At 43.6% G+C, this 144179-nt stretch overlaps 1 protein-coding gene across 2 annotated transcripts; it reads right to left on the bottom strand.

Annotated features, from left to right (window-relative positions):
* Positions 1-64655: 64655 nt before the first annotated feature.
* LOC146797036 (myosin-4-like) lies at positions 64656-112775 on the bottom strand. Of its 2 annotated transcripts, XM_085629641.1 has the most exons (41): positions 112651-112775; positions 112178-112223; positions 107739-107957; positions 107485-107628; positions 105845-106001; positions 105730-105757; positions 105503-105623; positions 105315-105407; positions 105142-105205; positions 104956-105054; positions 97058-97161; positions 96786-96924; positions 94547-94665; positions 82858-83007; positions 82590-82760; positions 82197-82503; positions 82007-82083; positions 81758-81845; positions 81535-81652; positions 81088-81211; positions 80867-81003; positions 80520-80775; positions 80186-80428; positions 79919-80095; positions 79572-79717; positions 77645-77735; positions 77148-77537; positions 76939-77065; positions 76475-76593; positions 74631-74827; positions 74357-74540; positions 74107-74272; positions 72951-73075; positions 72538-72846; positions 72246-72449; positions 71974-72099; positions 71538-71708; positions 71345-71449; positions 70694-70789; positions 65960-66094; positions 64656-64790 (listed from the first exon to the last, which is right to left on the bottom strand). In XM_085629641.1, the coding sequence occupies exons 3-41, from the start codon at positions 107940-107942 to the stop codon at positions 64773-64775; spliced, it is 5829 nt and encodes a 1942-aa protein (XP_085485767.1). In that variant the 5' UTR covers positions 107943-107957; positions 112178-112223; positions 112651-112775; the 3' UTR covers positions 64656-64772. The 2 variants fall into 2 exon arrangements, with proteins under 2 accessions (XP_085485767.1, XP_085485766.1); XM_085629640.1 differs by having other exon boundaries at positions 112178-112667.
* Positions 112776-144179: the final 31404 nt, after the last annotated feature.

Raw genomic sequence — 144179 nt, 5'->3', positions numbered from 1 at the left:
CAACCGCATGGGGTACCAATACAGTGAGGGGGTTCGAGAGCACGAACCCCTCACTTTGCCGGATAGAGACAGCAGCGGCAGCTACTGCTCGAAGGCAGGCGGGCAATGCTCTGGCTACAGGGTCAAGAGTGGCAGAGAAGTAGGCACAAGGGCGTTGTTTAGGACCTATGGACTGGGTTAGGACAGACAACGCGCATCCCTCCCTTTCGTGGGTGTAGAGGGAGAAAGGTTTAGTGTAGTCTGGGGTTCCTAGGACTGGGGCCGAGCAGAGGGCGTCTCGTAATTCTTTGAAGGAGGATTGGCATTCGGGTGTCCAGGGTAGGGGGAAGGGAACATCTTTAGCCAACAGGGAAAGCAGAGGATTTACAATAAGACTGAAGTTTGGCAACCACTGTCGACAAAAGGAGGTGAGGCCTACTAGAGACCGCACTTGCTTCTGAGTTTTGGGAACAGGGGTTTCTAGGATGGTCTGAATTCGGTCAGGGGTAAGTTTCCTCCCATCCTTGGATAGGAGGTGGCCTAGGTATGTCACTTGGGGTTGGCAGAACTGTAACTTCTTCCTGGAGACCTTGTGACTGTTCTCCGCGAGGAAGTGGAGGAGGTGAAGGGTGGCCGTGACAGCAAGTGGGGTGGTGTCGGCCGCCAAAAGAATGTCGTCGACGTACTGTATTAACACCACTCCATCGGGTAATTGGACTGTATCTAGTTGTCTCTTGAGGGCTTGGCTATAAATGCTGGGACTCTCAGTGTAGCCTTGGGGTGCCCTACAGAATCTGTACGACCGGGCTTTCAAAGTGAAGCCGAACAGGTAGCGGCTGTCTGGGTGGATGGGGATGGAGAAGAATGCGTTCTTGAGATCAATAACAGTAAAGGTGGTGGCAGTGGACGGAATTAGGTTGAGGATGGTGGTGATGTCTGAGACCACGGGGTACTGAGGTATGACTACTTTGTTAACTTCTCGTAAGTCAACAATGAAGCGGTATGCTTTCTCATCTCCCTCGCCTTGCTTCTTTACAATGGGTAGGATAGGGCTGTTGCAAACATTACTGACTACTTCTGCTACTACTCCTGCATTGACTAGGGACTGGATGATTTCCACAATGCCTTCTCACCTTCGGGCGATATTCGATACTGTGGAAGCTTTGGTAGCACTGCGTCCGGTCGGACGGTTATGTGTACTGGGTCGATCACCATGCGCCCTACATCTGAGTCGGTTTTAGCCCATAGATGTGAGGGTTACGTGTCGAGTAGGGACAGGTTGGCATCAGTTATAGAGAGCATACATCGTGTGTGACAAGGTCTGAACAGATCTGGGTTATCGTGCAGGATGACTCGAACTCCGTCTGGGGAACATCTGATGGTAGCTCGGAAGTGTTTTAGCAAATCGAGTCCCATAATAGCATCGGGGGTGTTGGAGGAGAGCAGAAAGGTCGTGTCAGTGGCGTTATCTTCTAAGTCAAAGGAGATTGGTGCTGATAAGGGGTTAGTGGAGGGCGTTCCATCGAAGCCTATTGAGGTTACGTGTGAGCCAGACAAGGGTGCCCTAGGAATCAGTCGTTTAGATAACGCACTACGTGTCGCCCCAGTATCTACCAGGAATGGAGACTTTGTGCCCAAGACCTTGGCAGTGACGTAAGGACCTTGCTGGTCAACACGGAGTTCGACTGGATCCCTCCCTTGCCCCTGGCGGTCCTATGCGAAGTCATGGGTGCTTTCGTAGTCGGACTGCTGACACTGGTTTTGTCGGAGGCGATCAAAGGTGTTTGGTCTGCCTGGCCTGTCGTTGATGGCGTCGTTCGTGTACCCTTGTCCCTGTCCTCTATTTCTGGGGTCATATGCTGTGTCTCTGGGGTCCCTATTTTTGTTCATTTCCAGAAGGACCGGGCACTGGGATTTCCAGTGTCTGAACCCTCTACAGAACGCACATTGGTTCCCATCTAAGTCTCTTCGTCCGTTGTAGGGTGCAGGTGTATGGTCTCTAGGGGGTAGCTTTCTAGAGGCGGTTGGTTGGTAATTCCCTTTTGGGGGTTCCCTTCCTATGGTCACCCCTTGCAACTGTGCTTTCATTACCCTCTCCTTCAGTTCCTTTTTCTTCCTCTCTGACGCCCTATCGTTCTCATTCTTTTGGTTTTCGTAGTATTGGGCCATCTGGAGGATTGCTGCGGGTTTGGAGGCTGCCCAACTACTCTCGCTGGTCTGTAGCTTCTGGGAGACTTCTTGTGACAGACCCTTCACATAATTCTGGACAAAGAGGTGATGTCCGGTTGCGGTGGTCATGTCCTGGCCACTATAATCGGAAAACACGGTCTCGAATCGAGAGAAGTATTCAGACACATCCTCCTGGGGTTTCTGGCGACAAGCCGTCACTATCGACCAGTCTACCTTTCTTTCTGGGATTAGAGTCTTCAACTTCTGTACAATCTTGTCTGGGAGCTCCAATATGGCTTTCGGGGGTTTCTGTCCCGGTTCTCGCTGTTTGTCTATGGTATCAATTTGTACCCAAGTATATCCGAACGGCTCAGCGTGGTCAACTTTCCGGATTTGCTTCCACACATCAGCCGGCAGACATAACCCGAAGAACAAGTCGATATCTGCTAAGGTCATTATTGTTGAACCTAAGGCTGTACCTAGTTCGGTGTAGAAGGCAGTCGGGTTCTTTCTTAAGTCGGGTAGGGTTTTTCTAAAGGTCAAAATGTCTTGTCGGTCCCATGGCTGGTAGACCCAATTATATACAACCCTTCCCTTCGCATCTTGGTGGTTGATGTCGTCATGTGTTCCCTGACCTCGTGGGGGGACCCAGTAGGGGGCGGCCTCTTTGATGGGCATCATGGTATCAGCCCTTCCTGCCTGGGGCTTAGTCGCTATGGGGGTTTCTGCTTTGGTTGTCTGTCTGTGCTCTTTAAGGTGCCGGTAGACCTCGAGTGTACGAGTGAAGAGGTCCGTCACATCGCCCTCTCCTTCTTCCCCAATGTCTACCTTCCATATATAGGGCCGCTAAGCCTTCGGGACCTTTATCGTGGTACCTATCCTCATATGTATTCAGGGCGTGATAACAAAGTCGTACGACAAAGTGTCGTCTGCGGTTGTCGGCATACGAGTTATACACGTCTGTTATATACTCCTCACTTTCCTTTCGCTCCACCAGTGTCCTTACTATCTTATCGATTCCTGCTCGTTCATCCTTTGTTAGTCGATTCATTCTGGTGGAATCTTTCTTTCTCATCTCAGGGTCGTCCAACGTTATTGCCAACGTTGTGTTCAGTACAAGAGGCTCGGCCGGCGCGGAGGCCGTGAGGACCGAGGCCCCTGTACTGCTTTCGCTTGTGTTTGGGGGTTGTGGGTGTTGCACTACCGGTTGGGAGGGTGCGTATGGAGGGGGCATGTAAATGATCGGGGGACCTAATAGCAATTCGTCATTCGTTCGTTGCTTAGAAGACAACTCAGGGTAGAGCATAGAGGGGGTCCTAACAGGGTACTGGCCTGATGTTTCAGGCTCCTGTCTTAGTTTAGCTTCCCTTCTCTCCTTTATTTCTTCTTCTAACTTTCTAGCGGCAAGGTGAGCTGCCTTTCGTAATTCCTTTTCTGCTTTTACTTCTTCCCTCTTTTTCCGTTGTGTTGCTTCTTTGCGCCACATGCCGATACTGTCAAGCATAGTAGGCGTCGTTTTATTACTACGCAGAGCTATTTCTAGCATTTCTATTTTATGGTCGTCGAAGGATCCCATCAGTGGCCACTGACTCTCGGGGTCCTTCTTTGTATATTTATGCCATAGCTTGCTATAAGCTACGGCGACTAGTCCATATTTAGTGAACATGTCCTTATTAGGGGTGCCCTCCAGTGGAGCCGGGTGGTCCACCTCTAATAAGCGGTCCGGGCAGAACCAACTACCAATCAGTGGGGAGAAGATAGGCATGACGGGTTACAACGGGAACAAAAGTCAGCACTACCTATCTTTTCACTGCTTGCAAAGACTAGATAGAATATCTCTATTCCTCGTTATTTGTAAGCAGAGAATACCTCCAAAGAACCAATATCGAACAACTAGTGTTCGGACAATCAATCAATCAATGGTGAGAAAGAGATAGGCACGACGGGTTACAATGGGGACAAAAGTCTGCGTTACCTACCCTTCACTATTTGCAAAGACTAGACAGAATATTTCTATTCTACATTATTTGCAAACAGAGAATATCTCAAAGAGCACTATCCTTCAAAACAATCAATATTCGGACAATCAATCAGTGGGGAGATAAAAATAGGCATGACGGGTTACAATGGGGACAAAAGTCTGCGTTACCTACCCTTCACTATCTGCAAAGGGAGAGAGAGAGAGAGTATTTCTACTCCTCCCCGTTTGTAGACAGCGAATATCTCAAAGAGAACAATCAATAAGCAATACTAGTATTTTCAATCAATCAATCAATCAATCGTTTCGCAATTTGTTGTGTTTCACGACCTTACCCGGACCGCGTGGACAGTTTCTCGTCTTCCGCCTCCAGCGCCCGATCGTCCTCTACTCTCTGTATTTGCCGCGGCACTCCTGATGGTTCCCAGTCAGGACCGTAGATCACTTGAGAGAGGTCTGCTCGGAACCAGTGAAGTTCGGATGATCGGCTGCCAGACGAGGGTCTATCGGGCAGGAGCTCTCCCGATCGTTGCAGTCGTTCACTCTGTCCTCGGGACCTCTCCCACTGGATCCACGTGTCGCTGATGGGCCCCACGCTTGGGACGCCAATTGTTAAATGGTAGCGGCAGTCGTAGTCGATAACCTTTCAAGTATTGCCCGGCGGTAATCGCCCCTTATATCATTCGATGCTAAACCAATAAAGAGGCAGGCGCCGGAGACTGGAAGGCAGGAAACAAAGTTTTATTCCGTCGGAGTGGAACACATCAGATCAGACAGCGAGGTATCGTCACGAGGTGCTCTAACTGCATCTCTGAGGCCTGGCCTCTTATACACAGGTTTATGACTTTATTGCAGGTTTATCATACATGGCACATTTTTGAGATCGCTTTGATACATGAAAGAACATCCTCAGAATCCCCACTTCAAGCTCGTTCCCACACATATCTACAGTGGAAGTCCCCACCCCACCCACAGTAGGAGATGGCTATCACACAGCTGGACATTCCGCCAATTCCCGGGGGGTGTGTGCGACCGGTCGGGTCTCAGGGGGTGGGGGGGCCTTGATCTACTGTAATCCCTTTGATGTGGGGTGTTTCCCTTACAGTAGGGGCAATAAACTGCATCCGCAGGGCTAGGTGATGGCCTGGGATCGGTTCGGACAATGGGGCGCAGAGGAAGGGGGTTATCAAAGAGATGCATGACCATGTATGGGATGTCGGTCAGGCGTGGGATGTGGTTCCATGGCAGGGTCGCGCAGAAGGAGAGGGTTTATGGCCCGTGTATGAGAAAGCGGGGGTGGCCGGCGCGCGGGGGAATGCTCGCAGCGCCAGGGGGACGCGCTGGCGATCGGCAATGAGCAGGGAGAGATCAGGGTGCCTAAAATGGCTGCTGTGCGCTTTCCTGTGTGTCGCGCTGGGGAGAGACAAGATGGCGCAGATAATGTTGAGTTCGCAAGCTAAATTTCCACAGATGGGGTGCTCGATGCTGGGATTTTTCCACCGGAGGTGTTTGGTCAGCAGACGAGCGGGATTTTCACATCAATTGCTTGGAACTGCTAGCTGGCTCTTTCGCAGTGCGCTGTTGGACCAAGGACAGAGTGCAGTCTTGTGTCCTTCTGAAGATGGACAACATCTCCGCGGTCCGTTATGTCAATCGGTTGGGAGGGCCCCGTTCTCGGGCGCTGGCCAACCTGGCAAAAGATTTTTGGGGCTACTGCCTGGAGCATCATATATCGGTGACGGCGGAATATCTCCCAGGCCAGCACAATCAGGTAGCGGATTGGCACTCCCGTCATCTCTACGACTCCAGCCTTTGGAAGCTGGATGTTCCGGTCTTCCAATGGTTGCACAACCTCTGGGGACCGTTTTCAGCGGATCTTTTTGCCTCCCGCCTGGACAATCAATGCCCAGATTCTTCAGTTGGAGGCCGGATCCAATGGCTCTGGCCACGGATGCCTTCCTCCAGGACTGGAGAGAGGAGAACGGTTATGCGTTTCCACCGTTTTAAATGATAATGAGGACGACGGCCCAGATCCGGCGTCAATGCGCACAGGTGATCCTGATAACCCCCCTATGGAGATCTCAAATTTGGTTTCCAGTTCTTCTGGAACTTTCCTGGGATTCTCCAATCCTACTCCCCCTGTATCCTCAGCTTCTTCAGAACCCGGAAGGGGATCTTCATCACCTGATCACACAGGGGACACTCTGGCTCATGGCGTGGCGTCTTTCAGGCGACGATGGTCGTTGCCGGGACTTTCAGGACAGGCTGAGGCCCTCCTGTCAAAGGCATGGGCAGACAGTACCACGAAACGTTATAGATCCGCGTGGTCACGTTAGGTTCGTTGGTGTCTTCGATGGGATCTGGATCCCGTGGTCGCAGGAATCGTTCCCCTCTTAAATTTTTTCGCCGATTTGGCGTCAGAGGGCTTGGCATATCGCTCCATTAATGCTATCAGATCGGCGGTTTCCGCCGGCCACGAGCCTCTAAATGGAGCACCTATTGGGGACCACCCAATGGTCTGCAGACTTCTACAAGGCGTGCGGTTATCGTTACCCCCGGAACCTCGCTATTCCATCCTTTGGGACGTCAACAGAGTATTGAATCTGTTTCTTTCCTGGCAGCCTAATCTGTACCTTTCTCTGAAAGAATTGTCTTCCAAGCTTGCTATGCTTCTCTGCTTGATCTCCTGCAAGAGAATTTCCGATGTTCGCACGCTAGATGTCTCGGCGCGTGTTTTTTCCCCAGAGGGGGTCGTTTTTACAATTGGACGCAGAACTAAGTCCAACTCACGAACAATAACGTACCCGGCTTTCAGGGACTCTCCCAAACTATGTGTGGTAGACTGTTTGAAGACATATGAGGATTTAACGCAGGAACTCCGCCCGCCAGGCGAACGGCAGCTCTTGATAGCTCTCAAGAAGCCACACAAGGCAGTCTCTTCTCCCACCATTGCTAGGTGGGTGCGATGGGTTATGCAAGAGGCTGGCATTGACACTAAACAGTTTGGTGCTCATTCTGCAAGGGGCGCTATGGCCTCGAAGGCTTTCGCGCTCGGTGCGCGTTTGGAGGATTTAATGCGTGCAGCGGACTGGTCGTCCGACTCCACCTTCAAGAGGTTTTATTTTAAACCGGTTCTTAATGTGGCACAGTTAGTGGTAAGTAAGCTTTGAACTAGCATAATACGAAGCCTCCGGTCCTGACATAGAATCGGAATTTGCCTAGTGTTATGATGGTAAATTCCAATTCTATTAAGGACACGGAGGCGAGGATTATCCCGCCCGGGGCACCCTTGGTGCGAACCCCCCCGTATGGGAGTAAGTAAGCTTTTTCTTTGACACTGGTTGGCGAAACACGCTTGCTTTGCTTGCTGTTATCTGGTACTGTGACCATTGCATAATACGCTCCGTATGGTTCGTACAGTTCTCACCTCCCTGTTTGGTTTCTTTCAGGGAATGATGGATCCAAACAAAACCAATAGGAAAATGGCGTGACTTGCGCGAAGAAAGAGGAGGAGAGAGAGCTGACAGAGGACTTTGGATGGTGTCGCAGAAATAGTTGATGGACTAATTTACTGTGTTATCTCCCTGGTTGTAGGGAGTTGTAGTTTTTTTATGGTTTTTACGCTGATACTTACGAATCTCTCTGGCTGCTGCCTGTTTCTGATAAGTAATAAAGCGAAGAGAGATAGCATAATCCTCGCCTCCGTGTCCTTAATAGAATTGGAACTTACCGTCATAACACTAGGCAAATTCCGATTCTACTACACACAACGTACATCCACTCCACTCCAAAAAACATAAGTAAAAACCTTTTGCCTTTACAACGCCAATAGCTCAAATTCTCGCAAATGCGAAACCTATTACATTGCAAACACTTCTTTAACTAGTAGGCACATTTGCAGAGTGGTGGAGAAAGGGTGCTGGGCCTCCGGTGCGTAGGGTTTACAGGAGGTACCAGTAGGGCTTTTTGGCCCCCAAAGTACCTCAGAAGTAAATTGGACTTTATCCCCCATCTGGTAGTCTGCCAGGAGGTGCGTTTTCAGAATGGTGGAGAAAGGGAGGCATGGCCTCCGAAGATGTCTTAGCAATCACACTGTGCGGGACTTACTGGAGGTAACAAGAGGGGTAGTTGGCCCCCAAGGACATCCTTTGTGGGCCAACTACCCCTCCCATTACCTCCAGTAAGTCCCACACAGCAGCATTGCTAAGTTCGAAGAGCAGACCACGCCCCCTTTGCCCACCACTGTCCAAACGGGCTCCCTGGCGCGCTCTTGGATGGGGATTCAAGTCCCCTTCGCTGCTAGGGGTCCTTTAGGGGCCAACTAGCCTACCTCTTGCCTCCAGTAAGCCCCACAAAGTGGGATTGCTGAGAGGTAGACAAAGACCATGCCTCCTTTCTCCACCAATCTGAAAACGCACCCCCTGGCGTGTTATTAGTTGGGGAATTAGTTCTCCTTGAATACTGAGGGTCCCTGGGGGCCAACTAGTCCACCAGGTACCTCCAGTAAGCGCCACACAGCTGGATTGCAGAAAGGTGGTCCGAGGCCACACACCCTTTTTACACCACTCTGCAAACGCGCCTCTTGACGCACTGCTGCTCGGGGGATGAGGTCCTCAGGACATAAGAGGACCTCATCGCCCCACCAAAAATGCTTTTTTTGGCCCTGGGGGTCCTTGTGGGACCCCCTGAGCAGGCCTAGAGAGTCAGGGTATTTGTGCCCTGCCCCCTTTTCTTGTTTTTCACCTTTTTATTTACTCTTTTCTTGTGACTCGGTTATATATATATGACAAAAAAAGTTACCCTTGTGGCCGGCACTCTCAGGTAGGTAAGTTCATATGCCCTGCCAGGCTGTAGTGATCACCAGCTGCGCCTCCACCAATACGCTGATCCCACACGTTTCGGGTGTTAACCCTTCATCATGGATCTTTCAGGGAACAAACAGGCTTTCAAGTGGTCTACTCAAAATGCCCTCTTTTATTTGAGTGGAACAGGAAGTAAACTCCACTGCATCATGGGACAGGTAGTCCGAGAAATTAAATCCCAAGTGGGACGCATGCCGATAATGCGCCTTGAGGAAAAGTTCTTTTAGGAGCCTGCAAACACCACTCCGCCATCAACAAGGCAGCCTCAAAGCCACTCGCACCGCCATCCTGCCAAGTGGAAAACAGGGACGGATCTTCAAGGATATTGAAGCGGTGCCATGCTGTGCCCGGGTCAGCCACATATTACTGACAAAAAAAGTTACCCTCATAGCCGGCACTCTCAGGTAGGTAAGTTCAAATGCCCTGCCAGGATGTAGTGATCACGAGCTGCGCCCCCACCAATACGCTGATCCGACGCGTTTCGGGTGTTAACCCTTCATCATGGATCATTCAGGGAACAAACAGGCATACAAGTGGTCTACTCAAAATGCCCTCTTTTATTTCAGTGGAACAGGAAGTAAACTCCACTGCATCATGGGACAGGTAGTCCGAGAAATTAAATCCCAAGTGGGACGCATGCCAATAATGCGCCTTGAGGAAAAGTTCTTTTTGGGAAGGAGGAGCCTGCAAACACCACTCCGCCATCAACAAGGCAGCCTCAAAGCCACCCGCACCGCCATCCTGCCAAGTGGAAAACATGGGCGGATCTTCAAGGATATTGAAGCGGTGCCATGCCGTGGCCAGGTCAGCCACATATTACTGACAAAAAAAGTTACCCTTGTGGCCGGCACTCTCAGGTAGGTAAGTTCATATGCCCTGCCAGGCTGTAGTGATCACCAGCTGCGCCCCCACCAATACGCTGATCCGACGCATTTCGAGTGTTAACCCTTCATCATGGATCTTTCAGGGAACAAACAGGCATACAAGTGGTCTACTCAAAATGCCCTCTTTTATTTCAGTGGAACAGGAAGTAAACTCCACTGCATCATGGGACAGGTAGTCCGATAAATTAAATCCCAAGTGGGACGCATGCCAATAATGCGCCTTGAGGAAAAGTTCGTTTTGGGAAGGAGGAGCCTGCAAACACCACTCCGCCATCAACAAGGCAGCCTCAAAGCCACCCACACCGCCATCCTGCCAAGTGGAAAACAGGTACGGATCTTCAAGGATATTGAAGCGGTGCTATGCTGTGCCCGGGTCAGCCACATATTACTGACAAAAAAAGTTACCCTCGTAGCCGGCACTCTCAGGTAGGTAAGTTCAAATGCCCTGCCAGGCTGTAGTGATCACCAACTGCGCCCCCACCAATACGCTGATCCGACGCGTTTCGGGTGTTAACCCTTCATCATGGATCATTCAGGGAACAAACAGGCATACAAGTGGTCTACTCAAAATGCCCTCTTTTATTTCAGTGGAACAGGACGTAAACTCCATTGCATCATGGGACAGGTAGTCCGAGAAATTAAATCCCAAGTGGGACGCATGCCAATAATGCGCCTTGAGGAAAAGTTCTTTTTGGGAAGGAGGAGCCTGCAAACACCACTCCGCCATCAACAAGGCAGCCTCAAAGCCACCCGCACCGCCATCCTGCCAAGTGGAAAATATGGGCGGATCTTCAAGGATATTGAAGCGGTGCCATGCCGTGGCCAGGTCAGCCACATATTACTGACAAAAAAAGTTACCCTCGTGGCCGGCACTCTCAGGTAGGTAAGTTCATATGCCCTGCCAGGCTGTAGTGATCACCAGCTGCGGCCCCACCAATACGCTGATCCGACGCATTTCGGGTGTTAACCCTTCATCATGGATCTTTCAGGGAACAAACAAGCATACAAGTTGTCTACTCAAAATGCCCTCTTTTATTTCAGTGGAACAGGAAGTAAATTCAACTGCATCATGGGACAGGTGGTCCGAGAAATTAAATCAAAAGTGGGACGCATGCCAATAATGCGCCTTGAGGAAAAGTTCTTTTTGGGAAGGAGGAGCCTGCAAACATCACTCCGCCATCAACAAGGCAGCCTCAAAGCCACCTGCACCGCCATCCTGCCAAGTGGAAAACAGGGGCGGATCTTCAAGGATATTGAAGCGGTGCCATGCCGTGGCCAGGTCAGCCACATATTACAGACAAAAAAAGTTACCCACGTGGCCGGCACTCTCAGGTAGGTAAGTTCATATGCCCTGCCAGGCTGTAGTGATCACCAGCTGCGCCCCCACCAATACGCTGATCTGACGCATTTCAGGTGTTAACCCTTCACCATGGATCTTTCAGGGAACAAACAGGCATAAAAGTGGTCTACTCAAAATGCCCTCTTTTATTTCAGTGGAAGAGGAAGTAAACTCCACTGCATCATGGGACAGGTAGTCCGAGAAATTAAATCCCAAGTGGGACGCATGCCGATAATGCGCCTTGAGGAAAAGTTCTTTTAGGAGCCTGCAAACACCACTCCGCCATCAACAAGGCAGCCTCAAAGCCACTCGCACCGCCATCCTGCCAAGTGGAAACCAGGGGCGGATCTTCAAGGATATTGAAGCGGTGCCATGCCGTGGCCGGGTCAACCACATATTACTGACAAAAAAGTTATCCTCGTGGCCGGCACTCTCAGGTAGGTAAGTTCATATGCCCTGCCAGGCTGTAGGGATAACCAGCTGCGCCCCCCCCAATATGCTGATCCGACGCGTTTCGAGTGTTAACCCTTCATCATGGATCTTTCAGGGAACAAACAGGCATACAAGTGGTCTACTCAAAATGCCCTCTTTTATTTCAGTGGAACAGGAAGTAAACTCCACTGCATCATGGGACAGGTAGTCCGAGAAATTAAATCCCAAGTGGGACGCATGCCAATAATGCGCCTTGAGGAAAAGTTCTTTTTGGGAAGGAGGAGCCTGCAAACACCACTCCGCCATCAACAAGGCAGCCTCAAAGCCACCCGCACCGCCATCCTGCCAAATGGAAAACAGGGGAGGAACTTCAAGGATATTGAAGCGGTGCCATGCCGTGGCCAGGTCAGCCACATATTACTGACAAAAAAAGTTACCCTCGTGGCCGGCACTCTCAGGTAGGTAAGTTCATATGCCCTGCCAGGCTGTAGTGATCATCAGCTGCGCCCCCACCAATACGCTGATCCGACGCATTTCGGGTGTTAACCCTTCATCATGGATCTTTCAGGGAACAAACAGGCATACAAGTGGTCTACTCAAAATGCCCTCTTTTATTTCAGTGCAACAGGAAGTAAACTCCACTGCATCATGGGACAGGTAGTCCGAGAAATTAAATCCCAAGTGGGACGCATGCCGATAATGCGCCTTGAGGAAAAGTTGTTTTTGGGAAAGAGGAGCCTGCAAACACCACTCCGCCATCAACAAGGCAGCATCAAAGCCACGCGCACCGCCATCCTGCCAAGTGGAAAACAGGGGCGGATCTTCAAGGATATTGAAGCAGTGCCATGCCGTGGCCGGGTCAGCCACATATTACTGACAAACAAAGTTACCCTCGTGGCCGGCACTCTCAGGTAGGTAAGTTCATATGCCCTGCCAGGCTGTAGTGATCACAGCTGCGCCCCAACCATTACGCTGATCCAACGCGTTTCGGGTGTTAACCCTTCATCATGGATCTTTCAGGGAACAAACAAGCATACAAGTTGTCTACTCAAAATGCCCTCTTTTATTTCAGTGGAAGAGGAAGTAAACTCCACTGCATCATGGGACAGGTAGTCCGAGAAATTAAATCCCAAGTGGGACGCATGCCGATAATGCGCCTTGAGGAAAAGTTCTTTTAGGAGCCTGCAAACACCACTCCGCCATCAACAAGGCAGCCTCAAAGCCACTCGCACCGCCATCCTGCCAAGTGGAAACCAGGGGCGGATCTTCAAGGATATTGAAGCGGTGCCATGCCGTGGCCGGGTCAACCACATATTACTGACAAAAAAAGTTATCCTCGTGGCCGGCACTCTCAGGTAGGTAAGTTCATATGCCCTGCCAGGCTGTAGGGATAACCAGCTGCGCCTCCACCAATATGCTGATCCGACGCGTTTTGAGTGTTAACCCTTCATCATGGATCTTTCAGGGAACAAACAGACATACAAGTGGTCTACTCAAAATGCCCTCTTTTATTTCAGTGGAACAGGAAGTAAACTCCACTGCATCATGGGACAGGTAGTCCGAGAAATTAAATCCCAAGTGGGACGCATGCCAATAATGCGCCTTGAGGAAAAGTTCTTTTTGGGAAGGAGGAGCCTGCAAACACCACTCCGCCATCAACAAGGCAGCCTCAAAGCCACCCGCACCGCCATCCTGCCAAATGGAAAACAGGGGCGGAACTTCAAGGATATTGAAGCGGTGCCATGCCGTGGCCGGGTCAGCCACATATTACTGACAAACAAAGTTACCCTCGTGGCCGGCACTCTCAGGTAGGTACATTCATATGCCCTGCCAGGCTGTAGTGATCACCAGCTGCAACCCAACCAATACGCTGATCCAACGCGTTTCGGGTGTTAACCCTTCATCATGGATCTTTCAGGGAACAAACAAGCATACAAGTTGTCTACTCAAAATGCCCTCTTTTATTTCAGTGGAACAGGAAGTAAATTCAACTGCATCATGGGACAGGTAGTCCGAGAAATTAAATCAAAAGTGGGACGCATGCCAATAATGCGCCTTGAGGAAAAGTTCTTTTTGGGAAGGAGGAGCCTGCAAACATCACTCCGCCATCAACAAGGCAGCCTCAAAGCCACCTGCACCGCCATCCTGCCAAGTGGAAAACAGGGGCGGATCTTCAAGGATATTGAAGCGGTGCCATGCCGTGCCCAGGTCAGCCACATATTACAGACAAAAAAAGTTACCCACGTGGCCGGCACTCTCAGGTAGGTAAGTTCATATGCCCTGCCAGGCTGTAGTGATCACCAGCTGCGCCCCCACCAATACGCTGATCTGACGCATTTCAGGTGTTAACCCTTCACCATGGATCTTTCAGGGAACAAACAGGCATAAAAGTGGTCTACTCAAAATGCCCTCTTTTATTTCAGTGGAAGAGGAAGTAAACTCCACTGCATCATGGGACAGGTAGTCCGAGAAATTAAATCCCAAGTGGGACGCATGCCGATAATGCGCCTTGAGGAAAGTCCAATAATGTGCCTTGAGGAAAAGTTCTTTTTGGGAAGGAGGAGCCTGCAAACACCACTCCGCCATCAACAAGGCAGCCTCAAAGCCACCCGCACCGCCATCCTGCCAAGTGGAAAACAGGGGCGGAACTTCAAGGATATTGAAGCGGTGCCATGCCGTGGCCGGGTCAGCCACATATTACTGACAAAAAAAGTTACCCACGTGGCCGGCACTCTCAGGTAGGTAAGTTCATATGCCCTGCCAGGCTGTAGGGATAACCAGCTGCGCCCCCACCAATACGCTGATCTGACGCATTTCAGGTGTTAACCCTTCACCATGGATCTTTCAGGGAACAAACAGGCATAAAAGTGGTCTACTCAAAATGCCCTCTTTTATTTCAGTGGAAGAGGAAGTAAACTCCACTGCATCATGGGACAGGTAGTCCGAGAAATTAAATCCCAAGTGGGACGCATGCCGATAATGCGCCTTGAGGAAAAGTTCTTTTAGGAGCCTGCAAACACCACTCCGCCATCAACAAGGCAGCCTCAAAGCCACTCGCACCGCCATCCTGCCAAGTGGAAACCAGGGGCGGATCTTCAAGGATATTCAAGCGGTGCCATGCCGTGGCCGGGTCAACCACATATTACTGACAAAAAACGTTATCCTCGTGGCCGGCACTCTCAGGTAGGTAAGTTCATATGCCCTGCCAGGCTGTAGGGATAACCAGCTGCGCCCCCACCAATATGCTGATCCGACGCGTTTCGAGTGTTAACCCTTCATCATGGATCTTTCAGGGAACAAACAGGCATACAAGTGGTCTACTCAAAATGCCCTCTTTTATTTCAGTGGAACAGGAAGTAAACTCCACTGCATCATGGGACAGGTAGTCCGAGAAATTAAATCCCAAGTGGGACGCATGCCAATAATGCGCCTTGAGGAAAAGTTCTTTTTGGGAAGGAGGAGCCTGCAAACACCACTCCGCCATCAACAAGGCAGCCTCAAAGCCACCCGCACCGCCATCCTGCCAAATGGAAAACAGGGGAGGAACTTCAAGGATATTGAAGCGGTGCCATGCCGTGGCCAGGTCAGCCACATATTACTGACAAAAAAAGTTACCCTCGTGGCCGGCACTCTCAGGTAGGTAAGTTCATATGCCCTGCCAGGCTGTAGTGATCATCAGCTGCGCCCCCACCAATACGCTGATCCGACGCATTTCGGGTGTTAACCCTTCATCATGGATCTTTCAGGGAACAAACAGGCATACAAGTGGTCTACTCAAAATGCCCTCTTTTATTTCAGTGCAACAGGAAGTAAACTCCACTGCATCATGGGACAGGTAGTCCGAGAAATTAAATCCCAAGTGGGACGCATGCCGATAATGCGCCTTGAGGAAAAGTTGTTTTTGGGAAAGAGGAGCCTGCAAACACCACTCCGCCATCAACAAGGCAGCATCAAAGCCACGCGCACCGCCATCCTGCCAAGTGGAAAACAGGGGCGGATCTTCAAGGATATTGAAGCAGTGCCATGCCGTGGCCGGGTCAGCCACATATTACTGACAAACAAAGTTACCCTCGTGGCCGGCACTCTCAGGTAGGTAAGTTCATATGCCCTGCCAGGCTGTAGTGATCACAGCTGCGCCCCAACCATTACGCTGATCCAACGCGTTTCGGGTGTTAACCCTTCATCATGGATCTTTCAGGGAACAAACAAGCATACAAGTTGTCTACTCAAAATGCCCTCTTTTATTTCAGTGGAAGAGGAAGTAAACTCCACTGCATCATGGGACAGGTAGTCCGAGAAATTAAATCCCAAGTGGGACGCATGCCGATAATGCGCCTTGAGGAAAAGTTCTTTTAGGAGCCTGCAAACACCACTCCGCCATCAACAAGGCAGCCTCAAAGCCACTCGCACCGCCATCCTGCCAAGTGGAAACCAGGGGCGGATCTTCAAGGATATTGAAGCGGTGCCATGCCGTGGCCGGGTCAACCACATATTACTGACAAAAAAAGTTATCCTCGTGGCCGGCACTCTCAGGTAGGTAAGTTCATATGCCCTGCCAGGCTGTAGGGATAACCAGCTGCGCCTCCACCAATATGCTGATCCGACGCGTTTTGAGTGTTAACCCTTCATCATGGATCTTTCAGGGAACAAACAGACATACAAGTGGTCTACTCAAAATGCCCTCTTTTATTTCAGTGGAACAGGAAGTAAACTCCACTGCATCATGGGACAGGTAGTCCGAGAAATTAAATCCCAAGTGGGACGCATGCCAATAATGCGCCTTGAGGAAAAGTTCTTTTTGGGAAGGAGGAGCCTGCAAACACCACTCCGCCATCAACAAGGCAGCCTCAAAGCCACCCGCACCGCCATCCTGCCAAATGGAAAACAGGGGCGGAACTTCAAGGATATTGAAGCGGTGCCATGCCGTGGCCGGGTCAGCCACATATTACTGACAAACAAAGTTACCCTCGTGGCCGGCACTCTCAGGTAGGTACATTCATATGCCCTGCCAGGCTGTAGTGATCACCAGCTGCAACCCAACCAATACGCTGATCCAACGCGTTTCGGGTGTTAACCCTTCATCATGGATCTTTCAGGGAACAAACAAGCATACAAGTTGTCTACTCAAAATGCCCTCTTTTATTTCAGTGGAACAGGAAGTAAATTCAACTGCATCATGGGACAGGTAGTCCGAGAAATTAAATCAAAAGTGGGACGCATGCCAATAATGCGCCTTGAGGAAAAGTTCTTTTTGGGAAGGAGGAGCCTGCAAACATCACTCCGCCATCAACAAGGCAGCCTCAAAGCCACCTGCACCGCCATCCTGCCAAGTGGAAAACAGGGGCGGATCTTCAAGGATATTGAAGCGGTGCCATGCCGTGCCCAGGTCAGCCACATATTACAGACAAAAAAAGTTACCCACGTGGCCGGCACTCTCAGGTAGGTAAGTTCATATGCCCTGCCAGGCTGTAGTGATCACCAGCTGCGCCCCCACCAATACGCTGATCTGACGCATTTCAGGTGTTAACCCTTCACCATGGATCTTTCAGGGAACAAACAGGCATAAAAGTGGTCTACTCAAAATGCCCTCTTTTATTTCAGTGGAAGAGGAAGTAAACTCCACTGCATCATGGGACAGGTAGTCCGAGAAATTAAATCCCAAGTGGGACGCATGCCGATAATGCGCCTTGAGGAAAGTCCAATAATGTGCCTTGAGGAAAAGTTCTTTTTGGGAAGGAGGAGCCTGCAAACACCACTCCGCCATCAACAAGGCAGCCTCAAAGCCACCCGCACCGCCATCCTGCCAAGTGGAAAACAGGGGCGGAACTTCAAGGATATTGAAGCGGTGCCATGCCGTGGCCGGGTCAGCCACATATTACTGACAAAAAAAGTTACCCACGTGGCCGGCACTCTCAGGTAGGTAAGTTCATATGCCCTGCCAGGCTGTAGGGATAACCAGCTGCGCCCCCACCAATACGCTGATCTGACGCATTTCAGGTGTTAACCCTTCACCATGGATCTTTCAGGGAACAAACAGGCATAAAAGTGGTCTACTCAAAATGCCCTCTTTTATTTCAGTGGAAGAGGAAGTAAACTCCACTGCATCATGGGACAGGTAGTCCGAGAAATTAAATCCCAAGTGGGACGCATGCCGATAATGCGCCTTGAGGAAAAGTTCTTTTAGGAGCCTGCAAACACCACTCCGCCATCAACAAGGCAGCCTCAAAGCCACTCGCACCGCCATCCTGCCAAGTGGAAACCAGGGGCGGATCTTCAAGGATATTCAAGCGGTGCCATGCCGTGGCCGGGTCAACCACATATTACTGACAAAAAACGTTATCCTCGTGGCCGGCACTCTCAGGTAGGTAAGTTCATATGCCCTGCCAGGCTGTAGGGATAACCAGCTGCGCCCCCACCAATATGCTGATCCGACGCGTTTCGAGTGTTAACCCTTCATCATGGATCTTTCAGGGAACAAACAGGCATACAAGTGGTCTACTCAAAATGCCCTCTTTTATTTCAGTGGAACAGGAAGTAAACTCCACTGCATCATGGGACAGGTAGTCCGAGAAATTAAATCCCAAGTGGGACGCATGCCAATAATGCGCCTTGAGGAAAAGTTCTTTTTGGGAAGGAGGAGCCTGCAAACACCACTCCGCCATCAACAAGGCAGCCTCAAACCCACCCGCACCGCCATCCTGCCAAGTGGAAAACAGGGGCGGAACTTCAAGGATATTGAAGCGGTGCCATGCCGTGGCCGGGTCAGCCACATATTACTGACAAACAAAGTTACCCTCGTGGCCGGCACTCTCAGGTAGGTACGTTCATATGCCCTGCCAGGCTGTAGTGATCACCAGCTGCACCCCACCCAATACGCTGATCCGACGTGATTCGGTTGTTAACCCTTCATCATGGATCTTTCAGGGAACAAACAAGCATACAAGTCGTCTACTCAAAATGCCCTCTTTTATATCAGTGGAACAGGAAGTAAATTCAACTGCATCATGGGACAGGTAGTCCGAGAAATTAAATCCCAAGTGGGACGCATGCCAATAATGCGCCTTGAGGAAAAGTTCTTTTTGGGAAGGAGGAGCCTGCAAACACCACTCCGCCATCAACAAGGCAGCCTCAAAGCCACCCGCATCGCCATCCTGCCAAGTGGAAAACAGGGGCGGATCGTCACGGATATTGAAGCGGTGCCATGCCGTGGCCAGGTCAGCCACATATTACTGACAAAAAAAGTTGCCCTCGTGGCCGGCACTCTCAGGTAGGTAAGTTCATATGCCCTGCCAGGCTGTAGTGATCACCAGCTGCGCCACCACCAATACGCTCATCCGACGCATTTCGGGTTTTAACCCTTCATCATGGATCTTTCAGGGAACAAATAGGCATACAAGTGGTCTACTCAAAATGCCCTCTTTTATTTCAGTGGAACAGGAAGTAAACTCCACTGCATCACCTACCTGAGAGTGCTGGCCACGAGGGTAATTTTTTTTGTCAGTAATATGTGGCTGACCCGGCCACGGCATGGCACCGCTTCAATATCCTTGAAGATCCGCCCCTGTTTTCCACTTGGCAGGATGGCGGTGCGGGTGGCTTTGAGGCTGCCTTGTTGATGGCGGAGTGGTGTTTGCAGGCTCCTCCTTCCCAAAAAGAACTTTTCCTCAAGGCGCATTATCGGCATGCGTCCCACTTGGATCTTCCAGCGGCTGAACAACACATGTGGTCCGTTCTCAGTGGACCTTTTTGCGTCCAGATTGGACCATCAGCTTCTGAAATTCTACAGTTGGAAGCCGGATCCGTTAGCGACGGCAACAGATGCCTTCCTTCAGGACTGGTCCGGGGACACCGGTTATGCCTTTCCCCCCTTCGCGATGATCATGAGGCTTACGACTCAGCTGCGCAGACAGCAGGCGAAGGTGGTCCTGATTACTCCTTATTGGAGGTCAGAAGTATGGTTTCCAGTTCTACTGGAACTTTCTTGGGATTCTCCAATCCTTCTACCCCGAGATCCCTTTCTCCTGAAAGATCCCCAAGGCCTAACTCATCCTCTGCTCCAGCAAGGGAGGATGCCTCTAGTGGCATGGCGGATTTCTGGCATCGCTGGAGAGTCAGAGGACTATCGCAAGAGGCTCAGAGACTGCTGGGAGCAGCGTGGGTGGACAACACCAACAAGAGATATAAGTCGGCCTGGTCTCAATGGGTCGGTTGGTGTGTTCGGAATGATCTCGATCCCATGGAGTGCGAAGTGGTAGCGGTCCTGAATTTTTGGGCGTCTCTAGCTGGGCAGGGTTTAGCCTCCCAGACAATCAATACTTATCGCTCAGCGATCTCAGCGGGTCATCTGCCGATTCAGGGCCACCCTGTTGGGGAACACCCATTGGTATGCAAACTTTTGCGGGGCATTCGCTTAACGCTTTCCCCGGAACCTAGATATTCATCTCTTTGGGATGTTAACAGGGTCCTTCGTCTGTTCAAATCTTGGCAAGCTAGCAGGTATTTGTCCCGTAAGGCACTTTCCGCGAAGCTGGCAATGCTGTTTTGCGTGGTTTCCTGTCGCAGGGTGTCCGACGTCCGGGCTTTGGAGATCTCGGGCCGGGTCTACATCCCACAGGGAGTCACCTTCCATATTGCATGCAGGACTAAGTCAGGCTCTAGGGTAATCTCATATCCGGCTTTTGACAGCTCTCCCAAGCTGTGTGTGGTCCGATGCCTCAAGGAATATGAGAACATGACGGAAGAGACACGTCGTCTGGGCGAGCATCAATTGTTGATCTCCTTGCGGAAACCCTTCAAGGAGGTTTCACCACCGACTATTGAACGCTGGGTCAGATGGGTGATGCAAGAAGCGGGCATAAACGTCTCGCAGTTCGGTGCCCATTCTGTGCGAGGTGCCATGGCGTCAAATGCTTTCTCCCTGGGAGCCAGGCTGGAAGACATTTTGAACGCGGCAGACTGGTCATCAGACATGATGTTCAAGAGGTTCTATTTCAAACCAGTCATTGATATGGCCTCGCTGGTGGTGGATAAGCTTTGAACGAGCAAAATCCTCGCCTCTGGTCCTGACATAGAATGAAAAATTTCCTAGTAATCATGACGGAAAGTTTCAATTCTATTAAGGACGCGGAGGCGAGGATTATTCCCTCCCAGGGCTCTAACGACCTCTTGTTCCGACCCTTGCGACGGAGTTTGTTTTTTTGTTGGGTTGGCGAGGCCTTGTTTGGTATAAGTATATATATTTTATCTTGCATCAATTGATTTGTTATGGAAATGTATGTTTCTCTGGCCATACTCTGATCATGTCTCAGTGATTGTGTTATGAGCTAGACTGTCTCTGAAGAATAGAGTCATGGGGCTTCTGGTTCATTTCTTTCAGGTTCTGAAGGTGCCAAAAATGACTGATGGAATGCGGATTGGTTCTGGCTGCAGTCTCGAAAGAGGAGTTGCCACAGGATGTACACGCCCTCGAGGTTGACGGAAGGCGCTGATTGGTGGCTGTGATCGACTGTCTAAACTGCCCAAAGCACCATGGGAGTGCTAGTTTTTTTGTTGAAGTATTAAAGTTGAATACTGCTGGCTGTAGGAATAGATAAAAGTTACAGCATAATCCTCGCCTCCGCGTCCTTAATGGAATTGAAACTTTCCGTCATGATAACTAGGACATTTTTCATTCTTCATCCATATTAAATCCAAGCGGTTCTTTACTGTCTAGTTCAAAAATAAACAATGTTTCCGATTTACGTAATTCCTTCTCCCTGTCACTACCCCTCTACCTCTTGGGTACTTGTGCTATACAGCTGTATCTTAAATCTGTAGGGTTACTTTATTTATTATTTTATTTTATTTTTTGCATTTGTACTGCGCATCGGCTACCCAAAAGGGTTTCCCGGCGCATTTAGCTGTTGCAGGTGGAGAGAGAAGGTATTATTTTTATTTATCGAATAACCAGGTTTTTAACAACTTTCGAAAACTGAGATAGTTAGGCTCATTTCTCAATGAAATAGGGAGAGAATTCCAGTGAGACGGGCCTAAGTAAGCAAAGGATTTGCCTCCTATGCGAGTGCGTTTACATTTTGGAATTCTGAAACGCCCCTGGGTGGCTGATCTGAGGTTCCTGGATGGAATATAAGTGTTTACCAGTGAGCAAAGGTACCTCGGGGCTGTGTTGGCTTTTATTTTATACATATAGGTGAGGGCTTTAAATTTCACTCGATTTTCAATGTTAAGCCAATGCAGTTTGCGCCGGAATGCAGAGACTGATTCCCTTTTAGGTACATTGCATAGTAATCTGACTGCAGCATTTTGAGCCATTTGTAGACGATGGAGATTAGCTTTATTTGATCCTAGATAAAGGACATTCCCATAATCTAAACGGGATGTCACTAAGGCGTTCACCACCGTTTTCCTAGTTGACTCAGGGAGCATCCAGCAGATTTTTCTCAGCCATCGTAAGATGGAAAAACAGGTGGCTGCCACTCTGACTGATTGTGCATGCATGCTCAGAGAATCATCCAGGAGTACACCCAGATTACGCACTTGTGAAACAGGGTTTGGGAGATTGCCCATTTTCTCTGGCCAATGTTGATGGCTTCATAGATGTTTCTGTTTCCCTAAAATGATCACCTCTGTTTAGTTTTAGGAAATTTTCCTTCATCCAAGTTGCGATGTTGTTCAGTCCAGTTTTAAGCGCAGAGATGTCATTTACTTTTTGGGCTGTCAACGAAAAAATAATTTGTGAGTCATCTGCATATGAATAGATCGTGAGTCCCGACTCCTCAACTGGCTCAGCCAAAGGCTTAACATAAATGTTGAAGAGAAGTGGACTCAGGATAGATCCCTGTGGTACACCATGACTGAAAGAATGGATCTTGGAGCATGTGTTTTGAGAGAAAACTTGAAATGTCCTATTTGAGAGGAAGTCCTGAATCCATTTCAAAGCATCCCCACTGATTCCTACGTTACTCAGAGTGTTTAAGAGCACCTCGTGAGAGATGGTATCGAAAGCAGCGCTCAAATCCAAAAGGATGAGCGCTACTGTTTCTTCATTATCCAATTTCTGGCGAATTGTCTCAGTGACACCCAGCAGTGCAGTTTCCGTTGAAAAACCTGCCCTAAATCCAGACTGTGATTGGTGAAGAAGTTGGTAAGTGTTCGCATATTGTGTCAACTGAAGGTGGATGTAATTTTCTAAAAATTTTAGATAGAATTGGGAGTAAGGAGATGGGACGGTAGTTTTTTGTATCCATTACATCAGCATTAGGTTTTTTCAGCATAGGGTGGATCATAGCATGCTTCCATATGGGAGGAACTTTAGCCTCTTTAATTGACATGTTGAGTACCTGCGTTATAATAGGTATCACCGATGGATTTAACTGCTTAAGGATTTTAGCTGGAATAGGATCCTTTGGAGACCCCGATTTGATAGAATTTAATAGGTCTTGAACAGTATTTGTAGTTAATAGAGGCCAATCTTTTAGTTCATGCTCGATCTTTCTTCGATTGGAAAGCTGTGTACCCTCTGATGCAGTAACTTTTGGCCCTGGAACTTCCGTATCCTGTAAGATGATATCTTGATAGATACCTTCCACTTTATTTATGAAGAAGTTCGCTAGTTCTTCACATTTGGATAGTGATAAAGTGGGTGGTTTGGCAGTTGTGTCTGAGCCAGCCAATGTTTTCACTGTGTTAAAGAGTGTTTTAGCACAGTTTGAGGCCTTATTGATGGTTTGATTTACGAAGGTGGCACGTGCAAGCTTACATTCCTTATGATATTCGCTTAGAGCGGCTTTATAAGCTGCTTTATCTATGGGGTTATAGTTTTTCCTCCAGTGTCTTTCGAGAGTTTTACAGCTAGATTTTAATATTTTCAGAGAATCAGTATACCATGGTGCTGGGGGATGATGAGTAATTTTGTTTTGTTTGCAATTAGGAAGGCATAGGTCCACAGCTTTAGTAAGCCAGCATTGGATATCATTTGCTAGTGGGTCGATTTGTTGCTTCATCGATGGTATATGTGCCTCTAGACATCTGTTCATTTTCTCTACGTCTAACCTCTTCCAGTTTCTTGACGACTTCTCTATGCGAGTTATGTCATTTCTTCTGTTGGTATTGTAAGGTGATATCAAGGAGAATTTTATTAGATAGTGGTCAGACCAGATTGTAGGTAATGCTGGGGAGCAGGTAATTGTATCTAAATTGGTGAAAACGGGATCTAAAAAATGTCCTGCTCTGTGAGTAGACCCTTCATTTACCAAATTAAGGTTTTGCGAGGCCATGTCCGCGATAAGTCTTATACTATTTCTACAGGTAAGATCTTCTAGATGGAGATTTAAATCTCCTAGCACGGTAAAATTGGCCTTATTTGTTATCTGGAAAGAGATTTGTTCCATCAATGCAGAAATCCAGTTAGTCATCAAATCGGGTGGTCTGTATATAAGTATCCCAGAAAAAGTAAAGTAGGCAGACAGGGTAAGTTTAAAAAGGGCAGCTTCACCTGTTGTAATGGGAAGTTCTTCAAGAGTGCAACTAAAGTTTTTTTTGAAGATTACTGCAATTCCCCCCCCTATCTTATTAGTACGATCTACTCTTACTATAGCATAGTTCGAGGGTAGGGCTATTGCTAAGTTTGGTCCTGAACTTTCCTGGAGCCACGTTTCAGTAATGAACACTGCATCCTGTTTTTCATTTGATGGTGTTTTTCAAAGTGGCGTGCAATAGGGTAACTCCGATCTTTATTTGTAATCGCTCTTATGTGCTGTAATATTCTTTTATGCAAGGGCAAGATGGAAACCCCTACATACATTTTCTGACAAGGACATTTAAAGATGTGCACAACAAAGTTTGATATGCATGTTATATTGCCCGTTACTTTGATTTTCTTTTTAAACAGTGTGACTAGCATTTCTTAAAACCATCCTGTTGTGCCGACCATGTCTTGTGATTTGTACTTTCATTGTATTAATTTTTAACCAAATAGTCCCTCAATGATTTGGATGTTCTGTAGTTTATCTCAGGGTGTCTAGACAACATAATGCCTATAACAGGATCTTCCTTTAACAGATGCCAATGTTTTTGCATGGCATGTCTCACCCTTGCATGTTCTTTATTATATGTAATCAATCAATCAATCAATCAATCATGAAATTTGTATAGCGCGCTACTCACCCGGAGGGTCTCAAGGCGCTTGGGGGAGGGGGGTCTGCTACTGCTCGAAAAGCAGCAGTTAGTTATAAATTCATGTGGTTGTGTCATGTCTTTTTTCTTTGAGCTTGTCATCACAGGCTTAAGCAGGGCTTTTCCCTATCTAACTTGGGGGCTCTCTTTGAAGCAGCATTTAATATGACATCTGAATACTCTCGTTGTTTAAAACGATTCATCATTTCTTTTTCTGTTCTGTCATTTTCACCCTTTATGCTGCAAATCCATTTGGCTCTGTAGTATTCTCCAATAGGAATGCTTTTAATCAAATAGGCAAGATGAAAACTACTTGCATGGAGGATTGAATCACCTGCAGTTGGTTTCCTGAATATTGACGTTTCTAACTTTTCTTCTCCTACCCTAATCAGAACATCTAGGAATTCTACAGATGTGGGACTCATTTTTCCCCTAAATCTCAAGTTAAGATTGTGGTTATTGAGTTCACTCACAAATTGTTCAGCTTGCCTCTCTGTGCCCTGCCACAGCACAAACAGGTCATCGATTTACCCGAGCCATAATACTGTATGTTTCAGCCAATGTTTCATAGTGTGACCTCTGAGCACCTACTCCTTTCATCAGCCCATATGCACATTTGCATAAGTGGGGGCCAATCAGGTGCCCATAGCCGTTCCTCTTTGTTGTGGATAAAGCTGATTATCTAATAAAAAAATGTTCCTAGTTAAACACCAATCTTATCATTTGTTTCCAAAAGCATGGTGTGTGAAAAGCAAAACCTATAGGTCTCATGCAAAGGAAATGTTGCACTGCCCTTAGACCATCGCAGTTTGTATACTTGTATATAAGGTGTATAAATCTAGGGTCATTAGCAACATGTCTGACTCCCACTTCGCATCATAAATGTGTTTAAGAAAATCTGATGTGTCTTTTATATGGGAAGGGAGAGTCGTGACTATAGGATTTACAAAATTCTCAAAATATTTTGAAACATTTTCAAATAAGCTATTTTATGCTGCAATTATAGGTCTTTCAGGAGGCCTCACTATATCCTAATGTACTTTCGTATCATGTAAAAGGTAGGTTTTGTTGTTTGATTCTGTTTTATAAAATGGTACTCATCCCAACTCAAGAGATCCTGATCCTGGGGCCTGGGGGCGTGGTTTGGACGCCAGACAAGATGGTGGCGTGACTACAGAGCTCTGCGCCGAGGGTCTCCTAATGACTCCGTTTTGTGCGGAGAACATCTCGTTTCTAGAGCGGAGAAACGAGCGCCTGACGTGACCCTGCAGTGGGAAGCCACCGGTCTGTTCAGGTGTGGCATTTTCCCATTTTTCTCATTTTCGGCGAGATGCCCGTTTCTTCATGTATAATGGCCGCCATTTTGAGTTCCGAGATCCCTGCATCGTTTTGAGGATTCTCTTTGCGTGTGCTCCTCTTTCAAGTCCTGAGGAAAGAAAAATCTTGTGGCTGTTCTTTCAAATGAGCAAATGACTTTTTTCTGGTTTAGATTCCCTGAGCTTTTTCCTGCTGCTTTGGAAAGCTGAGGCTGCTTAGATGTTTATTCACGGCCGCCATTTTGTGATTCCTTTTTCTTGCTTCTTGTCAGCTGAGTGTCTTCTGGATAATTTTAGACTTTTTTCCTCAACTGACTGTTAACCTGTGGATGTTTCATTGCATCGCTGCTCTATCAACGCTGCAACAGTCTGTGAATGTATTTGGAGAGGCTTTTAACCGCCTTTTTTCACGTATTCGCATTTCAGTATTATCTTTAAGTGTGCGCAATAGGAACATCCATTCAACTATTGTGGAAAGATGTTTTTGTGCCTTCCTTTTTCGGATAGCCTTCTTCTTATGGCTTGACTCTTCTCATTACTCTGGAAGAGCTTAGACACCCTCATTATGTCACTTTTTATCACTACACAAGGTGCCCCAATGACTTCTTCATAGAATTGAGATTCTATTTGACTGCTCTTTGGATGGTTACAATTAAATATTGTTTATTCTGTTCCCTGTGTTTTTTCTATGGGAAGACTAAGAAACCTTAAGCTTGCTACTTCCTCCAAACTTACCGCGCTATCAGACTTTGAATCTCCTCTTAATGAAATGAAGGACGTTTTCCCTCAGAAACCTGATCAGGCGTCAGATACCATTCCAAAATCACATTTATCAAGTAAGCTACCTGCAATTTCCACCAAGTGACCGAAAAAGGACCCTTCTTCTCCAGTGAACTCATTCTCGGCCTCCATGGATATAATTCTGGTGGTAATTCGTGCTCTGAAACCTTTCATTGAAGAGACCAATAAAACTTTCTAGCATCTGGATGACAAATGGTTCTCACTGGATTCGCATATGCTTGTGGTGGAACAGAGAACAGATTCTTTGCAGGTCTCGTGGTCTCGCATTTCCGTTCTGGAATCTGAGATATCCCTGCTTAAGAAACAGTTGGAGGATTTAGAAAATCGCAATCGCAGAAATAACCTCTGAATTTATAGTCTTCCCGAGAATACAAAGGGCTTCAACCCAGCCATCTTTTTCAAACATTCTTGCCTAAGCTTTTGGACCTCCCTACTACATCTCCTCTCAATATCCAAAGGCCTCATAGATTGGACCCTGGATCTCTGCAAAACCTCAAGGAGTCATCATGTTTTTCCTGCAATATACAGACCTTCTTCAAGTTTTGTCTGCAGTCAAATCCCCAAAACAATTTTTGGGGGAGAGTCAACGCCTATTTTTCTCTCAAGCTGTGGCTAAGGTTACAACTGATCGTCGCAAAAATTCCTTGATCTTCGTCCTCAATGGCGATCTCTAAATGCCATATTCGGACTTATCCATCCCTGCCTTTTGAAAGTCACCTATAAGGAAAATACCACATTTGATGACCCAGTCGTATTGCAGGAATTTCTTCCTCAAAATGGAGTGGTTGCAATGGACATTTCAAAGCCTGTTTGATTTATTATTTTACTTCACCATGTCCGTTTGTTTCTTCGTATATGTAATTCCTTGATCATTGTTTTGCTTATATATTTGTCTTGTCTCATGTATTAAGATGTGTTTCTTACCTATTATTTCTTCTTTCTTTTACATTACATGTTTTATTTCATCTTTATGTTTTATCCCTTCTCTTATACAGGTATAGTTCTTCTCCCATTATTGCTTCTCTTATGATCTCCCCCCTCTTGTTGAAGTTCTACCCTTGGTCACTTTGAGGGCTCGGCGGAGCTCTGATGGTGTTGTCGTTGTCATCTTCTGATGTAGCCATCCCCCCACTTTGTGTGTTGTTGTAGGTATGTTCTTGAGTCGTCAATTGTATGACATGTACTGTCTTTTTGTTCTCCATCTTTTATTTCTCTCTTTGTTATTCTTTTTTAAGGTCTTTTCTCTCTAATCTTTTTTGCATTTCTTCTTCTTTATCTTTTTCTCCCCTTTATATTCTCTATTGAATTATATGTTTATGACTGATTATGGCAATGTATGTTTAGTGATGCTTATGTTACTTCCTTCCTAATCTTTTCACTTCTTTTTGTTCTTTTTAGTCTTTATTCTATTACCTTCTCTCTTCACACTTTTTTTCTTCCACTTTATTTTAATTCAAAGTTTGAATTTTTCACTGTTTGCTTAGCGAAAGTTCATGTTAATGCTTTTTACTCACATTCAGAGTTAATACATGGAATATTAAGGGATAAAATAATCCCATTAAAAGGCAACGGGTGCTATCTCATTTAGCTAATTTAAAAACTGACGTTGCGCTACTTCAAAAATCTCATTTATGTGAAGCTGAAGCGTCCAAACTGAAAAGATGTTGGGTGGGAAAGGTTTTCTCTTCTCCAGCTTTAGGTAAGAAAAATGGAGTTCTGATTCTTTGTCATAAGAAACTCAATTTTCCGTTGTTCACCAAGAAACTGATTCCGATGGACTTTGGGTTATTGTTAAACTTCTTATTGATAACATACCCTTAGTTATTTTCAATGTGTATGGCCCTGTCAATGTTGATAAGGTTTTCTGGACACAAATCTCTGATAAATTAATTTAATATGATGATGACTATATTGTTTTTGGTGGTGATTGCGATCAATACTTTACCCCTTATTGGATCGACATTCGTCTGTCAAATTTGTAAATACTAAAATGCACTCACAATTTACCTCCTCCTTACAATGTAGGTCCCTTGTTGATATTTGGAGACTTTGTCATCCAGATCTCAGAGAATATACATACTTTTTACCTCCACATCAAACACAATCCCGTATTGACTATCTCTTTTTCAGTAAGCCTTTAGCTCAACATGCCCAACATTCTGAGATAGGATCTATTTTAATTTCAGACCATGCTCCAGTTTTTGTTGATTTCGATCTAATACCTTTTACTCCTCATACCGGTAGGTGGCATTGTAACAATTCATTACTTGCGGACCCTAACTTCTGTAGCCAATTCAGTTCTTTTGCCTCTCAGTTTTTTGCTATTAATTCAACTCCAGACTCTTCTCCTGTTATGATTTGGGATTCCTTTAAGGCTGCAGCCAGGGGTTTGTAATGAATTTTGTCTTACAAAAGAAAAAGTCTTTTGAAGTAAAATCCATCCAATTACTTATCTGAAAAATCTTATTGACACCAACATTGCTTTTAAGAGACTTTCAACAGAAGCTGCTTCTTCCTATCTTTTATGGCGCCCAAAATAAAATGGGGAAACTATTGGCCAATTACTTAAAAATAAAGAGAGAAAGAACTAGAATAGACTCTTTACAAAGTACTAATGGGTCTCTTCTATTGAAAGATGAGGATATCTTAAATGAATTTGTCTCCATCTATAAAAATGTATATACTGCAGAGGCTCAACCAACTCAAATAGATTTATCCTCTTATTTTCAATCTATTAATCCCCCTCCCTCTGATTCTATTGATTTTGATTCTTTGGAACTTGACATTACATTAACTGACATCACCCATGCTATTTCAGTCTTGCAACGTGGGAAGGCCTCTAGTCCTGATGGATTTACTGTTGAGTTTTATGAACATTTTGCTAAACTCCTTCTTTCAAATCTTTTACTCTTATTTAATTCCTTTATTACTAATGGTTTGTCTCATGGAACTTTTCAAGAAGCAATGATATGTCTAATTCCAAAGGAAAACAAAGACCCCTTCCTTTGTAAAAAACTATCGCCCCATCTCTTTAGTCAATACCGACTATAAGATTTTTGCAAAAATGTTAGCATTAAGCATCCATCTTATCTTACCTGAACTTATTGGACCTAAACAATCTGGCTTTGTAAAAGGTCGCTTATTCTCCGATAATTCTAAAGTCTTCTTTAATGTCCTCAGTAAGGCTTCTTCCTTAGATTATCCTATTGCTGCCATAGCTTTAGATGCTGAAAAAGCATTTGACAGGATTGGTTGAGATTTTATGTTTCATGCTTTAAAATGGATAGATTTTCCTCCTAAATTAATCTCCTTAATTTCATTGCTTTACTCCGGTCCCACAGCTTCTATTTTCGTTAATGGCAAATCCTCAGGTTACTTTCCTCTTCTCAGAGGAGTAAGACAAGGTTGTCCTTTGTCTCCGTTGTTCTTTGTAATAGCGTTGGAGCCCTATTTAACTAAAATTAGACAAGATGGCCAGATCTCTGGTTTTCAACTTGATTCTCATCAGGGTAAAATGTCTGTTTACGCAGACGATATTCTTTTCTATTGTTCTAATCCGACCACTTCTCTCCCTCCCTTCTTTCATCAGGTTAATACTTTCTCTCAATTATCAGGATACCGTCTCAATGCAGATAAATGTAAAGTCTTATCACTTAATGTTTTATGCCTCAAACAATATTTCACCCTTACAGGTTTTTCTTGGCAATCCTCTAAAATCAAATATCTAGGTCTATGGTTGTCTTCTTTTATCCCTGAAGCTTTAAAACTAAATTTTGATCATATTATAAAATCGCTAATTGATAATATTACTCGTTGTCATCCTCTTTTTCTATCTTGGTGGTGTTGACTTGATTCCATTAGGATGATGCTCACCCCATTGATTTGATATACTCTTTCTATGATACATGTGCATATTCCCGGACACTCTTTTAAAAAAATTGATTCACTTTTACCTAAATTTCTATGGAAAAACAAATCCCCTCAAATAGCCTTATCTTCTTTATAAAAGGATAAATCTAATGGAGGTCTTCGATTTCCAGATTTCAAATCTTATCATTCGGCCTTTTTTCTGAAACAATCTTCCCGTTGGCTTTCTTCAGAATTTCCCACTCATCTCCCTATGTGGCTTTCCATAGAGAAGTCTATACTTTCTCCCTTTGCATTTCAGGAGTTTCTTGCTTTTACCAACAATATTTCTTCTGTACGCCCTCCTATTATTTCTCATTCTCATAAGCTTCTAACCCCTTTTCTACCTTTTTCTTACCCTTCTATTGCCTCACTGTCTCAACAACCTATTTGGCACAATAAATTATTATGCATTAGGAATCATTCCACTTGTTGGAAATCTTGGAGATCCAAGGGATTACTCTGGATTTCCCAACTTTTAAATAATCATCTTCCCCGATCCTTCTCTGATCTACAAGCAAAATTTTCATTACCTAATTCTTTTTGTAAACAATATAATTCTCTACTTCCTACGCTTAATCAGTACCATCTTGCATTACCGACTAACCCCGCTCTTCCTATAACTTGTTCCTCTCTATTTCCCATTCTGGACTTATCCCCCTCGGCTTCTTCTATTTATAAGTGTCTATTATTGCCTTTGGAGAGGTATAAATCAAAAACTGAATTGGCGTGGGAAAGGGATCTGCAACAATGCTGGCCATCTTCCTTATGGGATAAATTGTGGCTTAAAATTTTTTCTATCAACGATTATTACTTTCCCCTGCAAAATTAGCTTCCTTTTCACACACTACTTCATCTATCTGTTGGTCCTGTTCTAGCTTTAATGCAGATTTAAAACATATGTTATTTGAATGTCACAATATTTCTCATTTCTGGCAACTAGTTTGGTCCCAGATTAAAAAGCTCTTTAAAGTTAACATCTCTTTCTCCTTATCTAATATTATTTTAGGTTCCCTGTCCTCTCACTGGCCTCAATCACCAGCTAATTTCAAGTTGCTGCATTTATTATTGGCTGTCGCTTTACATCTAATAACCTCAAATTGGAAACAAACTGACAAAGTTACTTTCAGAGCTTGGTGGAACGCTGTATGCTTTCATCATCGGCTTGATACCAATTTTGATAACCCTATTTCTTTAGCTATTAAGAGAGATCTCTTATGGCTTCCCCTCACTACATAATTATCTTGGTCCGCCTCTAATGCTGTTAACGTTGCTGATGATGTCTGAAAACCGCCTTAATTTCACCTTGTTGTCTTATTTCGCAAAATAAGGATATTGTTACTCATGTTAATGTACTAAAATTAGTTTATATTGAGATTCTCCTATTTCCTAGGTATTTTCCTTTTATGTTTACAGTGTTTAACTTTCTACCTTGTTGTTTCTTTCTCAAAATTTTTGATAGTTAGATTATGTTTTACCCCCCTCTCTTTTCTTTACTTCTCCACGCTTTATTTACAGCATGATTGTTAAAACGGTGATTTTTCTTATTACTTTAACATTCCTTATATAAATGTAATTCTCTAAGCTTAAATTGTATATGCTGTTCTTTTTCTCTTGTTTTTCAATAAATTCAATCTAAAAAAAAAAAAGAGGTCCTGAAACGTGAATCTCTGAATGAATTCCCCTTGGACTGACATGTACACATTCATAGTTACTGGAATGTGACATTCTCCATCATTCAGTTGGGACATTGCCTCATTAAGATATAGTTCTCGATCCCACAGGAAAACATTGCCACCTTTATCTGATGGCTTAATTAACACATTATCTATATCTTGAATTTTCTTTATGGATTTAAAGAACATTTTATCTCTCTGATCAAATCTGTCCCAATTATTTTTGGTAGTCTAATGTATGTGATGTAAGTCTCTAATTATATTTTCAGAGAAAATGTCCAGGTTATCCTTTATTATCTGTGGGATGTATTTAGATTTTGGCCAGAAAGGAGTAACACCCCCTCTTTCCATGATAATAGCCGTCATATTCAGTTCTGAGGGACCATGTGTTGTCCATTAATCAACCTCTGTTCTGCCTGGAAGTCGATGTCTCTTGTAATTTATATATTTTAGTTAATTTTAATTTCCTAATAAATTTTTAAAAATAAATTCCGGTTTCAGAGTACTTAAGGTTATTCCTATGGCAATACGATAATCTCAATTCTAAAGTGTTAATGTCTTCTTCAGTAAGAGGTGTTGAACTAAAATGTACAACCATTTTGATGTGATTTTCTACTTGTTTTTTTTTCTTCTGGTTCTGGGTAGACCTCCCTATTGCTTCTTCTCATTTTCCTTCTTTGTCCTTGGCCACCCCTCCTTTGTTTCCTCCTCATTGCTCTGTGGTCTATTTGTTGGTCATGTTGTAAAAAATGCAGCTCATCGATACAGTGAATCTAGTAGCTGCGCCTTCCCTTCTGGCAAGATCCTGTGTCAAAGCTGATTTCACTTCAAGATTGTTCTTGATGTGACTTCTTAGTGACTTGTACTTTTTGTCTTCTTAGATTATCAAAGTGTCCTGTGAATGTATAGATTTGTCCTCTTTGATAATCTAAATGATCACGTAGGAATTTATGTGCTTTTCTCTCTTTAATTCTCAATTCATATTTTGCTAGTCGCTCTTTTACGTCACTTCTAAATTTGATTATTCTTGCTTGATTTGCATCACTCTCCAGGATATTGTCACACCGTTTAGAAAGAAAATCAAAGTGAGGGCAATATAACATGCAAATCAAACTTTTTTGTGTATATCCTTAAATGTCCTTGGCAGAAAATGTATGTAGGGAGTACCATCTTGCCCGTGTATAAAAGATTACAGCACATAAGAGCGATTACAAATAAAAATCAGAGTTAACCCATTGCATGCCACTTTGAACAACACCAGCAAAGTAACCCTATAGATTTAAGATACAGCTGTATACCATAAGTCCCCAAGAGAAAGAGGGGTGGTGAGAGGGAGAAGAAATTACATACATTTTAAACATCGTTTATGTTGGAGCTAGACAATAAGAAACTGTTTGGTTTTAAGATGGATGAAGAATTCTATACATGTCTTATAGTTTTTTTAAAGCAGGTAATTGGGTTAGTAAGGGTATACGGTAAGACATTAGGGAACTTAGATTTTTTAGAAACTTGCTAAGGGAAATTTAGATATTATTTATATAACTGATATTTACAAAAGGGTAAGAAGTATTTTTATACTATTTTATATGGAGATTTTTCGGAAAGCTGCATCTATTTGGATAAGGAAAAGTGTCATTATTGGCAATAATTTAAGTGTCTATCCCATGATGACCTTTCAAAAAGAGAGAGATTCTCGAAACGCGTCAGATCTTATTACTGAACTCAGAACTGAAATGAGTGAGATGCCGAAAAAAGAAAACCGAATAGTTCGTTACCTGCGTGTGCACCCCTGAGCTCACGGGCAATTTGTTGGTTAAAATTAAGGACACGGCGGCCCTGCCGTGAGGGGTGGCACCATTCTTGGAGTGCGAGGAGGCTGCGAACTCGCAACTGCTTTCGAGTGTGAAAAGCAGCACAGGCAACAAGGTGACAAACTTGCTTATTGAGGTCTGGGGCCCACTCAGGGCCAACAATGTTACAGTGCGGGTTGCGCACACGGGACTTACTATAAGAAGAATGACTGTTCTGAACCGGACCACAAGTCCCATCATGCATTCTAATGATATGCACTAAGCAAAGTATAAATAAACATGCATGCAGAACTTCCGGTGTGCTAGACTCCCCTGATGACCTTTGAAAAAGAGAGAGATTCCCGAAATGCGTCAGGTCTTATTACTGAACCCAGAACTGAAATGAGTGAGATGCCGAAAAAAGAAAACCGGATGGTTCGTTACCTGCGTGTGCACCCCTGAGCTCACGGGCAATTTGTTGGTTAAAATTAAGGACACGGCGGCCCTGCCGTGAGGGGTGGCACCATTCTTGGAGTGCGAGGAGGCTGCGAACTCGGAACTGCTTTCGAGTGTGAAAAGCAGCACAGGCAACGAGGTGACAAACTTGCTTATTGAGGTCTGGGGCCCACTCAGGGCCAATAATGTTAAAGTGCGGGTTGCGCACCCGGGACTTACTATAAGAAGAATGACTGTTCTGAACCGGACCACAAGTCCCATCATGCATTCTAATGATCGGCACTAAGCAAAGTATAAATAAACATGCATGCAGAACTTCCGGTGTGCTAGACTCCCATGATGACCTTTGAAAAAGAGAGAGATTCTCGAAACGCGTCAGGTCTTATTACTGAACCCAGAACTGAAATGAGTGAGATGCCAAAAAAAGAAAACCGGATGGTTCGTTACCTGCGTGTGCACCCCTGAGCTCACGGGCAATTTGTTGGTTAAAATTAAGGACACGGCAGCCCTGCCATGAGGGGTGGCACCATTCTTGGAGTGCGAGGAGGCTGCAAACTCTGAACTGCTTTCGAGTGTGAAAAGCAGCACAGGCAACGAGGTGACAAACATGCTTATTGAGGTCTGGGGCCCACTCAGGGCCAATAATGTTACAGTGCGGGTTGCGCACACGGGACTTACTATAAGAAGAATGACTGTTCTGAACCGGACCACAAGTCCCATCATGCAATCTAATGATATGCACTAAGCATGCATGCAGAACTTCCGGTGTGCTAGACTCCCATGATGACCTTTGAAAAAGAGAGAGATTCTCGAAACGTGTCAGGTCTTATTACTGAACCCAGAACTGAAATGAGTGAGATGCCGAAAAAAGAAAACTGGATGGTTCGTTACCTGCGTGTGCACCCCTGAGCTCACGGGCAATTTGTTGGTTAAAAAAAAAATATATATATATATTTAACCAACAAACACCACTGCGCTTGAGAGATCACTCGACGGTGCTCTGTTACCTTCCGGTTTTGTTATCCTTCTTGCAGCCTGCTATCTTAGATTCCCACGTTACACCATGCCCGACGCGTTTCAAGGCAACACACGCCTCTTAAGATGGTAGGCTGCAAGAAGGCTAACAAAACCGGAAGGTAACAGAGCACCGTCAAGTGACCTCTCAAGCGCAGTGGTGTTTGTTGGTTAATTAAATGCACGGCGGACAGAGTCCTGGGAGAGGAGCACCATTCTTCAACTCTAAGAAGGCTGGGGGGAGTGACGATTACTTCCCGGATCGGCACAATGTTCTGTGCAAATGAAAGGCTGCATTCCAAGTATTCCGTCCTACTATAGGAGTATAATTAAAGCTGCAAAAATATACAGGGGCTTGGCACCTACTTAAGGATTATAAACTTACCTGTTGGACTATATTAACCATAATGCTATGGGCTGAACTGTAATAGCCATGCCCACTGAGGACGGCTCACATTCAAAATAAAAAGGAATGGTGAAACAGGTGAGCTTGTCTTTGCCTTTGTAAGACCATGATTAAGAGGCGTGTGTTGCCTTGAAACGCGTCGGATGTGGTGTAACGTGGGAATCTAAGATAGCAGGCAGCAAGAAGGCTATCAAAACCGGAAGGTAACAGAGCACCGTCGAGTGACCTCTCAAGCGCAGTGGTGTTTGTTGGTTAATTAAATATATATATATATATATATTTAATGGCGGTGGTGCTGTATTGGACTAAATAAAGAAACCAGCACTTACTTCTGGGTCTGTGTTCGTCTCTTGTACGTGGATGTGTGCAAGCTGTGAGACGATTCCTTGGGATATATATATATATATATATATATATATATATATATATATATATATATATATATATATATATATATATATATTCACTTAAATGTTATAGTTAGCTGGACATTTCACTCGTGAAAAACCATTGAAATTCCCCCGTTATAGTTAGTGCAGGCAACTATAACTCACGAGACCGCAATCCTCTGCTGATGACGTCAGATATTACATCACTGTATTTAGACACTTATTTACCCATGTCTTCTTCCATTAATTTTTAGCTATACATATATTACAAATATTTTTTTTTCAGAAAGACACATATGTCATCAGTGATGTAATATCTGAAGTCATCAGCAGAGGATTGCGGTCGCGTGAGTTATAGTTGCCTGCACTAACTATAACGGGGGAATTTCAATGGTTTTTCACGAGTGAAATGTCCAGCTAACTATAACATGTGTGAAACCTATAGTTTTTAAAGTGAATTTGCAAGGTTTTTTAAATGCTAATTCCTAACTATAACGTGTGTGAAACCTATGGTTTTTTCAGTGAATTTGTACAGTTTTTTAAATGCTAAGTTATGTATTTTTTTTTTTTGTTTTAAGGTTTTTCACCGTGCGCGTACCGTACGCGCACGGTGCGCTTAGCATACCTTACGCGCATGGTGCGCTTCGCGCACCGTGCGCGCGCTGTGGGCGCGCGGTGCGCAAAGCGCACCGCGCGCCCACGTTACGCAGTTCGCGGAATTTTTCCGTTTCTCCCGTACGCGCATGCTACGCGTACTCCGCGATTTTTCGCAAAGAAATTAAAGGAAATTTTGGCCCTTGGGGGTCCTTCTGGGACCCCCTGACAAAGGCTAGGGGGTCAGGAACTGTCCACCCTGCCCCTTTTCACGTTCTCCACCTTTGTTTTTCACCCCCTCAGACTGCGAGAGACAAAATGGCGGCCGACACTTCCTGGTTTCGACCGATTCGAATGTTTACTAAGATCTAACAACCAATCAGAATCGCGCTCGCGCACGGCAGCGTGCGCGTACGGTAAGTTTTACCGTACGCGCACGGTGCGCGCTTATAGATATATATATGCTTTTAAATGCTATTTTCTCAGGAAATACTGAACAGATTTACACAGAAATTGACAAAGGCTAAGTGCCGAAACGCGTCTTGTTTGCCCGGAGTTCATGAAATAAACTTTTTGAACTCTCCCCCGTGAGTGCTGTCTTCTGTTACGGGTACGAATACCCGATGGAACTGCGAGCTGAATATATATATATATATATATATGTTAGTACTCACAATTTTTTCTGTCCCCCCTTGACTAACATTAGATCCCGGCACACTACATCCGTTTATATTCCTCACCTCCTCACCACATTCAGCAAGTGAAATACCTGACTCAAGCTGCTCATTCCCATTGTCAACATTCACCGGTGCTGACTTAGCACTTCCTGCTGTATCTGACAATTTGTCATCATCCTCCAACCATTGAAAATCTCAACCACCTCTCACATCCTTTTCATACTCCTTCCATAACTCTTTTGAACCCAACACCACACTTTTGAGGTTCCACAGTTTACCACTACTCACCCGTGTGGCATTTTGTTAAATATTCACAACTTCCTCAGGTGCAAAACATTGACTCTTTCCTTTTGTAACACTATTGTTTGTTTTTTTTAAACGTAGTAAATCACCAACTCTATAATGTTTGACTTTCTCTGAATTCACACCAATTACCGATGGTTAGGTCATAACTCTTATCCAGCAGGCCAAATCAGGTGCTCCCCACGACCCTCTCCCCCCGCAGTATGTTTAAACTAGCCCCTGAGATTGTGGGTCCTAGTCTTACCACCATTTTTACCTCCATGTTTATACAGGGTGTGTTTCCCTCCATTTAGAAAAGGGCATCTATTTTGCCACTGCTGAAAAAACCTAGCCTTGATCCCGCTGAACCGAATAATTACAGACCCATTTTAAGTCTTCCTCTCCCAGCTAAACCTGTGGAAAAAGTTATGAATGAACAGCTAACTATCTATTTGTACAATAACAGCTGTCTCGACGAAACCCAGTTTGGTTTTAGGGCAGAACACAGTATCAAATCTGCCCTAATTAAAGCCACAGATGAAATTTGAGCAGTTGTGGATGCAGGCCTACAAATGCCTACACAACACCGGCTCCAAGTCTTTAATCGTATTTTGCAGCATCTTCGAGCTATTGTTAACTCTGATCCCAGCTATCCTGTGGCGCGTCATTTTAAATTGGTTCATCAAAATAATCTTAATGATTTAAGTTATTTTGTTATTGACGCGTTTCATCTTCCAAAAGAGGTGGGGATAGAGAGAGGAAACTTAGACAGTTGGAGAGCCATTACATCTTACTTTTGGATACGAAGATTCCCAATGGTCTTAATACTGGGGAAGACCTTTACAACTTCTTATAGGGTCTTCTGTATTTATGGTCTTTTAGGGTTTTTTTAGGATCTTTCTCCACAATTTGATCCCTTAATGGGGCAGGCGTGTCCCACTACCCTTTGACAGCCTTTTTTGCACTATTCGAGCTTTGTACTGTACAAGTTGTTGTTTGTTGTTACTGCTAAATTTACATATTGATTGCATTATAAATCTTTTTTCTGCTTGAATGAATTTTTATCTGGATTCTTTTATGCCTTGTTTTTATCGGATTTTTTTGCTGGTTTTACCAATTTCTTGGTTTTACTGGTTTTAATTCGGTGGAGATGAGGTGTAGGGATTGGGTAATTATTTATTTGGCGGAGATTGGGTTTATTATATGGTACTGGTTTGCTGATTTCATCCATTTAACAGGATTTATTGCTAATTTCTTGATCCTGCTGTTTTCTCATCACTGTATAGTATGTATTCTGTCTACAACCTTGATTAACCTATTGTACTGAAAAGCTTTTTTAATTTTCTGTTTGCATAGTATGCATATATTCTTGATATATACTTGAATGAGTTAGTGGTTTGGAATTACTTTTGGAAAATTTATTGCACTTTTGCACTTGATATTTTGCACTGTTTTTTTATTAGGTGTCTGACTTTACATTTTTTTATCGATTATGATTTAATCCTCGATTGTTATTGCACTTTGCACTGATTTTTACTACTGTGTACTGTTTTGCTCCTTAGTATTTTTACCCCTTTTATGATATTTACTGTCAGGTATTGATGCATTTTGTTATTTTTTTTTATATAAGGCAATTCTTGGGCACTTGCCCACCATTAGTTTAATACCTTCTATGAATTTCTTCAGAACTATTGTGATAATATATATTTATATATATCTATTTATTTCAACGTATTTACATTTAAATAATGATTATTTCTGTATTAGAATGGTTCTGACTATGCAGCTTGCCATTTTTTTAGTTTGAATCTGATTGAAGGTTTTGTTTTTACCGTCAGTATTTCTTCATTGTCTATAACCAGGTGGGTGGAGCATTGGTGAACAACTTCACAGTACTTAAACTCTATGGTCTTTGGCCATGTCATGTGATCAAGACCGGGCTCCTCGGTCGAAACGCATCATACTGCTGTCACTTGAGGATTAAAAGCACTTTACTTTCATCATACTCACAGAGTGGTCTGTTCCTGATTAATGCGCAATCTGCATGGTTTCTGGATTGTGGAATTGATATATTACCTACTGGCGGTCGCCAGTAGGTAGATATAGTTAGGACCTATTTTCCATAGGAAAATCCGCAACATTCTATTTGGAATAACGTTGGCGCCGATTGACGAATCTTCGCGAAATTTTCCAAACTTTTGGCCAGCTCCGGTCCGCTCCTATCCTGAAATTTTCACGGTGATTTGTCAAGCGGGGGCCGAGACAAAAGGGAGGTCCCAAAACGCATTTTCCCTATGCATTTTCCCATAGGACCTGTTGACGCAGCTACAGCCCGAACTGCTGAACGGAATTACACCAAATTTGGCAAAGAGGTAGTCCTCAGTTCAGACTCGTGCCTTTTGCTTAAATGGTGTAAATCCGTTCAGTAGTTCCTGAGAAAATTAGGGTAAAAAAGTTAGTGATATCTATAGCCTCAGAGGATCCGCGCACCCTCCCCGCACTCTCCCCAAACCCTCCCGATCACGAGCTGAATGCTAATTGGCTGCCAACACCCTGAATCAGGAAGTGTTGGCAGCCATCTTGTGCCTCGGTAGAACCGAGGCACATGAAAAAAAGGCGCAAAACGCGACAAGGGGGCAGGGTAGAAACACCCTGACCCCCTAGGCCTGCTCTGGGGGTCCCACAAGGACCGCCAAGGCCAAACATATATATATATTTTTTTAAATCGCAGGATGCACATCCCGCGCTTTGTTTTTATTTAGCCCGGGGGGGCCAAGTCCCGGGGGCAATATCTTTATCATAATGGGGGGCCCCCCAGCTCTGGGGACCGCCACCCCCTTATCAGAATTATGGGGGGGGCTCTCAGCCCCCCGCCAGGCCCTGGGACCGCCACCCCCAGGGGCTTTATTAGATATGGGTGGGGGGGCTCAAAGGCCCCCCCAAGCCCCGGGGACCGCCACTTGTTTAAAAAAAAAAAAATTTAAAACCCTGTGTGGGGGGAGGGTGGGCTCGAGCTCGACCATGTCATGAATGATGTAATATGTGACATCATCAGCAGTGGATTGCGGGCGCGCGAGATGTAGTTAGTACAACTAACTATATCGGAGGAATTTCAATGGTTTTGTTCGAGTGAAATGTCCAGCTAACTATAACAGCCCTGAAACCTATTTTTTTTTCATTGAATTTCTAAGGTTTCTTAAATGCTAATTCATAACTATATCAGGCCTGAAACCTATGGTTTTTTCTGTGAATATAAGGTGCAAACAAAAGCATAAAAAAGAAAACACAGTGGCAGAAAAAACGGCGCTAAAAGACAACAGCATCATTAATCTGTCCTCAGTAGAACTAACCAAAGCGGAGGAACAACTATTGGCACTTGGTCTAAATTTCTGCCCAGGGGACAGCTTTGACTATGCACGCACTCGCATTGATGTTTATTGCTTCATTAGAAAGCTTAAACTTAAGAAATTGTTTGCGTTACAATCTGGGAAACAACAAGTGGATAAAACTTCAGAACAAGAAGTAATACAAGGTCCGATGTTGGCAGCTTCTGACATTCCTACTTTGCTCACATTACATGATTTACATGCACAATATGACTCTCAAATATTCCATGATGATACAAATGTGGATACTCAAGAGAGGCTAAGAAAAATTAACCAAACACAGAAAGGGGCTGGGATCAGTCCTTTTAAACCTAAATCATGTTTTATACCATTAATGCCTAAAGATGCCATCGACACATATCATGATATGATCACTAGTGATTTAAAAAAGTTGAATCATAATGTCAATAAAAACAGAAAACAAAGAAATATGTTTTTCAAAAAAAGAGAATATGAGAAATTAATGAAAAAATTAAGTGAAAATCACAATATGGTCGTAAAAAAATCAGATAAAGGTGGCAATTTGGTTTTGTGGCCCAAATATGATTACATTCATGAAGCACATAGACAGTTGAATGATGAAAGTTGCTATATAAAATCTAGCATTAAGGAATCCAATACAGCCAAGGCAGCTCTACAAAAACGATTGGCACATTGGAGACGAGAAGGCCTCATATCCACTGAAGAGTATAAATTTATGTATAATGAGTTCCCGGTATTACCGGTGTTATATTTAATTCCCAAAATACATAAAAATGTCATGCCCGTTCCCGGTAGGCCCATCATATCATCTATTAACAGTGTAAGTGAGAAGGTTGGCCAATACGTTGACCACTTTCTACAGAACATAGTTAAGGACCTACCTAGCTACGTAAGGGATACTGGTGACTTCCTGAAAAAAATCGAGAATTTAACCTGGACTGAAGATCTATATCTAATTACACTGGATATAGAATCACTGTACACCAGTATAGACCATAACCAAGGGTTAAGAGCGGTAAAACATTTTTTGGATTTAAGAACAAGTGAATTTTATGAACATAACAAAGTTATTCTAGAGCTCATCTCATGGTGCCTCAACAATAATTTTTTTCTTTTTAACAAAGATATTTTCAGACAACAACGAGGCGTAGCAATGGGGGCCTGTTTCTCCCCCAGCTACGCATGCTTGCATGTTGGCTGGTGGGAGTAACAGGTCCTCAACAAGGCGCACCAGGCAGCGTTTGAGACACATGTAGTTACATACTTGAGATACATAGACGATGTTTTTATACTGTGGAAAGGGAATAAGACAGAAGCCCATCAATTTATTGAAGACATCAATAAAAAACACTATGAACCTAGTTTTCACATCCCATATCCATAAGACACAAATTGAATTTTTGGATGTGTTAGTGCATATTAAGGAAGGTAGACTTGCTACTACATTATACAGAAAGCCAACATCAGGGAACATTATGCTGCATGCTAAAAGTTCGCATCCCAGGCATTTAATTGCAAGCATCCCGTATGGTGAAATTCTCAGACTCAAGCGTATTTGCAACAATGAGTCAGATTTCAATTCATACACTAACGAAATGGTGGGAAGGTTGAAAGCTAGAGGGTATAGCGATAAAATCATAGGCGAAGCTATCAGAAAAGCTAGCACACAACCTAGACATAGCCTTTTTAAGAATGTCAATATCGAGACACAATGTGAATCAGACACTAGATTATTCAAGGTGGATACACCAAGATTAATCACGACCTATTGCAATGAAGAACGCAAAATTAGAGCCATCATCAAAAAGCATTGGCCCATAGTGATGACAGACAATGTGCTCTGCAATAGATTAACAGAAACTCCAGTGATCACATTCAGAAAAGGTAAATCTATGGGATCTATCCTTGATAAAAGTTCCCCAGAGACCAGGAAAACTATTGGCTGGTTACAGCCAAGTAACGGATTCAGAAAATGCGCCACTTGTAGATCCTGCAAATTTGGCTGCAACAAGACTCATTATTCAACTCCATTCAGTGTGTCTCCAATTCCAATTCATGGCCACTATAACTGCAAAACTGAGTATGCTGTATATGTCCTGACATGCACCTGCGGCCTTAACTACATTGGGAGTACGAAGCTGCAGGTGCATGTCAGAATATTGCAGCATATTAGGGCCATTCTACATAGCGATCCGGCTTACCCAGTAGCACGTCATTTTAAGCGAACCCATGCTAATGATATTAACTATCTTACATATTATGTAATCAACGCTATCCCGAAACCACGGAGGGGTGGAAATAGGGAGCGCCAGTTAAGACAGTTGGAAACTAAGATCATTCTTGAGTTCGAGAGTAAGTGGCCTAATGGGTTGAATAACACTGAGGATATGCACAATTTTTTATGAATGGGTACACTGAGAAGAGAGAGAAAAAAAGATCAGAAATAAGATGAAACAATATTTTGTACTTGCAGTATAGAGCCATTCCAGAAGATAAGAGAGAGTCTTGTCGTGATCCATGTTTTAATTCAATAACCATTGGTAACACCAATGCAGAGTTCATAGATGAGATATTAAATGTGCGTTTGAAAATACAACACCTGTCGCCATACACATATATATATATAAAAAAACTATATTTTTTCCCTAAATCTGAACCTTTTTTAAGTATAAGAAAAAACTTTTTTTCTTTTTATGTGCCATCTTACATTATGTGTCTTTTTAATAGTATTTTTCATGAGCGGAATTTTACTGTTAATGATATTTATGATTGTGTACATATTTATTATACTGAAATTGGTTTCCCTTCGTAAATTCTCTATTGCACTATATATTGATATATTTTGCACATTTTGCACCATTTTGCACATTAACATTAATCAAATTTTTCCTTGCTGCTATTGTACATATGCACTTTATTCTGTTGTTGCACTGGATTCATCCAGTATATGATCTTATTTCTATTAAGATTTGCTGCTATACTTTATGCTTTAATGGATTTATCCAGAGAGACATTTTTTACATAAGATAAATGTAAAATAGGTGTACACACACATAAGAGTACAATATTAAGGTACCTGTATTTTAACAATATTTATGTTAAATACGATGAAGGTTTTTACTTTACTGATAATATTGCATAAACAAAAACCCTAATTACACATTTAAGTGTACTTCGCAATGGACCTCGCATACTCCATTGTGTATCGCAAGTCTTTTTTGCTATGATCATTACCATCTTACACAGAATGGTGGAAGTAGGCGGACACTAAGCAAACACATAAAAATTGTAATGGCGATTTAGAATTCGTATGTGATCAAGGGCTCTTGAGGCCCGAAACGCGTTGTGCGTTGGTTGTAAATCGTATTAAATACCTTACCTGAAGTTAAGCGGGGTCTGAGTCTCCTTCTTCGCCGCCGCCGCTGCGTGGAGGTCGGAAGTAGTGGGAGTTGAAACTCTTCGATATATATATATATATATATATATATATATATATATATATATATATATATATATATATATATATATATATATATTTTAGTACTCACAATTTTTTCTGTAACAGAGCACCGTCGAGTGACCTCTCAAGCGCAGTGGTGTTTGTTGGTTAATTAAATAAATATATATATATATATATATATATATATATATATATATATATATATATATTGGTTCAAGCTTGCTTCTGCAACCCACCACCTCCTGAACGCAAGGCGCGTCGACGTTAATGGACCTCCGAAGCCCGGTCCAGCAATACGATTCAAACTCCAAAAACAAATGGACTGTCAACGCCGTGTCGTTTGGAAAATGGTTTAATGTCAGCTGGAAAGAGTTAGACGCGTTTCGCCTGCCCAGCAGGCTTGCAACTCGTGCATAGGTTCTGTGTCACATGTTAAACTACAACAATAAAAAGTGAAGACATACTCGTAGTTCCTTAATTGTAGCACATGTTAAATTCATTGGCATTGTTCTATCTGAGGCTCAAAATTCAATATATGGTTCAAAAAACAGGAAAATTTGCCTATTTCATTATTTAGACGTTCCTCATTAATTTACAGTAATTCATCACTCTAGTGAGATCAATTATTTGGCGCGTGCCACAAAATGCAATGGCAAACGTACTGATAGGATGTTGGATTATTACTAACACAAGGATACTTTTAGATGACATTCAATGGCTCATTTCATTGCCATATCAATAATCATTGTTGACACTCATCTCTGTCTCTAGTGAGACTAATCACTATGCTAGTGCCGCGGGATCAAAATTGGTCTTACACCCCTGTTCAAGTGTATCAAAATTATTAAACATTATTGAACATTATTCAACAATACTACCCCAGTGGGTTTTCCAAATCATTCCTATTGATATTGTATTTCATGTGTTACCGCGCCAGTGCGCAAAGAGTCTATCCTAGTCCTGTTATTCTCCTAGATGTATGTTATTATATATTGCATTGCCTCATGCCGAATTGTCTTCACATTGTTCAATATGCGTGAAAAGTGAATACAGAAACAATTAAAATTGATTACAGAAAAGAAAGAAAATAGGATCATAGGGATAGTTCATAAATACGTATACAGGTCTTCTTCCATATTTAACCCCATAGGGGTTTTTGTATTAAGCCTGATAATATAACTTGATTCTAATTTTCGTAGGGTTTTCAGCCGATCACCCCCTCTAATGTTGACAGGTACAGCATCTATGACAAAATATGTCAAACCACTCACATCTTGGTTGTGGATTTGATTAAAATGACGGGCAACCGAATACGATTGGTCCACATTCTTTATGGCCCGCAGGTGTTGCAGCACTCGCTTGTGTACTTGGAGAATTGTGCTGCTCACGTACCTCAGTCCACAAGGGCACTGAAGCACGTAGACAGCAAATTCCGTTTTACAAGAGAACTGTCCCTTGATTTTTGGTTCTCTCTTCATGAAGCGAGAAACATAACTGTTGGTGTTTTTACCAAAAGTACAGGCCTTGCACTTCGTGCATCTGATGAACCCATCTTTCCTGGTTAGCCATGTGCTTTTAGTCTTCGATACTTTGTCAGTTGGTAGCATGTTGCTTACCAATGCTTGTTTTAATGAATGAGCCCTCCTAAAAGTGATGAGAGGTTTTCTCTGAACACACTTTTTTAAGATTGGATCATTCCAAATAATATGCCAATGTTTTTGTAAAATCTGACGCAAATCTTTGTGCTGGTTATTGAACGTGGTGATCATTCTACACTGGGAATTCTCTAACTTGTTCTTACTATCCTTCTTACTGGGTTTAAAGAGTAATTCTTCTCTTGATTGTTTTGTGGCTCTATACACAGATAATGCAATGCATTTCTCTGAGTATCCTCTGGCAGAGAATCTATTTTTGAGATATTTGATTTCTGCCTCCAGATCTTCCTTAATACTACAGTTCCTCATGGCTCGAAGACATTCTCCATAGGGAATGCTTCTTACCAAATTGGCTGGGTGAAAGCTCGTGGCATGCAACAACGTATTGCCATCAGTGGGTTTTCGGAATAGTTTTGTGTGTAGTTTTCCTTGATGCATGTAAACTGTCAGATCTAGAAAGTTCACTTCTACACTACTGATGACTCTGGTGAATTTTAGATTCAGTTGATTACTTTGTAATTCCTTTACAAAATTTTGGGCACTGATAACATCTCCCTTCCATATGACAAACAAGTCATCGATGTAACTACTCCACTGAATCACATTGTTTTGCCATTCTTGAGTGAACTGCGATTGGACCACCTGCTCCTCCCACCAGCCCATATGCAAATTAGCATAGCTGGGGGGCGAAGCAGGTGCCCATCGCTGTACCGCACTTCTGGTGATAAAGATCCTCACCAAAAAGAAAAAAATTGTTTTGTAAGCATGTAGTAGTCATGGATAGCAGCATCTCTGTGTGGTGCCAACATTTTGCAGATCTCTCTCCTAGGAAATATCTGACTGCATTTAACCCATCTTTGTGACGTATGCTAGTATATAAAGTCGTCACATCTATTGTCATTAGAAGGAAATCAGGTTCCCATGGTACATCACATATTTTACGCAAAAAATATCCTGTGTCTTGGATGTAAGAAGGGAGTCTGGTGACCAATGGGTTTAGAAAAGAGTCAACAAATTTGGATGTATGTTCAAAAGCGCTGTTAATGGCTGAGATAATTGGTCGGCCTGGGGGGTTTAATAGAACTTTGTGCACCTTGGGGATTAAATAAAATACTGGTGTAGTGGGATTAGATATCTTCAGATAAGCATGTTCATCTGTGTTGATCAAACCTTGTCTATGCCATTCAAGTAACTGGATATTATAAGTATCAAAACTGTCCTGCATTGCAGCATTCTGAGTTTTAACATAATTACTTTTATTGCTCAATTGTTTGTTGGCCTCCATCAGATATTTATCTCTGCCCCATAGCACCACATTCCCCCCTTTGTCCGCATTGCGGACAATACATTCCTTGTCATTAGCAAGTTTTGCGACTAATGCATAATAATCTTTCGTTTGTTTAGTGGAAGGCTGTCTCTTAGAATTAATTTGAGTATACAATTCTTTAACCTCATTCACCACCAATTTATTGAAAATATATATATATATATGTATATATATATATATATATTTTAGTACTCACAATTTTTTCTGTCGCCCCTTGACTAACATTAGATCGCAGCACACTACACCCGTTTATATTCCTCACCTCCTCACCACATTCAACAAGTGAAATACCTGACTCAAGCTGCTCATTCCCATTGTCAACATTCACCGGTGCTGACTTAGCACTTCTTGCTGTATCTGACAATTTGTCATCATCCTCCAACCATTGAAAATCTCAACCACCTCTCACATCCTTTCCATTCGCCTTCCATAACTCTTTTGAACCCAACACCACACTTTTGAGGTTCCACAGTTTACCACTACTCACCCGTGTGGCATTTTTTAAAATATTCACAACTTCCTCAGGTGCAAAACATTGACCCTTTCCTTTTGTAACACTATTGTTTGTTGTTTTAAACGTAGTAAATCACCAACTCCATAATGTTTTGACTTTCTCTGAATTCACACCAATTACTAATGATTAGGTCATAACTCTTATCCAGCAGGACAAATCAGGTGCTCCCCATGACCCTCTCCTCCCTAGTATGTTTAAACTAGCCCCTGAGATTGTGGGTCCTAGTCTTACCACCATTTTTAACTCCATGTTTATACAGGGTGTGTTTCCCTCCATTTGGAAAAGGGCATCTATTTTGCCACTGCTGAAAAAACCTAGCCTTGATCCCGCTGAACCGAATAATTACAGACCCATTTTACATCTTCCTCTCCCAGCTAAACCTGTGGAAAAAGTTATGAATGAACAGCTAACTATCTATTTGTACAATAACAGCTGTCTGGATGAAACCCAGTTTGGTTTTAGGGCAGAACACAGTACCGAATCTGCCCTAATTAAAGCCACAGATGAAATTTGAGCAGTTTTAGATGCAGGCCTACAAATGCCTACACAACACCGGACCCCCATACCTCAACGATAGAATCACCCTCCACGTACCCAAAAGAAACCTTTGCTCTGCCAACCTCGTCATTGCCGAAACCCCACCCATCCGCAGATCCAAAACAGGGGGAAGAGCCTAAATGGCGGCCAAGTCCTGGAACGAGCTCTGATCAACATCAGGTGCGGCCCTTCCCTGAACACCTTCAGGAAAGATCTCAAGACCTGGCTGTTCGGCTGAATGGAACTGCAGCCCTCCCCCTCCCCCCAGCGCCTTGAGACCATCACGAGTGAGTAGCACGCTTACAATTCCCCACATATTGATTGATTGATGTGGCGCTGCTTCTCTGATTCTGCTCGACCTGTTGGCGGGCTTTGACACGGTCGATCATAATCTGCTACTTAATCGCTGAGTTCTATTGGCATTTCCGACAAAGCCCTCACATTGGTTTCTTCCTTTCTGTCTGGAAAAATGCAATCGGTAGCCTTGGGTAGGTATGATTCTCCTTCTTTTGTCCTTCCATGTGGGGTCCCACAGGGCTCTTCTTTGAGTCCCACTCTTTTTACTATCTATGTATCTGAATTAGCAATATTTATCAGATCTTTCGGATTGACATTAACATCATATGCAGATGATACACAAATTGTCCTGTCTGTTTTTAAAAATAACCTGCTACCGATGCAAAGAGTTAGGGAGTGTATGCTGGCAGTCAGTTCCTGGATGAGCTCACATTGTCTTAGATTTAATTCAGATAAAACTGAAATAGTCATCTTTGGCAATTTCTCGCCGAGTTGGTCACAGAGTTGGTGGCCAGATGAACTGGGGACAGCACCCATCCCAGCCGCCAAGGCCAAGAACCTTAGTGTGATTATAGATAAAAAACAAAATTTTGAGGCACAAGTTAACGCCGTCTCTTCATCTAGCTTCTTTCTACTTACCTTTTATCCCTACGGACAGCAAGGAAACAGTAGTTACTTCTCCGGTCCTTGCCAAACTAGACTACTGCAACGGGCTCTATCTTGGTATGCCTGAAAGGCTACTATATAAGTTGCAAATGTAGCAGACTGCTGCCGCTAGGCTCTTGTTAGGAATCTCCAAGTCTCAGTCAGTCGGAAAACACTTGCAAAAGCTGCACTGGCTCCAAGTAAAGAGCTGTATTAACTTTAAGGCCCTTTGTATTACGTATATGGCACTTCATGGCACTGGTCCTCAGCTTCTGGGACGTTTGCTACATTGGTACGTCCCCAAAATACATCTTCACACAGAAGGAGCAAAACTTATAGCAACTCCCAGATTCTGCAAAACTAGCTGGGGGGGCAGAAGCTTTATGGTGGCAGCCACTAAACTCTGGAACGATCTTCCCTGTCCCATTAGATCACTTCTGACCTTGTCGGCTTATCGAATGGCCCTGAACACCTGGTTGTTCAATAAATAGAGGGCCTTGCTTACTTTGGACAACCAGAGCCAAGACACCTCTGAGTATTTGTGCGCTTAATAAGTCTATTAACATAACATAACTCTCACCTGAACTGGCTTTGCTCCATGCTTGGTATCATAGTGAGATTTACTTCTCTCATGAGTTTCATTTAAACTTTCCCCACCAATTTTGGTGACCATTGTTCCACTTTAGTATCACACAACTATGCAGGATTGTATTTACTCTTAGGAGTCCTTCCCCTCATTATCAAAAATGGTGACAATCCAAAAGATTCATTAGTAGTCACCCTTTATGCCCATACCACCTTCCTCACTTCATTCTGCCAATCAGAGGGCCCGATTAACAAAGGCAATCTGAGACAAAAGTCTATCTTTACGACTTTTAGTATTCACAGAGGTCATTTATGAGCTGTATCTTTACAATCTGCAGTCAGGCCGGAATCTCCGGCTCGAGCTGGAATCTCAGCACTTGGACGGAATCTCTACATCCGGGCAGGAATCTCTGCACCCGGGCAGGAATCGCCGCACCCCGGGCGGAGTCTGCGGCTCGGGACAGATGAAGTGTAATCAAACACTACATCACATCCCAGAAGAATTCGCTTCTTTGCATCATAGTACATGCAGCTCCATAATTTGCACTCCCCTCAGTGTTGAGCGCTAATTGTGGGCTGCATGTACTATGATGCAAAGGAACAAACTTTATCTCACATTCCTAATGTTCCTGTTTGTAAAAATTGCTTTCCGGTCCATTGATTACACTTCATTCATCCTGAGCCATAGATTCCGGCCCGGGTGCAGAGATTCCGGCCCATGCCGGAGATTTCGTCCTGACTGTGTATGTAAAGATACGACTCGTAAATGATCTCTGTGAATACCAAAAGTCATAAAGTTAGACATTTGTCTCAGATTGTCTTTGTGAATCAGGCCCACAGTGTCTCCCTAAAGCAGACTGATTTACACCCTTAATCACACAGTTGAACCTTTCCACCATACCGTTTCCACTTGAATCGTAAAGAGAAGTAGTCTTACGTTTGACACCTACTCTCTCAAAATAAGTTTTGATCCATTTGAGACAAATTGCACACCATTAGTGCTCAAAAGAGCATCGGAGATTCCTTCTGACAGAAATGATTTGTCCAGAAACTCCTACACTGTCTGTCCACTATCGACCATCTAAAGAATAAATCAATGAGCACAATTATGTACTCTTGCAGCTCACCAATCGGATCTAACAAGTCTACTGCAACGCACTCCTAAGACTGCTTAGGAAGGAGAGATTTGCTCATAGGTGGTCTTAGCATGACTAAAACTTGTCAGCAGAGGAACAACTGGCACACGCTCTGGCAAACCTATCTACAGCCAAGTCTATTCCTGGGCATCAAAATAGTTCTTTTACTACAGATTTTATTCTTACCACTCCAAATGCCCCTCATGACAAAGTTCCAAAATCAATTCATGCAAACCACTTGGAGTAACTATTTTGCTTCCTCTAAGAAGTAAGTCTTTTTCTGCGGTAAGTTCCGACCTGACTTCCCTAAATGGTCTAAAAGTTCCATCAAGCTGTTCTTTCCTTGGCCAACCCTCACTCATAGACTTCAATATTTTTTGCAGAACCACATCCTTTCCATGCTCTTACTTTCAATCCTAATTTTTATAGCAGGCATCCCACAATCATGCACCAACTCAACACAGAAATCAGTCCTGGGGTCATCCTCACATTCCTCCAATGTACAAGGCATCTTAGTCAGGCAATCTGCTACCACATTGTACCTACCAGGTGCATACACAATACGGTAAATGTAGTTCCTTATGCGCATGGGCAATCTCGCAATCCTCGCAGAAGCGGTCACACTCCCCTATGTAGTTAGCAATTTCACTAAGGGTTTGTGGTCACATTGTATAGTGATTGATTTACCCCTGATAAAAGCTCGGAAATGGTTTAAGGCCCAAGCACAAGCTAATGCCTCCTTTTCAATGATAGGATGCTTTTCCTCTGCTGGTGATAGTGATCTGGAAGCAAACAGACTTACAGTTTAGTTACCCTTAGTGTCCCTTTGGGTTAACACTACCCCCAAACCTTTGTTGCTGGCATCAGTGGTTATGAAAATCCCACCTAGGGTAAAAACTGATAAATATTTGTAATATCTTGTTTGATCCTAGGAAACTCCACCTCACATTGCGGGCTCCATACAAATGTTGTGGTTTTTTAACAATTGTCTGATGCTGTGCCCTTTATCTGTGAAATTTTGAATGAATTTTGCACAGTACTCAGTCATCCCTAAAAATTACCTTCCTTCGCCGTTACTAAAAGATGGGGGCCCCAGTGATTGCATTGATTGATGAGGATTTAGGCTAATCACATGCCCCAGGTAATTAACACTCCTTTGCATTTGGCAAACTCTACCTGGAGCCCCTTGTCCTCCAGTATCTTCAAGACTATCTGTAATCACTCATCAGGGGTGAATCTATTATCTCCAAATATTAAAATGCTGTCTTAAAAATAAATTACTCAATTTTCCTTCCCAAACAACCTATTCATTAGCCTTTGAAAAACAGCAGCCAATCTAAACGGCATCTGTTTCAATTGGAAAAACCAGAGGGGTGTAATAAATGTGGTGAATTTCCTGTATATGGGTGTCAATGAGATCTGGTGGTATGCAGACGATAGGTCTCTGGTTGAGAACCACTTAGCTCCTTTCAGGCAGATACCATCTCGGTGATTTTTGACAAAGGAAAACGATCAATACCTATATTCTTGCTTAAATGGCATAAATCCACACACATGCAAATTTGTTTATTACAGTGATGTTCCACCAACACAGAAGAAGTCCATTCTGAAAATGGAAATATTTCCATCATGCTGTTGCCCATTGAATTTCCCTTATCTATCATGAACACTTTCTCAGCACTATCAGGGTCTAAAATAATATGCAGATTCCCTTTGATTGAATCATTCTTTTACCAATAGTACTTCTTTTGCTACCTATAATGTTCCCCTAGTCTGTCTATTTTTAAAGGAGAAGTTAGAGAAGTTCAACCATCTGAAACCTAACATATCTATCTTTTCTCCAGTATACTTCTCAGGATGTATGGCAGGTGCCAATAAATGTGTGCCAATCTTGTCAATAAATGTTTCTCTCCAAAGCTCTTTATTGACAATGGTGAGAGGTGAGCAGGAATCTGCATATATCTTAATGGGTACACCTCAAAAGTCATATTGCATTCAGGTTTGTTTCTCACATACAGGTCACTGAAGTTTAACACAAAGTTATCACGCAAACTCATAACACTGTTAGTTTTTGCTAGTTCCTAATCAGTGTTACTATCTCCAGGACTTTTATTGTCTTCATATATGTATTTGACACAACTCTTATGTTTCCTGCAGACTTGCAAAATGTCCCACAATACTGCAGTAACTGCTTTTTTGTTTTAGTGTGGGACAATATTTGCTATATGCGAGGTGATCTTACCATCACAACGGTAGCATTTCCTTTCCTTCCCAACAATTATTTGCTTGGCACCACTTTTCTTCTCCCTGTCAGTTTTATGAATTATCACTTTACAAACCCAATTTAAATCTTTGTCTGCTTGTTTCAACAATGTTGGAAACCTTCCTGAGAATTCTGTCTTGCGTACCTACGCCAAAACCTACCCTACTGGGGAATCTCCACTGATCCACAACCTCTCCTGTATAGCTGGATGATTAGAATGCATGACTAGTTGATCTCTTATCAGGTTGTCATGCAGTGCATCACATTTGCAGACTATCGCCAATTTAAAAAAATTCCTCTACAAAGCCATCCTCAGATTCTCCTTTACTTTGTTTACGCTAAAAATGTATACCTTGTAATGCCTATGCAGACTTTAGACGCAAAATATTTGTCTAAATCATGTAGAGCAGCTTCAAAAACATTGACATCACCAATAATTGCCACTTTTGGCATTTGACTGTATGTTTTCAACCCTACTGGACCTAAGGAATGAAGAAGAATTATTTTCCTCTGATCTGCTGACATTTTGTTGGCTTCGTCAAACTGCATCAATATAGCTAACAAAATAGCCCTTCCACTCCACCCACCTCAGTGGAGATTCAGCTCTAGAAACCCAAATGCATGTGGTGGGCTTACACTGCAATTCTGTTCTGCCATTGTAATTGTAATGTTATTGTATAGTCACTATCAAAGATTCTGTGTAAGATATTATACTTTCAAAGCAGTACTATAAGCCCCAACAATGGGTTAATTCCCTCCTGTAACTCAATTAGGGTCTGTACCCTTCACTTGTGTCCAGTGCTTTAAATGGGCCGGTACTGAGTACTGGCACTTTTTATTTTTAACCTCCTGAGTACCGGCACTATTTCATTGCCACGGAGCGTACTGGTACTCATGACTGGTAGGCTCAGTGGTATTTGTGCTGCTGAGGATGAGGCTGTCTGAACGCCACTCTCAGCCAAAGTGCCACCGAGCCCTGTGCCAAGCCACTGCTGAATCATTCAGCGGTGGCTCATTACATTTTGTTAGTGTGGCAGGGAAGCAAGCTCAGTATCACGCTGTGAGTGACAGGTTCCGATCAGACCCTGCACCATAAATCACAGGTGTGAAATTGCACAGGCACTGAAAGTCCAGACAAGTGGCTGAGAGTCTGCAAGAAGAAACCCATGGGAGGTAGGAATTGTAAACAACGTTTTTAATTCTGTTATGAGCCTTTTGTGCCAGTGAATGTCTGCTTTTTTGGGTGAGTGGGGAAGCGACAGAGAGAGCATCGGGACATTATGTGAAGGTATTTTAAAGAAAATGTGAGGAATGTTTTGTGTGTGCATGTCTGCTTGTTCTTGTGCCTGTGTGTGAACGTCTGCTCATGGGCAAGAGAATGTATGAATGCTGTACGAAATAAAACAAATAAAAACTGAAGCTGCACATATAAAAAACGCAGAAACTAAAGCATTACACACTGGCCTTCATTTAATTTTTTGTGAGGAGTATGTTCATACATTTATCATGTGTTTTGGTGTGTGCTGAAACTGCTGTAACTAACATGTCCCTTTAAATGCAATGGGCGGCGTACACAGTTGAAAGAAGCATAGTAGAAGACAGGTTATTAATTGTCTACATATGCAATGCCCACATGTGTAGAGGTAATTTGCACATGCAGGCAATTTGAGACTATTGATAAGTGTAATTCAAGGGCAAAACGATTACTTGACAGATGGCAATAGTGTCTTTATATAATCATGCTCCACCCTCAGCTCCGCCCCTTGCCCCGCCCCCAGCTCAATTTGATGAGTACCTGCACTTATGTTTCCCCATTTAAAGAACTGTCTGTGTCCTGTGTAACCGTATGCTTTGCTCAGGTGCAACACTAATTATTGTTTAAACTTCTTACAGACACGCACAATTCCTCCTCATGTGCCCATGTATTCCTACTTTGTAAATCAAAAATGGCCCCCCATGTAAGGTCACACAACATGACCCAGTGCTCTGCAGTGCGGTGTGTACAAATGACTACGGACTCCTCTATTCATCAGTTGCAAACTGAGCTCAGTGTTTCAGCGTGCACGTGAGCGTGGGAATGCTCGGCGGGCGCCAATGCAGTTGCTGGAGCGCTCTGCCATATAATAATGCAGTTGATTGCCTTTGCTGACCCCCACCGCAAAAAGGTGCCAATTCTTTCTGTTCAGATTTGCCCTTTGCGTGTTGTGCTGCACACTCACATGCTTGTTTAAATGTCCCACTCCACCACTTTTGAGCATCTTCGTGTTGTATTCCAGAGCAAGGAAAAACAAGCATTGGCATAGCCAATAGGTCTCGCCTTTGGGACCTTATAAGTGTTTAGCCATGCAACAGTTGCGTAACTAAATACTTATAAGGTCCCAAAAGTGAGACCTATTGGCTATACAAAGCGGCCGCGAAAGTGAAAGTGATCGCGATCCGATCACGATCAAACATCAAAGCGGCCGTGCGGCCGAAAGTGAAAGTAATTGCGGTAAAACGCGGCGCGCGCGCCCGCACACATGCCCTGTAGCTCTAGGCTGGCCTGGTAGCACTTTTTTGGAGCCCTCTCAATAAGTCTCGCCAGACCAGCGCATGCGCTGGGTCAGGCGAGACCTAATGAGGAGGTCTTTGTGTGGTAGGGCTTTCCATTTCAGCTCATCAACACATTCTAGTGGGCACATATGCAACGCACGTAGGCAGAACGCTGAGGCAGTATGCATTGGTTACCCTATATTTCCATATACAAAACAGGCAGACATACTCCTGATGGTACATGCTGAGTACACTGTTAGAACCACTGCCCACGCCATATGTAATGGGTTTTAAACATTCTTTAGTGTATTTAAACTAGAACCGTGCATTGAAACATAAATGTCGCAGTATCTTCTGGACTAAATTTCATTTGCATCTCTCCATTCCTATCGTCTTATGTGCAACTTTGATAAATCACTTTGCATTACTCACAGTTTACATACATAAGTGAGAATTTATTTGAGTTTTGTCTTATTACACAGATACATTATTTAATAATCGTTAATCATCAAATCTGTTGACTACAAGAGTTATGTGGTCATACTTTTGCTAAGACCATGTCTTGAAATGTTCTCTGTTTCGTCCGCATTGCAAGATTACACACCGCAGCATGTGCAGGTGTTAATACAGAAAATCCCAGCAGATTAGAGATGTATCAGCATGGGGGCACTCAATACAACAAACAAGAAACAAGGACATGGACGGAAAGTAAAGGCAGGCTACAGAAGTTGATCAGAGCTTCAGTCCGTCCACAAGTCGCTCTACAATGGTGAAAGCAGTAAAGGTCTGGGATAGGGCTGCACCAACAACAAAATATGATTGGGAGCAGAATGGGCAGACCCAGTTTATGAATTTAGAAAACAATGGAAATGGTAGGTGTTTCACCTTAAGAATGACTCTGGTGCATTAGTGAGCTTCCCCCGTTTATAAATTCTAAACCGTTGCTGCAAAATGTACGGGTGGATCCCCACTCCCAGGCTGTGGTCATCACTGGACGGAAATGCACTCGCGACAGAAGACTACCATATGTAGTCAGGGTCTAATGCACTGATCTCGAGCGGCCAGGTGCCCTTTATTTAATCTCTCAGGCCGAGTCCAGATCTCGGGATGTGTGGAGCGCAGCCCATGACATTGTGTCCAAGTGGTCCACTACATCCATTGTAAACTTTATTAAAGAAAAGAATGAAAGAAAAGATAGCAACTACCACACAAACTGGTCACATTCTGCACTGAGGTTCAGCACATAAAATCCCAGAGTCTCTGGCTTGATTGAGGATTCGCCCTTAGGTGGTAGGGACATCCTCGAGTGTTCAGGTTCGCTCAGGATCGCAGTTGACTGTTTTGAATGTTTACATTTCCTTCCTCTGGGCTCTCACTTGTTGGAGTACCATCATCAAAGTGCTGTGCTGGACTTGAGACTTCTTCTTGACCAGGGCTGTTCCTTCAAATATCCGACTACCTGGCCAAGTGACCACTGACACTGTCATCCTGGCAAGTGCTTGGAAGCCTACTGAACCACTACACATTCCTCAACATTTCAGTGTCGCCTCTTTTTGCTGTCAACATGGTCCCCTTTATTCTCACCACTTCCTATGCCTCTCTTTCAAAGGGGGTACAAAACTTTCACCCTGGGTGGCGATCTTTGAAGATCACACGATCACCGACACTCATGGATGGACTCACAGCTCTCCTGTCGTGGCTCGCCCTCTTGTTGTTCTCCCTTCCCCTCTCCTGAGTGGCCTCTGCATCGAGAACAGTTGGTTGCCAGCTAGAACCAGCAGGCAGTATATCTCACCGGGATCTTCTCATCAGGAGATCGCTCGGAGCACCCCCGTGGTGCTGTGGGGCATTTGCCGATAGTTTCGTAGAAACTGATGCAAGCTACACTCAGGATCTTCACCGCACTCAGTCCTAATTTGTAGAGCCTTGTTGAGTGTTCTCATGAAATGCTCAAGTTCCCCGTTGGCTTGGGGCCATTTGGGAGTGATGTTCAGCTGGTGAAGGTATTCATGGAATTCTTGACCTTGAAAGGAGGGCCATTGTTGGTCTTAATTTTCTCAGGCAAACCTAGGAGTGCAAACACTTTTCCAGAGTGGGCTGGACACACTTGAACGCAGTAGAGCGAACCAGCTCCATGGCGAGGAACTTGGTATGGCTGCCCATTTTGACAAGTGTCAAAAGCTGCTGAAGTCCATGCTTAGAGATGACCAGGGATGTGGGCAGGCAGCCTCAGGGATGACGGGTGGTACCTCATGTGATGATGCATGACTGGCATGTCTTCACTCTCTCCTTGACAAGACGATCTACCTCTCAATCCTTGGAGGCACATTGTGGGTGGTTCCAGCAAACAATGGTACAAGAGGTTTGTGATCGGTCACAAGTTGAAACTGTTGTCCGCAGAGATAAAGATGAAAATGCTAGCAGGCCCAACGGATGGCCAAAGCCTCTCTCTCAATTTGTGCATATCGAGTCTCTACTGCTGGCAGTGCCCTGCTTGCAAATGCTATGGGGACCTATTCACCTTACCTCACATATTATATCACCTATGACAACTTCTATTACATCATTGATAATATCATTGCAACATTTGCAGTGAAATTATTGCTGAGAAAATTGTGCATGGCGGGGGCACAAGTTACAGTTACTTTAAGGCACGAGTTATAGTTACTTGAGATAACTATAATTATAACTGGTGAATTTCTGTGGCTTTTAGAGTTTAAAACACTACCTTGTTACTGAACATTTCACCTAACTATAACGTTACTTGTGTGTTTTATATATATATATATATCCTCAGGGAGTAAAACTTGTAGAGTTTGCAAGCGACTAATTGTCACTGCAACAATATTGCTGGCATACATGTGTGTGGTGATATTTTGTCTTAGTTTTAGTTACCTTAGGGACCGAGTTATAGTTATTTGAGAAAATTGGTGAATTTCTGTGGTTTTAAGGGGCATATGTATCAAGCAAATTTTTAGTCGCAAACGCTGCGATTCGCAAAATACAGCGTTTGCGATTAAAAATTCGCAAAACGGGATGTATGAGCCACATCCCAACGCAAATTTAAGGAATCGCTAATTTAGCGATTTCTTAAGTTTGCGTAGGCATTTAAGAATTCGCAAATTGCGATTTCTTAAATGAAATGTAACACTCACCAAAGGATTGCGGTTAATCCTTAAGAAATCGCAAATTACCACCAACTACTAGTTGGTGTTAATTTGCGATTTCTTTTAAAAATGCATGTTTTGTAATTTTACAAAGTGCCACGTGACGCACATACATGCCCTTAGGGCATGTGTGTGCGCCATATGACCACACATGCTAATTTCAGGGGTGTATCAGGGTGTCATCTTGACACCCTTGCACCTTTGAAATTATTCTCAAATAGCGATTAGCAAATTGCGATTCGCTATTTGAGAATTACTTCCCATTCATTCCTATGGGTCTCCTGGCCCATAGAAATGAATGGGCAGGTATTCCTTAATTGCGATTTCGCAATTTGCTAATCGCAATTAAGGAATTTTAAGAAATCGCAAAAAGTTTGCAATTTTTTTAATACATCCCGTTTTGCAATTCTCAAATAGCGATTCCTTAAAAATCGCTATTTGAGAATCGCAAATGGTGATGTTGATACATATGCCCCTTAGAGTTTAAAACTTGACCTTGTTATTGCACATTTCACCTAACTATTATGTTACTTTAACCTTTTGTTTTTTCAGTGAATTTCTAGTTTAGAAAAAAAAGTGGAAATCAATATTTAATTACAACATGTGAATCCAACCCCCACCGTGCATGTGGTCCGGCAGAGAGATAGCTGCACGGCCTGGCCTGTAGCCAGGTCTTGTGGCCAGCCCCCGGCATGCAGCCAGCCCCATGCTGTGCCCAGCCTTTGGTCGTGCGCAGTGGGGTGTTGCCCACAAGGTCTGACTGTGGCTAACCCTCGGAAAGGGAGCCAACCCCACCCTGCACAGAGCCTTCGGTCGGACACGGTGGGGGATTGTCTACTGAGCATGGCCTGAAGATTGTCTTTTGACCAACCACCTGCATGCGGCCAACTGGCTGGGCCAATTCCCATAAAGGCAGCCAACCACAACTGCGTCGGGCATTTGTTCATGCATGTTGTGGGTAGGCCTCAGGGCCTGGCTGTGGCCAGATCCTGCGGCACCACCTGCAAGCAACCAAACCCACGATTGCATGGCCTTTGGCCATGAAAAGTATGGGGTTGGCCACAAGGTCTGGCCTGCGACCCAGCCCTGTGGCCAAACCCCTCAAAGGCCCTCAACCTCACACTGCCTTTGGCTGTGTGCTGTGGGTGGTTGGCCACAGGGTCTGGCTCTGGGGTCCCAATTACTGGGGCCCGGTGTGATATTTAGTGGGAAGGGGCACACGTCCCCCTCCCTGGGCCTTTAATTGCTCAGGGAGAGGGGCTGCATGGCCCCCTCCTTTTTTCTTAAGTTCATGGTCCTGGGGGATTGGGTCCCCAGGGCCAAAAGCAGCCCTGTGAGGGAGCGTGTGGCCCCTCCCCCTTTAAACATGGTGGGCTCCGGGAGATGGGGTCGCTGGGGCAGAAATCGGCTTGGAGAGGGGGGCTGTGCACCCCTTCTCACTTTACAAATGCATCCAGTGCCCTGGGGATGGTTCCCAAGGGCCAAAAAAGGCCCAGGGAGTGCGGCTGAGTGGCCCTCTCTCCAGAAAATTGCATGTGACCCCAGGGGTAGGTCCCTGGGGCCGAAATCAACTTGGTGAAGGGGGCCACTTACACCCTCCTCTCCTAATAGTCAGGGACCTGGCCCACCCGTGGGGCTTAAGTAAAGCAGGCACTTGAGACTCTGATTGGTTTTTTTGCTAATTTTGCCGCGATTCACAGATCCTCTGCAATTTTGTTTCAAGATTTTTAAAAAACGATTTGGGACCAGGCTTCCTTGTGTCTTTTTTCATTTGGTTTTTTTTAGGACTCAGGACCGACTCCTGAGTCCTAAAATGACTGCCACAACTTCCTGGTTTAGGTGGTGGCAGTGAATCAGATCTCAGTTTGAGATCTGTCAGGATCTGCGGAGCCTCCCTAGATATCACAGTCTTTGAGCATTAACTGCTTAAAACTTCTGAAGGGATTTACACCAAAACACAAAAGCACTCTTTAAGGACCTAGTTCTAGCTTTCTGCCAAATTGGTGTAAATCCGTTCTACTGTTTAGGTTGTAGCTGTGTCTAAAGTTCCTATATGAAAATGAAAAGGAAAAATGTGTTTTGGACCCCCCTTTTTTCCTTGGCTCCCACCTGATGGATCACCCTGAAACTATCCAGGTGCAAACTAGGCAAAAAAGAGCACAATTCTGAAAACTTTAGTTGCGATTTGTCAAATATCGCCAAAGTTATTAGCAACATAAAAAATAAATAAATCCATTATATATATATATGTGTGTGTGTGCGTGCGTGCGTGCGTGCGTGCGTGTGTGTGTGATCAAAAATGCCAAAAGTACACTGCTATCTCCGCCGGGGCTGGTGTCATTGACTGCAACGGTCATGTATCACAAAGAGTCCAGAAGAAATGTAGCACATCAGCTAATGCACACCAGTATATTCATTTACATAGGAATGACACGTTTTGATGTGGCTGATTAAATGGGGGTAGTCCAGTACTTTTGGGTATGGTTTTCAGTCACATGTGGAGAATTGTTATTAAAAAGTATTGTAGTCTGGGCTGGTTCAGGGGTAAATAAGGTCAGATATTACTGGGAGATTTGGGCAGCATTAGATCTTTGCTGGGAGCTGGTATGGTGTCCAAAGTTAGTTAACTAGTTAATTGAGATATGTATCTGTTTCATAGAAAACATGTTTGTATAATGAGCAGGGCAACTACATTAGTGTTTGAGTTTACTTTTGTATGTTCGTTTTAGGTGTGAGAAGCGCAGGGGCTAGTGGCACACTTGCTCTAGCATTGGTTTGCCAAAAAAGAACAATTCTGTTGCCTTCAGTTTTTATGGGAAAGTATTTAATAAAAAAATAGGCTTTTCTATTTGGTCCTCTTTGACTGCTTTAAGGAAGGGAAGTGGGAGATACATTTGGACAAATTTGCCTAAAATACCTGTGTCATCAATCAATCAATCAATCAATCGCATTTATAAAGCGCGCTACTCACCCATAAAGGGTCTCAAGGCGCTGGAGGGGGGGGTCAGTGCTCGAAGAGCCAGGTCTTGAGCTGCCTTCTGAAGGAGAGGTGGTCAGGTATGGCGCGAAGGTGGCTGGGCAGAGAGTTCCAGGTTTTCGCTGCTAGGAAGGAGAAGGATCTTCCTCCGGCGGTGGCTTTGCGGATGCGGGGTACGGCTGCCAGGGCCTGTCCGGTAGAGCGTAGAGTGCGCGGAGGAGCGTAGAAGGAGACGCGGTTGTTGATGAGTTTGGGTCCGAGGTTGTGAAGGGCTTTGTGTGCGTGGGTGAGGAGTCGGAAGGTGATCCTCTTGTTGACTGGGAGCCAATGAAGTCTCTTCAGGTGTCCGGAAATGTGGTGGTGGCGGGGTATGTCCAGGATGAGTCGTGCGGCAGCGTTCATGACTTTCACAATGTTGCACATTCTAATAGTAATTGATAACGTTGGGACAATGGATTCAGTGATGAAGATCTTACAATTGTACAGGATTTTCCCTACTTGGGAAGGAGCGAGTGGACTTGGTAGCATGAAATGCCACATTTTAGCATGAAGGATTAATATACGTAGAACTGTTTTTTGGTGCCCAGATGTAAAATTAATCCACTAATGGTCGATCTGAGATATTTGTATGGCTGTAGTGTTAACCAATTTTGGTTGGGTTTTTAGAGACGCATCTCATTTGATCTGACTTCTGAGATTAGGTGAGGCAGCCATAACTGGTGGCGGAGTAGAGGAGTGGCTAGCAATATGAAAAGTTATAACCTGAATTTCTATGTATTGCAGTACAATGTTTTCCTAGATGTTATGAAGTTTGCCTAAAGAATGAGGTTATCCAGTGCTTAATTTGAGCTGAGGTTGCAGGTGGGGCCCACCAGCACTAATTTTTTGGGGACCGGCACTTATTTTTCCTCTTTGGACTTTAATCCAGAGCAAGAGACAAAATTTCACAAAATGGGCAAAGAAAGAGGCATAAAAAGATGTAAATGTGACATAGAGAGAAAGCAGGGATGAAAAAGAACTTGCACGAGTGAGATAAAGGGATGAACGAAAGCGGCATGATGAGGAATCAAGACTACACAGCCTTAGGATTTGGCAACTCGGATATCAGTACCGCTGGCCACGAGCTTCTGAGCAAAATGTTGGGCCCCCGGCACTTATTATTTTACAAATGAAGCACTGGCCTCTTTATCCCAGACATAAATAACTGAAAAGTGCTAAAAGTTGCATTTAAGCTGAATTCTGACCATATCAGGTAGCATGAGTGGATATGGTGTAGGAGACCTTCAGCAAAATCATCTACATACAGCTTATTAGATATCAGGCAACAAGACAGTGAGCATTTCCAACATATCCACGCTTTTTCATACTAGGGCAGACACAATTAGTAGGCACGAGAGCGCTGTGGAAAGGGGTGCAGGGGTGGACTGAACATAAGACCAGTTACACGGGCTCAGTCCTGAAATGAGGGCAGATCAAATTATTAGCAAATTTCATGTGAATTGATGTGGTGCAAACCAAGAGAGACCAAGGACGCTCGCGACCACTACAAATGAATAACATATTTATCTGTCACTCAGCCTCATCTGATAGTAATGGCAGGGGGAAATTATAGCAGTATCTTTTTAAATATGTCCACACTAATTCTACAGGATTCTGAGCGCTTGTGTTAGTAGCTCTATGATCACATATCTTTGACACCAGAGATCAGGGAGACTGAGAGCAAAGCTGCATTTGAATGGGGAGTTACTCATCATCTCAGCCGTGATGGCATTAGGTGTTGTATCCCTCATCAGCTGCTGAATGTCCACACAGGCGTCCACTTTAGATTTGTATTGTATGACACGTGTGGATACCCTGCAACTTGTTTCAGTGTTGCTTTTCTTTTCCTTTTTATTTACTTGTTTATAGAATGTTACTTTTGGTCTGAAGCTGACACATCCTAACACACAATGAAAGAGAAGATAATGAAAGGATCATTTAAAAACTATAAAAGGTTCTCAAACACCTACTGAAGACACTCCAGCCTGAATATCAAAGTCCATATTTAATGCAGAGACGAGACAAACTGGTAATACAGTAACACTTTTATTATTGCGCAAATTGAAATAGATAAAACGGTTCAAACAAACAAAAAATTCACATTGTGCAAATTTATAATTCTTCACTTGTTGATAGAAGCAAAGAAACTATTCACCTTCGGTTTTCTAGGAGAAAGACACATTTATTAAAGCATAAATTTGAATACTTATTTACATATTGACACAATGTGAGTTATTAATGACAGCATCAAGCAAGCATTTTACTAAAAATAAGTTGAATCTTTCAAGGGAACAAAAAACCTATGGAAAGAAAGTATTAACCCACAAACGGGCATTGTGTTTTTCTAAAATGGACACTGGTCAAACGCAACTTATTACTTTTACCAGACTTATAGGCAGAACATTTTAGAATTGGCAGCCTTATATATCTAGTCGTTATGAGGGCAATATTAATCCATGAGTATCGCTAAAGGCCTTCACTGTCAAGAACAAGTTATTATTTTTCATTAAGAAACATTTTTTGTGTTTATGGGGCTTAAGAATGTAGGTCTTATTGTTCAAAAGTATACTTTTGTGGCACAGAGGTGATTTCCTTTACCTCACCTGCCACTAATTAATTCTCCTATTTTATATTGGTAGAACATTTTGTGTTATGATTCACACGTAAATATGAATTCCATTCACTGCGAAAGTGAAGGAGTAGCAGAAAGTAGTCCTAAGAGGGATATACCATCTAAAAAAGTCATTTGGAAACCACCTTGTGAAGTCCAAGGACAACTGCAATTCTCTTAACTTTCCATCCTGGACTACCGGAGTGCCATCTAGGTGGCCATCCCTACGCTCCTCTGGATGTCCAGATCAATGTATTCAAACTTTGAACCTCTACTGAACTCCAGCTTACATTGACTTTGTACATAACAATTGCTTTGAATTATTTTCAATTCTTTCCGTCATACACACATTTTCAACTCAGTAGACAAACTCTTCACAAGGTCCTAACAGCTGACAACTAGATCCAAAACTTTTTTTCTACGTAGATTCTCTTGGTGCAAGCTCAAAAAGGCACAGAGCTAACCATCTCCAGTATGCTACAATCTGTCGAAATTCCACCCTGTTCATGGCTTTGCCTGATCCCCGAATTACATAAGCTATATACAAATAAACTCTTCCTTGAGTTCCCAGTCTGCACTGACTCTACTGGGTTCCCATCCTCTGCTGTAAGTCGACCTCACTCTTTTTAATCCGTCCACTGCAACTTCGATAGAGTATGATGTTGGCAAAGTTAAAAACTGAATACAAAATCGTGATTATGATGTCTGTTTGATTTAGCTTACCTTACTCCCAACGGCACGGCTCTTGGTCCTTAGTTTATTCACTTGGGATTCAGCAGTGTCGGCTCTCTCCTCTGCTTCCTCAAGCTCATGTTGCACTTTCCTGAATCGAGTCAGATGTGTATTTGCTTGTTCCTCCTAATGGGACGAACATAACGAAATAAAAGTCTCCTGCATGTAATGCATTTGCAGACCTACCCTAGCTTGTCAATGCCAATTGTAAACAGGATCGTTTCCTATTAATGTTGTAAAAACGCATCCTAACATACTTCATATCCTGTCACCTTTAACATTTGTTTTGGTGCACAGAAAAGGTGTGTATAGGTGGTAGGAATTCTTGTCCACTCATCTAAATGGTATAAAACCAGAACGGTTTTCTTTGACACTATATGTGATAGAAATGCAAACAGCGTCAAGTACCAATATTTGGCCCTGATGCAAGCTGTTTTACAAATTTAAGCCAATAGAAAATCATTCACCTAATCTGAACTGGAAACTATTGGACCTCGTCATTCTTAGGCGCATATCAGAATGAACTATTCAAAACCAGAAGAAAATGGCCCACATTCGTTCCGCCCATGTTGTTTCAGCCAAGACTACCTGTGTTCCTTATCTGCCATTACATTATGTGTAACTCCACTAAACCTGTTTCTTCACACGTGTGCCTTTGCATGGCAATCCAATTGAAACGTTTTCAATTGATTAGATCAATACTTGCAGCTCCCATCTGGGCAAGTGGAAATCCAGACTCTCGTCTGCATACACTCAGAGGCTCCTCTTTTATTTATTTATTTTTAAAAAAATCTTTTTATTATATTTTCTTACAACAAATAATTTGTAAAACGCTACATAGGTCAACCGAAACCCCCAGGTTTATGTGGCACACAGATGCATAGGAAACATCAAGTGACAGTGTCAGCCTTAAGTCAGAATGAAGTTGGTAAATAGTCATATCGAAAAATGGCACAATTCCTTCCCTTGACCCACACAGATCACAGTCATTCCAGGGACTATCCTACCCCATGGCTCCCCTCCATCACTCCCTATCTTCCTCAGATCAACGATCCCATAGCTTTACGAACTTCCGAAGTCAACCCTGTGGGCAGTAGATCATGCCTACACCACTCCATATTGGATTCCCAGTCTCTCAATGTCAGAATATGTGCAGAATCCCAATAACTTATCACATCCCTCCTTGTAATGAGTGTGTACCTAACTTGGGCCACCTCTCCCCAGATGCCCAGGCAGACCAACCGAGAAGTGAGCTCCAGCAATTACCCCAGCGCCCCAGAGTGCCTGTGTTGAACCCCCTCCTAGAAGGCCCTTACTCTTGTGCATCCCCAAAGTGTACGGAGCAGCATTCCCCGCTGTTCTAAGCCCCTTCGGCAGCGAGCCAGTCACATCTCCCATAACACAGAGCCTTGTGCGCGTAAAGTATGCTCAGTGCAACAGCTTTGACTAAATGAGCCGGAACCCCACCAGGATGTCAACTTCCCTGGGGTATTTACAGGCCTCCTCCCACTCAATGTCCTGCATTATACCCAGGTCTTCCTCTCCTCTTTCTCACAGCCTCTGTAATGGGGCCTGGCCATTGATGAGGAGTGTGTAATACAGTTGTGAAATAGCATGTCTGCAAAAAGTGGGGCGACCATTGCCCAATACTCCAATGGGCTCTCGTCCGCCAGGTCCTGAATGCAGTAGATCTGCTGTGTCAAGATAGACATAATCTGTAGATTCTCGTAAAAAATGCATCCCAACCCTGGCATATCATAAGGCCTTTGGAAGTTTGAGCATATCAGCGTTCCCTCCCCTCCCCAGAGACCATCCACTTTTGAGATGCCAATAATATTCCAGCGCCTGCGGCTCAACAGTCTTTTTCGCTCTGCCAACGCAGCTAAGTCTGACTGCGATGTCTCCAGTGCCAATCGACCAGCTGATCGCATTCCAGGAGAGGATTCTAAGATAGGTGCCCCTGGCTAGTTGTTGAGAACCCATCTGTACCATTGTCTGTGAGTAATCCGAGTGTTCCAAATTCCCCCATTTGCCACTTTGCTCCCACTCCCTCTATAGCAGCTGCATTTCCCTTCAACTGTCCCCTCGCAAGCCCCCCGTCCCTGCCACCTCACGCTGCAAGTATTGAATGAGCCATCCCCCAATGCTCAAGACACCTGTCGCACCCCCAACTTTGGGTTTTGTTGTAGCACCATAACTCGTCCAGTAGGAGTATTGCGTGGCCGGCCCTGCTTGTTCAGACTCCATCCAGAGCACAGCCACCCTGCTCATATCACAGCCCTGAACCCAAGAGGGGTTCCATAGGCATCCCACATATGGTGGCCCATCAGGCGACCTTATCTGTTGTCATGGCGTGACCCTTGGGATGTCCACTTTCTCAACGCCTGCACTGGAGCTAGTCGAACCATCTTCTGACAGCCCCAGATTCCAAGCAAAGGCCATTGAGGGCTGCAGGAGGCCACGTTGTAGCTCCACGACCGTCTTGTCCTTGTCTCTCTCCTTTCGTGCCTCAGCTTTGATGGGGTCACCCTTGAGCCCCAACATGGACGCTGTCGCGTCTGTTGAGTCTGCCACCAGGGGAGCGCTCTTCAGCATGGCCCTGCGGCATTAGGTGGCCCTGCCTCGCCAGCCAGTCCCACACCTCTTTTTCCTCCCCGAAGAAATGAACTGATGTGCCCACCACCACCCAGACATGGTCAGAAACAGAAAGGCATATTTGAAGTTGGGATGCCACAGATGTTTCTTGACAAACAAAAAGGACTCACATTTATGTTGGACTGAAGTCGTTTAGTCCGAGTAGATACTCATCGGGCTGTCCTCAACCAGCCAGGTCACATGAACTGGTGCCAAGTGTAGGATGTTGTCCCTAAAATTTAGCAAGCCAACCACTATTAGTCTGGTTATCACTTCAGGTGCCAGGGACCGACCCAAAACCCTATGCACCCTCTCCACAGAGAACAATGTTGTCACCCTTCCCCCCAGCAACTCGGAAGACAGCCATTGCTCCACAAAGCATTACCTCAAGGGTCCCTCAGCCTAATCCATGACCCCCATCAAATGCATATTGTTACGGCAGGTGCGCCCCTCAGCATCTTCCACCTTGGCTGATAGGACTTTTATCTCCCTCTGCAGCCTTGTCAACTTGTTCTCATGGTCCATCACAGCTGGTTGGAGCTGTGCCATAGTCGACTTAGCATCAGTGACCCTATCGGCCAGAATCAATAGATCCACCTCAATCACCACCACCTCTACTTTATGCTACAGTGCCTCCTTCGTGTCTAGGATGGCTGCCTGAATCATAGCCGTGTGGGCTTCAAGCCCATTATGGCTCCCACCGGAGAATGGCCCTCCATGGCCTCCTTCACCGGCATGGTGCCTCCCTGTTTATCGCGCACCTTTGCAGGGGCCAGCAGGCCCATGTCCACGATCATCTACCGGCTCCCTCACAAGCAGCCATATGTCCAAATGGCCATTGGTGGGGCCCTGCACCCCAGGCCGGACAGGGAGGGACTCATTGCCAAGTCACTTCTATGCCCACTGAGGGATCGCTTCTCCGCCTGATGCACCAACAGCTCTAACAGGGATCTGAGCTTCAGATGTCTCTGCAGGGCCCACTCCTTGGCCTTGCTGCACCAGAAGAGGAGTGGTGGTTTTCGATGGCATGGGCCCCAGCCGGCCACAGAGGCATTGTGTCTTGTAGTTGTGCCCACCCCCCAGGCAAACTCAGCTCCCAAGGACTATTCTTGTCATATCTTGGCTCACTTCAAGATCACTGGAACCCCCAAGAAGGCCGAGCCGTGCAGGCCCACCTGTCATGTCCACAGCACCCTTGCCGGATTCCACGTACTTCTCTGTGCCCTCCAGTGCCTCTTTATGGTGTTGGCCCAGCACAGCCTCTGATACCACCGATCACTTCGCCGCCTGGCCTGGCACACCTAGCTGGATGCGGCCCCCACTGTGCTCCATATCGGGCCCCTCCAACGCCCGCTGGCTCCTCCGCATCACCTGGCACGTCTCCGAACTGTTAGCCATCAGCAGCTGTGGAGAGAGCTCCACCACAGCCAAGCTCACCACACTAGCAGCCTGCCGCAAGTGGCTCCTGGAATTCGGCCTCTAAGCCCGTCTTGTGCTCCACAGATCCTCAGAGTCATCCACAATGCACCCAGGTCTCCAATTAGCGACACAGGGGCATGGGGATGGAGCAAATGGCTCAGGATACTCACACCAGCAGGCCAGTGCCGTCGGAACATCGGGCTATGTGCCTGACTCCATTGACGCATTGGCCACACACCCCCACGAGGCTCCTCTAATCAAAAGTTCCTACATGCTCAGCAGTCCAGCTAAGGGTACAAACTAGAGTGCCGTTGAATATCACAATACACAAAATATTTCTGCAAACATTCCTGAAGCAGAAACCTTCCTATTATCAGAATCTGTTTGGGAATTTATGAAAGCAAGTGACGGCACATTGCTTTAACCATGGACTGTTATGATAGTTCGTTATCCTAGAGGAGAATTTATTTTTAAAATGTTTTAAGAATTCTCAGCTGTGCTTTTCAACATTGTTATTGCATAGTGTAGCAGTTAGATTCTTATCACATATTGTTTGTATAATCACAGTGTTATGGAAAGAAAGTCATTTTGTGTACCAGTAGCTCTATTTTGATGTGTGCATAGGTGCCTGTTTCACATAAACAGTATGTTTAAAAAAATTTTTTAACTTACTGATTCCTCAACTTGTCTCTTGTAGGCTTTGACCTTTAATTGCAATTTGTCTGCTAGGTCCTGGAGTCTTAGGACATTTTTCTTATCTTCTTCAGACTTTAAGCAAAAGGAAAATACACATCATCAGTGCAGTCTTTGGTTGTACTTTAAATGACCACAGTCTGGTAAACTTAGAAACAAATGTAGACTACGATGTAGAAGATGTCTACTTTGATGAGAACATCAGTATGGGTGAGGATGGACAGTAATTAGGTACAAAGAAATCTAGAGAAATTGTAGTATTTAGATTTCTGATGGTATAATTATGCTGATATGCATGTTCTTGATGTTCTTGGGTGTTGCAAAACTTTCAGTTAGGTTATCAAAGACACATAAAGATGGTAGACTATGATAGCTTCTAAGAAACACTGGACATGTCTTCTGGTGTGAGCAGATGTAGTTGTCCAAGGTGCCTTAGTGAATCGAGGACTTAGAGAGGCTGTACTTAAAAGGTAGTACTTTTTACATTATAAAAGCATTACTCTCAGAGGAGCTAAAAGAATAGCTAATCTGTAAACAAAGGGAACGAGAGGTACAGTCAAGTTAAACTTCATGGAGAATAGCCAATTACGTATGACTACAACATAATTCCAACAGTTAATGTACAAATACCTGATATGTCAGTTCCTTAGCTCTTCTCTCATACTTGCGAACACCCTTAATGGCTTCTACCCCACGTTTCTGTTCAGCTTCCAGCTCGTTCTCCAGTTCATGGACCTGAGAGTGGAATTGATATGGTTATATTTTTCCCTCACTGACCCCTACCTCCAGACCCTAACAATTTGATCGCTGCTGTGTAACTCACTCTGCTCTCCAGTTTCTGGAGCTGCTTCTTCCCTCCCTTCATCGCGAGCTGCTCAGCCTCGTCCAGGCGATGCTGCAAGTCCTTCACGGTCTGCTCCAGGTTCTTCTTCATTCTCTCAAGATGGGCGCTTGTGTCTTGTTCCTTCTTCAGCTCTTCAGCCATCAAAGCAGCCTTCATGAAAGCATATAAATGTGACTTACTATAGAACAAAACAGATTCTTTTGAATCACATTCATCTAATGAATCACATTAACTAAAAATAGTCATATAATCCATATAGGTACTGTGAGAGTAAGCAAATGTTTTATTTGACTGAGCTTTTAAAATTAAAATTCTTATTTTGTACAATAACCAGTAACAAGTGCACATGTATATTGTTTTGTGATAATTCAAAATAAATATTTACTTAATATCTTAGTGTCAATAAGGAACCTACATCGGTAATGGCCTTCTTGGCTTTTTCTTCAGCATTCCTGGCTTCCTGGATAGCTTCCTCTACTTCGCTCTGGAGCTGGGTGCTGTCACTCTCAAGCTTCTTTTTGGTGTTGATCAAACTTGTATTCTTAAAAAGAAAGAAACATACATTCAACATTAACCTGTGAGTAAGTGGAAAACCACCAAGTTCATGATTGGTTTCAAACCACACTATTGTTCGTGATAGGATATTTATATATTTCATGAAATGCATGCCAGAAAAAAAGGTTCTACCTGAGAATGGAGTAGTTGCAAACGTTCGCTGGCATCAAGAAGTTCTTGTTCAGCAGATTTACGAGATCGTTCTGTCTGCTCAAGTGCAACTCTTAGCTCTTCAATTTCTGCCTGCTGCAGATTGTTTCTACGTTCAATGACAGCCACCTGCTCCTTCAGGTCTTCTTGTCCCCTAGTAGCATCATCAAGATGTAATTGGGCATCCTATAAAAAATAACCATGTTATGACTTAGCTATTTTTACCCAAAAGGAAAGGTAGAACACCACTTGTCTCCTGTTATTATCAAAGTACCTTAAGTTGACCTTGTATGTTTCTGAGCTGCTTCTGTGCTTCTGCAGCCTGGCGGTTTGCATGGCTGAGCTGAATCTCTATTTCATTAAGATCTCCTTCCATTTTCTTCTTTACCCTCAGGGCATCATTCCTGCTTCTGATCTCAGAATCCAGTGTAGTCTGCAGAGAATCTACAGCTCTCTGGTTGTTCCTCTTCAACTGTTCAATCTCCTCATCTTTTTCTGCAATCTTCCTGTCAACCTCGGATTTCACCTGGTTCAGCTCAAGTTGGATTCGCAGGATCTTAGCTTCTTCATGTTCCAATGATCCCTTTTATAACATACAAATACAGTTTGAAGACCATTTAATCATTGCTTAGACTCACCAATTCAAATGAATTGTTTTATTGTTATTAACATGTCTCTTGTACATACTTCTGCTTCTTCCAGGGCTGTTTGGAAGTCACTCTTTTCTTGCTCAACCTGCTTTTTTGCTTTTTCCAGTTCATGAATGGACTTTCCAGTTTCTCCAATCTGTTCAGTAAGATCTGAGATCTCCTCTGGAAAGTATATAGATATTCAATGAATGTAGCAAATTTATAAAGATATATGTATTAACCTTTGAATTAGTAATATAAGAGAGGTCTTTAATGAGATTAATTTGGATGAGACATTGCTGTGCTGACTTTCCCCTACTAACAATTTGTTAATTAATCATTTCTCTTTGTATACCCGAAATGAAATTGTTTGTGCTTTGAGATATTCAACTGATTTCTAGGCCATTATAAATAGTATGACGTTTCTCATCTGTAGTTTTGACAAGTAGCCTTCTGTAAATATTTTGGGTTTGACCTTTAAGTCTTGTCAAGTGGTCTCCAGCAAACTAGTGGCTTTTTTTCCATGCTTATTTTACACTATCTCTAGTTAACTTTTAACCCAGTGTCTTTTTCCTGGCTTATTTTACAATCTCTCTAGTTAGCCTTCCATTATTTAGCTGATCACAAACATATTCTTTTGATTCATCTCTGCTTCACAAAATACAGTAAACTGTGCACAAGCCTCAGAGTCACTAGCCTCTTATTCTGTGTTAAATGTTAACTCTTTGTTTTAATCACTGCCCTACTGAATGTACTTCATTCAACCATGGAATTATCATTTAAATGAGCCACAACAATTTTCAGAAACGTCTCTGCAATTTCATAGAGAGAGTCTGTTACAATGGCAGCCAGTCTGACTTAGAAGCATCTTTCATTGCTGACTTAGATGAATAAAAAATGTTGGGCAGTTTTCTATCCCAATTCTAGAACAGAGTCAATACAAAGTTAGCATCATTGATGATTAAAAGAAACTTAAGTGTGATACATCTATAGTTCAGGTGTTGCTATTTCTCAAATGAACAATAATGTAAAAATCGAAAAAAGATTTTGTATTTTAAAACAGGCATCTTAATCCCTTATAAATCACAAATATTTTTGGCCATTATGTTAACAAAATTTTAGTGAGAGATTAAGATTGGCGAAATTGTTAACAGCTATCATGTATTTGTATCTTGAGTAACCTGAGCTTCATTAGCATATACTAAGAAACTTACGTTGCAGGTTCTTGTTTTCACGTTTCAAGGTTTCAAGGTGATCTAGAGACTCCTCATAAGCATTCTTCATCTTGAACAGTTCAGTACTCAAGGAGCGGTTATCCTTCAGCGTGGCTTCTAATTCAGCCTGGCCTTCCTCATACTTTTGTTTCCAGTCTGCAAGGACCTGTTAAAAAATTATGCAGTACACTTAGTAAAACTGCACAAAGTACATCAAATGCTTTCTATGAATCTTTGTGTCAAGTGTGACCTTATCGAAGTTCCTCTGTTTCTTGTCAAGAGCTGCAGCAGCACTGTTAGCTCTCTCAACATCGACCATGAAGTCCTCTACTTCAGACTGTAGTCTCTGCTTGGTCTTTTCCAGAGATGCACACTTGGAGTTCACAGCTTCAACCTGTTCCTCAGCTTCCTGAAGTCTCTGAGCCAGCTTTTTCCTAGATATTTGCAAGAACCAGATTATTATACAGTGGAAATAACTCAACTATTTCGCATCAACATATATTGGCTTATTGAACTCAGCATACTTGGCCTCTTCCAGTTCCTCTGTCCGCTGAATGGCATCAGTTTCATACTTGGTCCTCCACTGGGCAACTTCCCCATTGGCTTTCGACAGAGCACGCTGGAGCTCTGCCTTAGCTTCTTGTTCTTCTTCATATTGCTCACGGAGCAAATCACAATCATGCCGAGCAGATTGCAACGCGTGTGCCAAGGCATTCTTTGCCTGTAAGTAGACCAAAATGTAAATACACCTTCACAGTATTAATAGTGTATGACACAGCATTTCAGTATGAAAGAGTAGAAGTGCGGTGCTGTTTTTGAATGACATTGGTTCAACAATAAGTGTGCATTACGTTGTTAGGTTATGTAGAATTTCAGAGCGCATTATCACCCTGGAGGGTATCCTAGCGCTAAGCAGGTGTGAGCCTAGCCAAACTTAAGGCCTATAGGGGACTATTTTAAAAAGCCAGGTCTTCAGCTTCCTGTAGGGTTCAAAAAGTGGGGAGGAGGCTTTTAAGTGTAGTAGCGTGTTGTCCCACGCTTTAGGATCAATGTAAGAGAGGGCTTGACTGCCAGGTCTGCTTTCCCTATGAGTGGGATTTATGCAAGTAGGGGACCGGATGAGCAGATGTGTTTGGCAGGTTTGTGAAAGCAAATGTGATTGTTGTCGTTGGTGTAGGAGAGGACGTTGATGTTGTGAGAGTGGATGATGCTGGCTAGAGGGATCGTGTATGCGTTGACGAGGGTTGGGCTCAGGGAGGATCCTTGCACAACTTTGCAGATGAGGTCGCATGCATTCGAGGTGGTATGATTGCAGGCTGACTGACTGGGCCCTTCTAGTGAGGAAAGAGCAGAACCATCGGAGTGTGTGTCCTTGGATCCTGAAGTCATATGGGCGTTGGATAAAAATGGTGTGGGAGACTGTGTCAAATGCTGCAGAGAGGTCCAGACTCATGTGGTCCAGACTCATGTGGATCACGTATCAAGGAGCAGTCATATAGGGCATTGTATTTCTGTATGTGATGATCTCGTGTGACTGAAGTATATGAAAACAAACTTAAATACATCAAATTTCAGTGACTTGATATGATTTTTTTCATGGGCCACTATTTGTTTTAAAAAAAAAGTCTTTATGTTGGGCTCAGGCTTAAGATAGGTTATAACGAAATATGGACTCAGACAGCAGTGACTATGCCTATATTGATTTGCTAATGTGCTTTTACTGTAATTGTGAGCTTTTGCTTATCCTGGGAGTACAGATCACTTTCATGACTCCATTAGCTTGAGGAAATCATACTGTTCGAATACCCTCAGCTGTGTTAATTTGAGAGAACTAAGATATGTGGCCAAGCTGCTTCTGCCTTAATGCGTTTCGGTATACCCTGTTACAGAACAGTATAATTTCCTGGACCTTATCTTAACAAGCCGTCTTATGTTTCCAGGTAGAAAGTTTGAAAGACTTCGGCCAGTAGTGTCAGAGATCTTTCTCTCAGGGTATCTCAGTTGTTGACTAATTTTGTATGTTTTCTATCTGAACTGAGCGCCCTGTGAAGCCACTTCACTTCGCTGTCATACAAGAATCTCACAAACTCATCCACTCTATCTGGGTTGGCTTCCATAACTGGGCGAAAACGTAGTTTGCATTCCATTACCTGAACTGACGCGGATGAAAAGGCGGTTGTGCTTTGAAAGGGACGTATGCATGTTCTGGAGCTCTATTACTATTGTGTCCAAGTTCCCCTTATGCTACTATTCCCATAAAATGTATCTCATTCATTTCAAATGCTGTTTCTATCAGCAAAATGTGGTCTTCAATATTCTGTGAAGACATTTGCTTGGGGCAGAGTTTTAAAAGTCGAAAATAAGGTACCTTTGTTTCCTCTTCCAGCTGTCTCTTCAGCTCTTCTGTCTGCTGAGTGAAGGCTTGTTTGCCTCTAGAGAGTTGGGAGATCAACGATTCCTTTTCATCCAGCTGGCGAGAGAGTTCACCTTTAACAAACAAGCAAGTCATGTAAGTACCTTTAATGTGAATTTTTAATGCTTTCCTGACATATTTTTGTTTCTTTTTGGGAATCCTTTCCTGAGGTTGTGCATATGCAGTGATTATCACTTCACACCAAGAGTGTGAAACTTTGTTTGCAGAATCCACAGTCATAAGGAATGCATTACATTAAAGAAAATTGTGAGGTGTTTTGAGAAGAATGCAATCAGTCATGCATAGTGAAACAGGGTATCCATATAGCTAAATACTCCTTTACGAATCTTGTAAGGATTACTCGATAACTTTAAGAAAATGTGCTATAGATCAACACACATTTGTGTTAAAACCCGTACCATTTTCTGTCTGGAAGCGTGCCTTCTGAGTGGTGAGGTCATTAATGAGACGCTGATGCTCGTCATCTTTAGCTTTAACCTCACTGAGTTGGTCTTCCAACAGGCGACTAACCTTCTCAAGGTTGGCCTTTAAAAACAGATTGCATTGGCATTATAATCCATAACTGAATAAAACTTCATTATCAGAAGATTGCATTTTAATGTCTCACCTTAGACTTGGAAACATTCTCCATGTTGCTGGCAAGGTCATCGATTTCCATCTTGTATTCACTCTTTTCTTTCTCCAGCTTCTGTTTGACCCGCTGCAGATTGTCAATCTGTTCCCCAAGTTCTGCAACACTGTCAGCATGCTTCTTGCGAAGGGCAGCAGCAGTAGCTTCATGCTGTAGAGTGGACTCTTCCAGATCTCGCCTCATTTTCTGGAACTCTGCTTCACGCTTCTTGTTCATTTCAATCTGGGCTGAAGTGGCTCCACCAGCTTCTTCCAGTCTTTCACTGATTTCTTCAAGTTCCCTGGAGAGATCGGACCTCTGTTTCTCAACCTTTGCCCGAGCTGCACGCTCTGCTTCAATTTCCTCCTCTAGTTCTTCAATACGAGCCTCAAATATTAAAATATTAAATCCTATAAATGGCATTCTAATGATAACAATATGCATTTCAGTCATGCCAGTTCACTTAATGAAGAAGATATATTAAATGTAAGTACCTGAAGCTCTTTGATTTTTTTCTGCAGCTGGGCTCCAAGAGATGATTCATCTTCAATCTTGCTCTGAAATTGACTTATTTCAAAGTCTTTCCTGTTTTGTAGAAAAATATGGTGTTATTTTCACGTCATTTATATAACCGTAGGATTTTGACAGTAGTGCTTTAGATGTATTGGTTCAAACCTAACAAAATGTGCTTTGTTAACACAAAAAAACACACAAAATAAGAAAAGACTATTAATACACAAAAAAATGATGTATCTTCAGTGCATATAAATCGAATTGATGCTTGCTTCAACAATCTCCCACTAACTCTGCTTCCGCTGCGCCCCCACTTCCTGGGGTCTATTGAAGCCCACAGCTAGTGTCCCGTCCCCTTTATGTCTCTTGTGCCTCCACTGAATTCTTTCTCACATTGCAGTCTTTGAGATACATCCTTTTACCCTATTGTAGTCCACATCCCTCTCCTTCGTCTGATCTGGCACTCCATTTTCTTTCTTAGAGCCATGTGTGCCATGTTAGCCCTCATTACATACAGACTGGTAATGACGCTGGTAATTCCAGCTCCAGTAGATACAGTTACAAACATTAATAGTACCCATTTACAGGCTGGACCCTGATCATCCAAGCAGGAATGGGGGAAACCAGGTGAATTTGATTTAACACACCCTATTCCCCTGTTTATTCTTCACTCCTAATCGGATTTTCGCCTAGGCATTCCAGCTGCTTTGAACAGCTGAAGTCCTCAGGGGGAAATGTCAGTGCTCTTGGGATTACCATGTTACTGGTAATCCCAATGGGCCCTGTAACTCATGTTAGCCAGCCTATCAGAGGTTACAAACAATTGGAATGAGTGCCATTTTGTCAGTGGTAGCATGCTTTTTTTCCAGCACCTCTGCTTATCTGCCTATCCTCATTTCTTTTCCCCCACCCCAAATCCTCTTCTTAAACTATCCCTTAAACCTTCCTGCATACTATGGCCAGCATGATGTTTTGGTGGCACTGATTGATTTTAATGTGTTCCCCCTACCATTCGCCTACTGTTGTCTTTTTTCTACAGCCTCCATATAGGTTGGCCTTTGTTTTTTTTTGCATTCTATCAGCAGCCATCATGTGTCGAAGAAATGAGAATCAGACCCAATAAATTAGATGGCGTTACAAGGTACATATATTGGATTGTAATCTAACTCACTACAGCGAAACTCTTTTCTTGGATTTTAATCACTTGTACATTTCCAACGGTCACTATTTGCTCTGCTGGCATCTTGTAAATTTGCAAAACAAATGTATATATTTATAAAACATTCTTTTAAACCACGTTCTTAGCCACAAGAGAATTATTCAGGTAAATGAGACTGTTCTCAAAGAAGTGGGACTCACTCACACCAAAACAAATGACATTTTCTTTAAATTCATCTTCATGGACTGAGACTGAGACTATCAACAGGTTAGCGTGACTTTGTCGCTCCTCTACTGGCCCTGGTGCTACCCTTCTTTGTGCATGGAGCATGCTGTTTTTGACTATGATTATTTATAATCCATCTGAGCTCCAGGGACTCCTCTTCTGGTGTATCCTCTCTCTTCCCTGGAGTGTGCTTTCCATTCTGGTGTTTGTTGTTTTGCCCTGCATAACCTGCCATCCATCTCAGTGAGTTCCCTGTTTTGTCTGTGGCATACCTCTGCCTCTAGAGTCAGAACTTTGTCGTGTTGGAAACAGATAAATTCAATATAATAAATATGTATATTTTTCTTTAATGAGGTACTCTCCAAATTGATGTCTTCTAAATATATACATTTGTTTTGTAAGTTGCCAGTAACAACAAATAGTTTTTTAATACAACTATTTATAAAAAGATGGGAAAATATTCATCATTGAAACTGAAACAAAAATATGTTTTTAGAAATCAGGTTTTCTCAGTTGACACTAACTTCTTCAGTTTTTCATCGCTTTGCTGTTTATCATTCTCAAGATCCATTGTCGTTTCCTGGGACAGCTTTAGGTCACCCTCAAGCTTCCTCTTGGCCCTCTCTAGGTCCATGCGAAGTTTCTTCTCTTGTTCCAAGGAGCCTTCGAGCTGTGTATTGATAAACATATTGGTTAATTGATGCCATTCAAAAAGATGTTCTTTCTTTAATACTAATTACTGAACAAAATGACTACTTAACTGGAGAGTTTTGAAAGAGCAAAACCTATCATTGGTAAATTCCATGTATTGGCTTAGCATTATAACAAGAAATGTGTTTTCTCTGTTACTTCTCTTTTCATGAACACTTACGTCATCTACTTGCTGTTCCAACTTAGTTTTGGCTTTGGTCAGAGTGCTGACTTTGTCTTCCTCTGCCTGTAGGTCATCCAGGGTCTGCTGATGGGCCTCCTGGAGAGCTTTCTTCTCCTTGGAAACCTTTGCAATGTTTTCATCAAGTACTGCCATTTCCTCTGTGAGGTTTTTTACCTAAATCCGACAGATGGGTAGTTGTCATTTTAATCAATATTAAATGTAATATGTTGATGTTTAGATTTAATTTGAATATTATCACATTACCTTATTCTCTGTGGCATGCTTTTCCTTCTCCACTTTGGCAAGGGTGAGCTCAAGGTCATCGATGTCTTTCTTCAGCTCAGAGCATTCATCCTCCAGTTTTCTTTTCTTGGCTGTCAGCTCAGCATTACTTTCCTCTTCGTCTTCAAGTCTTTCTGTCAGCTCTTTCACTTTACCTTCCAGTTGGATTTTATTTTTAATGAGACCTTCACATCTTTCTTCTGCATCTGCAATGTTTTCACTTTCCTAATTGAATATTACAATCAAGTATGTTTCATTTATTTTTGTTCATAAAAACTTACTTAGTCATCCTTGAAAGTTATGAAATTTCACCTACCGACTGAACCTGTAATGCAAGATCATTTTTCTCCTGCAGAAGGGAAACCATTTTCTCCTCCAGTTCCTTCTTCCTTGCTTCAGATTTTACCAGAGCTTCTTTTGTCTTTTCAAACTCTTCTTTCATGTTCGCCATTTCCTTTTCTGTCTCCGCACTTTGCAGAAGAGGCTTTATCTTAAAGTAAAGCTTCATCCATGGCCAGGTTTTGACATTCATGAAGGACCTGACATTGTACTGGATGGTCATTACGGATTCTCTGTTTGGGGTTGAAACAAAGAAGAAATTAAAAAAGGCCCCATTTAGATTAATAATATAAGTTTCACTGATGAATCAGTTCTGATAAAAACCTTCTTTCCATCATCTTCTTGAATTCTACTCTCATGAGGAACCCTCTGCAAGCCGCCTGTGTGCGTGTGATGAGCTCGGCCAGCTTTTCATCTCTCATTTCTTCCAGACCACCCAGGAGGCCAGCTTTGAAGAACACCTTTAATGAAAGAAGTGAATGAGAAAAGTCCTTCTTGCAATATGATCAGCTGCCATTTTATGAAGTGATTAGGTAATTCCCTACCTTTGTGTGTCCAAGTTTGTACTGAGTGTGGTCAATATCTATGGAACCCAACAGTTTTTCACAAGCCTTCTTGCTGTCAATAAATGCGCCCTCTGGAATTGCACTTGCGTTGAGCACTTTGTACCTTAAATAAATTATGTACCAACTTAGTTTTCCGATAATAACACTTGGTTTATTTAAATTATTTAAAATATGAATTTGATAAATGGAAAGCTCCTACAAATATTATCTTACATATTTATGAGAAAGAAGTCCTGTGTATGAGTTTGCTTTCTCTCACTTCGTAAGTACATATCCTAGTTTTCCCATGAGTCATGAAAACAATTATGCTAACTCTTAACTAAACAGGTATCATATACATTTCTATTCTTGTAATGTAACTATGCACTGTGCAATTGTTTAGTTATGGTTCAAGGTGTTTTTAACTGTGTTGTGCAGTCTTTTTACCTTTGCTTGAAATCACCATAGAGGATCCTGCTTGGGAATCCCTTTCTGCAAATTCTGATGCCTTCTAAGACACCATTACATCTCAACTGATGGATCAGCAGATGATTGTCCATTACACCTAAAGGCAGAGAATAGAGCTCATATCATTTCACTTAATGCTCACAAGCAACACAGTGATGCTCAAATACTGTATGAATGGGTAATCATCAAAATGACACTCTACCTGGAGTCTTTGTCTCATTAGGAATCAGGCAACGTACAAAGTGGGGATGAGTGCTCCTCAGGTTAGTCATCAGCTTGCCCAGATTTTCCTGTAGTAGTAGTGATATATGTGTATTTAAAATATTGCAAATATTTTAGTCAATGCCTCACGAATTTGATGCAACAATTAACTCTGAAGACGTATTGCCCTGTATTGTGTACGAAAAGGCTATTTGTACAGCAGAAATATAAGTTTATGTATACTACTCACTCTGAACAAAGCGGACACTGTCTGGAAAGATCCACCCTTCTTCTTCTTTCCACTCTTTCCACCAGCAGCAGCTGCTTCTATAATTTGAACATAGCAAAAAAAAATCCATTCATCGGGCACTTGCTCAAGAGTGCCCACTTAGCATATTTCTCTTTATGTCATTTTACATGTGTTACTACAAAATATTTACCAGCCTCTGCAGCAGTTGCTGTGTAAAGCATGGCCAGTACTTTAAGGGAGGACTTCTGATACAGTTGGATGACAGAGTCATTCAATGGATCCTTGTTCTTCTCCAGCCAGCCAGTGATGTTGTAATCCACAGTACCAGCATAATGCACCAGGGAGAAGTGAGCTTCAGCCTTTCCTTTGCCTGGCTTAGGTTTCTCAAAGTTCTTGCACTTGCCCAGATGTTGGTCATAGAGCTTGTTCTTGAAGGATGTGTCTGTAGACTTGGGGAACATGCACTCCTCTTCAAGGATGGAGAAAATACCCATGGGCTGAGAAGCATAAAGATTTCTATGAGTCTTCAGTGTATTTGTTCATTATATATAGAAATCCACAAGTTGTTCACTACGTGACCCACCTTTTCAATAAGCTCAATGCAGGCAGCCAGATCCATGCCGAAGTCAATGAATTCCCAGTCAATGCCTTCCTTCTTGTATTCCTCTTGTTCCAAGACAAACATGTGGTGGTTGAAGAACTGTTGCAGTTTTTCATTGGTGAAGTTGATACACAGCTGTTCTAAGGTATTGAACTAAAACATAACACAGATGTTTTGTGATTAGCTATTTATTGTGATCAGAGTGTCAGCATGGTTTAAAACATCACCAACCAAAAGATCTGAAACTTACATCAAAAATCTCAAACCCTGCAATATCCAAGACACCGATGTAGTATTGCCTGGCTTGCTTAGTGTCCAGCTGTTGGTTGATGCGGATCACCATCCATAAGAAGAGCTTCTCATAAATAGACTTGGAGAGCGCACCAATGGAATTATAGACCTGTTGGGTAAAAGATTACATTGGTCAGCTTCAAGCAGTGTAGTTAGCCGTACATTGTTTATTTTCTGCATGTTTAAAAGATCCAAATATTTTTGTTAGTCATATACAAAGAAGGAAAAGTTAAGGAGATTGCTTGCGGTGAGGCTGTGGTGTGAGCTCCTAAAGCTATACCGCTATTTTCTTGAGAAAGTCCTCCACACCTATTGCTAGAAAATAACAGGTATAGAATGGGCTAAGTAGTTTCAGTTTTAACTTTTTGATTTATTATATGGCACATTGTAAGATAATACCTGTCAGTTTTATCCATAACTCAGACTCTTTTTCTCTGTGGGAGTTCAGCTGCAATCTATGCAAGAATGTAGAGGGTGGTTTTAGGGATGAATGCTTTTCTTCTTCATTCTCAGGCTGGAATATTTAAACATCATGAATTTTATGATCCTAATTCAAGTTTCAAAATCAGTAAGGCAAGACAAAAAGCTAGGGTGTCTTCCAAAACAAAGTCACTATACACCTTCCCAAGACAATAACTATACAACAAGTACTCTTAATGTGAGGTAAATGGATGAAATATCCTATCTATTCAGGTGATTTGTATTGGACTTTACTTCTGTCTCCAGTGTGTAGATTAAAAAACTCATAGATGTGAGGACGTGATCAGCAAAGTGGCCATCTAGCAGCTATTCTCACCAGCTCTGCCGGCCCGTTTCGTAATCCTACTGTAATCCTGTGATCTTCATACAGTTCAAATTCAGAAAACATGATCAGATTGCAAAGGTCCACAACAGAGCAGGCTGAAAGAAGAGCTCATTATGGAATAGGTGACCCACCAAACTAGAGGCCTGATAGGCACCCTCAATATGGTGGCGAGGATGGAGAGCGGTGAGATCTGGACACCAGACAATGATACTCGCAGTGAGCGAAGCCAGAGAAGCCCCTTTCCCGCAGTAGAATAAGATGCAGATGGCCCACATCCCTCTCCCCATCAGAACTTGTGGTGCTGAGCACTGGACCCTGAGCAGAGTCAGTGGCGGGCGGCGGGGTGCGCACAGTGGAATGGAAGAGATGAAAAACACTCTGAAGTTATGACTCCCCCGGGGCAAAGATGCGCACTGGGCCGGTGAGAACAGATGTGGCACTAGGGCCATGCGGGGGCGTGGACGGGAGGGGTCGCGTGAGGCTGCGCTTGCCCTGTGGACACCAGTAGAGTCTGCGAGGCCCTGTAAGAAAGTGCACTAATGGACATTGAGGCTGGAGGGAATGACATTGCGCTAATGCTTGATGACCTGCGGCTCATTGATGGGAAGAGGCACAGAAGGAGAGAATCACCATACTAGAACAGTGCAGACAGAGGCGACGGAAAAAGGCGCTGAGTGGCCTGCGAGGCAGAAGGGGCAGTGTGGAGACCTGTCATGAAGGTGTGGGTGAGGAAACTCCGCGGACACTGAAGCGTCAGGAGGGCAGACTGGGAGGAGAAGGTGGATGGCTGTTGGCCCCACTACACTAATATTTGAGGGTCCTTGTCACTCCATGAGTGAGGAGAGATGACAGGGCGGAGACCACTCAGCTCGGGCCACTAAAGAGATTTTGCCCTGTGGAAGCTCCTGGTGGACAAATTGCGGTGACATTGTTATTATCCTCACAAGGTGAGAGAAGTTGGGGGCGAATACAGGAGGGAAACACTGCAAACCAGGTCAAGACCTGGCAATAAATAAAGGCGACACCCCTGTCCCACTTCTATCAATGAATGAGACTGGGACATCAATGACCCTGGAAGCCAAAATAAGACTGAGAGCCTTCTAGACCTCACAACAAGAGGCAGTGTAGGTAAAGATTCAGCCTAGATGTACCGAAACATGGGAGCCACAAACTTCAACTTCCTCCAGCGGCATGCAGGAGTCAGATCTTCATGATCATTTTCAAAAGGAGGGAATGGACACCTGAATTGTGGCAGAGAAAATACTGCACCATGAGAACTTCAGCCAAGGTGATGTAAACACCCCCGACATCCCTTTGAGAGTCCTGAACTGGTATAACGTCCTCTACCTTGTGTCCCTCCAGGCTCCAGCTCCCAGACACTGCCACAAAACCAGCCAACATGGCCAAAGACAAAGAACCCAAGCAACCGAAACATGGCAAAATGGTGGGCAGAAGAGGAGACAGCTACTATGCCAGACAAATCTGTACTCCTGCAGGCCATACACGCTTAAAGGAAAATCCTGGAAGGGAGAATAGGGGAGGTCAGCTCTGAAGTTACTCTCCCGCCTAGATTTTTGTAATGTCTCTGAAATAGTAACCCAGGCAGAAAGCAGAATATCAGAAGTAGAAGACGTGACACATACCCTCCGAAATGAAGTCATTGACGTTCAAACTACCCTGAAAGATTTGGCCCAAGGGGTCGACAATGCTGAAAACCATGCACGGACAAACAACCTGCGTTTCATTGGTTTGCTGGAGGGGTTGGAGGCTCCAACAAGGGGACACTCCTGAAAAAATGTTTGAGAGACTCTCTTCCCACAGCACACTTCTCCTCATGCTTTGAAATAGAGCAGGCCCACAGGGCTCTGACTGCCAAACCACCAGTGGGAGCACCCCCAAGCACAGTCATTCCCTGTTTCCAAAATTACCAAGATCGGTACCTGATACTACGAGAGGTGAGGCACATGGGAAAGATTAGGCATGCACAATTTAAAATCAGGGTGTTTCCCAACTACTCCAGTGAAATACAAATCCAAAGGCGGACCTTCGATTCAGTCAAAGGGAAACTGCGGGCAATGAATGTGCAATACACGTTGCTGTTCACAGCAAAGCTTAAAATCATAATTGGGAATAAGGCCGTCTTTTTCCAAGTGCCAGAGAAGGCTTGGACCTCGATAGAGGAATGACTACCCCTGAGATGGGTGTTGTGGCTGTGTGGACTAATGCATCCACTGTAGGGGGCCTGTGTTCAGCCTCATGGTCACAAGGAATAGGACACATTACAATGCACGTGTTTACAACATGTGCCATTACAATGCATTTTTACAACGCAAAATCTATTACAGCGAATGTCATTACAATGCATAATCCATTACAGTGCAAATTACTATTCTAACTCCACTGTGCGTTACTTAGGGGAATGCGTTGTAATGGCATGCGTTGTAATGACATGTGTTGTAATGGATTTTGCGTTGTAAAAATTGCATTGTAATGGCACGTGTTGTAACTCGTGTGTTGTAAGTAATGTTTCCCGGTCACAGGTGAAAATCCCTGTGGGTCCACTCAGCCTTTCATCCTTCTGTGGTTGATAACATGAGTACCATTGAGTTGGGTAACGCTAAGATACCCTTCTGGGTGAACGTGCGCTTTATATGTACAAATGTTATGTTATGAGACTGGAAAGAGCCGAACAGGAACGGCAGCATAGAGTCACTTGGGAGGGGCCAGACCCAAAAGTCGGAGAACAAGCAGGGGACATCGTGGTGGCATTGCGAGTAAACTACGGGTGGGGACACCCGTCCCAGAAGACGACAGATACCAGGGTCTGGTCCCTCATCAGACACAGAAGGAGGATAGACCTACCGGCTGAAAAAGAAAACACAAGACAAGCAATGGAGGGACACCACAACTGACTTATCCGATTACCAACACTACACAGACTCTGAGTATAACAAGAGCCAACCTGGAAGCGGAATCGTTGACCTAAATCTCCCCACCCTGTCATAGACACAACAGGAGACGAGAGATATGACTGAACGAGTGAACAAGCCAGACGGAGCCGTGGAGGATGAAGGGTCGGCAAAATACGAAGGCTGCACTTGAAAGAGTGCTTTCTATCTAACTCTTCAACCTAACTCTTTTTTTTGTACCCTACAAGTTTAAGACTGACTAGTCTGTAATTAAATTGCAGAGTTTCTAGGGTTACAGGGTGCGAATTCAAATTGAGGAAGGAGGGGGGTGACAGGCCTCTCTGACCTACCTGCGGCACAGTTGTTAGGTTGACAGAAGGGGTAAGTGCGCGGGGGATATTGGGGAGGGATGGTAGGAATGGTTGGGTTAAGCTGTTGTGAGTTGTTCATACATGTGGAGTGGAGTAAAAATGCAAATAGGCGCAGCTGTAGGGGCCACCATGCAGAATGGCGGGACACCATCACACACCCCAGATGAGCGGGGCTGACAGATGATGGGAGAAGCTCCATACTGTCGTGGAATGCGAACAGGCTAGGGAATAAGATTAAAAGAGGGTTGGTGGCTGCGTACATCAAGAGATTGAAACCTGAAGTGGTCCTGCAACAAGAGAAACACTAACAGGGCTCACAGTGTGGGTTCCTGGGTAGAGGGACCTAAAAGACACTGGCGCATGCGGGATTCACAACGGGCTCCCAAGGGGCTGCCATATTGATCAGGACCCCTGCCTTCAGGATGGAAATAATAGAAGTATGCCTTAATAAAAACAAAGATTCAGTTTCATCTGCCGTCACACTTTGGGAGGCCTACAAAAATGTACTGAGGGATAGGGCGCAAAACATCATATCATACAAAAAGAAAAGAGAGGTACAGGAAACAAGTGCTGGAGAAGAAACTGGTGGAGTTAGAAGGACAACCTAGGGCACCAACAGACCCCTCATTGTTGGGCATCATTGCGATAATCCACATAGAATATCAGGCGTTAGCCCACCAGGAGGCCAAAATATTGATCCAGGTCAAAGACCGTTGTGTCTGCGATGCAGGCGACAAAGCAGGGCGACTGCTGGCATAGTTGGGCAAGAGGGAGGTAGAGGCGAGATGGGTACATACCATATTGGGAAAGAGTGCCAAATCCTATACCACAGCCAGGGAGATTGCGATGGAGTTTGTCCGATACCATGTTGACTTCTACAAAGCACGCCCACTGGCTGACACTCTCCAGATAAGGGATTACCTTGAAGGGGTGCAGTTCCCGACCCTGACAGCAGAAGACTGCAATCCTTAGAGGAAGATGTGGGCCTCGTGGAGGTGCTAGAGGCCATAGGCAATTTAAAAACAGGGAAAATCCCTAGCCCTAATGGAATAATGGCAGAGCTCTTTAAGAGAAATACCGGAATAGTGAGCCCATACCTACTTAAACTTCTCACGGAGGCAAAGGAGAGCTGTTCTGTCCCCCTGGGCCTCCGGAGCACCAAAATAGTGTGGATTCATAAGCCCTGGAAGCCCGCAACGAAATGTAGCTCCTATTGCCCGATCTTCCTCTTGAAAATTTTGACCAAATTACTTGCCAAGTGGCTCTCAACATTAATTAACTCCCTAATACATAAAGACCAATTGGACTTTATGCCAAAAAGGTCACCCAGATACAATCTTTGCAGGCTTTACAATTAGTTGGAGACAGTACAGCACAGAGACGACCCCCATATGTTCCTGTCCCTGGATGCAGAGAAGTCATTTGATGCAGTTCATTGACCCTTCCAGCAGCAGGCTCTGATGAGATACGGATTTGGACCCAAATTCCTGGCCTGGATAGAATTTCTCTATAAAGAACCGGTAGCCCGAGTGAGGATGAATGGAGAGCTGTCTGCAGAATTCCCAAATGAGAGGGGCACGAGACGGGGATGCCCTTTGTCCACCCTATTGTTCGTCCTTGTGCTGGAGCCATTGGCTTGTATAGTCCGATTACACCCAGGCATCATAGGGTTTAGAAAGAGTGAGGGGCCAATGGGGGACAAACGGATCTCACTCCCCGCCGACGACATCCTGCTGTATGTCACAAGCCCCAATACTACAGTCCCATTATTGAACAATATGGGGCACATGCGGGTTATAAGATTAATTGGGACTAATCCTGCTTATATCTGGCAGGGCGACATTTTGATGCACGTCTTCCCAAGAAAATTGTGCATAGATAGAGAGGGGTTCTGATATTATGGGTCTGAATGTGAACGCAAACCAGGAAGATAGCCTAGAACGCAACATTCCGAGAGTACTGATAGACTTTCATGCGGTTAGAGAAAGATGGAAAACACTGCCCCTAACATTGTTGGGAAGGGCCGCCATGTACAAGTTGATAAAACTTCAGAAACATTTATACATCCTACAAAACACATACCATAAGATCCCTGAAGAAATTTTCGTCAGGATAGAGGAGGAAGTCTGGACTTTGCTGTGTAGTGGAGGGTACCCAAGAGTGGCATTGCAAACATTACAATGTAATCAATATAATGGGGGCATTGCCCTTCCAGACGTAAGGGCATACTATTGGGCGGCTCACCTAATACTAGTCAATGACGAGGGACACTCACCTGGGGACCACCTGACCTAAGCACTAGATAGAACTCAATTTCAAATTCATACCTACACTACCGTCATGGAGGGAAAGGGTCAAAGAAACTACTGTTAGCAACCCAGATGACGATAGAAGCCTGGAAGGGGGTGGAAAGATGGCTAAAATGGGATGCACAGGTCACACGAGCGACTCCCCTAAGGATAGGAACACGTTTGAAGGAAACTGGGAAGTTGAAGGGTTTCAGGTCATGGGATACCCTTGGGATTTCTAAACTGGGAGACCTCATAGAAGACGAAACACTGATTCCATTTAGCTCCCTCCGAAGAGACAACCAACTCAACACATCACAAGACAACATTTCAAATACTTGCAATGCAAACATGTCTGGAAAGCTGTGAGAACCGACATTGAGAATATCCCTGAATATGCACCTTTAGAGGGGAGATGGCTCCAGGGAGAGATAGAAGAGAAAGCAGTATCATTGGCCTATAGGACAATTATTAACAAGAGGCCTGAATCATTGACGAAACTAAGGGCATGATGGGAAATGGATGTGGGAGACCTGGACGATATTGACTGGGAGGCAGCTTTGATATACCCGAAGGAATTCGCAATCAAATCCAGACTCTGACTGATCCAATTTAAGATCCTACACATGGCATATTATGACAGGGCCCGCTTGCATAGGTTCGGAACAGGGGACTCCCCCAGTTGTCTGGGTTGTATGGCAGAGGGGGTCGTTCATGCACACACTGTGGAAATGCACTGAAATTCACCTGTACTGGACCAGTATAATGGAGGAACTCAATAGAGTACTGGGAGAAACCCTACGAATTGACCCTAAGTATTTCCTATTAGATATACTCACAGAGGTGGACGTCCCTCGAGCCAAACTCCTATTTAGCAAATTGGGCCTTGTAATGGCAAAATGGGATGTGGCTAAACATTGGGGTGCCCCAAACTTCTAACCCTTCGGAAATGGGAAACAGGGATGGATCTCTACATGGCAGCTGAAAAAGTCACCCACTCGGCCAGAGGGAGCCCGAAGAAGTTTTAAAAGGGATGGTGTCCCTGGATAAAACACTATGGTATAGATTTAGGGGAAAGCAAGAAACTACCCCAAACCACACAGGGACCGTGATGGGTGATGGACATTGGGGTAATGTAATACCGAATGAAGCATGTTACATTGCATGCTATTACATCGCATTCCTTTACAACGCGATCGTTACAACGACTGCGTTGTTAGAACGCGATACTTTTACAATGCAAGTCATTAGATCAACTTGCAGTAGGGGGCGTGCTGGAATTAGGAATAGTATATTTACTATTCAAGCTCCAGCCTGCGCAACAGTAGGGAAGGTGTTGGAATAGTAAATTATAGTATTCCTTAATGACTTGCGTTGTAAAGGCATTGCGTTTTAACAACACGGCCGTTGTATCGACTGCATTGTAAAGGAACTGCGATGAAATGACTGCGTTGTAAATGCTGTGTCCCATAATACCTGATTACTGAATGGCCACTGCGATACTATTGACACTGCACAGAGATGCACAAGCGACTCTGCAATCGATCTATCAAGTAAAAGAGTAGACCCGCCTAAAGTGGGCAATTGTGTGGCACCGACAGTTGACAGACAAAGCAGAGCCATTGGTTCTTGCGCTGTTAGATCTGTATGCCGCATTCGATACAGAATCTCATACTATTCTTCTTGCCGGCTACAGGAGATTAGAACTGGGGGGAGGCGCTCAATTGGTGTTCATAGTACCTGGAAGGTAGGTCTTAGACAATCTATCTACCCTATTTGTGTCAGAGTACAAGACACAACACAAAGGCATTCCTTAGGGGTCAGCCTTAACCCCAATGCATTTCAACATCTAGGTATGTCTGTTGGTTAAGTTGGTGAAATCTTTTGGCCTTTGCTGCATAAATTATGTAGACGATACACAACTTATCATTACTATGGAAAGATCGAGCTGTGTCCCCTTTGAGTTCCCCCAACTGCGTAAAGCTGCAGTGTCAGATTGGCTACAAGTATGTAAGATTGTGATGATCAACTCAGAAAAAACAGAGGCGCTTTATTATCCCCTGTCCACTCGACTTCTGCCCTCTGCCCCCCCTTCTGTCTTATCCGTCTCTGCCTTAACTGTAAAAACTTGGGGGTATACCTCGAGTTGGAACTCTCATAAGAAGGGTAGGTCAAACATGTTGCCTCTACTTGCTTCTTCCTTCTGAAGGTCCTCATGAAAATATTGCCCTTTCTCTCAAAAAACTGGGGGGCATATTATCAAGGACGGCGTTAAAAATTATCGCCGGTTTAGCTGCAGAAAACTGCCGCTAAAGCGGCGATGATGTGCTTGATAATATGCCCTTGAGAATCCCCGTAGAAGCCCATGTTCTGGTGTGAACATGGGCTTCTATGGGAATTCTCAAGGGCATATTAACAAGCCCATTATCGCCGCTTTACTGCAGTTTTCTGACGCTAAAGCGGCGATAATTTTAACACCGTGCTTGATAATATGCCCCATCGATTGTGTGTTGATCCATGTACCAAACAATAGTCATCAGGAAAACGGGAGGGGTGTAAGGAAGTACTGTCAGTACCGGGATTCAAATGGCAGAATACATATGGTAGTTAACTTTTTTTTATTTTCCATGTTTTTTTAATGTTTCATTTGCAGTTTAGAAATGTTCAGAAAGCATGTTAATATGATGGCTTTATTTCATTGGACTACCTCAAATACAAGGTCCCCCTTAATTCCATTACATCAACTAACATATGTTCCCATATTCATAGGAATGACAAGATCCGCTGGAGAACTGTGGATACATTTTGATTCACTCGGATATTTTTGCTGTTGAAAGAAACCAAAAAACCTGGGTGAAAGTACAAAGAGCAATTGAAGAATTACTGGGTCAATAGGTCCCGGAATTACTGATCCCCCTGGTAATCCTCATTTCTAAGGGAATCCTCACAGTGCCGCTAGAAATTCCCGGTGTGTCTTCCTCCCACCAAGAGTTACCAGGACTTCTGGTATTAATACATTCATTGAGGTGAAGTTACCGGGCCTCACAAAGGAGACCTTGTAGTGAGGGCAACGAGGAGTCCTGTAGTTTCACAGGAGAATGCAGACGAGAATGGCAAGTTGAGGATTTTTGACTACGTTTGGTTGAGAGCTCCAAGTAGAGATATTAATAGGTACACTGTGTCCATGGGTCAACTCAGATTCTTTTCTTGCAAATCACTGGATTGTCCAACATTAGGAAAAGGAGCAGTGGTAAAACATTCTATGGAAATTGAATCTTTGAGGCGGACCAGTGACCATTATTTTTCATATGACAATAGCACATCCTGCTTCTCGTCAAATTACATTTTAATTAAGTAATAAATGAAAGCTTCATTTGCACCAGCCCTTAAGCAGCCATATTTTAGAAGTGGGTGAAGTTTTTGAGGCGCCGGCGTACTCATGGGAAATTTTGATATTTGCGAAAATACATCGAGTTTGCTGACTTCACTTGTTTCAACAGTGCAAAGTTCATCTGCTCAGAGAATAGCAATAACTGCTTCTCTATGCATGGATGCCTGAGCGTTCACCCACTACTTCTTTTCACATGGAGGACTGGGCTGAAAGAGTGGATGCAGCAGCGGTCGAAGCACAGAAAGAAAAGTATGGGAATTTGATCCTTTGAATAATGGGGCGCGGACAGCGAGTGTAGGAGTGGCTAAAAGAACAAAATGTTCTGCATTTCTCGTAGGATAGTTTGGTTGGTTAATGCGATCACTTCAGATACCTGTGGGTGGACCCGGACTGTCTCTGATTTGAAACCTGGTCGGTCGGTGCACTGGGGAAAAAGTGACGTGTGCTAAGAAGTCCAAGCCTGTGCCAGAAAGCACAGTGAGTGAGTAAGTCATTCATTTAAAATATGTATTACACACAGTATAAGATAAATTGCACACATACTGTCACAAAACGTGCAAAAAGAGTTCGTTTATATGTTTTAGTGCTATCAAAAGTTACATTTTTAATGATGCGCTCATTGTAACTAGTGCAAACAATTTTTTAGGATTCGTTTTAAAGGACACATTCTAGATTTATATTTCTTTTAGGTAGCAGACACCCTAGAGAGAATGCTTGTTCCTTCTACCTCGCCTTTCTCCTACTTCACGCTAAAGAAGTCCCTTCTTCTCCCCTTTCAACCTGAAGCAACTCAGCCGTTCAGGAACACTTGTTTTTTTGATAAAAAGTATGGGAACTGTTTTGATCAAATGGTTAAATCTTGGGAATATCTTTCTCCTACGCCATGCCGATTTCAACCTCTGGGATGCAGCCTCTGCACTTTCGCCCCAGCCTTCCTCTTTGCCCACAATTCGCATTTGTGAATCAGGGGCCTGTAGCTTCTGACACTGTGGTGAGGATCATGCTGCTACTTGCAAATTTGCATCTGCGGTTTCATGAATTTGACCCTAAGTATGACATATCAGCTTCCTGTAGGTGTTTTATTTATTTAATGCTAAACGAACTATGCCCTTTACAAGGAAAATTACAGATTTCCCTACAACATTTAAGGAACAGGACATAACTGGGGTAATAGACTAAGCATTCAGTAAATGAGGGGGGTTTGGGGTAGGTGAAGCACCTAAAAGAAGCGGAATGGCAGGAATATGCTATCCATAGCTAGTTTATGTGGAGACAGGCAAGATGCATTTCGGTATTTTCCTCACAGACAAAAGGTTTGATTGAGTTCTTTGGCAGGGTGCTAACTTTGCCCCAACCTAATGTTCTGGGTTAATGCTGGAATGCTTACTGCTAACTGGAGGTACACAGGTAGCTAAATGGATCTTAGACCTGAGTTTAAATAATGACAAGCTAAAGTGGGATTCCATTTACTAAGGGGTACACAGAGGGGCTTATTTACAAGCCTCTTGCGCCACTTTTGCGTAAAATGTTTCATATACAGTTCATAAATATTAGAACAATTGCTATTTTGAGATAAAATTCCCACATAATCATTTTTAAGGATCACTGAGAGAGAGCACTGTTCTCCACATGGGATCTTAAGAGACTATCTGTTGGTACTCTAGATGGTTAAAGATACTTTTTCTATTTTGAAGTGCATTTGTTAACTATCTTATTACACTTCAGTGTAAGAATTTATAATTGATAAAAGTGGTTCTGGGTTGCCTTCACGTAAGTTTCATGTAAGTTTGCCAAAGTGCAGCTGTTGTTCAGAAAGACGTGCTTTTTATTTTTGTATTGATTCCAATATGTCAAGGGTATGTTGAAAATGCAAAAAAAATGTACCTGATTAACAGTCTGCCCCTTAGTGACATATTCATTGCCAACCTTCACTCTTGGGTAGCACAGAGCTTTCAGTAAGTCAGCTGAGTTGAGAGCCATCAAATAAGAAATCTTGTCAGCAACTGCAGGTAGAAATGAGAGGGGTGAGTGTGTTACGGTCTTTTGCATCATCATCTAATTTTACAATTCGTGTAAACACTTTAACTTGTAAACATTAGAATATTGTCCATCACAATGCAACATGTTATCTATTACAGGGTAACTGGATTTCAGCCACACATTGCCTCCCAGTCTAGGGGTCTTCCAATCTCATTACTTGCCTCTGCCCGTTTACAGTCAACAGGCTTCTGTAATCGTTACCTTGTAAATGTCAAGCGAGTGACTGATTCGTCTTGTTAGGTGTGCTCCTCTAATGTCTCCAGACATGAAAGTGTTGCAGTTAAGAAGTAGTATAAATACTGAATCATCTTTACACTAATTAGTATACAGTGCTCTGTTAGTTTTAAAGTTAAGGCAATATAATATCCAGCACACATACAAAGAATCAATCTCTATTTACACACCATTGACAGATATCAGTGCATGGTTAGACCATTCCTTTATTAAACAGTCCAGAATGCAGCACGATGTTGTATGAAATGTCCCAGTCATCACAGCCATGGCACCATTGAAAATTATTAGAAGACTCCTGCATATGTCCCACAAATGTGTGAGGACCAATAAGATGTGGCAATTGTAGTTGCTAAATAGCAACCCCATATATAACACTTAGCAACATATATTTTTTATGGACCTGCATCAGCGGCTGTTGCTGTTTATCACACTCTCAACTTATGGGCAGAAAGCCTCACACAACACGTCTAGTCTGTTTCCTATCTTCATGCACAGCACCCAACTTCCTCAGAAACAGGACAACCCACAACTAACATGCTTTCAATAGGGGTGGGCGGAATTTGCGAAATTAACTTTCGCAAATTATCGCGAAAATGTTTAAAATTATCGCAAACAAGCGGAAATATCGCGAAGATGCGGAAGTTTTTTTCCGGCATGTTCGCGAGATTTTCTGCATGGTTGCGGGTCGCCAACTTACCCATGTGGTTGCTTGCGGGCGCAGCCATCTTGTTTTGAGTTTTCTCGCGGTGCATGATCGCGAGAAGAAAGACGTGATCGCGCGACGCATGACGTCACTGCGGGCGCGAACTGTCGCGAGACAGCGCAAATGGCTAAAAACAATACAACATCTCATGGAGAACGCGACCGGATCAAGAAAACTTGTCGGCGAACGCAGGGATTCAGGTAAGGCGATCGCGCGCGCGCGAGAATGTATTATTTTATAGCGCAAGCAAGAAACAAATTATCGCCAAGCTGCGGAAACCGGAATTTTTGACATTTTCGCGTAACTCATGTGACCTGTGTAGCGTAATAACACGGAATTGGCTAAGAATTCTGCAAGATTACATGGAATGGCGTTTATTGCTATTTCTTAGCGTAAAAATGCAATGGACGCAAGAGGGCATATTTGCGCAAAGAAATAGCACCAAAGGCAACAGAACGCGAATAGCCAGCGTGAGGAGCCGCTCGTGCTTGCCAAATGTGCTCATGGGGTAGGATTTTACCCCAAGTTACTCCCAGCATTTACCTCAAGTTTCTTAGCTCAAAATGGACGTGACACTGCATCCTGCAGTACAAAATATTGCTTAATGCATGAGAACACCAAAAGTGAGTGCAGGCAGCCACTCATACCCGCTAAATGTGCTCTCGCAGTTAGGATTTCCCCCCAAATTATGCGAGCAGGCGTAATTGTGTAATTATCTATAATCCGCATCAAAGAGTAACGTGGAAATACCGAAATTACTCCAGTGTAATTGAAATTTCACCCATACCAATGCAATATAATACAATAGGTATTTGTTTAAAATAAGTAAGAAGTGAAAATGTTATAGTTGTAAAATCCTTTGCTGTTTTATCGGGTTTTCACATATTATTTTCTTACTTTGTACATTAAAGTAATATTGTGTCTATTTGTCAAACTGTCTTTATATCCCATGTCTCTTCTTAAAAAACATTTCTCTTACATTGTAAATCCCTCTGGTTTCTGCCTCTCTGTAGCGTTCCATCTTCACCTCACCTTGCTTGTTTTAATCTATTCAGTAGGCAGGCTCTAGTTGTAATCACTGGGCGATACAGTTGCACTTTAATATCTGATGATTTTCTCTTTGATGAAGTGCACAGCATGCCCTACCTTCTGTGCCATCGGGCTCGGCCTGCTCCTCGCGCTGTTTCTGCTTGAACTTCATGTTTCCGTGGTGAACGACTGCTCCTGTCAGCTTGTAGATGGCGATCTTCTCATCTTGGTTGAACCCGAGGATATCAATGGCACTCTGGCGTGAAACAAGGGGAGCATTTTATGAATGATACTATTTAGTTAGAGACATAGTCATGTATTGGTTTGTGTCCTTATTTATAGTAATTTCAATTAACAACACAAGGCGAGCTGTGGTATTTGTAACTCACATCAGTAGCCAGCAGCTCCTCTTCGTCATCAATGCTCTTCACCGTAATTTCACCCTGGCTGATGGTTGGGAAGTCATATGGGTTAGTGGTAATGAGGAGCATTTCTGTTTAGGAGAAATAATACGAGGAGTCAAATGTTACAGTAGGCCCCTGTTCATGACACACCTATGGCTATCTAGATGCAAAGTGCTTGAATTCCCTTCTGACCTGTGACTAAATGTTATGGGTATCTAAAAATCTCATATTTTACAGTTTAATTTACAGATATTTTAACACATTTATTTAGCGACACCATCAAGTGTTTTCATTTCAAAACAATTTTGATGATGCTATATATCAAACTAATCTAAGTCAGTCATTAAGATTCAAACATCCTTGCAATTTAAACAGCTTTATGATTTGAATATTAAATATTTGGCTATGGTATTTCTTCAGTATAATTAATGGCATAAAATGGCAGGAAGAGTTTTTACTCATGGGATTAGATGTCTGCAGCCTCTAAACATAGATCCCTCATGATTTAGGGATAGAGGCATGTCGTCACTTCCTACAAGCAAGTTCCCTGTCCCACTTATTCCCCACTGAAGCCATCCTGGACATGACCAGGTTCTGTCTTGACAACAACTACTTCAATTTTTACAACAAACACTATCGGCAAACCCTGGGCACTGGGATGAGGAGTTGTTTCGCCCCCAGCTAGGCTCGTCTTTACATGGGCTGGGGGAGGAGCAAACCATGAGTGACATCCGTCTCTAGGATGAACATGTAGTGCTCTGAGCTTTCTACATTGATGACATTTTTGCCATCTGGAAAGGGTTCAATAAACTTGCCTTACAGTTTGTGGAAGAACTCAACTCCAATAATCTTACCTGAAATTCACGAGTAACATCAACAAAAACAGCCATACATTTTTAGATTTAAAGCTCACCATAATGAATTCTCAGGTTGACACTGTTCTGTTTAAGAAAGAAACCACTGGAAACAGCATTTTGCATGTAACTAGTTGCCATCCTAAGAGTTTAATCACTAGCATGCACTATGTAGAATTAATCCGCGCAAGGTGTAATTGTAGTAATGACGCAGATTTTCAATGTGAGAAAAGAATTATGTTGGACAGGTTCTGTGCTAGGGGTTAAAGCACTGACATATTGAAGCTACTGATATCAAAGTGGACAAACTCAAGAGGGAAGCTCTCCTTGTCTCAAAGGAAGAAATCCTGGGTGAGACTGAACCCATCAGGTTCATCACCAGGGCCGGCTTTAACACTGGTGGCGCCTTGTGTGACATTGTCTGTTGGCGCCCCCCCAATGACCACCTCTGCCACAGATTCCCTCACTAGCACCCTTTCACAGTGCCCCTCAAGTCTCCATAACCACTGTCATTTACCTTTATATTGCCACTCATACCAGTGTAAGGTGTCAGAGCACTTTACATCACACACACATTACAAAGAGACAATCAATCATGCGTGTGTAAATCAGTGTATAGAAAATGTTACATCAGACAGGACTACAAGGTGTAGTGTATGAATAACATGTCATCAATACTGGTAGGCAATATAGTTTAAGAGTCCTTATTTTAGAAAAGCACAAATTCTGAATTTAAAACATAACATCATTGTTATGGGTTCTCTTGACTAATATGAATTGTTTTCTACCCAAATTAACCTTTTTCACAAGATTAGGATGATAAAACACTGGGCACATAAAACATATAGCTCTAACATATACCTTGCAGTTTGCCTGCAGTTCTTTGATGACAGTTAAGTTCAATGTTCTATTTTCGGATTTTGCCTTATAAAAGACAAGTTACAAAAGGAGCTCTCTTACAGAAGCAGTAACCTTCTGACCTATTTACATTATATGCACTTTGTTATCTGCATAGTACAGGTTCTTAGCAGCAGGCATTTTAACCCTCTACACAACCTTAGGATTAGTCAAAGCTTTCACTAGACAAACCTCCAGTCTCTTCCCAGGAAGATGATTAATCACCAGAGTTATCTTGACATTTTAATTGATGCCTGGAAATTGCTGGAGGCCAGGAACATAGCAGCAGCCCTTTAAAATGATAATATTCTTGCAAAAATGACCCCCAGCCCAAGTCAGCGCCCGGTGCGATGGCACTGAATGCACCGCCCTAGAGCCAGCCCTGTTCATCTCCACATTTACTAAACAAGCCAATTAATTAAAGACATTGCCACACAAACATTGGCATGTGCTTCACACTGATTTTGTTTGTAAACAAATGTTATTAATTCGCAAAAAGGCATAGAAAACAGCCCGCAGGGCGTTGTGGAAAGACACGAGCTCCATCTCAAAATTCAACACAGTTGAACACAATAATTGCAGAATAATCCTTCAATATCTATTGTCAGTCCACTTGTTGGGGAAACAAGGGAATGCACATCCGAGCCCAATGACCGCACTCATCTCTGTATCCCGCAGTATGTCGCAGTGCACTCCATCAGCCCTAAATCCCACCTGGTGTGCCTGTGCAATTAACACCCAACAAACCCCCTCCCCCCTCCCAACCTCTTCCAAACCCCCTCCCTCCCCACCCCCCAGGCATGCCACTGATTCATCAAAACATCCGTACTTGGGCGTTGGTCGGTCCAACAATGCATCGTGGGCGCTATGCCCCTGATCTCAGGTTAGTGGTGCAATTGGATGGGATGCTTACTGTGACTGCCTTTCCCAGTAAGTGGACACACTCAGGGCAACAGGGTAATCCCGGGATCATTCTCCTGCTACAGGGCCCTCAGGGTTGTCAGCAGCGTCATCAGTTGGGTGTTTCAGCAGGTCCACCAATGCCACCCATGCCATCTCCAGCGTTTTTTCGTTCCCAGTTCGGAGGGCCATCTACAGTTGGAAGGTCCCCTCGCAATCCGCCCACTTCACTAGCTCCCTTGTCCATCGTGTCACACTTGGGCCATTCTTTGCTTTCCAATGGCTATTGAGTTCCCTTCTAGCCAACACCATTCCCAGACCTATGAACTTGCTAGTGACTTTATTCCTGGCATAGTGAGGAAACCAGTGCAGCAAACAACAACCTGGCATCAACGCTATCTCTACCTCTGTCTCTGTCGTGGCCGTCAACCCAGTTGTCACCCCTCTCCAGAACTCTCCCAGATGTGGGCAATCCCAGAACATGAGGAGAAATCCCGCACCCTCTAAGTTACATTTCAGGAATGCGGTCCAGGCTCCGAAGTATTCATTAATCTTACCCGGGGTGAGGTACGCCCTGTGCAAAACATAGAAGTGAATCAACTTTAAGCACGCATTCCTAGAGCTCTTTCAGGCCCTTTCCACAAGTTCTCCCCAGGGTTTCTCATCAATAACCTCACCCAGGTCCTCCTCCCATTTGAGACGTAGTGTCGTTAGGGGTCGGTGCATTCCCTGTGTCATACGCCTATAGAGGCAAGTGACCGCTTTGAAAGTACCAGCTACCATCACTACATATTGACAGGCCAGGGAGGTCTGGGGTTCCACCAACCCCTCCCGCCAATGCTTTCAGGTAGCTGCTGTCAGAGTGGCATGCAGAAGAAAATCACCTCTTGGGAGTTCGTGGCGCTCCAGAAGATCATTAAAAGGGAGCTAGTTATTGTCTTCAAATAAATCCCCTACAGTGGAGATCCCTGCCTCTCTCCATAACCGCAACTGACTCCAATCCCCCCCATAGGGTAGTGCCTCACAAACGACCAACGGGATCTCAGGCGCATATGGGGTTCGTACCTGCGCTCTCCTAGCTCTCGGTTCCAGCACTGGCGCACCGTTTGTAGCTCCGAGGGGACCACCCCCTCCCTCATGGGCAGACGCAGTAGCACCCGGGACAGAAGTCTCAGGCTCGGGTCCAGACCAGCAAGGTCCTCTGTGTGTTTAAGACGTCCTGCCATCCATTACGTGAACCACTGTAGCTGTGCTGCATGATAATAGGCCTCGAATTCCAGCACTGCAAAACCACCCTCCGCTCTGGGTCTCATCATAGTGGTGAGAGCCACTCTCCGCCTCCCGGTACCCCACAAGAACCCCGTGAGCATTGTATTGAGTTGAGCAAAGACCCTATGTGGGATCCAGATTGGGAGCGTCCCGAAAAAAGCATTTTCACTAATGCCACCCTGCCCGCCACAAACAGCGGAAGGGTCCCCCAGAACTCAAAGTTGCTTTTGGTGCTGCGTACGGCGCGTCCTATGTTACCCTCTAAAAAATCTACAGGGTCATGATATATCTGAGTACCCAAATAGGGCAAGCATCTGGTTTCCCAAGGCATGCCCTCTGTTTCCGGCGATCCGTCTCTGCCCGAGCATGCAGGAAAAAAACACGATTTGGCTCAGTTCTGAGCCCCGCAACTCTCTCCAAGACACCCAGCAGTTCCTTGGCTCCCCGTAGATCCTGCCCCGAGTTGGCCAGGAACAGTAGTAGGTCATCCGCATACAACGCTATATGCTGTAGCTGTCCCTCCACCTTCAGCCCCTGATAATAGCGGCCCGACCTAGCGTGCACAGCCATAGGTTCCATTGCCAGGGCGAACAACAGGGGTGACAGTGGACAGCCCTGTTTTGTACCCCTGCCCACCATGCAGGCCTCCGAAATCAGCCCCCCGTCCTAACTCTGGCAGTGGAATATTTATACAAGATCACCGTCCATTCCACAAAGCGTTCTCCCAGGCCAAATGCTCTCAGAACCCTAAAAAGATACGGCCATTCAAAAGCCTTCTCGATGTCGACCTTAAAAATGCATCCTTCCTCCTTGCAGTAAGTGTCTGCCCCCAATATACCCAGGAGCCTTCGTACATTCATCGCTGTGTTCCTGGCTGGGATAAATCCTGACTGATCTACGTGGATAAGTGTCAGCATATGGGTTAACAGCCGACTGGCCAATATACGACTTCATATTTTATAGTCTAAATTAAGCATGGTGAGGGGCCGTTACGCAGTCCGGTCCCCGGCTGGTTTACCAGGTTTTAAAAGTGGAACGATTACCGCTTCCCTCGTTGAAGCAGGAAGACAGCCCTCTTGCTTCCCCCTGTTATACAGTGCCACTAGCCGTGGGACCAAGACATCTATGAACACAGAGTAAAACTCCACCGGGAGCCCATCCGTCCCCGGGGTCTTATTCCTAGCCATATGCTTGATGGCGCTACGTACTTCCCTAATCTCAACTTCTCTGCCTAGTTCCTACGCCGCCGCAGCATCAACCGTAGGATGCTCCACATTAGTCAAGAAACCCACCTCGTCCTCTGCCCCAGGGTCAAGTCTGCTCTGGTAAAGGGACGTGTAATACTCCAAAAACTGAGCGTTGATGTCTTGTTGACCATAGAATACCTCATCCCCCTGCCCCCTCAGCTTTAGGATCGATCTCCCTCTACACGCTGGGTTGGCCAGCCAGGACAACAGTGCCCCAGATTTATCCTGTTCCGCGTGGGCCCGTGTAATGTATGCCATATAATCGAAACATATGTGCTTCACACTGATGACATTATCTCCAAACATGTGACCACTCATCCTCAGATCACTTACGCAAGAAGTAAATCCCTGAAAGATATACTCTGCAATAATATGATCACCAATCAATGTGAAGATAAGGGTACCATTAGCTCTGCAGGATTTGTGACATTCAGGAATTGCAAAGCTTGCAAGTCCAGCGCTAATATATGCTCATTTGTGATACCCAATACCTCCCACAAGTTCACGATCTCCCAAGGACTGTCATGTAACTTCTGTGTCAATGCCCTTAAATGCCTGTGCAATCTTTACGGAATTGGGAGCATGATACAAAGAGTGAGAAAACGCATATTGGAGCACATGAAGGTCATTGTGCACAATAACAAACAATATCCTGTGGCAAGGCAGTTTAAGGAATTTCATATGGGCAAGGCAGACTTGTTACATTTGTTTGCATTTGACCATGTCGTGACCCACATCAGAGGAGGGTGTCGGGGGCGATAGGTTTCTAGCGCTCAGGAGGCTGGAATCTCGTTACAACATTTGGTTCAACATGCAATATCCACAGGGATTGAATATGGATGAGGAGCTAGCTGTACATTTTGGATAAAGTTATGAGTGTGTGTAGACTGGTGTAACTGTTCATTGCTTCTGCTCATTAATATTTTGTTAATTATTGGTCCTATTCTGAAAACTTTACACTTCATGATTTTATCTTCTGTGCTGTGCTGTCTTTTGTGAGTGTGTGTGTGTGTGTATATATATATATATATATATATATATATATATATATATATATATATATATCAAGCACATTATTTTACTTATCACTGTCTAATTATGCTTGCAATTTGCAAATTTCAGTCATAACGTTTACCTTCAACTACAAGTTCTGGGTCTCACCATGCTATTTTATCTCTAAGTCAGCAGGCTGCACTTTGGACCCAGTGGTGTCTCTTTTGTCTACTTTTGTGATAGTTTAGTAATAGTATTATCCCAGCTGCAGCAATTGAATATCTTCTTCTAGGGGACATTGAACTAATAAACAGTAGAATTAGAAAATAATGGCTGAGGTAGAGTTGCTTAATCGCTGCTGTTTTTGAAGTAGCTACTAATTTAGCCCCTTAGTTTTGTGCTGGTGGTTTTGGAAGAAAGTATATCCTCTCTATTCAGATATGGATGTGATGTTCCTTTTAATAGAAAAAAGCTCTCACCCACACAAAGGGAGGCTGCTTAATCATAGGGCTTCTGCTCACAGGTTATGAAAAAATGAGGGCTATAATACTTGATATAGGGGAGTTCCTGGTGTCCCTTTATTTGTGTTCATGATGGAAATGTCCTAATTTTGAGAGGGTTAAAAACAGGAATACCTAAAACTACCAACTGGTAAACTACAAATTTTATTCCTGTCTCCAATGAGCAGATTACTAAATACATGAAATTTTATCTTCAAGAGAAATAGGTTAATTTCCATATTCATGACCTGTACAAGGTTGTGGGAACAGAACATCAACAATGATCTTCCTTTGATGAACATTATTATTTTTTGGGTGAGTTCAAACGTATAAATCATTAGAAATGTGTATGTATGTTTGCTTTTAAGTATTGAATGTTCTGAAAATATAAAGAATCCTAAAATAGTTACTATGTGATATTGTTTGAATTGAGAGTTCTGCAATTTATAGAAAAGATTCTTTGGAATCCTGAGCCAAAGAGGTAATATATTTTGATGTGTAAAATATTTTTATAGCCCAATATTTCTGTGCTCCATATTATGACATACAACCAAAGACATAGATCAAGAGCACAGATATCCAAAACATATTAAAACATAACACATAAAATTGACGTCAGACATACATATACATATTGCAAGAACTTAAATTGTACAAAGCCAAACATTAATACAATGATTTAACAAACAAGGTTACTTCAAGTTATTGCAAGGTGATTATTTACAAAGAAGCCATTTTAAGAAAAATGTGCAAATACATTTCTGATAATTGAACATAAGAATTGCAAGTGTTATGTTACCTGGGGGTTTTGAACTTTTGGAAGAATGCACTAAATCTCCTTCACGATGTCTTTACATAGCCACCAACTATAATTACTTGAGATTTTACACTCCGTTTCAAGTGTAAAACGTTCAGTAATTAATATCATCTGTGAAAGTGTGTTCATATTCAGTTTGGAAACGTTGTTGGTGAGAATGATTGCCAGATAAAGCTATTTTCTGAATTTCTCATTTAATGCGATTCAATGCTAAGGAAACCAGCATGTTCCCCAACTACTTCATGTTAGCCAAATAGAGATTATTTTCTTTTTTTTTTTTTTAAATCAAATCAGACTTCAAGCGATGTTTGTCCCTGTTATTTCTGCAATGCTGGCTTGGCCTTCTTTAACACACTAATGCAATTGAATTCTGAAACCTGGAGCTATGACCATTTCTAAAACTTACCGACAAGCTCTGGCTTCTTATTGGTCATGATCTGGTAGAAGATATGATAACTCCTCTCGGCTGAGAGCTGAAATGTTACTCTAGACTTTTCCAGCAGATCTGTAAAATAAAGCATCAATAATAAAGAGTACTACTTATTTTGGGTCATATTTGATGATCTATATAGATTTTAGATTCAACGCTTACATGTTTCTATATCTGCAGAAGCCAGTTTTCCTGTAGTTCCAAAATGGATTCTGATAAATTTACCCTAAAGGGTAAATAGAGGCTAAAATAAATTCATGTTTTTACTGCAAGACAGTAAATGGCTCTTTCAAAGTGAGAATTAGGAAGGAAGTAAACGAAGTTGGAAGTCTTACAAAACGAGATGAGTTGTCATTCCTCACGGTCTTGGCATTACCAAAGGCTTCCAGCAGCGGGTTAGCCTGGATGATTTGATCTTCCAGAGTTCCCTATTAGAGGCAAAGTTTCACCATGTATGAAATAGTCTGGCATATTGAGAATCATGAGCAGCTGTGTAAAAATCCATTAAACATAATTTACTAACCTGCATCTTGTTGGCCATGGCAGGGCCCTCCTTTTTCTTGTCACCACCAGCAACAGCAATTGTTGCAAAGTACTGGATGACGCGCTTGGTGTTCACAGTCTTCCCTGCACCAGATTCTCCACTTTAAATAAAATCAGAACAATTAATTGGTCATGTACATTGACATGTTACACCATAAAACATGTGCTTCTTGCAAAGGACTTTTTAGCAATATGTAATTTACTCACGTGATCAGGACTGACTGGTTTTCACGATCTTTTTTAAAGAAAATAAATACATGTCATTTTTGGGTAGGCAATGATGAATTTTAAACAGTGCACACAATTTAAAATAAAACCTTACCTGTCAACATGAACTGATAAGCATTATCAGAAATGGAGAAGATGTGAGGTGGGGCTTCCTGACGCTTCTTGCCTCTGTAGGCATCTACAACCTCAGGGTTGTACACCGGCAACCACTTGTAGGGGTTCACAGTGGCACAGAAAAGACCAGAGTAGGTCTATAAAGGGAAAAAACTTATTTAAGAGACAGGAACCATCATTTTCGAGTATCAAGAAGAGAGTTTCTACTCTAGAGATGTTTTAAGCATTCACAATTATCTTTGTTGGTTACCTTTCATTTATGTTCCTTTGCTAATATCAGCAATACTTTGAAGAGTATGGGCCCGATTCACAGAATTAACTTAAGACAAAATCCTAAACTTACTACTTTTGGTATTCACAGAATGCACTTACTACTTTTGGTATTCACAGAATGGATTTACGACTACTAACTTTACGTCCGCACTCGGGCTGAAAATTTCGGCCCAGAGGCGGAGTTTTCGGCCCAGGGGCGGAGCTTCCGGCCTGGAGGCGGGGCTTCTGGGCAGGAGGCGGAGCTTACAGCCCAGAGGTGAAGATTTTGGCCATGGCTAAATCTACGCCACTGGCCGGAATCCCCACCTCTGGGCCGGAAGCTCCGCCTCCGGCCCGGAAGCTCCACCTCCAGGCCGGAAGCTCCGCCCCCGTGCCGGAATTTCCGGCCCGAGTGCGGACGTAAAGTTAGTAGTCGTAAATCCATTCTGTGAATACCAAAAGTAGTAAGTGCATTCTGTGAATACCAAAAGTAGTAAGTGCATTCTGTGAATACCAAAAGTAGTAAGTTTAGGATTTTGTCTTAAGTTACTTCTGTGAATCGGGCCCTATGTGATTACTCCTGCATTGTGACCTGATAGCAATCAAGTCCATTATAGGATCTGCCACTGTGGCTTACCATTTCAGTGATGCCAGGATCTCTTCCATGCCCACTGTGATATGAAAGTTCTTCCCCACACCACTTTTAGCCAGCTCCCTTCTCCTTCTCCACCTTTGGTATGCATGATTAACCTTACTCTTCACAATAGTAATCTGTGCATGTGGAGTTTCTTAGAATTTTAGTAACCAAAACTATAATATCTTTCTGGCATCTTTCACCTAGCTGAGGAAACACTAGTGTTTATGTTCCCCGTTTAGCACTGGAGGCAAAAAAGAAATTCAGAGGCTAGCTTGCTTTTTATCATGTGTGCAACATGAGTCATTAATGAGGTTCAAATTGGAGACAGTAGGGCAAAATCAGTAGAGTGTATATGTGTTTTATGATAATGAAATCCAGAAGGTGAAAGAGTGAGGACCAGTGTAGAAACTAGTATTATAAGTGCACTTGGGTCCTTGCCATAAGACAAAACAACATTTATGAAGAATAGCATGTGCACACTTTGCACACAGATCAATTGTGTCAGTTCCTGAACATGCACCGAGTTGTTTCACCCCTTTTGAGGTGATACATTTCAAACTCTGGTCAATGAACGTACATGGCCCAAATCACAAAGCTTTTTTTTTTCATTTAATTTATCCATAAAATACAGGAGTAAGTTACACCTACTTCATGAGTATGTCACACCTACTCATAGAAAAATCTTAGTGAAAAAAGCAAGCAGTGCTGAAGCGTCACTGATTTGTACTTACGTAGATCATCCAGGCTGCATATCGGTCGGCGAGGTTAAACAGCACGGAGGCTTCATTCAGATGGGTCATTATGACCATGTCTTCAATCTTGTCGTACTTGGGAGGATTCTGGGGGTAGACTTGAGTGTCTTTGACTGTTACAGTCTAGAAAGGAAGAAAGACATGCAAAGATAAAGTTGGAGTTGAGTAGAGATGTCTGCTGCATTATGATGCCAGGCATGTTTATGTTATTGTTGGTACATGACTCTATTTACCCTTCCATCATCGGTCTTCACAGTGACTTTGCCACCTTCTCGGGACGTGATCATTCCCTTAACGAAAAGCTCTTTTTCATCATCTACGAAGCAGGAGTTCTTGGCATCAAAGGGCTTATTCTGAGCTTCCAAGCGTTCTTTGTCAGACTTGCGCAGGTATTGTGCGGCTTGCCCAAACACGGCCATTTCTGCGTCCGAAGCCATGGCTGCTGGCAATCACTAAAGTGGTTAGAAACAAGATTTCTGTCATACAAAGATGAACGGCGTTTTATTGTCACAAAAATCACTGAACAAGTGAATGCATTGTATCCATTTAGCACCCCCACATATTGCACTTTGACAATAAAGACTTCAGTGGATTGCGAATGACGACACTCTCTGAGCCTGCAGTTTAGGTGCTCTGGGTCAAGGCAGTGGAGTTTTTTAACCTGTTGTTCACAAGTGACATATTTGTAATGGTTCACCTTCAGTAAAACACCAGCATGTTTGGCACTTACTGGCAGTGGCAACGTGCTTGTCATTTGTGTAGAAAGTCGTGGACTTAACAGGGTTAGACTAGGCACTCAAGGGGCACCACCAGCTGCACTAGGCCGGCCGGGTGCAGAGTGCTAATGTTAGCCCATAGGGTTAGGGGGCACCTTGGTTGGGGACTGCTCACGGGCAGGCCACTCAGACTAACTGAGTGACAGAGGGTGCTTTTACTGGCTTGCTAGGAGCAGCGAGGAAGCTTGTTTGGACATTAAACTTCAGGTGCAAGCACTCCATCAGCAGACATAGAAGCAATACCTCTACCCTAGGGTTCATGTATGCTGCTAGAAGTGATCCAATCCCCTGTCTGCGCTGCACAGAAAACAGAATAAATGCTCCTGAAAGGCCTTCTGCACATACAGCTCGTGGAGCGAGATGAGTTAAAAACATTCTCAGCTTGTCCTCACATGCCCCTTCATATCCACTTGCAAAGCTTTCCCCTGTCATCCTAATCCCAGTAAAGCGCTCCAAGAAGACACTACATACGTGTATTCTTTTAAGAAATTGATCCGTGAAATGGACGTAAGCAAGTGGAACTCATAAAGCTACATACACATTCTGTTGTCACTGGAAGAGGTAGGGTAGGCAGCCGTGTTTGAAAAGATGCTTCAGGACAATACGACGTAGGCTAACTCTTCCTCCTTGCAAGATGTCCCCTCTACCCTGCACCGTTTGTTAAATGAATGCTGAGTGCTGAATAAAACATTGTGCTGACTGGGCCTACAACTCTGGCTTTAGTGCATCTTCCCATCAGTGCATCCACTGGAGGAGGCAAAATCCCCGCAGGGCAGGCGGGATCTCTATTTATGTTGTGTGGTGCTCACCCGGCCGACCTTCAGGGTGGACAGGCCTCTTGCCAGGGTCCAGAAGACCCTCTTGGTATTTCAAGGTGCTATCCATCTGTGCCTGTTCAACCTACGTTTAACCAGGGCATCCAGCACAGAATCCATCAAACTTTAATCCATCAGTATAGCTACGACATGTAACCACTTGCTTTGAATTCAAATAATACAGCAAACTTACAGTCTAACATGTCTTGCTTCCAGCAAAGCATCCTGTAATCCCTGTACTTCCAAAGAACCTTTCTTCTGTAGTCAATGTGAGAGACAATCCTTTTCCTGGTATCCTGATCATGGAGTGCAGCGTGGTGGATTCCGTACCATCCTACTGGACTCTAACCACATGGTACTTATTAGTGATTGTTTGCCCTGCTTTCCTTTGGTGCAACTCAGCGCTATGTGTTTATTGCAAGATGGCAACCAGTATTTTACAGATCTCCTTAATAAATAAATGTATATAGCATCGAATCAGAGACTTTATCATCTACGTTTGATCAATCTACCTGCAAGTACATTTTCTAACCTCCAACCAGAGCACCTTTCTCCAATCTATATACTTACATCAACACACAAAACCATTACAGCAACACACACACGAAAAATAAGGGAAGCTTACAGTCTTGTCAGATGGTGTACCTGTTCTGTGTGTTTTAAGTAGGTGCATGTATGTGAACAAAGTGCCCATCCTGTTGGTAAACATAGTGCTTTACTGGTGCCCTAGATGTATAGAAGGGTCATGGCAGCTCACACTGATTTTAAAGCAGCACCGAGTTGGCCGGCTTACGGGGAAATGTCAGAGTGGAGGAATGGCCTGTCCGTCTCTGCTGGTTGCCACAATCTGAGCCATCCGATAATGTTAGCAATCCTCCTGCTACCCACTGCATACCTGTGTGTGATTTGGAATGTGTTTGCTTTGGCTGTGTCCTTCCTCATAGTGGCAAAGGGGAGTCCTACCCTCAATTATTGAGTATGGCCAGGTTTCAGTTTGCTAAAATCACAAAGTTAAGGCTCCCTTTATGTTTTTTAAAGTCTTTTCAAGATTTCAGAATACTTTTTGTCAGTTTATACTGATATCCCCCCTCGCCAATTGGTATGGAACAGTCTGTAAGGGCGTCTTCAGGTGTCGGGTGTCCTTCAGTATTAACAATCTGTGTGCCCAACAATATACAAGACGGTTTCAAAAGTTGTGTGCATATGTGTACCAGCCCCTAATAGAAACATGTTTAGCAAGAATTATCCTCAATAATATGAGGGCCTCTCAATTATTGAGTTCAATGTTTCCAGTACCGTGGGGGGGAGGTGACACCCCTGAAAGCTGTGTGGATATGTGTACTAGTCCCTAATAGAAGCATGTTTATCAAGAATTATCCTCAATAATGAGGGTCTGCTAAGTTATTGAGTTCAATGTTTCCAGTACCGTGGGGGGGAGGTGACACCCCTGAAAGCTGTGTGGATATGTGTACTAGTCCCTAATAGAAGCATGTTTATCAAGAATTATCCTCAATAATGAGGGTCTGCTAAGTTATTGAGTTCAATGTTTCCAGTACCGTGGGGGGGAGGTGACACCCCTGAAAGCTGTGTGGATATGTGTACTAGTCCCTAATAGAAGCATGTTTATCAAGAATTATCCTCAATAATGAGGGTCTGCTAAGTTATTGAGTTCAATGTTTCCAGTACCGTGGGGGGGAGGTGACACCCCTGAAAGCTGTGTGGATATGTGTACTAGTCCCTAATAGAAGCATGTTTATCAAGAATTATCCTCAATAATGAGGGTCTGCTAAGTTATTGAGTTCAATGTTTCCAGTACCGTGGGGGGGAGGTGACACCCCTGAAAGCTGTGTGGATATGTGTACTAGTCCCTAATAGAAGCATGTTTATCAAGAATTATCCTCAATAATGAGGGTCTGCTAAGTTATTGAGTTCAATGTTTCCAGTACCGTGGGGGGGAGGTGACACCCCTGAAAGCTGTGTGGATATGTGTACTAGTCCCTAATAGAAGCATGTTTATCAAGAATTATCCTCAATAATGAGGGTCTGCTAAGTTATTGAGTTCAATGTTTCCAGTACCGTGGGGGGGAGGTGACACCCCTGAAAGCTGTGTGGATATATATACTAGCCCCTCATAGAAGCATGTTTATCAAGAATTATTCTCAATAATGAGGGTCTGCTAAGTTATTGAGTTCAATGTTTCCAGTTCTGTGAGGGTTGCCAGCCCTGAAAGTTGTGTGGGTAGGTGTACTAGCTCCTAATACAAGCATGTTTATCAAGAATTATCCTCAATAATATAAGCGGCTGCTAAGTTATTGAGTTCAATGTTTCCAATACCGTGGTGGTGGTGGGGGGTGACAGCCCTGAAAGCTGTGTGGATTGTGTACTAGCCCCTAAAGGATGCATTTTTATAAAGAATTATCCTCAGTAATGAGGGTCCACTCAGTTATTGAGTTCAATGTTCTCAGTACCGCAGAGGGGTGACACAGTACGTGTCTCAAGCAGCCAGTAAAGGTGGATCTACCAACATTTGCAGAGTCGCTGCTTTTTGAATGACTACTGGAGAAAGCATGTCTACTGATCTCTAGCATCCCTCACATACTCGGGTTCTCCCAAGAGAAGTATTCACAATGCCCCCCCCCCCCCACACACACACGGCAGAGGAGATTGTGTGCCACTGTTGGACCATCATGTTTGTTTGGTATGCATGTACGTAGCGCTGACCTGCCGCTCTATCGGCCGAGATCTTTGAAGATGATCGTCGTTCCCAGACTCATGGGACTGCTCCTTCCACAAGATCAAAAGGAGCCTTGCACCTGTGCTGAGTGCAGCGTGGACAAGAAGCTCTTATGGGATATTATGATTGAAGTACTCTGACCATATGTAGCAAGTGCTGTTCTGAGTGTTACAGGATCCTAGCCTCACTGAGCTGCCTCTGCTGAGGGCTGGGTTGTGGACCCTCTAATGTTTGAGGATTGCTGTTGTGTACAATGCATAAAGCGTTAGTATTCAACCATGAACACCTAAAGCAAATAATGTCTGACATCCTGTGACTTCATGACCTCAATAGAACAAAAGCCTTACCTGACAGCGTCGCTGTGTTAGGAGAAAGAAACCTTCACCAGGGTCCCTGGAAGGAAAAGCAAAAATACCTGTGTTATTAAGATTATTCACTATTAAAATGAGAAAATGTATCTTCTAGTTATAGTTGCTACTACGCGTGAGTGAGTGACGAGTGAGTGAGTTACTGAGGGAGTAGTGTAGAGACTGAATGGAAGCTAATGCGTGGGCGACTATAAAGGAGTGAAAGCAGCAGCAGATAAGTGAGTGAGTTACTAAGTGAACAATTAAGTTAGTGACTGAACACGGTACTGAATGAGATAGTAAGGGGGGAGGCAAAGGAACTATCAAGTGGGCAGGTGAGTGAATGGTGAGTGAGTGATGATGGGAAAGAGAAATCCAGCTAAAGTCCCGAGGCAGAACTCGAGACATGCAGCTTCTGCTTGTCTTACTGCATGCAAAATGACCCAAGTCCCAGACAAAGTTTCTGCACCTACCTGAAAAGTCTGAAGCTTCAGTACTGGACTTCATCTCTTCTTATATAGGAAATTCACCTGCTGATTCAGCCCCTGTGTCCTCCCTCTCAAGGGAATAAGGCGCTGCCAAAGTTCTGCTGAAATCCAAGCCACCGTGTACCGTTAATACTAAATATATCTGGTATAATTAAACCTGCCTATTGGTGCCAAGTAGCTCCGGGCTTTAATACGGGCAGGAGATTTATGATTTAGAAATGAGAGAGCATGCAGTGTAGGAAGCCCTTTCTGGCTGCTGGACTCTGAACGTCGGAGGCAATATTCTAATGAAAATTGATAGAATGCTCCAAATTTCTTTTAGAGAAGCCTCACAAGAGGTTTGTACTGTTTATTTATATTTATATTTGACCACATGCTAAAATGTGAGCACAATGTTAAAGGGTCTCATTAGAAAGGTTACCGTGTTTGTGACGTTTCTGGCTTCTTTGAATGCTCCTCAGCTCTAATAACAACATGGGGTGCAGGGGTTTTATTCTTCGCATCTTCTTGTCACATGGCTGGGGACCCTCTACAACTGAAACTATTCACTAGTGTTCCCAATTATACTTGCCGCTGCCCGCGTCCCAAGCAGTGGGACATCAGCAGGGCAGCCCTCTAGTGGCCGCCCGTCGGAGCCTTCCCCCTTTCTGCCTCGCGCGCGAGGCTACGCCCATGAAGGTTATGACCTCCCAATAGTGTGTAGGTGGAGGCGGGCCGTTGGGGGTGGGGGCGAGGCTTGCCCCCCTACTTAGGAGGCCCTCTCGCCCAGTTCCTCCTCTGTTCCCTGCGTGCCGCTCCAGCCTGGACATCCAGCTAGTCAACATCTGCTAGGCTTCAAGTGGGCAGGGCAGTTCTTTTATGATCGCTGCATGCCGATGGGCTGTGCTGTCTCCTGCGCCTACTTCGAAGCCTTCAGTTCGTTCCTTCAGTGGGCCTTGGGGGAACTTCATGGGATCACACAGGTGACCCACTATCTAGATGACTTCCTATTTTTCGGTGCGAGTGGGACGGACGAGTGTGCAGTAGGCTCGAGTCGGTTTGAGGAGCTGGCAGAGTTTCTGGGGGTTCCCCTTGCCCCAGGTAAGACCGAGGGGCCTGCGCAGGTACGGACCTTTCTTGGCGTGGAGCTAGATACGGTAAAGGGCGAGTCGAGGCTCCCCGCCGAGAAGGTACTGGGCTTGTTACAGGATATCCAGGCGCTGCTGGGCAAGGACAAAGCGACCCTCGGGGCTGTCCAGAGCTTGATTGGCAAATTGAATTTTGCAGCAAGAGTGATTCCAGCAGGCAGAGTGTTTTCAAGGAGACTGGCGGGGGCCATGGCAAAGGTAACTCAGAAGCACCATTTTGTAAGACTGACCGCCGGCTTGAAGGCTGACCTTGCCATGTGGGCGGAATTCCTCTCGGGCTTTAATGGGACGGTGATTTGGAGGGCCCCATGGATAGCCAGTCAGGAGCTCTGCTTGTTTTCTGATGCATCTGGAAGGGAAGGTTTTGGTGTGATTCTGGGGGAAGAGTGGTGTGCGATGCGATGGCCCAATGCATGGCGCAAGAAGAGGGTGACGCAGAACGTTGCAGTGTTGGAACTCTTCCCAATTGTAGTAGCACTGCATCTCTGGCGGGCCACACTGAGCAACATGAAGGTTGTCTTCTGGTCAGACAACATGGCGGTGGTGCACGCCATTAATGGCCTGACTGCCTCGTGCCCGCTAGTCCTGAGCCTGCTGAGGGAGTTAGTCAGGGAGGGTCTGCGCAGCAACGTCGAGTGTAGGGCGCGGCACATCGCGGGTGTACGGAATGTGGCAGCTGACGCTCTTTCTGGCTTTCAGTGGCTCCGGTTCCGGGAGGCCTGGCCGCGGGCAAGGGCGGAGATGACACCATTCCCGGACCACCTCTGGCGCTTGCTTCAGTGGGGGAGAGACTGAGGAAGATGGGGGAGAGGTCCTTGGCGCCAGCGACGCGGAGGAAGTACGACTCGCAGCTAGCGACGTTCAGAGCGGTAGGGGAGGCACTGGGTGCCTCAGCCTTGGGGGCGGAAGAACAGGTGGAGGCCTTTGTTGTGTGGGCCAAGGAGAATGGCAGATCGCACTCCTGGATTAGTGGTCACCTGGCAGCAGTGCGCCACGACGCCAGGCTAGATGGTAGTGGCGACCCCACGGGATCATCCAAGATTAGGGCGGCCCTGAAGGGCTGGGCCAGGGAGGAGGTTAGACAACCTGACACCAGGGCACCCATTGAATTCAGAGACCTCCAGCTCCTCCTAGACGCGGTACCCCTGGTGACTTTCTCCCCGTTCGAAGCCAGGCTGTTTTCAACGGCCTTCTGCCTGGCATTCTTTGGCGCTTTCAGGGTCAGCGAGCTAGTGGCAAAGTCAAAAGCTGACCTGTCTGATTCTGCGCTGGGGATTGCGGATGTGGCCCTCAAAGCATCACTGGAGCTACGGATTCGCAGATCGAAGACAGACCAGGCAGGGAGGGGGAAGACGGTGGTGTTACAGACCCTAGAGGACAACAGGTACTGCCCGGTTCACATGGCCAGGGAATACCTGGCTTTGCGTCCAGCATCCCCGGGTCCCTTCCTGGTTCATGCGGACGGATCCCCCCTCACCAAATTTCAGTTCGACCGTCTACTAGGAGCCTCGCTGGCTAAAGCTGGTCTAGCGGGGTGTGGGCGCAGGTTCTCCTCGCACTCCTTTAGAATTGGTGCCGCTACTTCAGCGGCCAAAGCCGGCCTGGGCCCGGAAGGGGTAAAAGGGGTGGGGCGATGGGAGTCGGACTGTTTTAAGAGGTATGTCCGCCCTTAATGCTGTGGTGCAGCCCCGACTTTGTTCCCGCTCTGGGTTTTGTCCATTATGATGAACGTATCGAATTTTTTGTGTGTAATAAAGATACGACTACCTAAAAGCCGTTTCATCGTTTTATTGACAGGTCACCAGGTCTGGTTGGTGGGCCATTCCTACATCACGAGGCTGGAACGCTGGGCAGCACACAGGAACTGGTCGCAGAACTTTGCTAATACACAGCTTGTGTGGTTGGGTTCCCCGGGCATGAAATGGAGTGAAGCCCGCGGCACAATTGAACAGCGCCTGGCAGTCGCAGGGGTTCCGCCCTCTGTTATCATCTTGCACCTAGGGGGTAATGACCTGGTTGCCAGGGGGAGGAGGGCTCTGCTCCTGTCAATGCAAACTGACTTGCAGGCCATTAGCCAGGCCGGGGGGTCATGCGAGGTTTGGTGGTCTGAAATCGTCCCCCGCAGGATTTGGAGAGGGGCCAGGTCCCCGGCGGCAGTAGAGCGGTCCCGTAGAAGGCTCAATAGGTCCATGCAGAAATTTATGGAGCGCAGGGGCATGGGCTTCATCAGACATGCTTTGATCCAGGAGAGGGTTGAGGGGTATTATGAGGCAGATGGGGTGCACCTGTCCAGGGTAGGGATGGACATGTTCCTGCTTGACGTACAAGAGGCACTGGCTAGCAAGGGACATCAGTAACACCTATTAGGAGAGGGGGGCTCTGGCAGCGACGGTAGCCTCCCCAGAGCTGTGGCGGAGTTACAGGGCGATCTGGAGGCAGACGGGTACAGTAAGGGTACCTCTGCCACAGGCGGTACAGTAAGGGTACCCCTGTCCGGCACAGTAAGGGTGCCCGAGCCAAGGTCCAGGAGCCGAAGGGGGTTCTGGGAAGACCGCGACGGCGCCCCGTTAGTCCTTCGGGCGGTTGGGGGGCCTGACCAACCGGGGGTGTGCCACAACACGCTCCGCCCCTGTCGGAAGGGGCGGGAGTAGGAGACAGATCACGTGACCCAGTGGATGATCTGTAAATAATTATGTGCCACACTGCCGGGCATCGACCCACCGTGTGTGCTGGCTCACCAGGCGGGCGGAGCAGCAAGGGGCTGCTTGCCCTGGATCGCCCGTAAGATAACCCAATTTTATTATCATACTATGTTGTATGAAATAAACCTGCAGCAGTTCTTCACCCACAAAGAAAGTGTCAGTGTAATCATTGGGTGACGTCTGTGTATGCGTGTTGACTGAAGCGGATGACGGTGTGGTCACTATGCCGCTGCCCGCGTCCCAAGCAGTGGGACATCAGCAGGGCAGCCCTCTAGTGGCCGCCCATCGGAGCCTTCCCCCTTTCTGCCTCGCGCGCGAGGCTACTCCCACGAAGGTTATGACCTCCCAATAGTGTGTAGGTGGAGGCGGGCCGTTGGGGGTGGGGGCGAGGCTTGCCCCCCTACTTAGGAGGCCCTCTCGCCCAGTTCCTCCTCTGTTCCCTGCGCGCCGCTCCAGCCTGGACACGCGTAATCCCACCCTTTCCACTTACCCTACGTGTCAGACACAGCGCGTTATTGGAATGTTTTAATGTTTTCTTTTTGCGTTGCAGGCGGAGTTACAGGGCGATCTGGAGGCAGACGGGTACAGTAAGGGTACCTCTGCGACAGGCGGTACAGTAAGGGTACCCCTGTCCGGCACAGTAAGGGTGCCCGAGCCAAGGTCCAGGAGCCGAAGGGGGTTCTGGGAAGACCGCGACGGCGCCCCGTTAGTCCTTCGGGCGGTTGGGGAGCCTGACCAACCGGGGGTGTGCCACAACACGCTCCGCCCCTGTCGGAAGGGGCGGGAGTAGGAGACAGATCACGTGACCCAGTGGATGATCTGTAAATAATTATGTGCCACACTGCCGGGCATCGACCCACCGTGTGTGCTGGCTCACCAGGCGGGCGGAGCAGCAAGGGGCTGCTTGCCCTGGATCGCCCGTAAGATAACCCAATTTTATTATCATACTATGTTGTATGAAATAAACCTGCAGCAGTTCTTCACCCACAAAGAAAGTGTCAGTGTAATCATTGGGTGACGTCTGTGTATGCGTGTTGACTGAAGCGGATGACGGTGTGGTCACTATGAGTACTTCCATTCTATTGGACGCTCTGAATGGGCTTTGGGCTCTGTAGAGCTAGCTGTTCCACTCTGGGTGTCAGACTTCTTTCCCAATCATTCCTACAATATCAAAGATTGCAGTTGTCTTTTACGTAACAAAACATTGGGTACTCTCCAGCATTGGAAAGTTGGTCCCAAAACCTCTCTGATGTTCCGAGGTGGTTTGTTCAAGCAGTCAAGAGCGAGCTCTAAGGAGGAGCTGTGACACTGGGAACGTATGTACCACAACTCCGTTTTTATAGCAACAATCAAATATTGTCCAGCCAGCATTCCTAGTTGCAAAAACCCTTTAATAACAGCCTACATGGATAAATATATAATCAAATTGATGTAAGTGACAGAGCAATAAAGCAACAAAATATGATGGAAGATCTTACACTTTCCACACTATTGTCCAAAATACAATGTTTGGGGATCCAACTGATAGTGAATGGACATCGACTTTGGACATTGGACATCGACTTGCTTTACACCGATGGTGAGTGTTGCCAGCCGGACCCCCCACGAGGCCCCCTCTTGTTTTCTATGCCTGCGCCTGTTTGTCACATCTCAATGCGTACATCGCCCGGGGTCTGGCTCTTTGTCTTTGTCTCTATCTCGGCCAGCGGGTCCCAGTATGTAGCGCTATCTGGTAACCTCTGAGCCCTCCTGCCCCGTTAACCTGCTGACGCCAAGAGGGACTGTGCTACACGAGCTTGGGCTCCACAGCTTCCATACCCGTTGCCACTCCCGCTTGCTACCGAGTGCGGATAGCTTCAACCGAGCGCGCGCTCCTGGCGCCTTTTTCTCCCCGCTTCCCTGAGACAAACAGATCTCCCAGGGGGAAGTGCCTGCACTGGCCTGATTGTTTGACTTCAGACTTATTGGTAGTTGGGGATCTTGCCCGAGCTCTGAGGTTACATTGAGGGCACCCATTTTGTTTGTTCAGCTTTATGGATGCTCTCTGGCATCCATTTTGTTTTTCTGGGATCGAACCTGAAGCTGGATGCCCCCCACTCCCCGAATCCCTTTGCCCGGCTGGGCATGGAAATAGAAATGGGCTGGCTACACCTTCTCCTGGTGGCGGCCATCCTGGAATTGGCATGTGGACCTTATTTCTCACACCTGGGCAGGCCATAGTAAGTGATAAGGACTGGCTACACTCCCTGCTTTTTGGGGACCATCTTGGATTCGGCTTGTTGACAGTATCTCTTTACACCTGGGCAGAGCATGGAAAGAGAAAAGGACTGTTACACCCCCTGCTTTTGGGGGCTATCTTGGAGTGGGCTTGTTGACATTATCTATTCACGCCTGGGAAGGGCATAGAAAGAGAAAAGGACTGTCACTCCCCCTGCATTTGGGGGCCATCTTGGAGTGGGCATATTGACATTATCCCTCACACCTGGTTCAGGAAGACATTATCCTACACACTGGTTCCAGGAATTCTCACTTTAACACCATCCTCACTCCACTGATAAGGCATTATCATCGGATTATAGACACACTATCACAATGGAGCTAAGCCACGATCCCTCAGGATCCAACGCTTTCATCATCAACTACCCACCCAACCTATCGAAAAACACCGCGAAGAAACACAAGCATCACCTACTCAGGGCCAGACCCGAAACATTAATCTCTGACGTCTACTTTTGTACTAACAAAGGCACTAGAGTTAATGACCTTATTTTCTACGCCAGGAAAAGAGCATGCTGGCGAAAAGTCTTATATTCCATGCTCCGAATAGCAGGTACCAGAAAAACACCTCATGGTCTCAAGCTCACAACAGCACCCTCGTCCACACTCAACGCCAATGCCAACTCACCCTCTATAACAATGGTATTATCTTAATCCAAACGTTCAATGTCAATCTAGTTAAGATAACCACTATTTTCCGGTTACTCAAAAATGCTGTTTCGGTGAAACCCAATGACACCCACACTCACCCTACCATCTCTCAGGATTTGATGAGTCCGCCCCCCTCTTCTTCGGGAAGGCCCTCACTCCATCTAAACCACTCTTCGCCACTAGATCATCTCAGAGTCGCTCTGTCCCCTGTTGACGTGCCCCAACCAGGAAGGCCCTCACTCCCTCTAAACCAGCCTTTGCCACTAGATCTTCACAAAGTGGCTCTGTCCCCTGTTGACGTGCCCCAACCAGCTGGACCCTCGACTCAGAGGGCAAGAGACTTTTCGGGTTCACTCGGCGCACAGCTAGCCAGCCCGATCCTATCCGATCCTCGACTGGAGAGACCCCCGTGTGACCTACTGGCACTTCCTCCAACAATTGATCCTTCGTCCCTACGATCCATACCAGATTGGAATCCGAGCAAACACCCACCACCGATCATGATCGGTCAATCCCACTCATTCCAGTTTTGACTGTACCTAACCCTCAGCTCATTGATCACACCCCCCTTGCTAATGCGTCAACCTCACCATTAAAAAGACATGGAACTCCTCTAGTCCCAAATGATCAACTTCCTCCCCAGGATCTAGCCACCTCCACAGGCTTACACCGAGACACCCCTTCTCCACTTGCTTTCCCTACACTCCCTCCACCCCTCGCCCAGCACTCAGACTTGGCTGCGCGCCTGGATGATATATCTCTCCAGTTGAACCTTCTCACCTCTGAGCTACATGACCTGAAAACCCTCTATAATGATCTTTTCCCCGTGATCAGCTCTCTCCTCACCTCTGCGAATTTACCCAGAGCTTTCACTGGTGATAGTGATCGCATGGGTCAGCCTTTAGCCCCCCTCCATCCCGAAATCCATTCCCCTACGTAACGCTCCCTCCCACCACAGAAGATGTGAGACCCACCTGGCGTCCATTGATCTCCATGACCTGCACAACTCTTATTCTACCTGGTCCAACCCCAACATTATCCAGCCGAGACAAATACAATCCATCCATTCAAACCCGTACAGAGAACCTCTTCGCAATCTTAGAGGCAGCAATAATGACAGCCTCACTCGTGTGACAGTCACCCAGACTCCTTCCCCCCAATCTGTTATGATTTAAATGTGTATTACTTAATTGCAGATCAGCCAGTAAACATGCCTCCGACATCTTCGCCCTCATCCAACACAACGACTTAGACATTATCATCCTCACTGAAACTTGTCTAAATCTCTCTTCCACTCCAATCTTAGACCTCCTGGTACCTCCCACTCATGACATAATTAGGCTAGACAGAGCTCTGAAGTTGGGTGGTGGCCTAGCCTGTATTCATAGAATCACTATCTCGATCTCTCACTTGGAGTCCTCTAAGCCTTCCTCCTGTGAATACTTTTGTCTCAGCATCTCAAGTATGAACCTACCGGTTTGTAAACTTCACCACACCTTCTACCACCCCTGGGAGACAATCTCCCCTTCATCGAGCAACTAATGGAAATCATCTCTGTCAATGTTAATTCAACCGTGTCCCAAATCTTCCTTGGTGATTTCAACCTTCACTGGTCTAACCTCAACGACCTCGCTGTATTTTGCCCTAAATCATTCTTAAATGATCAAGAACTCACTCAACACTATGACCAACCAACTCATATTAAAGGAGAAACTCTAGACCTCATTCTCTCGAAAGGGCAGACCATCACCTTGGACTCCATTACCCCGTGTGACTGGTCCGACCACCACTGCACCCTCTTTTATATTAACAGGTAGGTGTCGATGAGGAAGGCTCAACCAACAAAATCAAAGATATGCAAAAGGGACCTCAGATCAATAAACTCTGATGAACTAGCTGCCCACTGTAAATCGGCCCTCTCCTACCAAGCTGACTTGGTTGAGGTGCAGGCACTCACCGACTCCTACAATTCAACCATCTCCAACATCATGGATGATTGCTCCCATCCCAAAAAGAAATGCCTCAACAAAAATATCCAAACCCTGGTATAATGACAACTTAAACACGGAACGCCGCAACCTTAGGGCAGTTGAACGTTCCTGGTGACCAAATCCCTTCTCGGACCAACTAAAACTCCTTAGAGATGCTAGGAGCCTCTACAACAAACAAATTAAGATCGCTAAGGCTGATTACTTCAGACACCAACTGGATCAAGCGGCAAACCGCCCCAAGAAACTTTTCATATTGGTCAAACATCAATCTGTTGGTGGCAGCCCACCCTCTTGGGACAAACTTGCTGCTTTCTTCACTGAGAAAGCAAGACTCATCTCCATTGACCTCGCCTCTAAGAAGACTCTTCTACCTTCCCCCAGGGCCGTATCACCACTTGCTCTCTTAGAAAAGCACAGATCTACCAGCCTGAACACCAAGAACACTGCGTCATGGGGCACCTTTACCCCATTCAGTGAAAAAGACAGCAACAAGATCCTTCAGAATATCAACCCATCCAACCACTTCAGTGACCCGTTGCCCCCGGCCATCTTAAAAAAAATCAAGAATGTACTCATCCCCACCTGGACAAGGATTGTAAACGCTTCTCTTTCACAAGGCACGATCCCCGATTGCCTAAAAGCAGCCCAGGTTTCACCTATACAAAAAAAAAGAACGCAGACAAAGCTGATCTCAATAACTTACGCCCTATCTCCAACATCCCCACCCTACCGAAATTCATAGAAAAATGCGTACAATCCCAACTCTGTGCTCACATGGAGAATTACCAACTCCTTGACCAGCATCAATTCAGCTTTCGGAAGGAGCACAGCACCGAATCGGCGCTCATTCATGTTGTGGAAGACATTTAAAAAATGCTTGACCAAAACGAATCCTGCCTCCTGATCCTCCTTGACCATTACTCCGCATTTGACACCGTTAATCATGACAACCTCCTTGCCATTCTGAAAAACAGGATGGGTTTTTCTGGTCAGGTGCTACAATGGTTCTCGTCCTTCCTTCACCACAGATCTCAAAGAGTCAAGGCAAACCACTCTCTCTCCCAGCACTCTCCATTTGTCATGGGGGTTCCCTAAGGGTCTGCCCGATCTCCTATCCTCTTCAACCTGTTCTTGGAACCTTTAGCTAACTCATTAAATTCCGCTAACATTCTCTTCCATATGTATGCGGACAATACACTACTCTGTTTGAAAATCTCTTCCCGCGAAAACAACATCTCACTCAACACTACCCTAACGTCTACTCAAAACTGGTTAACTGAGAACCATCTCCTGCTCAACACCTCCAAAACAGAATTCCTGCTCATCTCCCCTCCGAACCACATCCCCAAGTTAGACCTGTGGCTAAGTCACCTCACTGCCTTTAACTGCACTCCTCTCTTCATAGACTCTGCCAAATCGCTCGGAGTCACCATGGAAAAGCACCTGAATATGAAAAATCATATCAGCAAGGTGTGTAAGGGAGCAAACCACTTGATGAGGACACTAAGAAATATCAAACCTTTCCTTCTACAAAATAATTTCAAGCAGGTGGTCCAAGCGCTTGTCTTGAGCTTGTCTTGACTACAGCAGCGCTTCCCCTCTGTGGCATTCCCAAATACACCCTGGCTCCACTAAGGTCACTAGAAAAGAGATTGGTGGTTTTGGAAATAGGGAAGGCGCCACTGGATATATTCACTAACATGTATTCAGGTGTTTCTATATTTATACGGTGCTAAAAGGAGGAAAGAACCACCTGCCTCTCCTAATCTTGTGGTCTAAGCTGCAACTCTAGTATTTACACAGTCCTTAGCACACGTCCGATATCAAGAATTGTCACATTGAACAGCAGTAGCTCAGTGAGTCAAAACAAACATATGCACAAATCAGAAATTATAATCTTCAATCTTTTTAATATTTTCGGTTGATTCTTCTCGTGTGAGTTCTGTGACAGGTCAAGAGCCAACACGTTTTTCGTCGCTTCTTGTTATATATACATGCACATTTTTCAAGGCTTAATCGTCTTCCCTTAGTGTCTATTAACGTGTGGTGATAATTCCAACCCACACGACCCTCCGGCGTGGGTAAATGACTGTAATAGGGTCCCAATAATGACGCTCGCTATCCAGTATATGGCTTCAAAGGCATCTTAATTCCAATTAAATCGTCCAACACTCCTCACGCCGGCTTCCTCGAGTGTTGGACGATTTCATTGGAGTTAAGACGCCTTTGAAGCCATATACTGGAGAGCGAGCGTCATTATTGGGACCTTATTACAGTCATTTACCCACACCGGAGGGTCTTGTGGGTTGGAATTATCACCACACGTTAATAGACACTAAGTGAAGAGGATTGAGCCTTGAAAAAGTTGCATGTATATATAACAAGAAGCGACGAAACACGTGTTGGCTCTCGACCTGTCACATTACTCACATGAGAAGAATCAACCGAAAAGAATAAAAAGACTGAAGATTTTAATTTCTGATTTGTGCATATGTTTGTTTTGACTCACTGAGTTACTGCTGTCCAATGTTACAATTCTTGATATCTGACGTGTGCTAAGGACTGTGTAAATATCCACTAAGGGCATCACTGAACACAGCGGCTAGACTGAGAAACAACCTTTGCAACGCAACTTTTACAACGCTATGCTATTACAACGCATTTTTTACAACGCAAAAGCTTTTACAACGCATGCATTTACAACGCATGCTGTTATATGGTAAGTACTTTTACAACGCATTTAACATTACAACGTATACTATGCAAAAGCATTTACAACGCATGCTGTTATATGGTAAGTACTTTTACAACGCATATACTATTACAACGCATTTTTTAAAAAAAAGAAAATTTTGTTTCTTTAAAAAATTAATTAATATGGTATTAATTTAAAAAAGTACTATATTTGATAAGAGTAATTCATGTGTATAAATTATTTATTAATTAAGAATATTTAAAAAATGTGAACAGTTTTACAAAATTTTAATACTTGAGTATTTTTAAGAAAAAAAACAGTATTTTTTTATTTTATTTAAAATAAATATTAATTTAATAATAAATTAATTGTATTATGAGAAATTAATACTTGAGTATTTTTAAGATATCAAAGAGTATTTTTTGATTTAATTTAAAAATACATTAAATTATTAAAAAATGAAGTGTATTGTGAGAAATTAATACTTGAGTATTTTTAAGATATAAAAGAGTATTTTTTTTAAATTAAATAAATATTATTTTAAAAAAAAAAGATTTGTATTATGAGAAATTAATACTTGAGTATTTTTAAGTTAATTTCTATATGTTAAAAATATAAAAACTTAAATTATTATAATTTAATAATTATAGAGCATATAATAGTAGATACTTTAAAAAAAACATTAATTTATAAATTAGTATTAAGAAAGATTAATACTTGAGTTCTTTTTAAACTTCTTATGTAAAGTGTAATGTAATTAAAAAATTTATGTAAGAATTAGTACTAAAAATTATTAATACTAGAATAATTTTTAATCTAATTTTTTTAAGTGTAGTGATTGGAAAAAAAAATAATTAATAAAGTGAGAGAACTTTTGGAGTATTATAATATATATAATAATAATATATAATTTAAAAAAAGAGAAATTTAAAAAAAAACTTAAGATAAAAACTAAAATATATTTATTACATTAATAGAGTAATTAAAAAAGTATTTAAAAAAAAAAATACACCAAAAAAAAATAGTGCAAAGAAAATAAAACTTACTTTTAAAAAAAATCCCACGCTTTTGCATTGAAGTCTATGAGCATATTTGTCCTTCATTTATGTTGGCAGCTTCAGAATATACAACCCGCGGAACATGAAAAGAAGGAGCAGAAAGAGAAGAAAGCGCAAGTTTGCATGGAAAAAAGAATATAGAGTCGAGGTAAGGAACATATTTAGTAAATTTACATTTAGTAATAAACTTTTTTCATGATAAAATTACATTTTTAAAAAATAATAACATTGAACAAATAATTTTTAAAGATTTATTTTTTATTGCAACAAACTTTAAAAATATAAATACATTTTTATTGATTTTTGAAAATAATACAAAATATTTAGAAAACATAGAAATAATTTATTTATATTTATAAACAATTATTAATACATTATATACATAAAGTAGTCCGCGATAAACATCAATGCGCACGATGACGTCATGACGTGAGCGTCGACGTAATTCGCCATTTTGAAGACCATCGCTGGAGGAAGCAGCAGGAAGCTGATCTGCGCCCAGGTAGGAACCAGTTTTCACTTTAAACTATAGATTAAACCTTTAAAAGTGATACATATATAGTAAGAAAGGAGTAAGGAGAGGTTGCGGAAAAACTAATTGATGTTGTAACTGTTTTAAGTCATGTCCACATTTATGTTATTAATGTATGCCTATGTCGGGTCGCGCATAGAAATTGGTTCATTAAAAAAATGTATGTAACTGTAAAAATATTTTAAGTTACTGCTCACAAAGTTTATTTCTTAACTTCGGAACAATAAAAAATGATTTAGATCTTCATTTCAATGTGAAAATTAATTGCGTTTACGTTAACTTTTGCAAAAAATTGAATGTTTACAAATTGGTGTTTATGCAGCAATGTGCATTTTGGATAGTGGCTTAACTTTTACAAAGAGGAGTATTTTGAATTTTGGTGAATTTTTAGGTCGGTAATTAATAAAGAAGTTTTCTTAAATTAATCAACTGGCGTTTGGTTGTTGAAAGTTTATTCCAATACTATGGAATAGTAGATTTTTTCACATTGGTAGTTTTGCTTTAAATGAAGATTTGAAGAAAAAAAAAAAAAAATGACACGACTTGTAATTTTGGAAAAATTTTTGGAAAAACATTGTCTGCCAATTGTAATTGAAAAATATTTTAATTTGAAGCAAAGCAAGAAAGTAAGTACAAAACTAATTTTAGAAAGAAAGAATGTTAGAAAGATTTTCCAGGTAGTCTATAGCCACACACAACGAAAATTGTTGTACAATAGCCAATAGTCTCTCAGACATCTCCTTAGTTTTGACAGTTACTCGTGGGTTTAGACTACCTGCAAGTGTTTGGGCTATTCTCATTTCTTGAAAACTTTGCTCCTTCTTCAAAGTTTCCAAGAAAGAGTAGAAGTTTGGATGAGGTTTGCCAATTGTGTGGTTGAAGGAGTTATGCCATCCCTCAATGGCATTGTTTGTTTTTGCTTCTCCCTCTAAACAACTCGTGTAGCAGTTCCACCACTCCACATGGAATCGTGGCTTCCTCCTGCGACCCGATCTGCTTAGGTGCCCAATCCATGTGTCTTCGAAATAATTTAGAATGGGTGCCAATTTCTCTTCGTTACTAGTATAATAAGCAGATTCTATAATTGCAGTGTAGTACTCGTCCACACTATCGGGAGCAACAAAACAAAGTGCTGTTAATTTTTTAAGTTCAAATTGTAGTTTGCTATCACGAGAATATTCTGCAACTAGGGATGTTTTCTGTAATTTACGCCAAAATGCCTGGGAAAAATGGAAAAAACATCCCTGAATTTGGGTATCCGTGTACGTTTTATTGATCACATTGATCATGCTCAATTCAAAATCAATAATTATTTTCCTAGGACTTGAAGATGTTTTACTTTTAATAACTGATAAAAGTTCAGTGTATGTTGCAGAAGTCTTATCCGGTAGCAAACTATAAACTAAGGGGATTACACTATTGTTAATTTTGGCATGTATAGTGTAAATTTGAGTGAAAGGATGGGGTGTACTTTTAAACGTCCCATCCATCATCCAAATTTCACTATTTTCTAACTTTGCAAGGTTACGTGGGGTACTAAAAATTAGAATTCGTTTCTGAGGGTTTTCGTTGTCATGCAGAAGGAAAGGTTCATCAGAAAAAGAAATAGCAAGGTCATGTGGAATTCTAATGTCTGAGAAAGAATGTGGTGTAGTTAATTGAATGTTACTTGCCTGCTTTTGTCTTTGAATAATTCTTCTCAGATTAGGAATTATAGGCATGTTACTAGCAACATGACTGGGGACATGCTGTGCAACCTCTCTTAAAATAGATCCTGTGGAATCATTGGAGGTGCTTGCAATAGCTTTCATTTCGTTTACAGTTTCTCTAATTTCTACCTCCATTGCAGAGGCAGAGTGGTTATGCTCAGTTGTTTTAACAACTAAATTATCAAGAGTAACCGCTCTGCCACTGCAATGGGTAGTGTAGTATTGCACACACCTCCAATGATTTCTTGGAAAACTTACTCTTTCCTTACTATATATGTATCCTCCATGGTTTAATAAATTTTTTCCCTTTCTGGACTTAATGTACTTCGCAGTCTCAAGACTAGACAATATCTGAAAAGAAAAAAGAAGAAAAACAAATTAGGATGAAAAAGTAAGTGCTATACCTCTAATGTTCACTTACACCATCCAACACTTTCCCTATTGCAGCACCTTCCTGGAGTTGGAATAGTAAATTGCACCCCTAGACCATCCAACACTTTCCCTACTGCAGCACCTTCCTGAAGTTGGAATAGTAAATTGCACCCCTACACCATCCAACACTTTCCCTACTGCAGCACCTTCATGGAGTTGGAATAGTAAATTGCACCCCTACACCATCCAATACTTTCCCTACTGCAGCACCTTCCTGGAGTTAGAATAGTAAATTGCACCCCTACACCATCCAACACTTTCCCTACTGCAGCACCTTCCTGGAGTTGGAATAGTAAAGTGCACCCCTACACCATCCAATACTTTCCCTACTGCAGCACCTTCCTGGAGTTGGAATAGTAAATTGCACCCCTAGACCATCCAACACTTTCCCTACTGCAGCACCTTCCTGGAGTTGGAATAGTAAATTGCACCCCTACACCATCCAACACTTTCCCTACTGCAGCACCTTCCTGGAGTTGGAATAGTAAATTGCACCCCTAGACCATCCAACACTTTCCCTACTGCAGCACCTTCCTGAAGTTGGAATAGTAAATTGCACCCCTACACCATCCAACACTTTCCCTACTGCAGCACCTTCCTGGAGTTGGAATAGTAAATTGCACCCCTACACCATCCAATACTTTCCCTACTGCTGCACCTTCCTGGAGTAAGAATAGTAAATTGCACCCCTACACCATCCAACACTTTCCCTACTGCAGCACCTTCCTGGAGTTAGAATAGTAAATTGCACCCCTACACCATCCAACACTTTCCCTACTGCTGCACCTTCCTGGAGTTAGAATAGTAAATTGCACCCCTACACCATCCAACACTTTCCCTACTGCAGCACCTTCCTGGAGTTAGAACAGTAAATTGCACCCCTACACCATCCAACATTTTCCCTTCTACAGCACCTTCCTGGAGTTTGAATAGTAAATTGCACCCCTACACCATCCAACACTTTCCCTACTGCAGCACCTTCCTGGAGTTGGAATAGTAAATTGCACCCCTACACCATCCAACACTTTCCCTACTGCTGCACCTTCCTGGAGTAAGAATAGTAAATTGCACCCCTACACCATCCAACACTTTCCCTACTGCAGCACCTTCCTGGAGTTGTAATAGTAAATTGCACCCCTAAACCATCCAACACTTTCCCTACTGCAGCACCTTCCTGGAGTTAGAATAGTAAATTGCACCCCTACACCATCCAACACTTTCCCTACTGCTGCACCTTCCTGGAGTTGGAATAGTAAATTGCACCCCTACACTATCCAACAATTTCCCTACTGCAGCACCTTCCTGGAGTTAGAATAGTAAATTGCACCCCTACACTATCCAACACTTTCCATATTGCTGCAGCTTCCTGGAGTAAGAAAAAAAACTTCTTCCTGCTGCAACTCTTATTTTATATCTTTTGGTGTTATATTAACAAAAAGAAGAAAATGGTATGTGTAACATATTGATGGTTTAAATACAATGCTGCTTAAAAATACCTTGTTTTTTGGAAATTGGTTTCCTAGTGGAGGCTTCTAAAGTGGATTTGGCCTGGTGGCTGGAGTTGTCACTTATGTGATGGACAGAATCGTTGTACAGAGTAACAAATAATTGTCTGGAAAAATAAAAAGACAGAAAATGAAATAACTGAACGTTGTTGACAGATGCAAATTTTGATTAACTTATGAAAATTATGATATTGAATATAACTACTAGTACTTAACACTTTCCCTACTGCAGCACCTTCCTGGAGTTAGAATAGTAAATTGCACCCCTACACCATCCAATACTTTCCCTACTGCAGCACCTTCCTGGAGTTAGAATAGTAAATTGCACCCCTACACCATCCAACACTTTCCCTACTGCTGCACCTTCCTGGAGTAAGAATAGTAAATTGTACCCCTACACCATCCAACACTTTCCCTACTGCAGCACCTTCCTGGAGTTAGAATAGTAAATTGCACCCCTAGACCATCCAACACTTTCCATATAGCTGCAGCTTCCTGTAGTAAGAAAAAAAACTTCGTCTAACTGCAACTCTAATTTTGTATCTTTTGTTGTTATATTAACAAAAAGAAGAAAATGGTTTGTTTAACATATTGATGGTTTAAAAACAATGCTGCGTAAAAATACCTTGTTTTTTGGAAATTGGTTTCCTTGTGGAGGCTTCTAAAGTGGAATTGGCCTGCTGGCTGGAGTTGTCACTTATGTGATGGATAGAATCGTTGAACAAAGTAACAAATAATTGTCTGGAAAAATACAGAGACTGAAAATGAAATAACTGAACGTTGTTGATAAATGCAAAGTTTAATTAACTTTTGAAAATTAAGACATTGAATATAATTAGTAGTACATAACACTTTCCCTAATGCTGCACCTGCATGGAGTTGGACTACTAAATTGGACCCCTACACCATCCAACACTTTGCCTACTGCAGCACCTTACTGGAGTTAGAATAGTAAATTGTACCCCTACACTATCCAACACTTTCCCTACTGCTGCACCTTCCTGGAGTAACAATAGCAAAAGGAATGACTATTCCATTGTGGAATTTATTACATTGAAAATTTAAAATACCTTTTTTCTGTGGCGGATTGTTTTCTTGGTTCTTGGTACTGCTGGCTGCTGGATTTAGTTATTTTTTATGGATTTAATGCAAAAAGATGCAACGGTATTACTGTGGAAATATCAATAAAAAAAAAAAAAAATACTTGGGCTACGTTGCTTAAAAAAAAAAAATAAATGGGTTGTAATTCTAATACTTTATTTTACTCTATATCATATAACATACTTTTGATGGTGCTGCATAACAAATGAGTATGAGTAACAATTGGTAATGCTAAACATAATACACTTTCAGGGCATTATTAAATAAGAGTAATAAGGGATACCCCTACATCATAATTTTGTTTACGATGCAGTGTGAATGTGTGAATAATTAATATAATCTCCTTTACCATACAACATTTTTGCTAATGGATAAAATTTATTTTAATAAAAAAACAATTGCAATTTAACAACATTTACCTTCTCAATATAAAAGGTGAGTTGATTAGGTTGAGGTGATGGACAATTAGGTAGAAGAGTTCTTGAATTTGGAAAAATATCAAGTTTCTGTTTTTGGAAAAGAAAGTAGATGATTTAAGTTGTGATATATTTTTAGTGATTAAAAAATTAGAAATAGTTGATTTTATAAGTTAATATAAAATTTATTAAAACATTGTTTGTATGGAAAGAAAACATGAATTACGCTAAAGCAAGGTGTTAAAATATATTAGTGACTTACTAGTAGTTGCAAACTATCAATGCTTTTCCAAACGATTTCAGTGCTCTGACGTTGGTGGTCGCAGTGGAGGTCTCAGAGGGTCAGGATTTGACGTCTGGTCTCTCTGGTAGTTGATAATCAACTGATTGCAAAATGGTGTCTTCCTGGTATTTATAAGTTTTAGTCAGTGTCACTATTAATTTTTTTAAAAACTGCGTTCGTTGTGGTTTTTAGTATACTTTAATATTCTGTGGAAAATGATAATTTAAAAAGCATTTAAAAATGTATTGTTTTTATTCATTTGCTCCGTTGGCATCCATTTTGGAACATGTCTTTTACTATTGTTTTCATAGAAAGTGTTGTAGGACAAGATTTACCAGTGAGATGGATAAAATGGCGCCTATGTTTATGTGTCTTCTGTTTTACTCTGTTTGCTTATTTTGCGATATATTCATGATAAAAATGTGTATGAACTGTTGTTTAATTTTTCGTTATGTGTTTTAAACTGTGAAATGTGTGGAAACGGATTTTTGGGGGTAATGGGAGTATTAATTTTAATACCCGAGTATTAATTTTAATACTCGAGTATTAATTTTAATACTCGCGCATTGATTTTGTCATGCATTACAGTTAATTTACGTACAGTTGTTCTCCACATTTTAATACACTTCCCCACCCTAAAACCCCTAATTTCCCTGCATCCCGTGCCAGATTTTATTGTACTTTTTAATAAAATAAAAAAATTTAAGCGTTGCAATGGTATGCGTTGTAATGGTTTTCGTTGTAATTGCAATTTTAAGTATTTTAATAGGTGTAGCGTTGTAAAAGTATTCGTTGTAAAGTAGTGCGTTGTAGTAGTGTTTGCGTTGTAAAAAATGCGTTGTAATGGTAGGCGTTGTAATAGCATGCGTTGTAACGTCATACATCCGGCTAGACTGGTTACAGGCACCAAACAAAATGAGCACATATCCCCAGTCCTAAAATCTCTTAAATGGTTGCCCTAAAAAGCACGGATTCAGTTAAAGATTGCCGTTCTGACGCACAAAGGCCTTCGCTTCAATACTCCCAGGTACCTTGCACAAAAACTTGAGCTATCTTGTGGTGTAAGAGCCTCAAGAAGCGCCAATACTTTCCTCTTGAAACCACTCATCTTTAGCAAAAAAAGATCTTGTCACAGAGCCTTCTCTGGCACTGCCCCAAAGATATGGAACTCTCTTCCACCGGAAGTATGCAGAATCTCCTCAACGACGGCTTTCAAATTGGAAGTCAAAAGATTCCTTATGAATAAATTCTTACCCTCATTGGGCTAGGCTCATCTGCTCGAAGACATTGTTTCCTACTTCCATTGTACCATCATTTGTTACTGCTCCTCTTTACCGCATACTGTGACCCCCTTCATTGCCCACTTATACCTGTTTATTGTATTACCCTCCATGGTGCAATTGTCCTGGAATCTGTGATCTGATCAATCCTGTTTTTTTTTACTCCTGCTTGATGCCGATTTTGCATTTATGTCCTTCCTTCCAGCCTAATGTAAAGCGCTCTGATATCCTTCGGGATCTTGTTTACGCTATATAAAACTTTATAAATAAATAAATGCTGTGCTTTTGGAAATACTAATGGTGACTCATCTCTCACCAAAGCTATAACTGCTAATACGTTGTTCACGATCACTAGCTGATAACAATCACAAGAAAAACGACACAATATAAATTTCAACCTGTTGGGAGAGAAAACAAAATCCTAGCAAGGTAAAACACAGCATCTGTGTGTTCTCTGGAAACCTGCTTGTCTCCTTGGGTAGGCTTCACATTTGCTGTTACCTGGAAACTTTAATATCTCTTAACCCAGCTGTGGTACTGATACTGGGTCAGAGACTTGGGTGCAGATTTATGAGGCCCGTTGCGCCATCAGAACGTCACTTTTTGTGACGTTCCGTGGCGCAGAAGCCTGCGTGATATTTATCAGGCAGCACTGAGCCACTTTTTTTGGCTTAATGCTGCCTCATAAATATCAGTCCCTTCAACGCAGTGTTCTGCGTTAAAGGGGCGTGCAATAGGTGTTGCTGGGGGCGTTCCAAGCAACATCCATGGCCTTTTGACACTGCCCCAGATTTACGAGAAATCGTAAATCTGAGGCAGCGCCAAAAGCTTCCGCCTCCCCAGGGGAGGCGTAAGGGAGGCAGAACGGGGAGAAATATCTTTATTTCTCCTCGTTTTTCCTTTTTCTATGTGTGCTGCATTCTGCAGCACCCATACAAAGAGGAAAAACCTCTTGTGATTATTTTTGTACAGAAAGGTTTCCCTTCCTGTACAAAAATATTCATCTCATATTGGCGCAGGCAGCCCATTGTGCGCCGGCGCAGGGGAAAAGGACAGGAATGCGCCGCATTTTATAGATACGGCGCATCCCTGCCCTTTTCTTTTGCCGTAGGGAAGCGCAGCAGGAAGGCCTGCTGCGCTTCCCTCCGGCAAAACCTCATAAATCTGCCCCTTGATGTCTAGGGAGGAAGATTACATTACTGAAACGAGCTCATGGGGTGTCTGAACACAGGGGTGTTTGAGGTCACAATCAAAAACCCTACACTAAAGACCACACCGACCTCTTCAAGCTTCTGGATCTGGCTAGCATGCAGGCCCATCGTGGAGGGAGGGGGAGGAGTTGGATATATGGTTTGCAAGGCAGGGCTAGGGGACCCTCAAGTATGACTTTGGAATACTTCCAGTAACAAGGCCACTGAGGTTAGATGATACGGACTTCCCTGCATTAAACTTGTTTTTGGGACCTGGGAAAAGGGGATGAGGGAGGGTGCTTAAATGAGAACAAGCAAAACAAATCTAATGCTGGTGGAGGGGATGCTAGGAAGAGTCACACTCAGGTCACAGGAACTTGAAGGTAGATAGTTCTTAGACAGCCACCCTCTCTTCTCTGGTGAGGAGTAGAGACAGTTCTTGTCAATCTGTACCAAGGATATGATCAAACACAGTGTACTGTTACTAACCAAACCTAGGATAACACCATTTGTGTGCATTAGTGGTTGAGAGGTCAGAGTAAGTGTTTTTACTTGTTGGAGCAAAAGCCCCTACCCACCCAAAAGGGTGGCGTGCTTCATCAATCGGCTAGCACCTCATTGGTCTAGCGCTGCAATGCAAGTGGACAGTAGAGACGGGGTAGGGCGATGGATATGTCCACGAGTGGAATATAGAATACCAACAATTGGCAGAAGATCCCATCTATTCCAAGGGGCTTGATTCCAGTATGGATTGCTTCAGTTTTAGTGTTTGAAATTATCCATCTACGAAGAATGAGGAATACAATTTATACCTTGGTGAGTACACATTTGGTTCAAGGTTTTCATTAGAGATTTAGATCTCACAATGAGATCTACAATATATAAAATACAGCAAGTAATACAACTTTAAAAAATAGCTTGAAAATGTGAAAATATTACAGCACATTAATTTATTCAAAGGACAGTTTATCACCTCTATAGCAGCTTTAGCGGTTGCAATTCCACGTTTTTTAAAAAGGGGATTTAAAACTCGTGGTTGGTAAACCCTTAAAACAGGACAGACAAATATAACTGTTCAATAGTCTCTATACCATTATGACATAAAGTGCAAATTCTTTCCTCCCAGACTACCTTCTGCAATGTATCCGTCACAGTTTTTAACAGTAAACATGTCAACCTACAAATGTATGGATATGCTATATTGATCTGCACATCATCAAATGTACGTATGTCGTAGAATTTCAATTGTATCAATCTGAACAATAGTATTTGGTGCTAATACAGTGCTAAATACTTATCTATCTAAAGTATTACAATTTCTTTGTAACTACAATGTAGTCCAAAAAATTGAATCAATCTAATAGGCACAGCAGCACACCAGAATGAAGTCATACAGTGCGTTATCCTGATTCATATAGCGATCTTCCACTTGATAAGATTATGTCCATTCAACTGTGTCAAATAACACAGAAAATTACAAATAATCATCCAATTCTATGTCGAGATGTCAATGATTTAATTTTTATTCCAAAATCACGTAACAGCCGACGCGCGTTTCGCCCGCAGGGCTTTTTCAAGGCTCCAAAGTCAATTTCTCTTTCATGTATATAACATCTCTTACGGAGAAAAAACTTTCTTCATTGTAATCCTGTCTCACGAATTCCAATATAGGCTATCAAATGCGTAATAATGAATCCAAACACCATCAGTCTGGCCTTTAAAGTTCCGAATTGTTTATCATGTCAGGGACCATATTACGTCCTCACTGTCAGCTGTCCAGTATTCCGACAGCTTATCTCCCTATTCTCTTCAAAGTTTTTTCTCCGTAAGAGATGTTATATACATGAAAGAGAAATTGACTTTGGAGCCTTGAAAAAGCCCTGCGGGCGAAACGCGTGTCGGCTGTTACGTGATTTTGGAATAAAAATTCAATCATTGACATCTCGACATGGAATTGGATCATTATTTGTAATTTTCTGTGTTATTTGACACAGTTGAATGGACATAATCTTATCAAGTGGAAGATCACTATATGAATCAGGATTACGCACTGTATGACTTCATTCTGGTGTGCTGCTGTGCCTATTAGATTGATGTCAACCTACAAAGCATTATACATCTGTGCACCCTGTGATCCAGGTTCCAGTTCAAATACGCTTAGGGTACTGCTGCCTGACATGATTGAGTGACACACTGGAACCGAGGTTTCTCACTACATATAACCATATCAGTTTCCATCAAAGAGGTTGCCATAGCAAACTTTAAAAATCTTTCAAGGTTAACATAGTTCATGTTCTTAATTTCTGATTTAGTCAGGGGAAGGTGCTAAAGTGCAGCTAAAATATTAGTTCTAAACAGACTGGCCTTAGTTGTGGGATGAAGACATTCCATGACCATAATTCTCCTGAAAGACTTTTCCTTGGCATGAAGGATACAATGATACCATCTTAGATTGGCAGCTAATTCTTTTATATAAGTGCTCACCAATCCAAATTCTAGCCTGATCGCTTGTATTGAGGTCATGGAATTTAAATGCAAATAGTGCAGAGAATCTTCCCCTCCACCTTATATATGAAGTGACTTGCTTAATAGTTATTGTCTCTATAACATAAAGAAGGGATTTTATATACTGTTAGGAGATGATCAAAGTGCCTGTTACCTGTTTCTCCATAAAGTGACTGTAGTGCATTCCCGTGAGCATATGCCTTATTAGATATGTTTGCAATATGTTCAGTATCTGTCAAATTTGTAGTCATAAGTCTTCTGAGGTAAGGATAACATTTAAATTTTTAACTTCTAAGGCAGAATTTTTATAGTACCTCTTATATTTGGTATTGGTCCGGCACTCTTTCGTACCAAACTTCATAATCTTGGTTTTATGTATATTAACCTTCAGGAACTTTGAATAAGATGACAAAATATCAAGACGTATCTGGAGACCTTTTTGTGTCAAGTCTAGCAGAACTATATCGTCCACATAAACATAAAGGACAAGAGCCTACTTTTGGGGCATTGCCAGCAGCATTGGTCAGCACATCGGGAAGGTCCACCATATATAAGGAAAAAAGCAGGCATCCCTGCTTCAACCCATTAGTACAGGTTGGAATTTTCGGCATCATACTACGCCTACCTCTTGACATAACATGGCACGAGCAGCTTTTTCCAAAGGGTCGGCCTGTGTATGCGGTCAAAAGCAGTTGAAAAATCTATGGAAGCCATGTAGACAGGGATCCCTCTTTGTTTCACAAATTTCTCCAGTACGAAATGGATGGCTGTTATATTGTCCAAGGTCGAGTGACCAGCTCTAAAAACCCTGCTTGCTTCAAAGGAATAATATTATTTTCCTCCACCCATTCACATATTTGGAAAAAATCTTTCCTGTGAAGTCTTACAGGGTGATCTGTCTCTAATTACCAGAAAGGTTGGAGGGGCATTTATTTATGTAACAGTGTAATATTACTGCCCCTCCAAGAGCTAGGGGCCACCCCGTTCAATTAACAATAGCGTAAAAGTGCCACTAATTAAGTGGTCCATAAATCCAGGTCTAGGTTTATGATCGAAATAGGTGGTTGGTCTGGATCTCTTCCCCCTGCATTCCTAGCAGCTTTAAGATAATCCAACACTTCCTGTCTCGTAGGGGGAAGAAGGGGAGCACACCTCCCAGCTGACCCCTTATCTATGGGTCCAATAACACTATTACTGGGTGTCTATGAGTTAAAAGCATAGTGGGAGATAATGTACTTTTGCCATTCCATGCTAGAAATATAATTTATGTTAGGTTTGGACAATTTTCCCCTATGAATTTTCAAAATGCTTTTGATTTTCCCATTTTACTGCTTCTGTTATTTTACCCAGACTTTTTCGGAGCTACAGCTCTTTTGGATTCTTACCCATCAAGTTCTTCTTCTTTTAAAGGGAGAAACTCACTTATTTGTTTCCCTAGAGCAAAAGTTGTATTGCCTTCTTCAAAGATAATGAATGAGCTTGTTAAAAACAGCTTATTAAAATTATTGGATTGCCTTAGGGGTTTCTTGGAAGGGCTATCCTCCGAATTCAGAGTTATCCTCACTAGTTTTCCCATGGCTTCCTCAAATACGTTTACAGGTAACCATCCTGACGGGGGAAGATTTTCAATATTTTTCTTTAGTTCTACTGATAGCGACTGTTTGTCTTGCTTGGTTCATAAAACAATCCCAATTGCTACACTAACTACCACATCATCACTCTCAGTGATCTGCCGTGAATCCATATCCTCTGGTATCCCATTAATGGTGAATTGATTTCTCCTTTAAAATACCCAAATGTGGGGTCCTATTCCTTATTGGATTTGATTTGGTCTTGGGGCAGCACCTTCACATTAATGAGGACATTCGTCCTGTTGCTCAGTGACATCTTCGGTTTGCTTTTTACTTGCAAGAGGCCATTGAAAAAGAACTAGAGACATTGTTAAAGCATGACTTCATTGAGCGCTCTACTGGTCTGACGCCATGGGTTTCGCCCATTATGGGGCTGCCCGAAAAGGATGTGGGGGTGTTTATGTTGATATGCACAAGCCCAATATAGCAATCGACAGAGAAAGACATCCTTGTCTGCACAGCAGATATGATTGCACAGCTGAATGGCCTAAGGCTTCAACCGTCTTGATTTGAACAAAGGATATCACTCAAGGTAGAAGAAATCTGTAGGTACATTACTACTTTTTCAACTCATGTTGGTCTGTTCAGATACAAAAGACTTAAGGGCAAATTACGAAAAGGCTCCGACTGACAGCCGAAACTGCCCTAAACTGTGTCGGAACCCTCCGACTGACTGTCGGGTTACAATCTGACCAACCGATTACGATGTTCTAAGTCGGATTGTAACCCGCACTGTCTTTCTGAATCTGTGCCGACTGGCTCTCAGAGAATTAGTGTCAGTCGGACCCGTATCGTACAGCTCTACGGACCGGGTTTCCGCCCAAGCGATTACGATGTCAGTTTCCAACAGCCTTTTCAAGTTAGTTTGTCTGATACAAAAAGGCTGTCGGAAACTGACTTTGGGTTCCCCTGGCAGGCCCCCCCTTCATCCTGCGGCCTCCGGTTTGGGGCAGAGGGGGTACCTCAGGGACGCTCCCTGTTAAACCCTGCACTGTGTGGAAGGCACAATGAGTTTTCTGAACCCCCCCATTTTCCCATAGGAGCCTGTGTTGTCGGGCAGAACATGGTCTCCCATAAGACTCAATGGGACTTCGACCGAACAGTGTTCGGTCGCATCATAATCGGTTGGGCGGCACCGCCGACCGCAAGTCGGTCGGTCCCGATTCCGAGACGGAGTTGGCGAAAAGTTTCCGCACAACATCGTAATCGGCCCCCTAGCTTTGGAGTGTCGTCAGCTGCAGATATCTTTCAGGATGTTATTCACTGAATGATTCAACCTGTCACGCCTGCTTTCAACTACAGTGATGACATATTAGTGTTTGGGGACACGTGAAAGGAACATGACAAAGCTCTCATATAGGTATGTTATTTGCTCGCTGATGCAGGTTTCACTTTGAACACCGAGAAGTGTGAGTTTCCCAAAACCAAACTCAAAATCTTTGGGCATCTCGTCTCTGAAGGGGGAATCTCTCCCAACCCTGAAAATGTACAAGTGTTGTCATCCACTTGTTCCTCACAAGATGTGACCATACTGCAATCCTTCCTAAGCACAGCCAGCTATTGCTCCAGATACATTTATGACTTTGGTACAGTGAGCGCTTCATCGAAAGATCTGAGCTAGAAAAATGTTCCTTTCAAGTGTGTAGGATGCTGGCTTATTGTATGGTGTACACTTAAAGGAGTGATGCACCTTGACGAATCCAGGCAACCCTTATGGTGATTTGACTGGTCTTTGATAACCTTAGGCTCTCAAAGTGGTAGCTGTGGAGAGCAGTCTTCGGGCTTATCTTGAAGGAGTGGAAAGCAGGTTGTTTTACCACATTTAATAGATAGTGTAGATTAGATGAGAAATGACCACACAGTGTTCATAAAAATAAGTCTATTCATTACACAACGTATTCACTATCACATTGGTATATCTCCCAGCTAGAGATATCAACTATAAAAAAGAAAATACATTATAGAAATCAGGTAAGTAGCAGAAATTTGCACTGATCTCCAGGGGGAGACCAAACCATGTCCTAAAGAAGTGGAATGCAAACTGCAAGAAAGAACGTGACTTGGACCAAAAGACACAGTGGAGCTGGAAGCACAAGGAACCACCCAAGGTAAGTACCCAGGAACCCCACAGAAGCTATGTGCAGAGTAGAAACACAGCAGCGTGCCCAATGGAAGTCGATGGAGAAGTCGCAATTGCAGTTTTTAAGTACAAGGACCCTGTCCAGAGGACCCTGAAGAAACCCTTTGGAGAACAGAAGGTTGGAGAGCCACCGCACCAGTGGATGCACCAGGAACCAGGTTACCTGCACCAGGGAAGCCGGGTTCATAGTTGTGAAGTGACGTCGGAACCTCCCTTAGTAGACAATGGAAAACTTGGGAAGAAAGGCCTCTGAAGAAGTCTCTGAGGAATCAAAGGTGGATTTTTCAAGAAGAAAACCTGCAAACAGAGTGGACAGAGTCTATGCCACTCGGAGGTGACCAGGAGGCACAAAGCACAAAGCACAATCCAACCTTGGCAAGGAGCTCAGGCATGTTGACGAGGACCTTGTAGCTGAAGCTGTGGGGACCAGGGGACACTGATGAAGACCAGAAGCTGTACACAAGCTGTCCTACATTGGATGTCAGTGTCTCGATGGTCAGTTTCCTGCAGAGCACTAACAAACCCTGATAGCCGCAACTGGTGTGGAAAATGACAAGATGCAATTTTTGGGACCAGCAAGGTCCTAGGGACTCACCAAGTGCAGGGAAGTCAGAGCAGGCCCCAGCAAGCAGGGGAGCACACCAAAGCAGAAGAAGACCGAGAGGACCCACAGTCCGAAGGCACAAGAGTTGCAAGATGACCTAAGGCAGCTCACCAAAGATGGAGGCCCACTGTGCAAGGAATGCAGTGAGGACTCTGATCTTCAAGGGATGAGGTGCTGGAGGTTGGAGCTTCTTGTAGCCCGAAGATCTCTGGAGTGCTAAGCCATCAAGCCTTGGCAATAGCAAGTCAACGGGTTGTATAGGGGTTTGGTCCCTGCGGCTCCGACGAGGGATACTGTCCTCCAAATTGCAGGGAAAACAGGTCAAGCCTCTGGAGAGCTGCAGAACTGTCACCTGTGTTGCCAGGCCACACGTCTGTAGGACAACATGAGCAGCAGAGCAGTCAGCTTCATTGCAGTGCCTGCAGATGCCGGGGAGTGACTACTTCACTCCAAGGGAGATTTCTTCAGAGGTTCTTGATGTCCACAGGACTTCTGGAGAACCTAAGCAAACCTGAGCAAAGCACAGACACAGACGAGGCCGAAGACTTCCAAACATTGAGACCAGGAGCAGCAGGAGTCTGCCTTGATGCAGTCTCGGTTCCAGGTGAAGTCCAACGAAGTCCAAGGGTCTAGACAGTCGAAGATTGTCCTGGTTTCAGTGGTCAGTCTTGTTCCACTATGAATCTGTCGATCCACCCACGGGGGGGCCTTAAATACCCAAGTAAAGGGTTGGAACGACTTGAGAGTCCCTCCGAGAGGAGTGGCTGGACAGAGGGGAGGATACTCCCCTGTCCTTTGTCCATTTTCGTGCCAGAGCAGGACCTAAGGGTTCCTGAACTGGCTCCAAACAGAGCATGCAAGGAGGGCACCAAATGTGCCCTTCAATGCTGACTGGTGGAGCAAAAAAGTGCCCCCACCCCAGCTCAACACACTTAGGGCCATATGTAGGTAAGTTCTATTTACCAATTCCTAAATACTGAATTTTACCGATTCGGTATTTAAGAATCGGTAAATAGAATGTAGGTTAACAATCGGTAAATTTTACCGATTCGGTAATATTCGTTATTACCGATTCGGTATTTACCGAATCGGTAATAAGAAATACCTTCCCATTCATTCCTATGGGCCTCCATTCACTATTACCGATTAGGGCAATACCGAATCGGTAATAGGGGGAGCATATTCAAGGATGGCAGGGTGTCACATTGACACCCTGTTGCACCCCTGAATTGTGCATGTGTGCACATGTGGCGCACATACATGGAGGAGTGTGGCTCAATGGTTAGAGCGGCAGACCCTGAAGCAGAGTTCTGGCCAGGGACCAGGGTTCGATTCCCGCCTCGGCGGGGCTTGGGCTCAATTTCCTCAGACCTGTCTATTCTCGCCTCGGTGCCTATTCTAATCACGGGCCCCACGCTGCAACTCTGGGCAATAGCTTGCTTAGCCTCCACACCGGCCCCAACAGCGCTAAGGATGCCTGGCTTCACCCTGGGGGTGCCCAGGAGTGGACACTTCACAGGGAAAGCCAGGAGGGGTTCCACAGCGGTATGAGTATCAGCGCCAGGAAACCGCAAAGGCAACACCGCAAGGTGGCCGTCTGGTGACAGTGCGCTCTATAAGTACATTTACATTTATACATGCCCTAAGGGCATGTATGTCTGCCACATGGCACTTTTAAAAAAGCACACAATTGCTTTTTAAAAGGTATTCGGTATTTACCACCAACTTGTAGTTGGTGGTAAATAACGAATCCTTAAACCAAAAATGCACTCACTTGAGTGCTCCCTACATAGGATTTAAGGATTCGGCAATTTACCGATTCCTTCAATTAAGGAATCAGTATTTTACTGATTCCTTAAAATAGCGAATCGGTAAATTTCCGAATCCTTAAATCCATCCTCCTACATCGCAAAGGGCTAAATACCGGTCGGTAACGGGAAATTTACCGATTTTCGGCCGTTACCGACCGGTATTAGCCCACCTACATATGGCCCTCTGTAATATAATTCCACATATTTCAGTTCTATTTTTCTCACGTTTACCATGTTAGATATATAGATAGCTAAACCCCCCTTTGCCCTCCCATGGTTCCCTGCCACAGCCGCCGTGTGATAAGTTTGATAGCCATTAATATGGATAGCCTCCTTTACCCAGGTTTCTTAGAAGCACATCAAGGAAAACTTTAATGTAAACTCACACCACAATGGATTTGCCAGCTTTAATCAAATCCCCGATACGTTCCAGTAAACCAGGTTTGTTACCTTTTTATAATTTCTGCATGCTCGATTTATCAGGGTCACATATACAGTTTTTGCAATAGGAAAAATAGATGGTATCTGTGACTGAGTTTTCACTATAATAGGTACAATATCCTCTACCAGTTGACTGGTAGTAGACACCACATTAGTCAGCTCGGGCTGTTTTGCGATTTTGGCCACCAGCAGTGGTGTCTGCTGTATATTATTAGGGACTGTGTAGTTTTTTAAAAAGCCTATAGGTACTTGGTTTAATAAGTATATTTTATCTACAACCTTCTTATTTCGGAAATGTTGTACTAGCCCCATTTTCAGTCAGTCTATCTCTTCTAAATTGTTGAGATTATCAAATCGGTTTGTTACTTGAACATTATACCTAGGATAGATCTAATCTGAATAGTTCCTACTTATATCTACATTTCCCAATATGTTTGGTGGTTGGTAGAAGTGACCTAATGGGACAACGTTTACTGCCTGGGGGCTAATAATATCACTCTCTACTTTCTCGAGGATTGTTCTCACCAAAATAGGCGATCCAAATGTTAAAACCACGCAGTCCCCCAAAAGGGCTTTGCGAGTTTTACCAATGCAAGCTATTCTTCCAACCATTTTAAATACAGAAAAAAGAACCCTGTTTAATCATGTCCTGGTACTCAACCAATGTAGGGATTTGTTTCTCAGAGCAACCCAGGATTCGTTTTCATGGTCAGAGAGCTGCGGGACGTTTGCCAGAATTACTATGTAGGCAGTAGCTTCCGGTGGGAGATCTAAGGATTGTGAAATAATTTCAGGGCGGACCTTTGGGACATATGTGGGGTTGAGGTTGTGTTGACTACTTGGTGGCAGGATGTTGTTTGAGTCCCTCCCCTGGAAGTTTCTATATACCTCTCTTCATCCACTATAGTTTTGCAGGTACCTATCTAAACCAGAATGGGTTTTCGCCGCCAGTGTTCCTATCTGGTTCTCCCTGTTCACCTTGTTCGCTATATTGAACTCTCCTTGTTCCCCCTCACGTGTGATTTGCATATTTACTGCTTCTGATGACAATACATTAGATACTCTCGTCGTCCTAGATCTCATGGAATCCACACTTTCACTTATATCATTGTTTCTACAGAGGATATTTTTTCCGAGATGTTTTTCTAAAGATACCTCTATAGATTTTAACCTCTCCGCCATCTTTGCTAAGGATTCTTTAAGAATTCTTTCTAGCCCTTCTATTTGTCCAGATAGTTTTCTTAAGTCGTCCTTTGAAGAATAAGGCTCCTTGGGGTTTGGTGGTTTTGTACTATGACCTGCTTGTGATGACATTAATACGTTTTTCCGCGTTGTTACCCTTTTCTGCGGTTTTATACTCTGAGTTTGATGGCCTAAAAGATCCTCTTGTACTACCCTATTTTCATCCCCCGGTTTCTTTGGGCGCTTTGGCG

This window comes from Triturus cristatus, chromosome 10, assembly GCF_964204655.1.
Source record: "Triturus cristatus chromosome 10, aTriCri1.1, whole genome shotgun sequence".
NCBI classification, from domain to species: Eukaryota; Metazoa; Chordata; class Amphibia; order Caudata; family Salamandridae; genus Triturus; species Triturus cristatus.
The sequence above is the reverse complement of the archived record's forward strand: the minus strand, read 5'-3'. Positions and strand labels throughout refer to the sequence as shown.

Excerpts from the sequence above, each read along its gene's own strand:
- LOC146797036 (XM_085629641.1), bottom strand. The coding sequence starts at position 107,942 with ATGGCTTCGGACGCAGAAATGGCCGTGTTTGGGCAAGCCGCACAATAC. Across the intron at positions 106,002-107,484 it reads ATGCAGCCTGGATGATCTAC|ACCTACTCTGGTCTTTTCTG; the intron begins GTAAGTACAAAT and ends TTCCCTTTATAG. Across the intron at positions 82,084-82,196 it reads AGCAACTGCTGCAGAGGCTG|AAGCAGCTGCTGCTGGTGGA; the intron begins GTAAATATTTTG and ends TTCAAATTATAG.